Source organism: Caretta caretta, chromosome 6 (assembly GCF_965140235.1).
Source record: "Caretta caretta isolate rCarCar2 chromosome 6, rCarCar1.hap1, whole genome shotgun sequence".
In the NCBI taxonomy this organism is placed as follows: domain Eukaryota; kingdom Metazoa; phylum Chordata; order Testudines; family Cheloniidae; genus Caretta; species Caretta caretta.
The window spans coordinates 111537176-111659263 of NC_134211.1; the positions used below are offsets into that span (position 1 = coordinate 111537176).

At 44.5% G+C, this 122088-nt stretch overlaps 1 protein-coding gene across 3 annotated transcripts; it reads right to left on the bottom strand.

Annotated features, from left to right (window-relative positions):
- Positions 1-30618: 30618 nt before the first annotated feature.
- LOC125638842 (exocyst complex component 3) lies at positions 30619-98475 on the bottom strand. Of its 3 annotated transcripts, none has more exons than XM_048855049.2 (12): positions 98286-98475; positions 62843-63434; positions 57576-57687; positions 53724-53798; positions 47369-47469; positions 44804-44896; positions 43542-43674; positions 38585-38695; positions 37216-37371; positions 34221-34342; positions 32842-33030; positions 30619-31986 (listed from the first exon to the last, which is right to left on the bottom strand). In XM_048855049.2, the coding sequence occupies exons 2-11, from the start codon at positions 63301-63303 to the stop codon at positions 32847-32849; spliced, it is 1548 nt and encodes a 515-aa protein (XP_048711006.2). In that variant the 5' UTR covers positions 63304-63434; positions 98286-98475; the 3' UTR covers positions 30619-31986; positions 32842-32846. The 3 variants fall into 3 exon arrangements, with proteins under 3 accessions (XP_048711006.2, XP_048711004.2, XP_048711005.2); XM_048855047.2 differs by lacking the exon at positions 98286-98475 and adding an exon at positions 65866-66295; XM_048855048.2 differs by lacking the exons at positions 37216-37371; positions 38585-38695; positions 98286-98475 and adding an exon at positions 65866-66295.
- Between the last annotated feature and the right edge of the window lie 23613 nt (positions 98476-122088).

A 122088-nucleotide genomic window follows, 5' to 3' on the forward strand; every position in this document is an offset into this window, starting at 1 on the left:
TTTGGGGTCAGGAAGGAATTTTCCTCCAGGGCAGATTGGAAGAGGCCCTGGAGGTTTTTCGCCTTCCTCTGGAGCATGGGGCACGGGTCACTTGCTGGAGGATTCTCTGCTCCTTGAAGTCTTTAAACCACGATTTGAGGACTTCAGTAGCTCAGACATAGGTGAGAGGTTTTTCGCAGGAGTGGGTGGGTGAAATTCTGTGGCCTGCGTTGTGCAGAAGGTCAGACTAGATGATCATAACGGTCCCTTCTGACCTTAGTATCTATGAATCTTTCAGCGATAACAAGCAAGCATAAAGCCAGGGGTGTAGTAGGGTGCGCAGGAGCAGTATTGTAACCCGGGAGGTTACACGGAGGCTTGATTACTGCAAACTTTTCCCAGCGCATACCCCCTCATGGTGCATGGTGGCACTGCAGTCACCCTGCCTCAGTTTCCCCTTGTGCCCAACAGTTCCCTCAGCCTTTAGCACAGCTCCGCTGCTGAGGTGACTTAGCCCCCTGGCCAAGGCACAACAGTTCACCCCTTCCAGGATAATCAGGGTTCAAAGGAGAACACTAGCATCAGCCTTCTGCCCCAGCTCACACCAGGCACAGCCATTCCTCTGAGTGTCACTTCAGTTACACACAACAGTCTTCAGCCTCTTTCTGGGCTCCAATTCCCACCCTCCTGGGTTCCAGTTGATCCCTTTTCCCTCCCCTGAACAGAAAGGTTTGTTGCACCCCTTGACCAAGGTAGCAGCATGGGGGGGACCCATACCCAGCCTTACTATGGGTTCCCAACCCCTAGATTACTTGGCTCTCTTTCCTTCCCAGGGCCTCTTTCTACATACCAGTTTGCAGAGTTTCCCTCCATGAGGCTTTTCTAACCCCAGTCCTGGGCCCAAAACATCTTCCCCCTTAGAACAGAGCTTCTGCAGCCCTCCTTCCTAGGGTGTGCTTTAACCTGGTTTTAACACTATCCCCGATAATGTCACGGCTAACCTGGTGGCTGAACTTTGTGACTTTGTCCTTACCCATAACTATTTTACATTTGGGGACAATGTATACCTTCAAATCAGCAGCACTGCTATGGGTACCCGCATGGCCCCACAGTATGCCAACATTTTTATGGCTGACTTAGAACAACGCTTCCTCAGCTCTCGTCCCCTAACGCCTCTACTCTACTTCTGCTATATTGCTGACAGCTTCATCATCTGGACCCATGGAAAAGAAGCCCTTGAGGAATTCCACCATGATTTCAACAATTTCCATCCCACCATCAACCTCAGCCTGGTCCAGTCCACACAAGAGATCCACTTCCTGGACACTACGGTGCTAATAAACGATGGTCACATAAACACCACCCTACACCGGAAACCTACTGACCGCTATTCCTACCTACATGCCTCCAGCTTTCACCCTGACCACACCACACGATCCATTGTCTACAGCCAAGCTCTGCAATACAACCGCATTTGCTCCAACCCCTCAGACAGAGACAAACACCTACAAGATCTCTATCAAGCATTCTTACAACTACAATACCCACCTGCGGAAGTGAAGAAACAGATTGATAGATCCAGAAGAGTTCCCAGAAGTCACCTACTACACGACAGGCCTAACAAAGAAAACAACAGAACGCCACTAGCCGACACCTTCAGCCCCCAACTAAAACCCCTCCAACGCATTATTAAGGATCTACAACCTATCCTGAAGGATGACCCAACACTCTCACAAATCTTGGGAGACAGGCCAGTCCTTGCCTACAGACAGCCCCCCAACCTGAAGCAAATACTCACCAGCAACCACATACCACACAACAGAACCACTAACCCAGGAAGCTATCCTTGCAACAAAGCCCGTTGCCAGCTGTGCCCACATATCTATTCAGGGGATACCATCACAGGGCCTAATAACATCAGCCACACTATCAGAGGCTCGTTCACCTGCACATCCACCAATGTGATATATGCCATCATGTGCCAGCAATGCCCCTCTGCCATGTACATTGGTCAAACTGGACAGTCTCTACGTAAAAGAATAAATGGACACAAATCAGATGTCAAGAATTATAACATTCATAAACCAGTCGGAGAACACTTCAATCTCTCTGGTCACGCCATTACAGACATGAAAGTTGCGATATTACAACAGAAAAACTTCAAAACCAGACTCCAACTAGAGACTGTTGAATTGGAATTCATTTGCAAATTGGATACAATTAACTTAAGCTTGAATAGAGACTGGGAGTGGCTAAGTCATTATGCAAGGTAACCTATTTCCCTTTGTTTTTTCCAACCCCCCCACCCCCCTCGTTCCTCGGACATTCTTGTTAAACCCTGGATTTGTGCTGGAAATGGCCCACCTTGATTATCATACACATTGTAAGGAGAGTGATCACTTTAGATAAGCTATTACCAACAGGAGAGTGGGTTTGTTGTGGGGGGGGGAAAACCTGGATTTGTGCTGGAAATGGCCCTACTTGATTATCATGCACATTGTAAGGAGAGTGATCACTTTAGATAAGCTATTACTAGCAGGAGAGTGGGGTGGGGGGAGAGAAAACCTTTTGTAGTGGTAAACACCCATTTTTTCATGGTTTGTGTATATAAGAACATCTCCTGTATTTTCCACAGTATGCATCCGATGAAGTGAGCTGTAGCTCACGAAAGCTTATGCTCAAATAAATTGGTTAGTCTCTAAGGTGCCACAAGTACTCCTTTTCTTTTAACCTGGGAAGCATTCCTTAGCCCACTGGAATTTTACCTCCATGTTGCTCTGTCTATCCTGACTGAGCTGAAAGTAGCCTTTGTAATGCTCAGGAGGTAATCACCTGACAGCCACACCTGGCCCACGTTCCCAGCTTAGTCTGAGGATCCTTCCTTAACACCTTCTCTGATAGGGGCCAGTCCTTGGAATAGGGTTGGGTGGCCCTCGGTTCCCACTGCCCTTAAATAGGTGCAAGCTAGTTTGTTCCAGGAAGGTTCAGGTCAGGATTTAGGCCCAGATCTTCAAAGGTATTTAGGCTTCTAACTGTCTTAGGTTTCAGAGGAAATTAGGAGCCCAAATATCTTTGAGGACTTGAACCTTAGTGTCTCCACAGTCTGAAGCACTCATGCTGTGTGTGTTACACCCTCTGCCACAGGACTTTGCTTTTAAAAAGGAGAACTTGGTGTATTCTGGGAAGCCAAACCTTTGCTTTAAGAGCTTCTCTGAGGCTGAGACATCCCCAGCACCCTGCTAAATCCGGCTTCCTCCTGCAGCAGCAGTATACACAGTGCTGCTCACCCCTGCAAGAATGCCCTCCAAGCCCCCCAGCCCCACCCTATTCTTAATGGGGCTGCTCCCATTTCTCTTATTATAATAAGCTACTAGCAAAAATAGCAAATACAAACAAATATCCCAAATGATTACTAGATATCAACAATATGAACCTCTTCCTAAACCATTTTTTCCAGGGGCCCCACATGTCCTGGATATGGAAATGACAGGGTTGCAGCAGCTGGTCTCCCACTGGCTGCATTTCACTGCAGAGCTCCCAGGCGCGCCCTCCACTTGAGTGACGCTGCCAGAAGTGGAAATGCTCTCAAATGCTGTACAGTGCTGTGCACCCGTGGGAACCAAAACTGTGTAATTCAATTCTTCTCACGCACGCTTCCTCTCCATTAGCCGTGTCCTAGCCACTTTGTGGTTAAACTTCTGTGACTCTGTGAGAATGGTGTGTGCAGCTTCGGGTCAGCATTTTTGCTTTCAATAGCCATCGTGCGCGTGGTTTTGGTGTTGTCTGGTGAAACTTTGGATTCATTCATATTTTTATGTTTTTGGTGTGTAGGTTTTGAGGACTGGAAACACATACTCAGCGCACACCAGAATGGGTTTTGGGGGAAGGAACTATTGAAAAAAGCCCCATGTTGTATCTAGTACACTTCATCAATGTAAGTCAGAGCTCCTGAATGTTACTCCCAGCTTTGTCAGTGACCTAAAGTCAGTCATTTAACCATGGAGTTTCCTACCCCCTCTGTGAAATGGCTGCTGATTAGCCATTTCCCAGGACTGGTTAGACAGGTAATATTGTTAGGGCATTGTGCTGTAGGGCATGCTAAATCATAGAATATCAGGGTTGAAAGGGACCTCAGGAAGTCATCTAGTCCAACCCCCTGCTCAAAGCAGGACCAAGCCCCAATTTTTGCCCCAAATCCCTAAATGGCCCCTTCAAGGATTGAACTCACAACCCTGGGTTTAGCAGGCCAAGGCTCAAACCAATGATAAAGGATTCTTATTCCAATCACATCCGCTATTTATCTTCAAAAACTCACAAGCAAAGCTGGGGAATTTTTCTTCAGGGAATAGAAAGTTCCCTCAAAAGTGAAATTTTCAGGGCCTGGAACTATTCGCAAATTGGGGTCAAATTCAAAAAAATAGTTAAGGGCAAAAAAGAAAAAAACTTGAAAGAAATTCAAGGTTGTCAGTGTTTCAGTTCTATTTTTTCATTTCAAAACAGCATTTCATTTTCAATTTGTCCAATAAAAGAACACAACCCCCCACCCCACAGAGATGTGTGAAACTCCTCCCCCCCGCGACAAGATGGGTGGACACCCCTGAAAATGCTTGAGTCAAAACAGAAAAATTAAAACAATTAATTTACAGTCATCCTAAAACATTTTGGTCAATTTGAAATAAAACTGATGTTTTTGTTTCTTTTCAAATGTTCTTCTCCATGTGTTTGTGCACATGTGTGTGGACATGTGTGCTTTAAATTGAGAGGAAGAGGAGAGACACAGCTCCTTGGGACACAGAACTGACTGGAGGGGCAGACTTGGAAATTGTGAGCAAGGAAACTGGCTAACATGGCTACCACTCTGAAACCTGTTTGCTTCTCGTGTATTCAGAAGAACAGGACTTTGTGCACAAGCTTGGTAAATAAAAAGGATTGTACCAAAGAAATACTTGACTCTGTTATCAATTTTTCCTTCTAATGGAAACAATCTTGCAAGGCCCAAATATTGACGAACCAGAGAGGCAACAGCAGTTTGATACACTGCGAGGGACAGTCTTCTCAGCTGACGAGAAGTCTGAACAACTGAGAGCTGAGCTAATTTCTCCAGAGGAGTAAACAGAGGCAGAGATGGGGACAGGGATAATAGCAGGACTATTAAGGGGCATTAGGAGAAGACAGTACAGTCCCCTTTGATGCCTGATCCCTTTTAATGGGTAATACTTATATTGATTGCCAATTGATCAGATTAATGAGCGGAGGGTAATAGGATTCTTATCCCCAAAAAATCAGACTATACAGAACTAAAACCAATGAGTTCAATATCCTGTAGGGAACCTCAAGTTGAATAGCAAAGACACTCACTGAGGGCAAAGCAAAACCTTAGAGATTTTTATTAAGATCAAATAATAAAGCCAGAAAAGCTCCAAACCACATAAACAGACAGGAATAATACAGTGTTTGGATATCTGTAGTATCATTCTTTGCATATGGTCCTAGACTTACATACTTACACTCTTCCTTGAGGAGCTGATGGTAAGAGACAGCAGGCCAGCCCTGTCTCTGGCATGCCAAATGAGTCCAATGGTCCAAGTTCCTCAGTGCTCAAGATTGATGGTAGAAAACCATAGAGCTGAAGGGTCAAATGATGGAAAGCTAACCCCCTCCACATGGTGGTTTGTCCTATTATGGGGTCTGAGCATTATAATGAATATTCATTCTAATGCTCAGTCTTCCATGTCCAAATCTAACTTCCTCACCCTCATAATATTGGGGTGCACTTATCCTATAGGTTAGCATATTAACACAATTAAACTCAATATTATATACATCACCTATTACTTAGGGCTTCGCTACACTTGCAAGTTAGAGCGCATTAAATCAGCCCTGGGCGCCCTAACTCCTGAGGTGTCCACACTGGCAAGGCACTTCGAGGGCCTGGACTGTGCAGCTGGAGCGCTCCTGGTAATCCACCTCCATGAGAAGCATAGAGCTTGCTGCGCCCTGGCTGAAATGCTGGGGTGTCAGTGTGGACGATGTGTTGCATTACTGCGCTGTGATTGGCCTCCGGAAATGTCCCATAATCCCTTGAAGTCATGTGGCCACCCTGGTCATTGTTTTGAACTTGGCTGCAGGCATGGGGATAACCCCTTTCAAAGCTCCGTTTCTGACAGCCGGCTGCTTATCTGCTCTGGGACACAAAGCAAACCATTACTGTGGAATGCTGCTGCTGCAGAGGCAGGCGCTGTGCGTGTGTGTGTGAGAGAGAGGTGGAGGGGCTGATGTTGGGCTTCCCCCTGCTGCTGTCTGAACTTACAAGACAGCCTGCTGACATACTCTCTGCCCCCCAAAACACACTGTCTCTCCCCACATACACACAACACACTCCCTGTCAGACTCCACCCCCCCCCCCATTTGAAAAGCACGTTGCAGCCACTTGCATGCTGGGATAGCTACCACAATGCACGGCTCTCTGTGGCGTTGCAAGAGCTGCTAATGTGGCCACGCCTCTGCGCTTGCAGCTGACAGTGTAAACACGCGGCAGCGCTTTCCCTGCTGCTGTCTCCGACGGCTGGTTTAACTCCCGGAGCTCTAAATCTGCAAGTGTAGCCATGCCCTTAAGCAAAATTGTGGTTAGACATCTACCAACTATTCCATCCTAAAATAGCCCAGCCCAGTATCACTTGGATGTTCCTGTGGTTGTGGGTACCGTTAGGTTTTAATACTCACAGTTAACCAAGCTACTGCTAGTTCCCCAAAATCTAAAGGTAACTGTCAGGCCATTTATCTAGGCCGCGGTCACAGGCCTACTATACTTCTGCTAACTTGCTTAAGCTCATGTCTTGCAGGATACAGGCCTGTAGGTTCCTTGAGTTACAGCTGAATCTAATAAAGGCTAAGCTAGCCCTATGGCCTACAGTCACCTTCCACTAGCACAAAAAGGGAGTGCCCCATTTCAAGACTTGGGCCAGAAGCTGGGTCAAGTGAACAAGGGTGGGAAAGGGGTGGTGCTTTGGTTCTTGCCCCAAGAGCCAGAGATGGCAGTAACTTACTGCTGGTGTAGGCCAGCACTAAATTACTACCCCCGCCTCTTCCCTATAGCACGGGGGAAGCAGGGAGAAAACTGGGGCCCTGTGAAGGGGCGTTCACCCCACACCATCCCTGAAAGGGGTAAAGAGCTCAGAACAGGTCACTTAATGAGATAGACCCCACATGAAGGGCTTAGACCAGTGGTTCCCAAACTGCGGTTCGCAAACCTCTGGGGGTTTGCACAACGTTACAGGGGGTTCACCAGAAAAATGCCCCTAATGGCAGCCAGAGGACCCCAGGCATGGGAGGCAGCAGGTGGGACCCAGGTGCAGGGCAGACAGCCTGACCCCCATGGAGCGCTGAGCAGGCAGCCGAGCCCCTGTCAATGTGGGGGCCAGCAGCCCAAGCCCCAGCGGTCAGCGTGGGGCTGGCAGCCTGAGCCCCACGGTGTGCAGGGCTGGGCAGTTGAAGCTAGCAGCCCAAGCCCTGCCCCTGTCAGTGGAGCGGCCGCCAACCCGAGCCCCAGTGGTCAGCGTGGGGCTGGCAGCCTGAGCCCCATGGAGAGCGGGGCCAAGCAATTGGAGCTAGCAGCACAAGCCCTGCGGAGTGCACAGCTGAGCCCCTGTCAGTGCGGGGGCCAGCAGCCTGAGGCTGCAGCAGTAGGGGCCAGCAGCCTGAGCTCTGCGGAGCACGCAGCTGAACCCTGGTTGGCGGGAGCTGGCAGCCCAAGCCCCATGGAGCATGGGGACGGGCAGTTGGGGCTAGCAGTTCGAGCCCTGCCCCCATCAGTGGGGGGGCTGGCAACTCGAGCCCCCGCGCTCAGTATGGGGTTGGCAGCCCAAGCCCCATAAAGCGGGGGGCTGGATATTTGGGGCTGTCAGCCCAAGCCCCGGCGGTCAATGGGGACCAGCAGCCCGAGCTCAGCGGAGCGCTGAGCAGGCAGCCCAAGCCCCGGTCAGTGTGGTCCAGCAGCCTGAGCCCCACGGAGTGCGGAGCCAGCAACCCAGACCCTGGCACATGGCTAGCAACCTGAGCCCCATGGTGGGCAGGGCGGCAGCTGAGACCCCAGGCATGCAGATGGCAGCTCTGACCCCTGTCCTTGGCAGATAGGGGAAGCTGGGTGTCATGAGGGGCAGAGTGAGTGTGGGGGGGGCCCACGCTGTGCCGGGGGGGGGGGGGGGGGTTCTAGGCTAACTTGTCCCTCGCAGGGCACCCCCCCAGTCACATCAGTGACAGGGAAGTATACTAGATTTGTAGCTCGAACAAAAAAGGTTGAATCAAAAGTCTCATGGACTCATTGCAGCATCCATAGACAAGCCCTCGCAACAAAATGCATGCCCGAGAGACTGAAGGAAGTGCTGGACAACGCAGTGAAAATGGTGAATTTCATAAAATCACGGCCAACAAATTCCAGCATATTTCACGTACTTTGTGAAGAAATGGGTAGTGTACACAATTGTCTGTTGCCCCGTACCAAAGTTAGATGGCTCTCATGGGGCAAAATTCTTGTGTGCTTGTTTGAGCTTAGAATGGAAATCCTAGTTTTTTTCAACAACCACCCTTTCCACCTTTCCAGCTGTATGGAAAATAATGTCTCGCTCCAGAGCCTAACTTATTTAGCAGATATTTTCTCAAGAATTAATGACCTAAATTTGTCTCTTCAAGGCCTCAATATAACAGTTTTCAATTTGAAAGAGCGAGTTGAATCCATGATAAAGAAGTTGCAATTCTAGGAGAGTTGTTTGGAAAACAATCAAACGGAGTGTTTCAGTAATCTTCATGACTTCCTGGCAGAACATAAACTTCAGTTGGATCGGTGCACTAAAGCCAGTATAACTGCACACCTAAAAGGACTTTGCACAACTTTCAGGAAATACTTTCCAGCTATGTCAGGCGATAATGACTGGATACATAACCCTTTTGATGATACCCCTTTCTCAACACAAATATTGAACACTGAGGAAAAAGAAATTGATTGAGATCTCCTGTGGTTACCAACCGAAAAGGAGTTTCAGAAATCTGTCATTGATCAACTTTTGGCTGAGCTTAAGGAACGAGCACCTCCTTCTGGCAGAAAAAGGTACTACAGTTTTGTTGCCATTTTCAACAACATACTTATGCGAGAAAGCGTTTTCCTCATGTGCACATCTGAAAACCAAATACAGAAACAGACTTGATGCCAAACCAGACCTGAGACTTTATCTTTCTTCAGTGGTTGCAGACTTCCAAGAGCTATGCAGAGCAAAGCAAGTGCATCCATCACACTGAGGAAATTTAAACTTAAATCCCTGGAAATATTCCTATTTAGGAGGGGGTTCACAAGATTTCACAATTTAGTGAAAGGGGTTTGTGGGCTGTTAAAGTTTGGGAACCACTGGCTTTGACTGAAGACGCAACCCCGGATGGGAGGATGAAGCTCCGCTGAGCAGGTGGCCTGGGCTAGTATAAAAAATGGTAGAAGTGAGGAATTCTGCAGCCACCCTCCTGGGAGCTTGGCCCTGAGGGAAGGGCATGCCCAGAAAAGAGAAGATTGGAGAAGAAAACTGGTGGGAGGCAAGTAGGAAGCATCCCAGGGAGAGGGCAGCAAGGCTGAAGACTGAGCAGACCTTGGCTGCGTGTTGTAGGGTCCCTGGCCTGAAACCCAGAGTAGTGGGCAGGCCTGGTTCCCTACCAGCCACAGCTGGAGCGGCACAGCCTGGGCTGCTGGTCCAGTGCATCCCTATACCCTGGAAGGGGAAGCACACTGTGTCCGGAGGGCTGGGTCATGAAGAGGAAGCTGCAGTCCCCGGTGTGAGAGGTGCTGCAGAAGGAGAAGAGGACAGTGGGTGGGGAGAGGCTGCAAGGGGAGGTGTCGGACCTGAAAGTGAGCTAATCCCCAGAACAGCAATGAGGAGGCACCACCTCGTTGTAAGTAGAGCGCCCGGGGGGCAGTTTCGTTCAGTATGGCCACTGCATTTCCACAAGTGCAGGGCAGCCCTGTCTGCAGCATGGCATCTCCACAGGACCAAGATACCACAGTGCTTTTGGCACTGAGCGCTCTATTACTCAGAACAGAGCTTTTATGGAAATGAGTCTGCTGCAATTCTCTGGCCCCTGAGGCTGTCCAACCAAACCTCGTCCCATGATGGGCACCACCCTTCCAGGAACAGACTTAGCAGCTGATCACTTTGGAATAACTCTCCCCAAGATATGAGGAGGATCCTTTTCCTAAACTATTGTAAGTCCTATTTTTCATTTGCCTATCAGGATCTTTATAGCCTGCAGGGAAAAGCCATCAGTTTTTGTCTGTCTGGCATGACTCTGATTGGTCATATTTTTTCAGAGTAACAGCCGTGTTAGTCTGTATTCGCAAAAAGAAAAGGAGGACTTGTGGCACCCTAGAGTCATATTTTTTGTGAGTCAGAGGAAAGCCCCACTTCCACTATCGAAAGCAGAGAAATCTAAAACAGCTCAGTGAGATGGAAAACTCAGAACAGCACAGGACTGAAGTCAAGTTGATGGTATTATTGATCTCTTTTTGATCTGGAATAGGTCCAGTTCTTCCACTTGGGGGCAATGGGACAGATGCACCTCCTTGTGAACACTGTGTGCATTATCAGAACTTTACTAACAAGCAATAAATATAATACCCAAATGCACAAAGAGTAGTATTCTAAAACCATTGCACTAAGTAGAGTTACCTTCTTTTGGGAGAAAGTTAGGGTGCTTCCTGGCATGCTCTGGTAACTGTGTCCTGGTATTTGTATCTGCAGTTTGGAGGCAGGCCATAAGAAAAAGGTGACCCTGCTAGTATGTGTAACAAATATGAATATTCTGATTTAAGGATCCCATTATAGGAAATATTTTTCCAGGATAAACATTCTGAAATCTTTGTCCCATTCTGAAGAGAAGGGACTTTCTTCTGTGAACTGGAACTGGGACAAAACCCGAAGTGAGCATTAGCTAGCATTACTGTCCATGGGAATGAGTAATCTAGTTCAGGCACATACAGAGGGGGGCCTGCATGGTTGTGTCACTGACATGGCTGTGCCTTAGCAACCCTACTGGCCAAGTGTGGCTTTGCAGCTCCCTGCCTCAGTTTCCCCTCGCCATGGTTTTCTCTCTCCTGGGGATTCATGTGACCCAGTCAATGGCAGATTAATGCACAGGCCCCATTGAGGGGCCCCAGGAATGCTGGAAGCTGGGTAGAAGAGGGAAGGCCACCAGTGCTGGAACTGATTTCAGAGTAGCAGCCGTGTTAGTATGTATTTGCAAAAAGAAAAGGAGTACTTGTGGCACCTTAGAGACCTTGTCTTTCCCTGGGGCCCCACCCCCTGCACCTCTTCCCCCTGAAGTCCCCCCGACCAGGCTAGAAGCCAGAGACAGGCCAAGACAAGAGCTGCCCAGGGAGCCTAGGCCACTGTGGAGAACCCCAGACCCTCCACCTGCTCGGAATGAGGAGGCCCGAGAGCAGCCCCCCTCTCTGTGTTCCCACCCGCCCTGGCTCACGCCGCCCCGGGCAGGTCGGAGTGTCGGGGGCTCCCCACAGCAGCCCAGGCTCCCTGAGCAGCTCTTAGAAGCCTCGGAGGAGAGGATGAACAGGGGGAAGGGCCCATGGTGAGGGAGGGTCCTAAGGCTCATCTCATGCCCTGCCCCCTGGGAAGAGGCTGGCACCGCTAGCAGGGGCCACACTTTGCAGTGCGGGAGCTAATCACCTTATCAATTCCCGCAACGCAAAGCACAGCCCCTGCCAGAGTCTCTGCCTATGTTAAAAAGTGGACAGGCATGGCCCTCTCACAGTTCTGGCACCCTTGGGGTGGGGGGGCCCCCCAAATGTTCTTTGGGCCCAGGGCCTCAATATATCTTAATCCACCTCTGGGCTCAGACCTCCAGCTGAGTCATTATCCGGCTTCTCCACCCATTGGAGTTGGTGATGTGGTTTAGCCTTCTGGCCAAGTTAACTAAAATTTACCCCCTTCTGGTGTAACATAAGTCCAAACAAACAGTACTTTGGTTCATCTTCTGGGCTACCTTTAAGTCTCTCTGCTCTGGGATAGAGTGCTAATTCCCAGGCTCCTTTCAGAGACTCCCTCTCACAGTCTCAACCCCACTGGGCCACCTTTCAGCGTTCCTAGCTCTGGGATAGTCCCCTGTTTCTTCCAGACCCTACTTCAGGGCCTTCAACAAGAACCTAACTTGCTCCCTTCTTCCTGAGTTCTCTCAGTCCTTTTATGAGGTCCAGGTATATCAGGCTGTTACTTGACTCCAATTAGTTCTGCCCCCTTAGGCTGGGAGGTAGCTAATTATGACACAGACAGGGATGATTGAACAGGGCTGGCTAGCCCCAGGCCCCCTTATCTTAAAGAAGCAGGCCACACTGTTACAGGCAACAAACACATAATTGGTACTCAGTAAATAATAATCCTATGTAATGTAAAAAATTGATAAGGGAAGCAAAGGGACACAAGGAGAACTCTATGGCCAGCCAAGTTAAGAACAACAATAAGGAGGGTTTTTTTAAAAGTATATTAGGAACAAAAAGAATCCTAACAATAGTATTGGTCCATTACTAGATGGAAATGGTAGAATTATCAATAATAATGCAGAAAAAGCAGAAAGTGTTCAATAAATAGTCTGTTTGGTATTTGGGAGGAACAAACAGATGATGTAGTCATATCATATGATAATGTTCTTTCTATTCCACTAGTATCTCTTGATGTTAAACAGCAGCTACTAAAGTTAGACATTTTTAAATCAGCAGGTCCAAATAACTTGCATCCAAGAAGTTTAAGAGTTGACTGAGGAGCTCACTGGACTGTTAATGTTGATTTTTCAATAAGTCTTGGGAAAGTTCCAGAAAACTAGAAGAAAGCTAATGTTATGCCAATATTTAAAAAGAGTAAATGGGATGACCCGGTTAATTATAGACCTGTCAGTCTGACATAGATATCAGGAAAGATAATGGAGCTGCTGATATGGGACTTGATTAATGAAGAATTAAAGGAGGGTAATTTAATTAATGCCAATCAACATGAGTTTATGGAAATTAGATCCTAACTTGACATCTTTTTTGTACGAGATAACAATTTTAATTGTTACAGGTAATAGTGTTGACCTAATATACTGAGACTTCTATAAAGTATTTAACTTGATACCACATGACACTTTGATTAAAAAAACTAGAAAGATATGCAATTAACATGTCACACATTAAATGGATTAAAAGCTGGATGATAGGTCTCAAAATGTAATTGTAAAGAGGGGATCATCCTTGAACTGGTGTGTTTCTAGTGGGGTACCACAGGAATAAGTTCTTGGCCTTACACTATTTAACATTTTTATTAACAATCTGAAAGAAAACAAAATCACCACTGTAAGTTTTCAGATGACCCAAAAATTAGGAGAGTAGTAAATATGAAGAGGACAGGTCACTGATACAGAGCGATCTGGATCTCTTGGTAAGCTGGGCTCAAGCAAACAATATGCATTTTGGTACAGCTAAATGTAAATGTATATAGTGTGATGGGACAAGGCCAGATGGCTATAGAAAAGTAGTGGGAGATAGATATATTAGCTCCAGGCTAAACAAATCCCTGGTACCAGGATAAGTGAAATGGCAGCTGCTCCAGGTCAATTAAGACACCTGGGGCCAATTAAGAACTTTCCAGAAGGCAGGGAGAATGCTAGGTTGATTGGGACACCTGAAGCCAATCAGGAGCTGGCTGAAACTAGTTAAAAGCCTCCCAGCCAGTCAGGTGGGTGTGCATGTCAGGAGCTGTGAGAGGAAGTTGTGTGGTTGGAGAGACTGAGTAGTACACACTATATTAGGCACAAGGAAGGAAACCCTGAGGTAAGGGTGAAGTGGAGCTTGAGGAAATGAGGGCTGTTGTGGGGAAAGTAGCCCAGTGAATTGTACGTGTCATGTTTCTAAAAGGTCATCTACCATAGCTGTTACTATTAGGGTCCCTGGGCTGGAGCCCAGAGTAGAAGGTGAGCCTGGGCTCCCTTCCCCCCCCCCCAACCTTTTCCCCTGATTAATCACTGAGACTGGGAGACATCAGAGACTGTGCAAGGAAGGATAACTTCTCCTCACCTCTCTTGCTGGCTTATGATGAAAATGGCTCAGTAGACTGTGACCCTTGTCTCTAGAGAGAAGGGTTATGTGGAGGGTCACAGTGAGCCTCTGAGGCTAGTGAAATTTCCCAGGAAACGTGGGACCCACGGAGGCAAGAACAGAGCTTTGTCACAATAGCTAGGAACAAAGAATGTAGGCCCTACTTACAGAATGGGGACTTTATCCTGGGAAGCAGTGACTCTGAAAAACATTGGATTCAAGGTAGATAACCAGCTGAACATGAGCTCCCGATGTGGTCAAAAGAGCTACTGTGATCCTGGGATACATAAACCGCGGGAATCTCAAGTAGGAGTAGAGAGGTTACTTTACCTCTGTATTTGGCACTGGGTGGTGTGACTGTTGCTATGTCCAGTTCTGGTGCCTGCAATTCAAGAAGGATGCTGACAAGTTGGAGAGAATTCAGAGAAGAACCATGAGAATGATTTAAAGGATTAGAAAACATGCTTTATATAGTGATAGACTCAAGGAGCTCAAACTATTTAGCTTAACAAAAGGAAGTTTAAGGGGGGACTTGATTAGTCTGTAAGTGCCTACGTGGGGAACAAATATTTAATAATGGGCTCTTCAGTCTAGCAGAGAAAGGTATAACACAATCCAGTGGCTGGAAGTTGAAGCTAGATAAATTCAGACTGGAAATAAGGCATACATTTTTAATACTGAGAGTAAGTAACCTTTGGAGCAATTTCCAAAGGGCCCTGATGGATTCTCCATCACTGACCATTTTTACATCTAGATTGGATGTTTTTCTAACATTATTTTGGGAAGTTTTGTGGTCTATGTTATCCAGGAGGGCAGACTAGATGGTCACAGGGGTCCGTTCTGTCCTTGGAAGCTATGAAATCTGCGAATGTCGACAGAGCTGTGTTCTAGGGCAGAAGTTTATCTATAGTAAGAAATACTTCTTGAAAATGAGGAGCTGACATTTCTCCATTCAATGTATAAACAGGGTCTGCATTCTACCTTGCCCTAGAACCATATCTGCAAACCATGGGTTGCCCCCCACAGAATAACTTGATCATGTTCTGCTCTTCTCTATATCCGCAATTACCATTAGCAAGTTGCAGCATATTAAATCTAGGTGAGACTTTCTTTCTACTTGCTTTTAAACCAACTTTGGTGAATCAGAGTTCACTATAAGCAAGTTCTGTTCTATTCACAGAATGCCACACTGACCTGGAATATTAAATACATGTTGTGCACAGTGGATATAGTGATGCATTTTTAAATGAAAAGGATCATTTTTCCTCCCTTCATTGCAGAGGGGGAAAGTGGAGCAATAAATATGAGGCTATAAAGCCAGAGAACCATCATACAGTGTTGGAAGAGAACACTACCATATTTTGAGGTGATTTATTGTGTTCTGTAGCTCCATCTAGTGGATGGTTTTCAATTTCACTTCAATATCTGAAGCTGTATTATCATATGGATTGCACCAATAGACTGGGCAGGTTTCCAGTACGCCCTATGGATTAAAATGTAAAGTAATATTATGTACCAATCATGCATTCCTTTCCCAGCCTAAATTTCCATTGATTTTAATAGGACCTTGTTTCCACTTAGGAAATTTGGACCCCAATACACCTGAAACACATCATCTCCACACACAACATTTCTCTCCCTGGTACATAAGAATTCTCCCCACCACCTGGAGCACAGCTGACCAGAACTGCTCTGAGCATAGTGAACCAACATGCAGTCCTCCATTGTGTCAATTTCTACTGGTGCAGTAGCCAGGTAGATGACAAGCCTTAGTATAACGGCCCCAGCAGCAGGTGTGGAATGATGAGAAGCGGGTGCGGAACTTGTGCAAGGCCATATTCCTGGGTCTGTGTGCCGAACTCGCCCCAGCCCCACACCAAAATGAGAGCTTCACTGACCCAGGAGAAGCGAGTGGCAATTGCACCCTGGAAACCTGCAATGCCAGATTGCTTCCCGTCAGTTGGGAAACAGGAGTCAGGAAATCTACCGTGGGGACAGTTGGAGTTAGGAAATCTACCGTGGGGGCAGTTGCCATGTAAGTGTGCAGGCAGGGCCATTAATCACCTCCTGCTATGCGGGACTGTGACTCTTGGCAATGTGCACGACAGAGTGGATGGCTTTGCAGCTATGGGTTCCTGAACTGCGGTGGAGCGATAGATGGCACATATGTCCCTATGCTGGCACCAGACCACCTTGCTGCAGAATACGTCGGCAGAAAGGGCTGCTATTCTATGGTTATACAAGCATTGGTGGATCACTGGGGACACTTTACCAACATCATTGTTGGCTGGTCAGGGAAGGTGCATGACACACACATCTTTAAGAACACAGGACTGTTCAGAAAGTTGAAAGCAGAGACTTTCTTTCCTGATCAGTGGATTATTATTGGCAATGTTGAAATGCCAAGTGATCCTGGGAGACCCCGCATTCCCCTGGCTTCCCTGGCTCATGCAGCCATAAACCGGCCATCTTGACAGCACCAAGGAGCGCTTCAACTGCTGGCCCAGCAGATGCAGAATGACAGTTTAATGTGCCTTTGTCATTTGAAGGGGGTGCTGGTGTTCTTTATTCATAAGACTGAACCTCACTGAGAAAAATATTCCAATGGTTATAGCTGCCTGCTGTGTCCTGCATAATATCTGTGAAACAAAGGGGGGCAGTTTCCACCAGGGTGCAGGGCAGAGGTGGATTGGCTGTCTGCTGAATTTGAGCAGCCAGCACAAGGGATATCAGAAGAGGTCAACATAGAGCTATATAGCTCAGGGGGGCTTGGAAAGACCATTTTAATAGTGAACCAGAGTAATGTGTAAAAAGAAAAGGAGTACTTGTGGCACCTTAGAGACTAACCAATTTATTTGAGCATGAGCTTTCGTGAGCTACAGCTCACTTCATCGGATGCATACCGTGGAAACTGCAGTAGACATTATATCACTTTAGATAAGCTATTACCAGCAGGACAGTGGGGTGGGAGGGGGTATTGTTTCATGGTCTCTGTGTGTATATAATGTCTACTGCAGTTTCCACGGTATGCATCCGATGAAGTGAGCTGTAGCTCACGAAAGCTCATGCTCAAATAAATTGGTTAGTCTCTAAGGTGCCACAAGTACTCCTTTTCTTTTTGCAAAGACAGACTAACACGGCTGTTACTCTGAAAAGAGTAATGTGTGGTGTTGAAATGTTCTCTACCTGGCCCTGCTCTTTTGCAGCCTGGAATGAATCATGTGGTGATTCCTGTATATGTAGGAATAGAACATTGTTAATGCACATACTAATTTTGTTTGTGAAGGATCTTATGAGTTATGTGACACTGGGCAGTAACAGGTAAGGGGTCGCTTTCAGAACTGCTGAGCACCAGTCAGCATATGTTGTGAGCTATTACAGATGAATTATGTTCCAGATAATAGAACAACAACAAAACAAAAAACAACGAACAACCCAGGCCATTCAAAAACAAATATATTTAAAACGTAATAAATTAAGAGAATAGACCTTATGAAGGAGAAAAAACATTCCTGTCCATTTCAGCTACACATATACCAGCCGTGATTTTCACAGGTCAGCGTATGTGAAGCTGTGATTGTCTTTATGTCCCCCAGCTAGAGTAGGAGGGGGAGTGCGGTGACTCCTGATGTCACATTGAATGTTAAAGAGGGGTACAGATAGGTCTCAATGTAGAGTTCTGAATGTGCTTTGGAGGGAAGCAAGCTTGGGATTGTTGAACCTGCAGGTCCACCAGAGTCTTCAGCATCTCTGGTTGCTGTCAGAGAAACCCCGTTATGTCCTGGGGCATGCCCCTCTTCTTTACCTGGGCCTTTCTCCTCTCCACTCTCTCCTTTTCCAGACTTTCTGCAGTGGTCATCCTCCAGGCCCTGTGTGCGCGGTCCAATGCAGCACTGGCTTGCAGGACATCCTGGAACGTGTCATCCCCAGTCCTCTTCTTTCTCCTCCTTATCTGGCTTAGGTGTTCTGTGAGTGTGGAGGGGGAAACCTTGAATGCTGCAATGTCAGCAGCTGCAGGTAAAACACAGAGAGGTACCACCGTAGTGTATTCCCTACCTGTGTTCCCCCTAAGGTGTACACTTGTACAAGAGGCCATCAAGGGCCACACACCTGATTAGTACAGCTGCGCAGGTGTGCACACAGCACACGGGGGCATAGCCACAGGTGGGCCTGGAGGATGTGTAGGGTGAGGTGGGGAATAGTGGGTGGATGGGGGAAGTCAGATGAGGTGGGGGCAGTGATGTGGGAGCTTGGGTCGTTCAGGGCTGTGGCGGGGAGAGAGGCTTCTCCCCCAGCCCCAGGCCAGTGGTGTCTCACGCCCCAGCTGAGGGACCTGGTTCTCTTGGGCTTAGCCAGGCAGTTTGTTGCCCCTGCAGTCCAGTCAGTACTCATCAATTGTGGATGACTGGCCTGCTCCGATGCAGCAACACCCCGGATGGCTCTTGTTGATCTGACACTTTTTAATGTAAAAGGCTCACTGCAGCAATGGGAAAATCTCAGCTGCATGAGATCCCTCTCTCTCAATTTCCCTCCCACCCTTATTTTAAAAAAATCCGACAGTATTCTATTCAGTAGTGCCCCCGCGTGCTGTAGTGACACCGTTGCAAGATGCAGCGAGATGCAGCACTGTTCTGCAAGGATAGCTTAATGGTTCTAACCGTCACGGTGGGAAGGATTTGAATGCAACTCTCAGAAATTAATTCCGAACATCAGCAAAGGGAACTGGCTACTCAGTCATAGTCAAAGGATCAACTGAACACTAGGTGGTCTGGTTGTCCCCAAGACCTACCCTTTCCCCTTTTCTCCCAAGAAGATTTGCCACTGAAGGTAAGAAGAAGAGCGAAGATATGGTTGGAGGATGTGGGTCATTCTTGAGACATCCTTTGAGTGGGGCAACCTTAAAAAACTTTCCTGAATGTCCAAATATTATTTTTGTGTTGAAGGCTGGATAAATGTTCCCGTGTGTGTGGGTTCTGTAGTGTCTCTTGTAATAGACCGAATATAGGACTCAAATGTGGTACCCACAGAAGGGACTCTCCACTTCGGATGTTGGAGGCATGGAAGTTATTATTAATTCTTTATATTACAGTAGTACCCAGAGGCCCCAGTCATGATCCAAGCCCCATTGTGCTGGGTGTTGTACAAACATAAAATAATAGTCAGTCCTTGCCCCAAAGCACATGTGCAATCTAAGGCTCTGATCCTAAAAGCCACTGTGGTAGGGATGGGCTGCGCTAGAGTCCGGCTGACTTCAGAGGGACTCTGTGATGGCTGAGGGAAGAACGGCCATACTGGGGGCAGGGCTGCAGCAGGGAGAGAGGCGGGATCTGCATTAATTACCCCTCGGTTTTTTGTTTCTATTGGTGGCACACATCTGCACATCACCTCAATATCGGTGCTGCACATAACAAAATTCATTCTGCACCTGAATGGAAAAAATGAGAGGGAACTTTGTTACAGAAAGCAAAATTTAAGATGCTGAACTCATTCCCCTTGCGCCCCCAAAGTTTTAGGCACTGCAGTCCCACTTCTGCTTGGGCTTGCTTGTTCTCAGGGCCAGACACAGCAACTGCCATGGTGAGTATGGTTCTCTGGGTTGGGGAAATGAGGAGGGAATTGCTCAGGTGTATGATTCTAGTCGTGTAGGGCAATGTCACTGAACACTGGCACCATTTCCACAGGCAATGGTGATTTTGGCTGAGAATAACCAGAGGCAGAGCTGCTGCTGGTGTCCCAAAGCTTCCTGGGTCCATATGCTGGTAGCCTGTGTAATGCAATGGTTCCTGCTGAAGTTATCACTGAGGGTGTGGGAAAATGTCCTACCGCGGCAGAAGAAATAAGGTAGCTCTCCCTAGAAACCTTTGGCAGAGCACCTCCCTGAAAATTTCATTAAGATCTCCCCAGAGGATTCACAGGATATCCTGCTGCACATAAACAATCTGCTCCTTATGCCCCGTCTATTCAAGAGGGGAGTGAACAGCAGATAGCAACTCTACCTCCCCTGGTTGTACCACTACGTCTTCTAACCCAAGTAAATTAATAAATCCAAAGATGTCTCTTGCTACTGTCGGGGGCCATCCCTGATACTGAAAATTAAACTTCACCCTTACCTGAGATTCCTTCCCCTGCAGCGGGCTTGCCCATGCGCAAATGGCTGGACCTGTACTGGAGTCCAAAACAGGTCCTGGCTCACTGTGCAGCTGGATCCCCTGGTCATCTGTCCCCCATACTCCTCCTCCGCTTCCTTGTCCACCTTCTCCTCCTCACTGTTCATGGCAGGGCCATGTGACTTGGACTCCTCAGAGGTGTCCAATGGTGCAGTCTCTGCCGAGGGTTCTGTAAAAGCAGCAGGTCTGAAGCTCGGCTCCGGATTCATTGATGGCCTCTCTGGCCTTTTGGTTTGCCTGCTGCAGCTCCTTGGCTTTCTCATGGCATAGCTGCTGGTCCCTGTCGTAGCCCTTCTTCTGCATCCCCCTAGCAATCTGCTTGTAGATGTCCACGTTTCTACAGCTGGATTGGAGCTTTGACTATAGAGCCTCCTCTCCACACAGGCCCAGGAGATCAACATCTCCTGTCTACGCCAGGCAGGAGCAGGTCTGCAGCATATGGTCGCCTGGGCCATTGCACTGAACATGCTAGGCATGCTCACCAAGCCAGGAAAAGGGATTTCAAAAAATCACAAAGCTTTAATGGGGGGGAGGAAGGGGATTCTCTGGGCAGCGGCTCCCCCCTAGTGTGACATTGTGGCCAAAGGGACTAATATGATCCTGGGATGCATAAACAGGGGAATCTCAAGTAGGAGTAGAAAGGTTGTATTTGGCACTTGTGCGACCGCTGCAGGAATACTGTGCCAGTTCTGGTGTTCACAATTCAAGAAGGATGTTGATAAATTGGAGGAGTCAGAGAAGAATCATGAGAATGATTAAAGAATTAGAAAATATGCCTTACAGTGATAGACTCAAAGAGCTCAGGCTATTTAGCCTAACAAAGAGAAAGTTAAGGGGTGACTTGGTTACAGACTACTGTATAAGTATTTGAACAAATGTTTGATAATGGTCTCTTCAATCTAGCAGAGAAGGGTATAACATGATCCAATGGCTGGAAGTTGAAGCTAGACAGATTCAGACTGGAAATAAGGTTCCAATGGTTAAAAAATTACGCAATATACCAAGAACTGTAGTAGATCCTCTATCATTGACAAGGTGTACATCAAAGTTGGATGGTTTTCTCCAAGATCTGCTCTAGGAACCATTTTGGGGAAGATCTCTGGCCTGTGTTATACAGGAGGTCAGCCTGGATGATTCCACTGGTCCCTTCTAGCCTGGGAATTAGGAGTCTCCAGCCTTTGTTTGCTGCTGCCCTGAGCTAGAGCTGGGTGAACTATTCACAGAAAAGAAGTTCTCTTGTCCTCTATTTGGATTGTAAACTCTTTGTCCTTTTGATCTATGTCCATACAACATCTAGCACAATGGGGCCTGGCCAGTGACTGGGGCTCCTAGATGTTATTGCAGTACAAATAATACATTTTCTCCTTGTTTATTTGCAAACAGACTCTGTTCCTAATTCATCCATTATCTGGGTGGCAGAAACACATGGGTGGCGTGACTACATATTTGCATGAGTATTCATGACACTTTCTCTCTCTGCATATCAAATGTGCTTGTCTGAACCTTGGCAGAAAGTACACAAGATGGATGTCCAAACTGCTTTCATGGATTTATTCCAACAAATGGTGGCTCGTAGTATTCATTCCATTGCTGTAGTGGTTGAGCACCCCACACGTGGGTTAACAGCCCATTGCAGACAACACAACACCGACAGTATCTCCCAGTCTAGAAAGCTCATAGTCTAGAATGTGGACACGAACAGCAGGTGAATAAACTGACAAATAGAAGTGGGAAGGACAAGGTAACAGTAGAGAGAGGGGCATTAGTAGTCACCAGTTTAATGGAGTGACTTTTCTGGCACTTTTGACCAATCTCTGCTCGGCACCGAGGTTACGTTAATACTGTAGATTCAAAGATGATAATGACAGAAGGGGCCACCGTGATCTCCCAGTCTGACCTCCTGAATAACACAGACAATAGGTTTCAGAGGAACAGCCGTGTTAGTCTGTATTCGCAAAAAGAAAAGGAGTACTTGTGGCACCTTAGAGACTAACCAATTTATTTGAGCATGAGCTTTCGTGAGCTACAGCTCACTTCAACAGACAATAGGACTTCCCTGAAGCTCAACTCACAGACTTCACAAAAAGAAAAGGAGTACCTGTGGCACCTTAGAGACTAACCAATTTATTTGAGCATAAGCTTTCGGGAGCTACAGCTCACTTCATCGGATGCATACTGTGGAAAGTGTAGAAGATCTTTTTATACACACAAAGCATGAAAAAATACCTCCCCCCCCACTCTCCTGCTGGTAATAGCTTATCTAAAGTGACCACTCTCCTTACAATGTGTATGATAATCAAGGTGGGCCATTTCCAGCACAAATCCAGGGTTTAACAAGAACGTCGGGGGGGGGGGGGGTAGGAAAAAACAAGGGAAAATAGGTTTCAGAGTAACAGCCATGTTAGTCTGTATTCGCAAAAAGAAAAGGAGTACTTGTCTCTAAGGTGCCACAAGTACTCCTTTTCTTTTAAGGGGAAATAGGTTACCTTGCATAATGACTTAGCCACTCCCAGTCTCTATTCAAGCCTAAGTTAATTGTATCCAATTTGCAAATGAATTCCAATTCAACAGTCTCTCGCTGGAGTCTGGATTTGAAGTTTTTTTGTTGTAATATCGCAACTTTCATGTCTGTAATCGCGTGACCAGAGAGATTGAAGTGTTCTCCGACTGGTTTATGAATGTTATAATTCTTGACATCTGATTTGTGTCCATTTATTCTTTTACGTAGAGACTGTCCAGTTTGACCAATGTACATGGCAGAGGGGCATTGCTGGCACATGATGGCATATATCACATTGGTGGATGTGCAGGTGAACGAGCCTCTGATAGTGTGGCTGATGTTATTAGGCTCTGTGATGGTGTCCCCTGAATAGATATGTGGGCACAGTTGGCAACGGGCTTTGTTGCAAGGATAGCTTCCTGGGTTAGTGGTTCTGTTGTGTGGTATGTGGTTGCTGGTGAGTATTCGCTTCAGGTTGGGGGGCTGTCTGTAGGCAAGGACTGGCCTGTCTCCCAAGATTTGTGAGAGTGTTGGGTCATCCTTCAGGATAGGTTGTAGATCCTTAATAATGTGTTGGAGGGGTTTTAGTTGGGGGCTGAAGGTGACGGCTAGTGGCGTTCTGTTATTTTCTTTGTTAGGCCTGTCCTGTAGTAGGTGACTTCTGGGAACTCTTCTGGCTCTGTCCATCTGTTTCTTCACTTCCGCAAGACACCATCACAGCGCCTAATAACATCAGCCACACTATCAGAGCTCGTTCACCTGCACATCCATGCAGGCTCATTCACCTGCACATCACATGCTCAAATAAATTGGTTAGTCTCTAAGGTGCCACAAATACTCCTTTTCTTTTTGCGAATACAGACTAACACGGCTGCTACTCTGAAACCTCACAGACTTCAGTGATTGCTGCTGAAAGCTGACACTCACAGAAACAAGAGACAGTCTGAACCCCTGTTTTTAGCAAGATAACTTTCAGGCTATAACATCATCTGCTGTTTCCTTATTGTCTCTTTATCATTACAGCAAATTCTAGTATCTAGTCAGCCCAAAGTGTGTACCCTTTGGAGACTGGGAGCTGTCATAAAGGGATCACAACCTGCAAGTCCTCTGTCCTGCCCTCCCCAGCTCCACTAGATGGCAGCAATTGTGTATCTTTTTCACTTCTTTTCATTGCTCCTATTGCACTTTTGTAAGACACACACTAAGCTTTAAGGCAGCCATGAAGCTGTCTTCTATGCTGTAGAGTGCCCTTCCCCTCCTGGTAAATAATTGTCTTTATCACCATTTCTAATCAAAGGGCTCTTTCTTATACTCTGCTACTTCTGGAATCTACCCTATAATGATGTCCTGGGGCCATAGCTCCCCACAATTTCCAGTCCCTCCTTCTTTGACCATATTAATTAAGCTGTGACACTCTGGGGACCTTTCCCAGACCTGAAGAGCTCCGTGTAGGATGAAAGCTTGTCTCTCGCCCCAGAAGAAGCTGGTCCAATAACAGATATTACCTCACGCACCTTGTCTCTTTCATATTAATCAAGTGTTTTGCAGAGTGTTTAACATTAGTAACGTCTATGGATGTTTGTTGTAATAAAGATTAGTTGGCTTTATCAGTGAGTGTATGATCGCTGTCTTGTCTGTTCTGGACGTTTACAATTCTTCGTCGTCCCCCCCAGGAGACTGATGACTAAGCTGGGGTTTTCTGTTCTCAGCTGTAACCTTTGACCTGCAAAGTCACAGCTACAGACAAAATCTGAAAGAGATTTCCACACACAAGTTATTCTGGCCAATGTGGTGACAGATACGTGTCACAATGTTTGATTCATTAGCTCCCTGGATTTTCCTTTTTGGGAGGGAAAAAAAAATCACAAATAAAAAACCAGCTTCTGTTTTATAGTAACAATACCTAGCTCTTATACAGTCCTTGTCAACAGTGGATCTCAAAGCACTTTATAAAGGAGGTCAGTATCATTAGCCCTATTTTACAGATGGGGAAACTGAGGCACAGAGAGCACAGGTGACTTGCTAAGGTCACCCAGCAGCAATAGACCCCAGCTCTCCTGAACACAGGCCAGTTTCCTATCCACGAGGCCACACTGCCTAGTGAATTGTTCCTAAAGACGTCCAACTCTCTGTGGGTCTTTGTTTTCTTCCCCCAGAGGATGTTATATGTTTGATGAAACTGAAAGGCTCACACACACTTGCCTTGAGCACTTATCCTCCTTCCCCATACATCATACTGCCTTGTCAAACTCCTTCCCCATACATCATACTGCCTTGTCAAAGCTATTTAATAAAGCCATGATATGCATATGGCTATGAGAATCTCACGAAGCCTCTGCTTCTAACTTACATCTAGAAGGTGCATTAGTGCTTGCAGTGCAATTCAGGGGATTTGAGACTCCATGAAACTAACTCTCTTGCGAGACAAAGATAAATCCTTTAAGGTGGCTGCTGTAGACCATCTGACTAACCTGGGGAGTCAGAAGTCTCCTGGAAATACAATGTCATAATTAACCCTTTTATAGACACTACATCACTGTTCAGAGACCCCACTAATAATTAAACTGAGCCCCTACAGTAGCTGTCAGGTTACCTGCCAAGCTATTCTGGGAACAGACAAAACTAGAGCTGGTCTCAAGGCACAAAATTCAGATCCAGCAGCCCTAGTTTGGCAGGCTCTGTCTGTAGAAAGCCACTCCCTCCCTCCTCCCAGGTTGGGAAAGTAGGCAACTGGTAACAGTTAGTCAGCAAAACCCATTTAACCCTTTCCCTTCCCTGAGGAGCCAAACCTGTTAGCTGGGCGAGTGGTTTCAGATTAATCTTGTTAGCCTGTCACTGGGTTGTTTCACATGCTTTCCTCAGCAGTTCTTAATAGATGCTCCCTCAGAATCCCACCGGATTTGTATCTCTATGAATGCTATGGGGTGGAATTGTGCTCACCCACACAGAGCTTAAGTAAATGTGATATGTACAAAGAAAAGGAGGACTTGTGGCACCTTAGAGACTAACCAATTTATTTGAGCATAAGCTTTTGTGAGCTACAGCTCACTTCATCACATCACTATATCACTGCATCCGATGAAGTGAGCTGTAGCTCACGAAAGCTTATGCTCAAATAAATTGGTTAGTCTCTAAGGTGCCACAAGTCCTCCTTTTCTTTTTGCGAATACAGACTAACACGGCTGTTCCTCTGAAACCTGTGATATGTACAGTGAGTTTGAGGCTCTCTAGCCCTTTCAGTAGAGAAAAGAGCAGATGCACAGCTGGGCTGTGTCTGCAATGTACACCACCTTCACTGGGTTGGGAACCAGTTGATCAGCACAGTTCACTGCCAATGCCCTTTCCTGTCCCCTGTCCCAGGGCCCCTCCCTGCTGCCATAAAAAGATGTTGCGGTCATGATCCATGATTCCCTTCCTTTAGGGACTCCTGTCAGGGTTTGTTTGTCACACAAGCAGTGCATCCGATGAAGTGAGCTGTAGCTCACGAAAGCTTATGCTCAAATAAATTGGTTAGTCTCTAAGGTGCCGCAAGTCCTCCTTTTCTTTTTACAAGCAGTGCAGGAAGCTGAGTTATTCTTAGTCCCTAGAAATGCTTTGGAAAACCTGGTTTACTGTAACAATTTCCCACACACAGGACCCTCACCAAAAAACTCCAGTCCCAATGCTGTGCTCTAGTTCCAGAACCATGAATTACCGAGATGGTTCCAAAAAGTCTGTCACAGCAGAACATAAGCCATGCAGCCAAACAGCAGCCATGGAACACAGACAAGGAATCGTCTTCCAGCAGTCAGTGGCTCCATTCTGTGCCAGTCACAAGAGGAAATTGGAAGAAAGGATCTCTCAGAAAAGCTGAGATGTTTAAATCCTAGGAATCAATGTTATCTCCCTTTTAAAGTCCTGGTGCCCGTGGTCTCATGAGGTGACTTTAATGGGAGCAGGACCTCTGCACCTGATCTAGGAAGGGGCTGAACATCCTCTGTTTCAATTGGCTGGTGGGAATTGAGAGGAGGAATTCCTCATCCTCTGCAGCCCCTATATGCCAAGCAAGAATCATAAGCCCCGCAGCCAGTGTATCAGGGGAGTGGAGGAGAATCATTGTCGAGGGAGTCTCTGGAGTGCTGAGAGCTACAGAGATTCTGTGCTGCCATAGACCATGGAGCAGCTCACTGGCAGCCCACAAGAGGCTGCTGTAAATTAGAGCAGCTCTGAGCTGCTCTAATTTAGGTCTAGGGTACAGGAAGTCCTGGCTGCTTTAAAATGTATCAGCAAGACAAGATGGGTGAGATAATATCTTTTACTGGACCTTCTTCAGATCTGGGGAACTAACAGAGTGTCACAGCTAAGCACAAGAGGGAACACATTGTTTAGCATAGGCAGTTAATATATAGTGCAAGGGGCCATTCAAGTGAAGTGGCCTGTTAATACCTCTCCAGTCATAGGAAGGGAGGGGAGAAAGGGCAGCTGAGAGGGGTTGTTTAGTGGACTGTAAATTGCAATAAGCCATAAATCCAGTGTCTCTACTATTCAGTCCATGATTTTAAGTGTCTAGGAAAGTTATGGATGTAAGCTCCCAGGCTTATCGTTTGAAGGTGTTATGCAGGTTTCCTTTGAGGATGAGGACTGAGAGGTCACATACAGAGTGATCACTTTGTGAACAGTTTTCACCCACAGACGATAGGGTGTTTTTGTCTTTTATCATTTTTCTGTGCAAGTTCATTTGAGCACGTAGTGAATATCTCATTGCAGCCACTTAGTTGCTACTGGGGCATTTAGTGCACTGGATGAGGTACACCACATCTTGTGATAGGCATGTGTAGGACCCAGGGATCTTGAAAGGTGCATTGTTGGGGGTGTTGATCATTGTAGAAGCAGAGATATGTCTGCAGGTTTTGCATCTGTTATTGTGGCAGGTTCTGGGGCCGCTTTGAGTTTGTGTGCCCTGGTGTGCAGGGAGCTTGCTTCTGATGATGAGCTTGGAGAAGTTGGGGGGGTTGTTTGAAGGCCAGAAGAGGGGGTCTGGAAAGATTTATTTCAGGATGGGGTTCCCATCAAGTATGGGTTGTAATTTTTCGATGGTACCCTGTATGGGTTCCATTGTGGAGTGGTAGGTGACAACTAGGGGTGTGTGGTCAGAGGGGGCATTATTTCTCTATTGAAATAGGTTTTCTTGGGTTATTTGTGTGGCCCGTTCCATGATGTGATCTACTTCTCTGGTGGAGTATCCTTTGGTGCCTGCACTGGCCCCTACACAATCCAGAAACAAGGGTAAAACAGGGAAGTTAAAGCCACCCTTGTCCCCTGTTTTCCTGGAAGCACAGCACAGATGGGTTTAAATATGTCACAGGATCATATCTAGAAAGTCCATAGGTTTGAGATCTTTCTCAGATCAGGGCAGATTCACCTCCAAACTCTGCAGTCCAATATGCAGCAAACAAGTCTAAGAGTGCATTTTTCTTCATTTAAGTTTTATTTGAATATTTTATGGCTCCATTGCAAAATAAGAAAGAGAAATTTACAATGAAGAAATATTATTTAAAATAAATATCTTTCACATACAGATATATATTACAGAACACATTGTATATACATACACAGACAGGATTTATTTACCTAACACTATGTTCCAATACATGCCGATTTCCAATTTACATTTATTTATTTAGTAAGCACAAAACCCTTCTCTGAATGTGACTATCAGATAGAGTAGAAGCAACTAATTATCAATATTTATTTGAAGAAATCTTTCCAGTGCTGTGGAATGTATTTTTAGACCAGCTATGATCAGGATGTCTGAAGGGTTTTGTCTGTTTTTATTTATTTGCTCTGTAATGCTTGTTGATTTAAATATCAATAAACATGGGCTCACTATAATCCTATCTCCAAGAAATTGTAGATATAATGTATTCCCCGCCCCTGGAAATAAATGCGTAAGTCATAGCACGGAAGGATGAATACTGTGACTAGCTTGATATACCCAGCACAATTCAGAGCCCAGCCCTGTATATTTTGACAGATGTCCATATTTCTTTGTGTTGCAAGAAGTTTGAGGCTGGATGAGCTGGGTGCAACATGCAGACTGTGCTGTCTTCCAACCTGTGCAAAGTGGGAGTGAATTTTTTAAAATTGTTTTACTGAGTGATTTATAAGCCCATTAAATGTTTAGCTGGACTAAAAATTGCACATTTATCTAATACCTGGACCATCTGAAGCTTTAGAAACTGTTTTCAAACAGAACAGGGAGTCAGCTGTCTTGGAAGAGTAGCCAAATTACTGACTTTTGTTAAAACACTCTTCCTAATCCTTTAATAGCTGAAATTGACTTTTATGATTCTGAAGTTCTCACAATTCATTAAAAGCAATAAAGAGTCTATTGGGTATTAAATCATTTGGTCCATGGGAATCAAAGATGTACTCAGTATTGTACAAGACAAAAATAATATTAATACTCCCCCTCCCTCATCTCCTGTCTCTGTGAGGCTCACAAAGTAAAGGCAGCATTCTGCAAAACCTTACAACCAAAAGTAGTGCTTACTACTCATCCCAGTAGTACGAATTTTCATGATTGGGTCCTAGAACACAGACATACTGTAGATCAGGACCAATTACCTCCACCAAAGCTCCCCTCCCATCTACCCAGGACAATTAGCAATATGGGAAGGACAGGGTGGTTGTGAGCCCTTGACACCTATTTGCAATCCCCAAAGAAAGATAAGGCTTTTTTTTTCTTCATCCAATTATTTAATGTTGGGCTGCAGAAGGTATTTGGTCTTTACAGGCCTCAGAGAATAACAGGTCTTTATGAGGAGGTTAAAAAGGGAAAGGAAGGGCCAGCTGCCCTTGTATTGGGCGTGGAGGAAGGCGCGAAGATGGGCCTTGAGAAATAAACTCAGAAGGCTGTGAGTGGAGCTGTGCGAATAATGGATTTTCTGGTTCATTGGCCATTCTAGAAAATTAAAAACACCGAACCGCTTGGGTTGAACTGACAGGTTTCAGAGTAGGAGCCGTGTTAGTCTGTATTCGCAAAAAGAAAGGGAGGACTTGTGGCACTTTAGAGACTAACCAATTTATTTGAGCATAAGCTTTTGTGAGCAGCCGATGAAGTGAGCTGTAGGAAAGCTTATGCTCAAATAAATTGGTTAGTCTCTAAGGTGCCACAAGTCCTCCTTTTCTTTTTGGGTTGAACTGAAACTGTTCAAAATTTTTGGGAAAACAAAAAGTTGGGAAAAAACTACAGTGTCCAGTCAAACAAAACGTTTGTTTCACTGCTGACCACGTCTGATTATTTTACACATTTTCAAAACGGTCAATTTGAACTGAAAAATCAAAATGTCATCTTTTTTGAAAGGAAACATTTTGATTTTCTCTGAGTCCTTTTTAAGGGATTTTGTTTGTTTTTCTCACCAATTTGGCAAAACCAACACAAATTCACCAAATGTTTTTGTCCCTGAAGAGGCAGGGCGCATTGGCCCATTGACATAGAAAGAATATGGGCCATGTTAATAGATCAGATCCAAGGTGTAGGCCAGGGCAGAGCTGTGCAGGGAAAAGTGAATGAAGAGTTCAAGCTGAGATGGCAAACAAGGGAGAGCAATTTTTTGGTATGGTGTGGTGCCACTTTTAGTTAATTAACAACCTCTGTGACTCAGCTAGTGTTTTCTGGTCCTTGAAGGGTCACTTAAGGCAGATTACATGGTCATTCTAAAGTTGTTTGACTTGTTTTTTAAAACCCATATATTTGCCATGGGCAAGGCACACATTCCCCTGTTCACCCTGTGTGTCACCTTACTTGGAATAGGTCTATTTGGGTCTAGTTGTAGAGGGAGGTACCGTTCACCAGGAGTAAGGAAAACAGAATCTGGCCTTTAAAAGCTAGTTTATTGAAGAAATGAGCTTTCAGACTCAGCAAAGAGCACAGATGAGAGTTTATAGTTTTGTAGTGTGACACCTTTTAAAATATCATTTTGATTTAGGGGACTTTCCCCCAAACATCTCACGGGGCAGCTTGATTACAAGTTTTTCATATACACAAAAACCAACCAACTTGCTTCTCTTGTTCCATTCCTAATTAATCATGAGCACACTGAACTGCCAACAAAACAGGGGTAAAAGGCCATGTTTGAGGAAGCTGTCACTGATGCAGAATGGCTGCCTATAAGAGTTGAAGAGTATCTGATAATCGCAGTTCTTTTCTGCACGGCTAATTTGTTTACACTTGTCAGAATGGCAGTGACCTATATTAACACAATAGCAAATGCGGCCTTGAACCAAATCCAGCTCTGAGATTATGACCAGCCTATACATGGGCAAAAAGAAGGGCTATTATTTTCCCATACTGTACTTCTTGTCTATTCACATCTGAAAGAAGTTCACACCGACCCAGAGTGGAAACAGCTATTTTAACAGTCCACTGCACATGAGACTTCCACAGCAAAAATTCCCATGTTAAAGAAATGAGAGTATTACAGCAGGGGAAATTTTCGGTAAACTGAGTTATATGGATGGAAAGACAAACTCAGCTCTGAAGCCAGTTATAAAACTAAGATACTAATTACACTATGTCCACAATCCATTGTAATGGGCTACTGGGGATTGATGTAAGTTCTGTGTTATTAGTATGGCTTTCCATTTAAGCAGCTGAATGGGACACAAAAGCTAAGTGCCACATCCTGCTTCCCCTCTGGGGGCCTGCAAGGCCCCAAATGCTATGGAAATGCCACCTTCCGGCTGAGCAGGATGCTAGGTAGTAACCATGCGCCAAAAGGCTTCCGCAGCCCTCTGCATGCCACAGAGCATGCTACATAGTGGCTCTCTGTGCAGGACTGTGGAAAGGAGCATTGTAGAAGGACTGGGGAAATGGCAGGGGCTTACTGACCCAATCCCCTATGAAGCAAGATGTGGCTCTCTCCAGTGCTTCTCTTCCTAGCAGCCATAGCCCAGCTAAGCAAGAATCTAGCTGCAGGTTTGAGGGAGGATTCTAACCCCTGTGCATTCCCCTTTTCAGTTGGACTTCATGCAGGGAACCATGGTTTGGGTTTATGTGATCTTCTTGTCTTGAAACGCTCTGGCACATGGTCTCGCATGGCCTACAGGCTGTTTTCAGCAGACAAATACGGTTTGCCATTCCGAGCAACTTTCAAGTAGCTGTGATCTCAGATGTTGCCTGCTGATGATGGAACCTTTGTGACACAGGCGAGGAGGGTGGCTTCTGACTTTCCATATTAGACCTGAGTGAAAGCAAGGAAATGTTTGTGAAACTGAAATAAAACAATGTGTGTGTGTGAATGCACTCTCAATACAGAGCGAGGCGATAAACCTACATAGGGAGAGGGCTCTAATGAGCAGCCAAAGATTTAACATGATCCTATGGGTTGAAGCTGAAGCAAGACAAATTCAGACTAGAAATAAGATGTAAATTATTCAGAGTGAGGGTAACTAACCATTGGAATGAGTAGGCATTGGCCATCACTGGAAGTCTTTAAATCAAGACTGGATATCTTTTTAGACGATATGTGCTAGCTCACTCAGAAGTTATGGGCTTGAATGCAGGAATCACGGTGAAATTCCCTGGCCAGTGTTAAGGAGGTAGTCAGACTAGATGACCATAAAGGTTCCTAATGGCCTTAAAAGCTATGAATCTATGCACTCTGTTGAAATGCATTGGACTAGGGGAGATTTATGGAGGGACCAAATGGAAAAACATTAAGTATTTGTTTAAAAAGGATAGGGATTGTCACTCCTAAGCAGGGCTAACTGGACAGTCTGAACAGGCCCTGTGCTCTGTGATTCTCTGTGATTAGACTAGGAGCCAAGAGTTCTGGGTTCTATTCACAGCTCTTCCACTGACCTGCCGTAACTTGGCCAAGTCACTTAAGCACTCTGTACCCCAGCTGCTCTATCTGCAAAATGATACTTAAAGACACGCCGAGATCTACAGGTGGAAAATGCTATATAAGAGTTATTAATGCCAATTTGTATTAGAAATCTAAAAAAGTGGCATTACAGTCACATCAACTATTACATTATCTAGCTATAAATCTATTTACACACACCTATAGGCATATGTATTCACACACACTCACCTTTCCTAATAGCAGCAGCAGCAGCCACAGACTCCATATTTTCCAGCCTTTATTTCTATCTCGTCAAAAAACAACTTTTGTCCTCTTTCAGCTTCCACATAATTATCATAAACCACCTCCAACACAGCATTTCTGTCTGTCCAACTGAGAGTTCCTTTGATGTCCAAGATTATATTCAGATGTTCTTTCCTTTCCAAAAGTACCAGGAATCAGACCAGTAAAACAGAGGAGACAAATATGTTTGCTTGATAAGACCAATTACAAAGAGCTGAGTCTTGGAAACTATTAAACTTCAACTGCTGATAAATTGGTTTCTAACACCTATGGCCACCCAGCCTGTTATAGCTGTATTTAAAATTATGATCTCACCTAGCCAAAGCTTTTCCTGACCCAGTTCTCTAGTAAGAGCAGATCAAGACTGTTTGATTGTTTGGAAGGTTGGTTTGTATGGTGACTCCACATTTTATTTTTAAAAGCATTTTTTGTACCCTTTCTGCAAAGAGATGGTGACCTCTTGGTCACCTGGAAGATGTTTTTTTCCTCTGTGTGGTAGTTGCTTGACTGAATTGAATGGTCACTTATCACCCTATTTAATGATGCGGGCAATAAGAACCCAAGTCAGATATGATGTAAGCAGGTGTGACGCCATTGAAGTCAATGACATTGAACCAGCGCTAGCTTTGGCCCTAAGAGACTACGATCAAAATGGGTATTTTTCCGAGTACTGTCTGTGCATATAAGTTAACTTGGAAAAATACAGTTACTAGAACAGGGCATCAGAAAAATGATGGAAGGAATTGAAGGAAAAAAACCAGAACAGTTTGACAAACTGAGATCAGCTACAATTTCATTTTTGGAACTAAAAGTCAATTTTAGTTCCTACTGTCAGTTTCCTGTGTGAAATGTAAGTGCTGAACGCACGTTGGATAATGTATAATTAACGACACACAAAAGAACGACGTTAGAAGAATGTTAAGGTTGCCAAGTTAAACATTCAAAAGTTAAGAATTGCCTGAATTAAGATTGTTGGTGCAATGCTAATTTGGCCCCCTTGTGCATGTGCATTATGATATAGTCTTTAATTACATGATCACATGCGACTTTTTTCCTCTGGACCCCTGCCTCATTCAGTGCACAGAATGGGAAATGTCAACCCAAATGGTCAACGTTTGATAGTTATAAGCAACTGAAAACAGGATCTAATAATGGAGGTGTCAGGCAGCCTTAACTATAGATGTTGGTACCAGCTCTGACTATAATAATTCCAAAGCACAGCCAAGAAGGTGCACAGGTAGTGTATTGGATAACAAATATTGTTACAGGATTTATGGCTGTAAATAACCAGCTAAGCAGCCTGAATAATCCATGAAATGCCTTACCTTATATCTGGAAACTTGTGGACAAGAATCACAAGCTGTATTTTCATTGCTTCGATGTCAGTAAGTAGAATAAACTCTAGGATTCCTTCAATAGGATCATCCAGTGAAGCAGTTCTAGGGCCCTAGGGATATAAGAACATATGCATTCAACTGGAGTGGCAGAGGAAGTAGAGTGCACTGTGAAGATCTGGCTTCAGGATCAGACTTGGGTCACCTACTTGTGGACCAGAAAGAGCTACGAGCATTACAGGGGTTGTGTGCTATTTCCCCCCCTCCCCAAATGTAAGAATAAAGTAGAATCTAATCATGCAACTGCATTAGCATCCCCTACTGGTCAATACATGCAACTGCATTATTGCCGGCTTTAAACAAGCCCACCAAAAGAGCGAAGCTATGAGGGGGTGAAATTCGAACAAAAAGACAAAGTGAAAAAAGGGTTTGATCCTGCATGGATCTGTGCACTCCTGCAGGACTGAGCCCTATAAAAGCAAGCAAAGAAATATTCCTTTTTTAATGACATTTGATAAATGAGGATTGGAATGAACTGCCCAGAGTTAGCTTCAGATCTTGCTCACATTTTGAGTAGGAAGGTAATAAGAGTAAATTGCTACTCTGAATTATTTATGCCACAATATCAGCATAAATTCTATGGCAAAGCAAAGCTAGGGAATGTGCTGTTCAAATTAGTTCAGGACAAGCACACATTCCCACGATATCTACTTAGCACCGAGAATAAGACTGGATTTTCCAGGAGCTAGCACATCTCTGCACTGAACATAAATTCAAAAGATAATATTTAGAGAAAACCCTCCTCTCTCTCTTCCTCTGCATTGCAGAAATACAGACTGCGTGTAGCTCTGCATACCAAGAAAACTATAATTATTGCCGGGTTTTGCTCCCTAACATACTCAAACTGTACAATATTCCCTGTTTGTCAAGCTCACTATTATCAAATGTTATTTATTACAGAGTGCCAAAAAGGTCTACACAGAGAGGCAGGAAGACAAGATCCTTGATCTAAAATAGCCAAATAGTTAAGTAATGCTTAACACAATCTTGTTCGCTCTTCTTTTACAATATATGTAATTATTATTTAGCAAACACTTCTTTGAGGGGAGGGCTGGGAGTTTCAACATATGTTTTGAGAAGGGACTTGAAAGGGGAAAGCATGGACACATGGCAGGCTAGGTCAGGAAGCAGGTGCAACCATGGTAGTAACTGCATGCATAAATTGAGTATGCAGTTGAGCATATATTTTGCATGCACAATTGTGCACCTAACTTGACTGAACATCAGCCTGCATTTTTAAGTATATTTCTTCTGGCAAGGTTTTCAGTGCTAATACCCTGAGCAATGAGAGAGGAAAGAGCATGGGTGACGGGAGTGGCATTTTACCAACTGCATGCAGATTGGTTCTTCAACCTGTGTATATTATAGATTGTGTGTGCTTATACATACAATTAGATTTTCTTGGATTGCCTATGCATTGCCTAATTTAGTGATAAGATCAGCTCTTCTTCCATGTCTTATACAATGCTGAGCACAGCATTAATGGCAAGTTTAAGAGCTATCTGTTAGAGATTCTTTTTTTGTTTTTTAAATAACATATTTCTGGTGGTCTCTGAAAGTTTTAAACGCTCTTTAAATGGCCTACTTAATACAATAGACTTTAAAAGTACTAGCAGTTTTCATTTTTCCATACTGAGACTAATGGATTAATTGCAGTGAGTCTGAGCTTTTTCCAAGGGAGACTAAAAATTTTTGTTTATTTATACAGAGTTTGAATTACTGACAACCAGTTTACTGCAGCTGTCACTGAGGATAGAAAGGAGGACTGTCAAACCCAAGCAGCCAAAAATAATGAGTTGGGCCTAAGAAATCATGTGATTGGCTTAAAATTAATAGATTCTTTAAAATAATTAATTTGGGGTCTTTTTATTTGTGCCATTTAGTTTCTGAGCCCTTTGGGTTCATGTTTTCCAGCTTTTCTCTCCAACCGTAAGGCTGGTAACTTAATTTTTTTAAATGAAAGCTAAGAGCCTGATGTAATCACATGACTCCAGTAGCTGGGGGATTAGGAAAAATGCCAGATGTTGAGAGATTTGCTATAAAATCAAAAGGGCTGGCAATACTACAAAAGCCTCTTTTCACATCCCAGACTGCTGTTTGCATGCACTTCCTTCTGATTTCACACAAAACATCCAGCCTCCTTTGGAAATTCATCTGTTCTGGATCCACTTGGCCTCTGCTTTGCTTTATCTTGTACTCACCAGTAATTTATTTGGGAAAATGTACCAGGTAGCCAAGAATTACAGTATTCTTAATTATAATACATTACTAGGCCCTCTGCAGTGCATTTCACCCATCTCTCTACATGTGCTTTACAAACCTTCATGATAATCCTGATCCCTCTGAGATAAGTAAAAGAGATACAGCAAGCCCTTTACCCACTACTGAAATGCAGCAACTTCTGTAGTGGAACACGGAAGCATCCAACTGCCTGTCAGAGCAGGAAGTGAGAAGGATACCGTATCCAACTGAAACTATACTACAGCAGACCTTTGAGGAGAGTGTAGGTTCTATAGGACTCTGCATTGCCCACCTGGCAAAAGCCGTATGGTAGAGCAGCATAGACAACGTCACCTGTTCTACTGAGACAATTGCCCCCTGAAGTACAATGGGCCTAGCTGATGTAATTGACTCACCCCAGTTTTGAGCCTCTCACTATTTCCTGTTACAGGGGAAAAAGTAGAAATCTTGTGGTTCCCCCTACATTCCAAAGCTACAAACTAACAATATTTTGCACCACTGATAGCAGATTTGAACTGCCAACATGATGTCTTGAAACGTGACTGATGTTTATGTATGGGAAGCTGGGTATCAGTTTGTTAAGTGCTCCTGTTCCATTCAGAAATGTGCCGCTCATTGCCCAGGTTCTTGTACTTGGTGGTGGAAAGAGTAAACATAACACTGCAAAGCCAAATCAAAGACTTACGAAGCATTCTTCAAAGAGTGTTTGCATTGCCCTGTGATCTGCTTCAATTTTGTTGGCAATTTTCCTCCGCTTTGCAGAAGATGACTTCCCAGAAGCAGTTAGGAGAGCCTGAACATACTCAGTGATAATGTTGTGATGGACAGTCTGGATGAGGGTCTGTTCCAGACAAAGAAACAAAGATTAGCCTCTTTGTGCTGAGTGTGGCTATGAGTAAAGGCCGATTCTGGATAGAAAGACACTGACCACTTTGGTTTCACTCAGAAGCAGGCCCCAATCTTCCCCCTCTGTACCCTTTTAAAGAGTCTTGCAGTGCTAGTCTGACACATGGATGTACTATGGTGGGCACAATCTGTTTAGAGACTATGGGCGATGAGGGCCATGTAAGTACTTAAAGGGAATGAGAGAGATCTAGCCCTCAAATATTACTAAGAAAAGACAGTTTATTGGACAAAACTACAGATCATTAACAATTTAAATCAGGTCAGTTTTAGACTGCAGTCAAAGCACGTAGGAAATCTCTAGCCCTACCCCAAACAAACTTAGCAACACAGTCAGTTCTGGCTTAGTGTTCTACCCCAGCACTGCTACCTGACATGGCATTCGTGTGACACAATGTCCAGTGACAGGTTCTAACGAACAAACAGAGTAGCTCCAAAGTTCTATGTTGCAATGCTTTTTCTATCTTTGAATTGAAATTAGTGGTGGTGAAAGGTGCCATATTTACAGATGTGGAATTGGAAGTCTTGTTTTTAACCATAGGACATGCATAGCACAGGCAGCAGCAATGCAAACTTCCCCTTAATGAAAGGAAGGATAGCCAGGTGTTTAGGGTACTAGCTTTCTATATGGGAGACGCAGGTTCAAATCCCTGCTGTGCCAAAGACTTCCAGTGAGACCTTAGGGAAGTTATTTAGGTTTCTCTTGGCCTTCATTCTCCACCAGTAAAATAAGGATAATAGCAAGTCCCTACTTCATAGGGATGTTCTGAGGACAAATGCATTAAAAATTACAAGGGTTTCAGATACAATGGTAATGGGGGGCCTTAAAAGTGCTTAGCTAGACAGATTGCTACAGCCATGACCGGGTGAGGCACCTTTTAAGGTAGTCCAACCCCCTCCCCTGCCTGTTTCCATGCCCCTTCCTTTCCTGGCTTCTCTGCTAAGATCACAACAAGAGTTGTAATTGTAATAGTGGTTTTTGTGATGTTGACACCTGTCTGTTAGGAACCGGACTGAGACTATCAGGACTTCTTCTAAACTGCTTGGGGCTAAACGGGAGTTGGGGTTAACTCTGAAATACGTAGCAATCCCAACATCCACTAGCATGGTTTGTGGTGGTTTTTCTTAGTAATATCTTGCTTATTTCTTACCTCATAGGTCTCTGTATTTTTCATCTCAAACCTTGAAAAACTGGACCGTAAGCAGTCTAGAAATCTGTCAAAATCACTATGACCTTTTCTGAAGTGAGCCTTCAGTGCCGCCTGAGGAACAGGAAATAACTGGCGTCAACGGCAGACCATGTAGAGACATCACAGAGTTGGTATATGGGCTTTGTTTCTGTTTGCTCCATCCACTTTTAGAGGTGGAGTCATTCAAGTGCTGCAGCTTCTTCTTTTCATTCCCTTGTTTCAAATGATGAGCAAAGCGAGGAAAGCAGGGAAACAACTAAAACCCAAGATGGACTCAATTAACGTGCTGAAGCCCCAACACTGGAAGACCTCAGACTGTGGAAGAGACCGGGTGGGGAAGGCAATATCTTTTACTGGACCAACTTCTGTTGGCGAGAGAGGCAAGCTTTGGAGCTATACAGAGCTCTTCTTCAGGTCGGGGAAACTTACTCAGAGTGTCACAGCTACATACAAGGTGGAACAGATTGTTTAGCATAAATAGTTAACACATATTTCAAGGAACCATTGAAGGTGAAGTGGCCCATTAACACCCCTCCAATCATAGGGAAGAACGGATGGGAAGGAAGTGGGGGGGGGGGGGTTGTTAATGGGTTATAGATTTTTTGCAATAAACCATAAACCCAGGTCTCTGTTCAGTCCATGATTTTTAGTGGCTAGCAAAGTTATGAATTTAAGCTCCCAGACTCATCTTTTGAAAGTATTGTACAGGTTTCCTTTGAAGATGAGGACTGATAGGCCAGATATAGAGTGATCTCTTTGTGAAAAGCGTTCACCCACAGGTGACAGGGAGGTTTTGTCTTTTATCATTTTCCTGGGTGAGTTCATGCAAGACTGTAGTAACTGTCTGGTTTCACCCACATAGTGGCTACTGGGGCATTTAGTTCACTGGCTGAGGTACACCACATCTTGTGATAGGCATGTGTAGGATACATGGATCTTGAAAGGTGTGTTGTGGGGTGTGTTGATCATTAGAGCAGTGGAGATATGTCTGCAGGTTTTGTATCTCTTGTTCTCACAGGGTCTGGTGCTGCTTTAAGTTGGTGTGTCCTGGTCTGTGGGGAGCTGAAGAAGACATCTGAGTAAGCTCCAAAGCTTGTCTCTCTCATCAACAGAAGTTGGGCCAATAAAAGATATTACCTTGTCTCTCTAATATCCTGGGACCAACACAGCTACAACAACATTGCATGAAATAACGGAAGATACCTAATTTTGCCATCTGAAATGGAAACTCCACAGCATAAAGAAAAAGGAAGTGAAACTTACTAGCGACATCTACTTCCTGAGCAAATATGAGAAACAAAACATCATCCCAGAAGTCTCATCATCTAACACAATCTGACCACTATATACAACTCCAAATATGCTGAACAGCTTGGCAAATGGACTTCAGAAAAACTGAGGAACCACTTACTGCACCTCACATGCTCCAGAAGGAACCAGCTTCCTCCAAGAAACAACTGATTTCCTTCACAAACCCTGCAACATTAACAACCTCCCTCAGAATACCATTCTTCCCACCATAAATTTCACCTCCCTGTACACCAACATCCCTCACAATGATGGCATAACTGCCTGCCTCAAATATTTACAAGACAATGGACAACCCTCAGATATCCACCCCAACACACATCACCAAATGCATCCATTACACCCATTCTCATCCATAACAATTTTACATTAAACAATTAAACAACAAACACTTTGTCCAAACCATGGGAACAGCCATGGGTACTAGGATGGCTCCCCAATATGCCAACCATTTCATAGCCAACATTGAAGAAGAATTTCTGGACAAATGCACCATGAAACCAATGATATACCTGAGATACATCAATGATATTTTCATCCTCTGGAAAGACGACCTACATGCACTCATAGATTTCTACCACAACTTCAACAACCACCACCCATCCATTAAACTGTCTCTGGAACACACCCACACCAGCATCAACTTCCTGCACACCACAATCAACTTCAGCAATGGAACCCTACAGACAACTATATACAAGAAACCCATGGACCACCACACCGACCGTCATAGATCCAGTCATCATCCAAAACACACCAAGAAATCTGTAATCTACTCAGGCCATGTCTACACTTATAAGCTTACAACAGCACAGCTGTACCGATACTGCTGTGTCACTGTAAGATCAATGGTGTAGCCGCATTATGCCAATGGGAGAGAGCTCTCCCATCAACATAATAAAACCAACTCAACAAGCGGCTGTAGCTTTGTCGGCGGGAGAGCATCTCCCATTGACATAGCGTTGTGCACAAGAGCACTTATGCCAACAAAACTTATGTTGCTCTTAGAGGGGTGTTTTTTCACATTCCTGAGTGACAAAAGTTTTGCTGACATAAGTGCTAGTGTAGACATAGCTTCAGATACCACAGAATATGCTCAGAGAAGAGAGCCTAGGATATACACCTTAACACACTCAAAACCACCTTCACCAAACAAGGACACTGCACCAGACATGCAGATCGCATCATGGAATGGGCCACTCAAATATCCCAGGAGAACCTGCTCCTATACAGAAATGAAACCCCTTCTGACTACATACCCCTAGTTGTTATCTACCACCCCACACAGGAACCCATATGGGGTATAAACAAATGACTACAACCCATACTCAAAGGGGACCCCATCCTGAAAGAAATCTTTCCTGAACCCCTTCTTCTGGCCTTCAAACACCCAACATCCCCAGGAGCATCATCAGGAGTAAATTCTCCACAGACAACGCCACACCAACTCAAAGCGACACCAGACCCTGCCAGAATAACAGATGCAAAACATGCAGACATATCTCCACTGCTAAAATGATCAACATCCCCTTCCCCAACACATCTTACAAGATCCGTGAGTCCTACGCATGCCTATCACAACATGTGTTGTGCCTCATCCTGTGGACTAAGTGCCCCAATAGCAACTGAGTGGCTGCAATGAGATACTCACTACGTGCTCAGATGAACTCACAAAGGACAATGATAAAAGACAAAAACACCCTATCACCTGTGGGTGAACATTTTTCACAAAGCAATCACTCTATATCTGACCTGATGTGATTGCAGAGCCATTGGCCATTATCTTTGAAAGATTGTGGCAATTGGGGGAGGTCCCGGACGATTGGAAAAAGGCTAATGTAGTGCCCATCTTTTAAAAAGGGAAGAAGGAGAATCCAGGGAACTACAGACTGGTCAGCCTCATCTCAGTCCCTGAAAAAATCATGAAGCAAGTCCTCAAGGAATCCATTTTGAAGCACTTGGAGGAGAGGAAAGTGATCAGGAACAGTCAACATGGATTCACCAAGGGCAAGTCATGCCTGACCAACCTAATTGCCTTCTATGATGAGATAACTGGCTCTGTGGATATGGGGAAAGCGGTGGATGTGATATACCTCGACTTTAGCAAAGCCTTTGATATGGTTTCCCACAATATTCTTGCCAGCAAGTAAAAAAGTATGGATGGGATGAATAGACTATAAAGTAGATAGAAAGCTGACTAGATAGAAAAGCTATAAAGTAGATAGAAAGCTAGGCTCAATGGGTAGTGATCAACGGCTCAATGTCTAGTTGGCAGCCGGTATCAAGTGGAGTGCCCCAGGGGTCGGTCCTGGGTCCGGTTTTGTTCAACATCTTCATTAATTATCTGGATGATGGGATGGATTGCTCCCTCAGCAAGTTCGCAGATGACACTGAGCTGGGGGGAGAGGTAGATATGCTGGAGGGTAGGGATATGGTCCAGAGTAACCTAAACAAATTGGAGTTCCGGCACCTATGTGTACGTTTGTAGTGTAGACCCAGCCTGAAAAAGTTTCCCAGTCCAGAAAAAGTGCTCTGTGTAAGCTTGACATTTTGTCTCTCTCACCAACAGAAGCTGGTCCACTAAAAGGTATTCCCTCACCCACCTTGTCTGTCTGGCATCCTGGGACCAGCACAGCTATAACAACACTTCATACAACTGTGGAAGGCAGACAGCCTCTCAGTGGAGCGATAGCTATATCAGTGAGGCCCACACAGAACTGCCAAACTGGATCAACCCTGGGGTTCATCTAGTCCAGCAGCCTATCTCCAACAATAGTCAGCACCAGATGCTTCAGAGGAAGGTACAAGAACCCTACAGCAGACATATGCAAGATAATCTGCCCTCCACATTAAGTCTCATCCTGATCTCTAACAGTCAGAGGCTGACTTAAGGCCTCAAGCATGAGGTTTAAATTCCCTTCCCAAATTTTGTTTCCATTGGCTATGATAACTCTGGATATGCTTGATCTCCAGATAAATATCCAGGTGCTTTTTGAATCTTGCTAAGTTCTTGGCTTTAATGACTTACTGTGGCAATGAGTTCCACAGTCTAATTGTGCACCATGTAGAAAAGTATTTCTTTTATCAGTTTTGAATTTGTCACCTTTCAATGTCACTAAATGTCCCCTCGTTCTTGAGTTATGAGACATGGAGAACAGAAGCTCTTGATCTACCTTCTCTGTACCTAGATTAACCCAGGGGAGACACACACACGGGCTTTGACAACCATCTGATATATTTGCAGTGGTCTTCATCTTTGGGAAGAAGTGAACAATACACCAAAGATAAATGGCATCACATTATTTAACTTTGTTCATTGAGAAATTCATAGCCATTAGAAATTAATATTTTTCGCTCCAGCTCTTGGGATTTGAATACAGGCGGGCAGCCATCGGTGCATCTTTAGTAATAGCGAAAAGACTATGGCTCCAAAAAGCAGAGTATTAGAATCCTGAATGATTAAATAGACAGAAGCTCCAAGGTACAGATCTAAAATATATCAATTCCTCAGTCCTGCAGGCAAAGCCATACATCATCCCCGGGATCAGGATAGGAACATCTGCCTGACAGCATGAAAATATCATTAAATGTTAACACTGGTCTCAGATACCTTGACTTTAGAAGTAATTGCCTGCAGAAGAAGTTCTCTACTCTGTTCTTCTGTACTGTCTATAAATTCCTTCACTTTAGCATCAGTGTCAGCACTAGCATGATAGATGTACATTAGCTTATGCCAAGCAGCTCTGTAAAAAAAAAAAAGAACAAACCAAAACCAAAAGTCACATTGGGCCATATTTTCAGTCCATGGTCTCCTTTAAGGGCTGATCTAACTCCCATTTAAGTCAACGGGACTTTTTCAAATGGTTGAAGGTTGTTACATGCTTAACTGCACCACTGGATGAGGGCCTCAGTGCACAATCACTGGTGCATATATTTTTGAGTGCTCTCGTTAATGTGTGCAACTTTACACAAACAAATGCCACATTTGTTAATGCAAATCAAACATAAATGGGTTTTGCAAATGCAAATTCTGTCATTTTCCCAAATGAGAGGACACAAAAAATAGCACACAAACAGGATTTGCACATGTAAGACAGCTTGCAGACAAATGGAGACTGGGTCAGGGATCCTTTGTACGTTTGGCCCATAACAAATGCAAATTGAATAGCACTGTACATTAAAAAGGCCAAAGCTTACAAGCAAAAAATACAGACATACACAATCAGAAAATTCTTCAGATCTACATAATCATGCAAGTCCTAGGTTAACGTGTTCACAAATCAGAAATCATCATTTTTATTGTCTGGAAAAGGTTAATGTGTAATTTTTATTTTCACATTTTAAAAGAATAATATACATATTTTCTACTCAGTGGAGCCAACATAACTCTTCAGTTTAGGATTCATAGTGTTAGAAACATGTTATGGGACTCTTGCCTTTGCTGTAAGCTACATATCACAGCGCATATATTATGAAAGAAAAAATTACTTGCACATGACTGACTCTAAAATTGAAGTAAACACTGTGGCTATTTTTGGGGCTAGGGATTTTTGGCTGACTCCAAAAAATCCCTAGGTAATCTTACACAGAAAAACCACCAGTGAGCCTGTTTTCACCACTGTCACAAAAACTACTGAATTGAGCATTTTGGTGCCTAGAACCTCCTCTCTCCTTTTATGCTTTGTTGCTTCCTGTTCCTTTTAATAAAAAGAGGTAGGATGTTCATATAGGGCTTGATCCAGCAAAATCACTGAAGCTCTTGCTTAACTTTAAGCACTCAAGTAGTCTCATTGACTTCAGTGGGAGCTGGATGAGGCCCATAAAGCAGAAAGTTCACTTCACTTCACATGTCACACTGGTCTGTTTTCTCACCTGAAAATGCAGCAGTTCTCAAGTATTTGCAGATTGCTGTCGGTCTCAGAAAAGGTGTCAAGTTGGAGAAGGCTTCTTACTTCATGTTTATAGCTAGATAAAACAAAGTAATAAAAACATGTTTAAATAGCAAGGTCTGACAACATTACAGAATCGGCTAGCCTGGCAGCAAACAGACCAAATATTCCATTATTACTTTGATTCTTAGCGTTCACAGTTTTACTCTTCTAGGTGCTTTCTAGAATAGGAAAAAGATACAGTCCCTGCCCTAAGTAGCTGGAAGGGATAGGGAAGTGTTACAGTAATAAGACTGGGAAGTTACTTAGCTTAGGCATTGTCATTGTAATGGTTCTGGGGATTTTGTGTGTTCATTTTTTAAAATACTTGCTCCTTGTAAGCGACAAAGCAAAAGGGACTTGCCCGAAACCTGGTGCACTTCTAGAAGACTCAGTGTGTATGAGTAACCAGTGGAATCTGTAAAAGCGGCAAAGAGTCCTGTGGCACCTTATAGACTAACAGCATATACGTCTGCTAGTCTATAAGGTGCCACAGAACTCTGCCGCTTTTACAGATCCAGACTAACACAGCTACCGCTCTGATACAGTGAAATCTGGTGATAGCTTGAGTCCCTAAAGGCCTCAGATTTATAGCACTGCTGGGCAACTCACTCTTGTACTTAATTCCTTCCCTCTGTTAATTTAAAGGGACAGTGAACTTTAAAAGAAAAATAAATCACACTCCTTTCTGAAAATATATTGCCTACAAGTAGTAGTACAGGACTCTCCGCTGGATGGGATACAGTGAGAGACCCATACTGGAAAAAGAGGAGAAGGAAGGAGCCAGAAGAAATGACAGGGTAAGAAGCCTGTGGATAGTGGGGAAGCGGTAGATGTGGTATATCTTGACTTTTAGTAAGGCTTCTGATAATGTCTCACATGTCCTTCTCATAAACAAACTAGGGAAATTCAACCTAGATGGAGCTACTATAAGGTGGGTGCATAACTGGTTGGAAAATCATTCCCAGAGAGTAGTTATCAGTGGTTCACAGTCATGCTGGAAGAGCATAACAAGTGGGGTCCCGCAGGGATCAGTTTGGGTCCGGTTCTGTTTAATATCTTCACCAATGATTTAGATAATGGTATAGAGAATACATTTATAAAGTTTGCAGACAATACCAAGCTGGGAGGGGTTGCAAGTGCCTTGGAAGATAGGATTAAAATTCAAAATGATCTGGACAAACTGGAGAAATGGTCTGAAGTAAATAGGATGAAATGCAAAGTACTCCACTTAGAAAGGAACAATCAGTTGCACACATACAAAATGGGAAATGACTGCCTAGGAAGGAGTACTGCGGAAAGGGATCTGGGGGTCATAGTGGATCACAAGCTAAATATGAGTCAACAGTGTAACGCTGTTGCAAAAAAAGCAAACATCATTCTGGGATGTATTAGCAGGAGTATTGTAAGCAAGACACGAGAAGTAATCCTTCTGCTCTACTCTGCATTAATTAGGCCTCAGCTGGAGTATTGTGTCCAGTTCTGGGCACCACATTTCAGGAAAGATGTGGACAAACTGGAGAAAGTCCAGAGAAGAGCAACAAAAATGAATAAAGTTTTAGAAAACATGACCTATGAGGGAAGATTGAAAAAATTGGGTTTGTTTAGTCTGGAGAAGAGAACACTGAGAGGGGACAGTTTTCATGTACATAAAAGTACATAAGGAGGAGGGAGAAAATTTTTTGTTCTTAACCTCTGAGGATAGGACAAGAAGCAGGGATAGGAGAAGAGGCTTACTGTGCAGTATGGTAAGCGCCTGTTAAATAGAGAGACCTGATTATTATATTAATGTAGAATGTTTCTCTAAACAAAAATCTCACTGTTGTACTGATAATTGTGTTGTCTCTGATACTTACATAGTAAGGATTTAGAAAGAAAGAAAGAAAGAAAGAAAGAAAGAAAGAAAGAAAGAAAGAAAGAAAGAAAGAAAGAAAGATGAGGGTGCAGTACTTTATTCAAGTGGGAAAGGGTTAGGAGGAGGTAGTGTCCTCTGCTTTAAGTAACTAAGAGTGGGAAAAGAGTCTTCTCTCTGAGCAGTTAGGAAAGAGAGTTAAAAAAAAAATCTTACTGGTAATTTAGTGAGAGCCTTATTCTGGGCCTGATCCCAAACCCATTAAAATCAATTAGAGTCTTTCCATCGACTTCAGGGGTCACTGGATGAGGCCCTCAGACCCCAGAATATGCATGGCACTGGTACACTACTGTTACACACACAACACACGTGGGTACTAACAGAGTGTGAAATGTCCTTTTCTATTGTTTCCCAGAATAAATGTTGACCCAAGTACTTAAGAAAACCAAATAAGTCCAGAGGAATAAAATCTCCAAGAAAGGTGATGAAACTTGAGTCTGGCAGCTTGATGAGAACTTGCTGTACAATGGGGAAATAAATGGGGAATTGGGAAACAAAATTAGTTTCAGACAAACAAAAAATCACCAATAAATCTGCTACCATTTCTTCTTTCTTTTACTGATGATGGGTCAATGCAGAAAAAGATGGGCCTCTTACCTATGCAGAAAATGCAGAAATTCTCCCAAACATACAGCTTCCACCTTATCTTTTATGGTATCACTGATATGCTGGACTGCCTGTGCCCTCCTTGTTAATACCTGTCGATTTAAGTAGTGATAGAACATTCTGAAGTTATTCAAATGTCATTGGGTGCACATGATTTCTCACACCTTCTTCACCTTTGAAAGTTCCTCCATCTTCTTAGGGAATGATTTAGTTCCTTGTTTTAAAAATCCTCATGTGAATAAAAATACTCCCTAGGGTCTAGATTTGGATACCCAGACTCACAGTGAATAGTATCTTACTCCACAAATGCTTCTGCTGAAGTCGGTAGGACTTCCTGTGCAGTAAGGTGCCTCTCAGTGCGAATAAGAGTAGAAGAATCTGCCCCACATTTGGGCATTACTAGTAATACTCAGCTGTAGGGCCCACTTCATACAATATTTGCCATCTTCATTTCTGTGGGGTTTGCCAGCAACTTTAGCATGACCTTGTATTTGAATAGATATGACTATATAGAGAAATCCCATCTTTGACCATAAAAAGATGCCTATAAAAAAACTTACGCAGACAGTATTCCTGGGGTGAGATGCTTATTCGACCAGATTGGCGGCAAGGAATAGGTGGGCTCCATTTCATGGCCTAAGATAATAAACAGGGTCCTGGCAATTTGCTCATGTTAATTCCCCCTGACACCACCTTACACTTGCAAGTGGTAAGCCAAGCAGAGCACTTAGTTTCTTCCTGCCAGAAGGATGAAAATCAGTCTCTGTTTGGATTGACTTGAACAGGTGTTAACTTAACACTACTAGCTGCTCTGTTGAAATGGAGCCTTGCTGTAGGAAAGGACCAGATGGAAAAAAGGAGACAGACAGAATAATATATCCTGTGTTCAGCCCATGATCTGCGTAGTGTCAGAGAGACAAACGATGACACAGAGAGAGAATGGGATTTTCCATGCACTAGCCACAATAAATGTATCAGTTCATCAAAACAGGAGGAAGGAAACACATCCCCTTAATCTGAGCACGAGACATGTATTGTGAAAATATTGATAATCAGTTCATCTTTAGGCATACAGAAAACGAAATTGCAGAAGTTCTATTTTCATGATCTTACATAATGTATAATATTACATAGTAATATTATGCATCATCATCATATTTATATACCTAAGTGCCCCAGTGAAGGATCAGGTCCCTGTTGTGCTAGGCACTATACAAACACAGAACAAAAAGAAAGTAAGTAATATTTTCAGGATCTTACATTCATACAGCACTTTTCATTACAAAAAATCATCCCAAAGCCCTCTCCAAATAGCACCAACTCTATACACCACTGAAATGCAGCCAGATCTAGCAGTTGTTAATCAGGGTACAGCAACACTATGCATCAGTTTAGGACAGCGAGTGAAGAATGTTGTATTGAGTTGACATGTACAGAATGGTAGCTGGGTAATCACATCCCATCTCAGTCAGGAGCTTGATCAGGACATCAAGTCGGACAACAGTGTCTCTTGGGAAAAGAGGTACACAGCATTCAAAAGGCAGCCTTAGGCCTGCTCTACAGTTAAATTTTGCCGGCATTGTTACTTCAGTTAGGAGTATGAAAAAAAAATCACACTTGTAGCTGACATACCTATGCTGGTAAAATCCTTAGTGTAGATGCAGTCATACTGGCAAAAAAAGTGCTTTTGCCAGTATGGCTTATTTCGTTTGGGGAACTGGTATAAAATATACTAGCAAAATAACTCTCTGGCCTGTATAAGCTGTGTCTCCATTAGGAGGCTTTGCCAGTACAGATATTATAGACAGATAGATAGATCATAGAATCATAGAATATCAGGGTTGGAAAGGACCTCAGGAGGTCATCTAGTCCAACCCCCTGCTCAAAGCAGGACCGATCCCCAATTAAATCATCCCAGCCAGGGCTTTGTCAAGCCTGACCTTAAAAACTTCTAAGGAAGGAGATTCCACCACCTCCCTAGGTAACCCATTCCAGTGTTTCACCACCCTCCTAGTGAAAAAGTTTTTCCTAATATCCAACCTAAATCTCCCCCACTGCAACTTGACACCATTACTCCTTGTTCTGTCATCTGCTACCACTGAGGACAGTCTAGAGCCATCCTCTTTGGAACCCCCTTTCAGGTAGTTGAAAGCAGCTATCAAATCCCCCCTCATTCTTCTCTTCCGTAGACTAAACATCCCCAGTTCCCTCAGCCTCTCCTCATAACTCATGTGTTCCAGTCCCCTAATCATTTTTGTTGCCCTCCGCTGGACTCTTTCCAATTTTTCCACATCCTTCTTGTAGTGTGGGGCCCAAAACTGGACACAGTTCTCCAAATGAGGCCTCACCAGTGTCGAATAGAGGGGAACGATCACGTCCCTCGATCTGCTGGCAATGCCCCTACTTATACAGCCCAAAATGCCATTGGCCTTCTTGGCAACAAGGGCACACTGTTGACTCATATCCAGCTTCTCATCCACTGTAACCCCTAGGTCCTTTTCTGCAGAACTGCTGCCGAGCCATTCGGTCCCTAGTCTGTAGCGGTGCATTGGGTTCTTCCGTCCTAAGTGCAGGACTCTGCACTTGTCCTTGTTGAACCTCATCAGATTCTTTTGGCCCAATCCTCCAATTTGTCTAGGTCCCTCTGTATCCTATCCCTACCCTCCAGCGTATCTACCTCTCCTCCCAGTTTAGTGTCATCTGCAAACTTGCTGAGGGTGCAATCCACACCATCCTCCAGATCATTTATGAAGATATTGAACAAAACCGGCCCCAGGACTGACCCTTGGGGCACTCCACTTGATACCGGCTGCCAACTAGACATGGAGCCATTGATCACTACCCGTTGAGCCCGACAATCTAGCCAGCTTTCTATCCACCTTATAGTCCAGATATAGATAGCTAATCTAATATGCCTATGTGCCATGTTAAAGACATCATTTTCCACCTTGCCTTAACCAGGCCTGTGTAGTTATTTGTGGCCACACTGGCTTCGATTCCTAAATACCTGATGGAGCCATAAAGCAGGTGCTTAGACATCTGATCAAATTTCAGACATAATTTGTGCCTAAAGAGAAACTGAGGCCCCACCGTCTGAAGATTTGTGCCTAAATATTTATCGCATGTAGAGATGGGCCTGAAATGGAACCTCAAGTCTGAATCCATAATCAGATTTGGGAGACAAGGTTGATTTGAATAATTGGGTCTGAACCTTCCTGTAAGCAGGTGGCTTTCTTACTGGCCCAGGGAAGAACCAGGGCCATGCCAGAGTCTGTTTCAGGCCCTTGCATCAGGGCCATGGGCAGCGCATAATGGAGACTAGGAGAGGCTAAGCCTCCCCAAACCTCTCACTTCTGGGGAGGGGGGCACGGATTATCACATGGACCCACAGGACCCATGCCCAGGGGCCCCTGGAAAAATCTCCCCCGACCAGGGCCACATTAAAAACGGTCTCAGGGCCATAGCGGGGTGTGTGTGAAAGGAGCAAGCAAGCAGAGGGCAGGGCCTCGGGGGAAAAGGCCGAGTGGGGAAAGAACATGGCGGGGCTGTGGAGGAAGGGGCGGAATGGGGTGGGGCCATGGACGGGGCTGTGGGCGAAAAGAGCGGAACAGGGGACAGGCTCCAGGCTTGGAGCTCCGGCAAGGGCCAAGAGCTCTGCTGTGGTCCCAGCTGGAGTTGAGAGCTCGACTCCAGCCAGGGCTGAGCTCTCAGCCAACCTCCCCTCCCCATAACCCCGACCAAGCTCTCAGCCCAGGTTTTTTCCCTGCCTCTCCTTAAGTCCCTTGCTCAGTCATGCGACAGGCAGGCAGCCCTTAATCCTTTCTTGGATGTTTCACCCTGTCTCACTGCCCCTATGGGATTGGTTCTGGATGTAGCCCCTGCTGGTGGAAATCTCATGAGAACACCTTGAGAGATTTCATAGATTCATAGAGTTTAAGGCCAGAAGGGACCATTGGGTCATCTAATCTGACTGTCTGTAGCTCTCAGGCCACTACATTTCACCCAGTTACCCCTGCACTGAGCCCAATAACTTGTCATTTCAGTACCACCAAATCCAAACTCCAATGCTGTTATACTCAATTAGATCTGCCTGCTGGCCGATTTGAGTATTTTATGACAAGCGGCAGGCCATTTGTGCAGAAGAATGACAAAATAAAAGGAAAAAAACCTCAGCTGCCAATAAATACAGACCTTGATTGGAACATAAGTATTAGTGTTTCTATCTTTTAACAGAGTTTATAAATCAACATTATTACCTGCAGTGCTTAATTTGTAATGAAAGAGATGCCAGGGCTCAGCCCCAGCACAAATTAAGCACTGGCTGGGCAGCCGAATAGCAGCAGCTGCTGGCCGGGCACCCAGCTCTGAAGGCAAAGCCCCCACCAGCAGCAGTGGAGAAGTGAGGGTGGCATGGTGTGGTATATTGCCACCTTTATTTCTGCGCTGCTGCTGACAGCAGTGCTGCCTTTAGAGCTTAGCACCCGGCCAGCAGTCACCACTCTCCAGCTGCTCAGACAGAGTTTAATTGGCAGGCCACACAGGAAACTGATCTAATGAGGTTCAATAAGGATAAGTGCAGGGTCCTGCACTTAGGACGGAAGAACCCAATGCACAGCTACAGACTAGGGACCGAATGGCTAGGCAGCAGTTCTGCGGAAAAGGACCTAGGGGTGACAGTGGACGAGAAGCTGGATATGAGTCAGCAGTGTGCCCTTGTTGCCAAGAAGGCCAATGGCATTTTGGGATGTATAAGTAGGGGCATAGCGAGCAGATCGAGGGACGTGATCGTTCCCCTCTATTCGACATTGGTGAGGCCTCATCTGGAGTACTGTGTCCAGTTTTGGGCCCCACACTTCAAGAAGGATGTGGATAAATTGGAAAGAGTCCAGCGAAGGGCAACAAAAATGATTAGGGGACTGGAACACATGAGTTATGAGGAGAGGCTGAGGGAGCTGGGATTGTTTAGCCTGCAGAAGAGAAGAATGAGGGGGGATTTGATAGCTGCTTTCAACTACCTGAAAGGGGGTTCCAAGGAGGATGGCTCTAGACTGTTCTCAATGGTAGCAGATGACAGAACGAGGAGTAATGGTCTCAAGTTGCAGTGGGGGAGGTTTAGATTGGATATTAGGAAAAACTTTTTCACTAGGAGGGTGGTGAAACACTGGAATGCGTTACCTAGGGAGGTGGTAGAATCTCCTTCCTTAGAGGTTTTTAAGGTCAGGCTTGACAAAGCCCTGGCTGGTATGATTTAACTGGGAATTGGTCCTGCTTTGAGCAGGGGGTTGGACTAGATGACCTTCTGGGGTCCCTTCCAACCCTGATATTCTATGATTCTATGATTCTATGAAACCTTGGCGGGCCAAATTTCAAAGGATCCTCAACTTGGCCTCTATATGTGCCCATGCAAATTTCCTGTAGTAGCTATTTTTGCAAAGTATCACCTGCACATTCCTAGGTTGGTCTGACATGATTTTTTCCTGACAAATCCATGTTGACTGTTACTTAGCACCTTATTATCTTCTAGGCATTTGCAAATTGATTGCTTGATTATTTGCTCCAGTGTCTTTCCAGGTACTGAAGTTAAGCTGACTGGACTGTAATTCTCCAGATATTCCTAATTCCCCTTTTTATAGATTGGCATTACCTTTGCTCTTTTCCAGTCTTCTGCAATCTCTCCCATCTTCCATGAGTTTTCAAAGATAATCACTAATGGCTCACTCAGTATCTCCTCAGTCAGCTCCTTGAATGTTCTAGGATGTATTTCATCAGGCCCAGCTGATTTGAAGACATCTAACTTGTCTATGTAATTTTGAATTTGTTCTTTCCCTATTTTAGCCTCAGATCCTACCTCATTTTCACTGGCATTCACTACGTTAGACGTCTGATCACTACTAACCTTTTTGGTGAAAATGGAAACAAAAGAGGCATTTAGCACTTCTGACATTTCCATGTTTTCTGTTATTATCTCTTCCCCCCCAGCCCTACATTGAGTAATGGGCCTATCCTGTGCTTGGTCAGGTTAGGAAAATCTGGACCACTGCCTCTACACCACATATGAAAGTTTCTTGCAAACATGCATGCAGCACTTCAAGCATGAGCCTGCCCACAAAGAAGTTAATGGCAAAACTGAGGATATAGAGAAACATAGGAAAGTTCATTATTTTTCTTTTATACAAAAGAGGAAAAACTCTGCTCTCTGTGACACAGCTACAGCTGAATTCCGTAGGATTGCAGCAACACAATGCAGACTTGAGCCTAGATCTGTAAAATTAGAGTATATTAGCAAATGCTGAGGATCTTGCATGTAATGACTTGCATGCTACAAAGAACATCAGCTGTGGTTTACCTGAATGATTGTAGTGTCTGTATAGGGTTTTCCCCTCGCGGTAATTACTTGTCTGAGCGCTTCTCTTACTTCCTTCTGAATATAACAAAGTTAAAATACAAGTATTTACAATATGAACCAATTTGTAATCTGTTAGGTTTCCCTATCTCACCCCGCACCTGTGCATTTGAAAATCTTCTGCCTTTGTGTTATGCTCACTGTCCAGTCCTGTTTAACCCAAGTGGACATCATGCAGCTGCCCTATGGGAAGCTGGCCAAGGACTATTGGATGCACCATAAACACAAAATCTGAAAACAAACCTGACACTGTAAAGAGAAGTTTCATTGCTTCAATGTGAACAGCAAAGGATTTTTTTATAAATTGGGCTTGTGCCCTTTTTTGCTTCTTATGATGAACAGAGAAGACTTGACATTGTTTAGCATTTTTTATTTTTTTAGATTGTGGGCAGTCTTTTTGTTTGTTTGGCTTAGAAATATCAAGAATGCAATATCTGGCCATCCCTGTTTTTTGTGGGCAGACCTGTGGGAAGTTTAAGGGCATTTATGTTGGGCCCTTAACTTTATGGAAGGGATGAGAGTGCTGAATCTTTAACAAAGTATTAATTAATTATTACACCATCATTCAAACATTTTAATCAAAACCAAATAAACAGTCTGATGAAAAATCCTTCTCTCTCTCTTAGTAGCTGAACTTTCATGTTTAGCTCTTGTGATGTCGCTAGTTCTCCAGTCACCACAGAGTCTTCCAATCTAGAGAGGATCTGAACTTCTCATGTAAAAAACAAGCAGGAACCAAACCTCCCCCTCCACTCCTCAACTTTCAGACCTTCTTTTTTCAGCATAAAAAATAGAGGGGGAAAGATGCATGCTCCATTTTTTCCCCTTTGTGGGTCACTTTGAACTTCGGCATCCTGCCAAGTTTACATCCAGCTGTGCATACCCTGCTGTGTCCTCTATGAGAAGATGGATCAGCCATTAAATGACAATCCACAATGCTATGGGAAGAAAAGCTTTGAAAACTGGCCCCAAGTGGGGATCAAATTCCCCACCATTGTATGTCAGCGCTTCAGGATGAATCCCTGACATCTGCACCAAAGAAATGCTGATAATTTGATAAATCTGCCCTCCAAGACAGCTAACCCACAGGGGCAGAAAACATCATCATACTAGTTATAAGAGCTCTCAGCACTGGTATGCTGAAGACCAAAGTAGGCTGAATAGGGCAAGACAGGGTTTGGGTGAAGCCATGTATTCAAAGTCTGAATGTCCATTTGATTTGATTGTATCCCTTGCTATTTTCTATTTGTGAATGTCTGTGAAAACAGCCTTTTGTATGTGCAAATATTTGGGCAATACTCCAATCAGAAAACAAATCAGGATGTCAATGAAAAGAATTAGACAAGTCATTCATTTTTCTTCTTCTTAAAAGTTTCAGACACCCACGCAAGGAGCAAAAACAATACCATGTGACTTACATGATCAGTCAGACACCAGGAATGTAATCTATTCAAAGACACCAACTCATGAATAACCCATAGGCTGACATTTTTTCATATGTCTTGATTATCATATAGTTATTTCCCAAAAGGAATAAAAAGGGTGAGATTCACAATCAAAATTATTCAGGATGGATAATTGCATCAGCTCTGCCAATGATGCAGATGCATTCTTGGAGCTGGTCTTACAGTGCTTACCATTATTATAGTCACATCCTCATCTGAAACGCATGCTGAAGAGAGACATTAAGAGCATGAGGTCTTCCCTATAGTCCTGATTCAGGAAAGCACTTAAGCATGTGCTTAGCTTTAAGCATAAAAAAATCAATCAGACTTAATCACATGCTTAGATGCTTTCCTCAACGGGTGCCTATATGAGTATGTACATAACTAAATATGCCTTTTCCTTCAGAAATCATTCCTGGGGTGCTGCTGTGGAAAGCGTAATGCTCCATAGTATTTCCTGAACTGATTCAGCCAATTGTAGTGGTTTTCCCCTCCTTCACTAGCTGGGTTGCAGGTGGATGTTGTTTGAGAGAGGCTGGGAAAACGAAAGAGATAATGTTACAAGGGCCTGATACCAGCTTACTGCAGCCAGTGCTAGGGAAAGTGGGCCCTGCCATGCTTGGGTTCTAGTTACATTAAAAAGCACTGCAACATGGTCTCACCTTCTTCATTTGGCTACCCCTGACATTGCAATGTATACCGTCAGAAGCTCATCTCTTTCCTTTGGAGCCCACACCACATTCCTACAAAGCATCCTTCTAAGGGGCTTTTAAATTAAAAAAAAAATACTGTCCTGGAAGCGTTGGGAGTTGGAGTCATGGTTTGACTGTAAGGCCCCCTTCCCCACTCAAGCCCCACTAAGGGTACGTCTACACTGAACATAAGCCCGGGGTTAGTGGCCCTGGTGCCAGCTGGGCTTGAGCATCTACATTGTATTTTAACCCTATGTTAAGACTTTTCTAACCCATGCTCAACCCTAGGGCTCTGGGGTCCACACTGCAGTGCACAGACCCAAGTCAAAGTAACCATATCCCAGAGTCCCTAGCTGCCCCCCACCTCCGAAATGTGGCCACTTTACTGCCCTAGGGCCATGGTGCACTGTAGGAAAACTTTACTGCCTGCCCTGCACGTTTCCAGGAAGCAGCTCACTTCGCAAAAGGCTTGATCGCTTTGCTCTCCACAGCAAACCCAGGAGGGCTCTCTGACAGTGGGTTTGCAGATCAGAAGAGAATGGGTTAACACTGACCTGAGCTGCTGCCATTTGCAAAGCCATTTGAAAAGATCTTCCATTTTCAATAAAGTGGATTGCAGATTGTTGGGACCGAGAAGACTAAGGAAGTTGTCCCGTGGAATTGTGGGATACTTCCAGCTGACACCCGGGAACCAAGTCAAGCAGGGCTGCATCTATACTGCAAAGCAATAGGGCTTGGACCCTGGGTCCTGGCTTAACTTGAACTTGGGCCCTGCAGGGTCCTGGGACCCTGGGCCTGAGCCCTGGGCTAGCGCAATTACAGAATAGACGCAAGGGGGATTAGGCCTGAGCCCATGCTCAAGCACAGACTTATGTTGCAGTGTAGACATGCCCTTAGAGGCTCTGTGGGGTGTCTGTGTGCTTTGCCAAGGAAACTGTATCTATGCCAGCCCCACAAAGGTTAGCATGGAAGGCCACTTTGGGGCAGGCTAGGGGTGACCATAGATCCATATTACTCAGATCCAGAGGCCCCAGTATCCTGCATGACTGGTGCAAAGGGTCTGTGACCCTTAGTCCAAACTATAGGCTGATTAACATCCATAGGGAAAGGGGTATGTAGTCCCATGAAACAGCCCTGGGTTAGTTGGGGGGTGGATTTCACCTCCATGGTCTCCTGTACTCCACCTGGATAGAACCTAAATATTCTGATTTTGTGTGTGTGGAGTGAATCCCCCCCATAGTGCAGGTATAGTAATAGCATGAAAAGAGGCAGTTCAAAGTTCCCAGTAGCCTCTTGCCAAAGTGCTCAAATAGGGCACCGCCTATCGGCGAGGAAGGCAGACTGCTGTTTGTGGACCTTCAGTTCTTGGCTTCTTTACTGAAACTACCAACACATTGAGATGGGGGCCGTTTGTGATGTAGGCACCTGTCTGCTCGGAACCACCCTAAGACCATCACCTCATTTAATACCATTCTCTGTGTGGTATGTTTTCATTCTCCTACTAAATAAACAGATTGAGGAGTAGAGCCATGGGGTAGCCAGCTGGGCAGGAGTATTTGACCTTTTCTGTACATGAGCCAAAATAACAAGGAAATGTATTATTAAAAAGAGAATGATTTGGGGTGACAACCAGGTTTGCTAGAACTCCATGTTCTTACCTGGATGACTGTGAGCAGCTTTTCCTCCACATTTGAAAAATTCCACTTGAGAACATATGCATCAGCTAAGAGCATCTGCTGTGGAGTCCAGCAGGGCATGAGGAGCTTCTCACTGTCATTGCACACAGAAAACAAAATTGCAGTAAGAGCGGCAGTTTTCCAGTAGCTTTGTGGCTCTTCCAATCCCAGTACTGAGAACCTGTGCTTGGCTATGGCCATATTTGTGATGTGTAGCTCACCTGGCTAATTGCATGCACAAAGCAGCATTCAGCTCTCATCTAAGGAACAATTGCAACTAGGTAAAATATTTTTTTGATCCTCCCCAGGCCCATCCTTTTTTTATTCTTCTCTTTTTGGCCCTTTTTGTGGCCCCATTCTCCAATTACATACTCCCCTCTCCTCTGTCTCACTCCTTCCTGCAGCTCTCTCTTGGCCTTGTCTGCACTAGAAAGTTGTACTGTTAGTGTAGACCCTTCAGACTCCCAGTATGGATACAGCTATATAGGTTCAAAGGTGATATTCCTATATGGGAAGGGGAATAACTATACAGTACCAGTATAAGTCGAAAGGCTTTGGAACTCTCCTCCCCACTTGCTCCAACAGATCATAGATTTGGTGACCTTCAGAACATGCCGTACGACACACAATTACACATTTCCCCAGGCTTTTCTTGAAGGGAGCGTGTATGTGATTGATGGATGGGATGACTGAGGCGTCAGAAGGCTGGGCAGAGTAATGTAGTTTGACAATGGGAAGAGGAGGCAAAAATTCTTTACATCTGAAATAGGGTCTGCTGGTGTCACTGGGTTTGGGCAGCCTGTTGTTGATCTTCAAAATGTGCTTTAGGTAACATTTGTGTAATAAGCCTAGCGTTAAGAGAGGTGCAGTGTACAAGTTCAGATAAATATGCTTACAGCTGAGAACACCTATTATATTTGTCGTGAAAGAGATATTCGGGATAGTTAAATGCAAAGACCTTAGCACCATCAGCCCTCCCAAAAGTTCTATTAGTTCTGGGTACTCAAGAGTCTCTGTTGGGAAATAATAGAGCTCTCCTGCTATTTCCACACAAGCTACGCTGATTCATGTGCAAGAGTCAATCATTAAAGCAAACATTCATATTTTACAGAATATACATGATATTCTGTGTGGATAGGTGCCATCCCAGGGCACCCCCAATGGCCTGGGATGGCACTGCACACACCTTGCCTCAGTTTCCCTCTGACTTCTCAGAATAATCCACTTACACCCAGAGTCTTTAAAAACGATATTCCCGCCACCCAGGGTCTCCTTTATTCAAATTAATCAGCTCCCCCAAAAGAACGCTCCTTTTAGATTCAGGGTTTCACAGCCCTCCCTCTTGGTCTGTGTGCGTCTAGCCCCAGCCCCCACAACTTGTAAAATCTCCCCTCAAGCTCAGAGTATCCACAGTCCTCCTTGGTGGGGCCTGCCTGTGTTTACCCAGTCAGGCTAGTGGACTTTCCCCTGAGGTACAGAGGTTGCATAGCCCTCCTTCTTGGGGCTTTACCCTAGCTGAGTTCTTCCCCTCAGCAGCTTCCCCTGACTAGGCTTGGAACCTCCATTTTGATTCATCTACCCAGTTACCCGACTACTCCCTTAATCCTTCCCAGGGGGTCTAGCAACCAAAACACCTGCCTGGGCCAGCTGAGAGAGATGAAAGCCATGTCTCACCCACTCTGCTAGGCTCCTGGTCCTGGGCCCATAAAGGAACACTAGCCTGGGTTTTTCCTGTCACTTCATCCTCCCAGAAACTAACTATTCCATGGGATCACCTGCCTCTCATCTCCTTCCAGGTAACCAGAACAGACATTGGGTAATTGGCCTCTCACACAACCTCTCCTGACCTTAAAGAATCAGAACCAGCCCATCATAATCGCTCTTAAAGGGCTGGGAAAGTAAATAATATTTGGCTGCAAACATACAGCCCCAGTTCAGCACATGCCTAACGTTAAGCATGCGAGTAATCACACTGAAGTCAATGGACTCCTCACTTGCTTGAAGTCATCACGTTCTTTGCTGAATTGGGGCAACCAAGACATTTCCCAAGTTGTACAGTCAGTTCTTAGGGTCACTGGCTTCCAGAACAGCACAGAGATGGAGCACTGCTTGGTCAGAACTGATCTTCACTATGAATTTATGCTGTTAGGATAAGGACAACAATCATTACATTTCAGGGTGCAAAGTTTAAAATGTCAGATGAGAAGCTACACAGAATAGAAAAAGCCACATCACCATAGCAATAAAAATTATCAATGTATCCAGACTTTAATGCAACTGGTATGGTCGTACACGTTACGAATTACACCTGGTAGGACACGCACACAACTGCTGCGAATTACACCTGGTAGGACACGCACACAACTGCTGCGAATTACACCTGGTAGGACACGCACACCAATGCTACGAATTATATCTGATAGGTCACGCACAGTTCGAATCTAGGCTGAGGCACATAAACAAAGTCCACAACTGCAGAGTTCCCAAAAGACACTAAGTTTATTACGCTCGAGCATGGTGCCCCCCTGCTAGCCAGGAGGGGACCCTGAATAGAGATTATACAAAGGTTATATACTTTTTAGCAAAGCATGTTGCCCTCGTGCATCAGAAACCTTAGCCAATAAACAAACCCTTGTTTTATCTACTACCTATCCCTGCTTGGTGCATTCCTCGTGCTAAACCAGTATGTTAATTACACAGCATGGTCCTAAAGCCATGCATCAGTAACTTTTATTATCAGGATGGGAGGCCTCACATCAAAGGCCAAGAGATAGGGAGTTAGAGACTGACAAAAAACAGATACTGGGAGTCAAGGCAGGCTGGAGACAAGGAGGAGGATTTTCACAGGGATTCAGTATCTAAGGATCACTCCTCCTGGTGTATGATGTGCTTGCTTTTAGACAATGGTGGGCCCCAAACCAAAATGGAGTCACATGTGCTAACTTTTCCGTAACAATCATTATCCCCACTAACACTTTCTAAGCCCCATCTACAAGTTCTTAAGTACACAGTGAAGGATGTTCAGTGCTCAAATCACTAGCTTGTGCTGTGGAAAACACAGGTTCAATTCCTGCTCTGCCACAAACATCCTGTGTGAAGCTTAGCAAATCCCCAAGGCTCTCTGTGCCTCATCTGTAAAATGAGGATAACAGTGCTCCCCTATAAATACTTTAAAGATACAGTAGTGAGTTCAGATACTACAGTGATAGAAGCCATGTAAGTACCATAGCCAGAAAGAGGTTGGGTGTATGCTGAGGGAACTGCTTCCATGGCCAGTATTCTGAAGACAGGCACAGATGTGCCGTTATTGGTGAGAATTGTTAACATCTCCCTGTGGGAAGGCTGGATTCTATTCCCCATTAAACAAGAAGAAGTGCTGCCCCTGCTAAACAAAGTACCCCTAGGATACTGTGATCAGTAATGGGCACCACATTACCAGGAGAAACAACCTGCAGGGAGTTCAGAGACGAGCGGTGCACCCCACTATGCTTGCTCTGTTCTAACGCAGCTCACACCACGGTGAGCCCTTCATTTGTTAAGCTCAAGGCTAAATGGCTGCAATCAGTTGTCTTGTGCTTGAGCCATCCTTGAAAAGCACTTGAAGAGTGCAGGGGCCAGAGTGCTGGGGCTGACCTTGGGAGTGGGGTGAGCCATCTGTGGGTAGAGGGACAGATTATGTGCTACAGATGAGTTCCACTCAGTGCAGCAGAGCTGGGGGACTGTCAGAGGGCTGGTTACAGCTCCCCAATTCTTTGTTCAGCTCTTCCCTAACACAGGTTAGAGTACCATCTGCCAGTTAAAAACAGATGGAGCAGAATACAATCCAGCCTCACCTCTGAGCCAGGGCTGCACAGGGGTAATGCAGGAGCCCACCGTGCTATCCCTGACACCACTGGGAACTCCTCAACAGCGGAATCCCTAGGTGAGATGCAGGTGATTTCCAATCTGTGTAGCACAAAGTGAGCAGAATAGGGAAGTCAATCTGCTCCATAATGCCTATTCTTTAGACTAAAAAGAAAAGGAGGACTTGTGGCACCTTAGAGACTAACCAATTTATTTGAGCATGAGCTTTCGTGAGCTACAGGATGAAGTGAGCCGTAGCTCACGAAAGTTCATGCTCAAATAAATTGGTTAGTCTCTAAGGTGCCACAAGTACTCCTTTTCTTTTTGCGAATACAGACTAACACGGCTGTTACTCTGAAACCTATTCTTTAGACTGTCTCTCTCATCAGTTCTGGGTGAAGTTCAAGGTAGTGCTCTACCGAGCCCTAGATGGTCAGGGATTCAGCTACCATGATACCATTTATAAATTGGTAGGTATCTAGGGGCTTGTCTTCATGTACAGCGCTACGTACAGCTGTCTTCACGTACAGCTGCGCTGCTGTAGCGCTTTAGTGAAGACGTTCCTACGCCGACATAGCACTGTCTACACGTGGATTTTTTCACACCCTTGAACAACGTAGTTATTCCAATATAGGTCTGTAGTGCAGACATGGCCTAGGTCTGGAAAGGAAATCCATTCACTAAGAACAAGCAAAATCAAACTCATAGAAAAGACACTGTTATGCGGGAGGTTGGGTGGCTCCCATGAAGTGTGTCTTTGGCCTATGGGCAGTGCTGGTAGGCATGACAGCTGCCTTCCATTAGATTAGGCTTAATGAGGGAGGTGTTAAATGCCCCTTTCACGAGTAATAGCTGAAACAATAGAAGCTACCACCAAAAATAACAGACCAGCATGGCAAGGCTGGAGTAGGAGTTGAGCCATGTGGTCTAAGGAATTTTTCCTGGGGCCTGAATACAACCGCAGGGAGGCGGGGCATTGTTTGATGGAGCTGAGCATGTCTGTGAGCCAGAGGAAGTCAGACGCAGACAGAAAGCAGCAAGAAATCCAAGGAGACAGTAAGAGAAGCACTAGTAGTGAGACCATGAGAGAAAGCCTAAAGAGAGAGCTTTTGGGGCAGTGCGCTGGCTGGAAAAACTGTGAGCAAAGAAAATGCCCCCTGTTGTTTGATTCCTACTGTGCTTAGGGAAACAGGACTTTGTGTCCATTCTTTGTAAATAAACAGGATTGCACCAAAGAAATACCTATAATCAATTTCTCCTCCTAACCCACAAGGGCCTGAATATTGGCTAACCTTTCCCTTTATGTTCCTTCAGTATCACTGCCTTGAAGCTCAAGAAGGACCATGCTCAGAACTAAAAGGGAAACTGAAAGGTATAAAGAAAAAGAGGAATTACTTGGAACATACCTTCTGTACATATTAAAGCCCCATTCATAAATGAGAAGACATTTGCTGAAGCTCATATCACCGCCTGTAAGTGTGGAAAGGTAAGAAGACAAACAGGCATTACAACATTTTGTATAGGTAGTAAGCAATCCTGCTTCTTTGAAGTCATCTCTTTTGCATCTCAGGTTGGGAAAAATTGTGGTTTCCAACTGACTCAGATGATCTTTTAATGCAGACTCATCTGTGTTGCTAGCAGACACGAAGGAGGGAATCTGTGTTGCCATGCACTCCATTAGCAGTTTCTCGAGATCTTTATTCCAGTATTTTGGGCTCCAGGTTGAAACAGATTCCATGTCTTTGACACTGTCAAACCATTCTTTTTCTTTCTCTTTTTCCCACTTCAGTGATTCACCTACTGATTTCAGTGGCTCCAGTAATGTACTATCGCTTCCACTGATTGCTTCTTGCACAACTGACCACATTCTTTCTGCTACTTTTTTGTAAAGTAAGTCAATCTTTATTTCACTCTTATGTTCAGATTGCTCCAGATCATAAATGTGATTACAAGCTTCAAGAAATTTTGCTTGATCTATCAATTCACAAATGGCTTGATCTGAAACAGTAAAAATACAACCAGAAGGTTATTGACTTAGCTATAGACTTTTCTGTGGCAATCATCATAGTAATTACTGAGCAACTCACAGATAATAAGAATGTATTCTCATAACAGCCTTGTGAGGTAGGGTATCATTCCCATTTTACAGGTGGGTAGACTGAGGCCCGGTGCAGTTAAGTGATTTTCCCACAGTCATCTATAGTTAGGCTTGGCAGAACTTATATATATATATATATATAAGTTTGACAAATACTATTGATGTTTGTTTTTCAACACTTTTCAACATTTTTAACCATTTACATTTTCACAGTTGCACACAATTATGGGATTTAATCTTTTTTTAATTTTTGATTGATTTAAACTTTCACAGTTCCAGGAAACGGGATGAGTCAGACAATAATTATTTAATGACAGTAGAAGCTGCAATTCAAAAAGTTAAAGCTTTATAACACTTAAAACACAATTGTCAACATCACAAGTCAAAATATACAAAGTGAATAGCCTTAAATCAAACTCTAATAAGTTCTCAAGCAGCAATAAAAAACTAACTCTTCCAAGCCTAGCTATAGCAGAGCCAGGAAGGGAACCCAGATCTCATGGGAGCCTATGCTTAACAGGCTGGTGTGATTGGTGATTGGTCACACCCTGGAAACAATTTCAAATACATCTGTGGAGAATGAGGGAGTTGTGTATTATTTTTTATACATATCATGTGCACCTCAGTATACTTGTGCCTGATTACATAGAGTGAAAAGAGGCTGTAAGTGGGAAACCAATAGGAAATTAAACAAATGAAGCAAAGATAAGGTACAGTCCATAGAATACAAAGCGTCTCTAAGGAGACAAGCAAGAAGCCACTGATTGGAGAATACTCAATGCCTGGCTCCAGCTCCTATGGCAAGGTCCACTCTTCCCAGACTTAAATCAGGATCAAAGGAGATGCTAAAACTTTAAAGACGTTGGCCTAGGAAGGGACTTGAGTGGGTTGTCATGATGGGGACAAACACGCACATTGGGAGAGGGGGTCACAGAGCATGCTGCAGAACTCAGTGTCACTCTTCTGACCAGAGATGGGATTAACTCTATTGAGCTTGCAAGGAAAGATTAAGGTGTAGGCTAGGGGGAATATGCACACAGGCATTTTTGCTTGGTACCTTTGCTCTGCATGCTTTGTACCTTTGGGTGAATAGCCAATGCTTTGTTTTGAAGAAGCTATTTCTGTGTCCCTGCAAATCCATTCTGTAACAGGCTCTCAGAGAAAAAGGACCTGAAGATGCCAAACCCAGCTGGGTCTGTCAGGTTAGCCAGAGGGCTGCATCCTGAGATTTAGTGTAAGGGTGGTAAAGTCACATGGTTCCAACCTTGGGAGTGGTTTAGGCAGAAAGGTCTGTCACCTGAGGGGCGCACTCGAGAGGGATTAAGTGTTTGTCTACACTGCACACTAAGCCCGGGCTTTGACTCAGGTTTGAGCCCAAGACTCCCTTCCATCCACGCACAAATCAGTCTGACTCAGGTCAGCAAACACCTAGGACCTGTCATTTTGCAGCATGGACGCAGGTTAAGCCGCAGACCTGTGACAAAAGGTCTGCATAGTGCAGTATGGATGTGTTAGCAAGGCTGTGAAACCCAGGCCCAGCAATTGTAAACCCAGGTTTACAATGCAGTTTTTAGATGTGCAAGCATGGGTTTGGAAACACCGACTCCACAAGCACGGGTCCCACAAACCTGAGCTTGAGAGCATGGTAAACACACCTTAAAAGGGGTCTAAAGCCCAGCTCGTCCTGTAACCGTGTCTATATCTTCACTGTTTGTCATTAGAGTCAGGATCTAGGAGGGCATTGCCCTTTGAGGGATATAAAATGATGATTCACATAGGAAAATATTTCCCAGAATCCAGCTTCCTACAAAATGCTTTATTGCGTCTAGTTAAAAAGTGTGCTTTTAACTCTCTGGTTCTCGCAACAATCACTAAATATCAATTGCCTGTGGCAACAGATTTCTTTGGTATCGACATATAAGGGCCCAGCACCTGCCAATAGATGTAGCATGGAGAGGGAGCTAAGTTGGCATAGGTTACCTACACATGCCCCCCTGCACATTACTGGAAGAACAGACCACCATATGAACGCGCTTACAACCAAACTCTGTTTGTATCACATCTTTCTTACAAACTAAACCAAGGCGCTTTGCAGGGATGGATAATACAGTTGCAAAGTGAAATACAAATGAGCAACAGAAAGGGGAGTAAAATTTAAAAACATCGGCAAGGAGAAATATACGTTTCAGAAAAGATTTGAAATGAGAGGTGAATCCAGGAGGAGGAGAGAGATAGGAAGCCTATTCCAAATGGCAGGAGCTGATGAAAACAGTTTCCACGGTGAGAAGAAACAGAGGAGGCCAGTGGGGAGGACAGACTAGCAGAGAGTACCTGAGAGATACTGCCTCCCACCAGACTCTTTGTCCACAGGCTTCTCTTCAGTTTCCTTCTTCAGAGAGGACAAATTCTTCAGCAATTTGACTGCCATATCTTTCACTCTCTGTCTCCTATTTAATTTCTGCTTCTCTCTCTCCTTTTGAGCCTCTTTGGGAAGCATTGATGCATTTTCACCAGAAGATGGTCCCTGCAGCTTTCTCCCTCCAGTGAATTGGGAATGCTTCATTTTCTTCATACTCCCAGCAAGAGCCAAGTGTTTGCTATCAGGTTGAGAAGGCTAACTGGAAAACGTTGGCACCACGGTAACTCAATGTGATTTTACAGTCTCAGCCTTAAGAGTTCCTCTCCGTGAGACGATGTGTGTCCCCAGATTCAGTGTCAGTGCTCCTGCCTGCTTTAACTGACTTCCAGACAACTCAGCCAACTTCATATCACAGTTTAGTCCAGTAGTTTTTATAAGCTACCAGCTCTATTATGTAAATGATCCCCTGTAGCGTTACATCAGCAAACGTTTAATATATAACCTAACCACAGGTGCTGGAGGAAAGCCAGTGGAATTTTCAGGAGTTTCTAAATGACTAAAATTCCCCTGGATGCTGCCAACTAATTTAGATTCAGAGTCCTCTCAGTCCAAGAGATTTTGTTGTTGACAGTGTCCATGAATACACACAGCAGCTCTACACTGATGCACTTGCCTTTCTACTGACTCTGTATTATTTCTCAGCACCAAGGTCATCCCTTATTTTAGACCCAAATTTGCCTCCATCTTCAAGAAAATCAAGTATTCTGCCCTTGGGTGTACAAACCCCAAAAGGACTGGCATTGGTTTTCATTGTTGAGCTATGAGGTTCTTATGTGATGAGACTGGATCTGAACTCCTGGGGTACCCAGCGGCTGCCTGGGACTGCCCTCTAGCAGTTATACACAACCCAGCATTTTTAAATGAAGAAAATGAAAAGTTTAAAGTTATAGGGGCAACTAGCCCCTTGGTTATCTACCAACAAGAGAACCAGCCAGCCTCTCTCATCCCTCTCTATGGTATCCTACATAATTAGGGCCTTTCTTTTCATATATTCAAGTACAGTAACTCCCATTGTCATTCATGGGGATGGCTGTAAGTGTGGAAAGAGATCTCTATCAAGCGTTCTTACAACTACAATACCCACCTGCTGAAGTGAAGAAACATATGGACAGAGCCAGAAGAGTACCCCAAAGTCACCTACTACAGGACAGGCCCAACAAAGAAAATAACAGAACGCCACTAGCCGTCACCTTCAGCCCCCAACTAAAACCAACTAAAACCTCTCCAATGCATCATCAAGGATCTACAACCTATCCTGAAGGACGACCCATCACTCTCACAGATCTTGGGAGACAGGCCAGTCCTTGCTTACAGACAGCCCCTCAACTTGAAGCAAATACTCACCAGCAACCACACACCACACAACAGAACCACTAACCTAGGAACCTATCCTTGCAACAAAGCCTGATGCCAACTCTGTCCACATATTTATTCAAGTGACACCATCATAGGACCTAATCACATTAGCCACGCCATCAGAGGCTCGTTCACCTGGACATCTACCAATGTGATATATGCCAGCAATGCCCCTCTGCCATGTACATTGGCCAAACTGGACAGTCTCTACGTAAAAGAATAAATGGACACAAATCAGACGTCAAGAATTATAACATTCAAAAACCAGTCAACGAACACTTCAATCTCTTTGGTCACTCGATTACAGACCTAAAAGTGGCAATTCTTCAACAAAAAAACTTCAAAAACAGACTCCAGCGAGAGACTGCTGAATTGGAATTAATTTGCAAACTGGATACAATTAACTTAGGCTTGAATAAAGACTGAGAGTGGATGGGTCATTAAACAAAGTAAAACTATTTCCCCATATTTATTCCCCCCCCACCCCCGCCGCTGTTCCTCAGACGTTCTTGTCAACTGCTGGAAATGGCCCACCTTGATTATCACTACAAAAGTCCCCATCCCCCGCCCCGCCCCCGCTCTCCTGCTGGTAATAGCTCACCTTATCTGATCACTCTCGTTACAGTGTGTATGGTAACACCCATTGTTTCATGTTCTCTGTGTCTATAAATCTCCCCACTGTATTTTCCACTGAATGCATCCGATGAAGTGAGCTGTCGCTCACAAAAGCTTATGCTCAGATAAATTTGTTAGTCTCTAAGGTGCCACAAGTCCTCCTTTTCTTTTAACAGAAACAGTGAAGTTCTAATGCACTGTGGGTGGTGGTAAAATGCAGGAAGCCCAGAAAAGGGTCCTCAATATGGTGAGGCACAGGGCTGTGCTTCATAACGTGTGCTTTACCAGCTAACAAAAGATCCAGTGGGAGGCTAACGTAGGTAAGATGAGGAGCAGAAGTGATGCGTACGCAACTATGTATATCTGCTAGTCAAACTCCACACTGGGGGCAGAGGAAAATTCTGTCCCCTCAACACCTACGGACATTTTCTTGGGCCCAGATCTAGGAAGAGGTTCTGGCTCATGTTTACCAGACTGAATTCATACACAGTAAATCTAATTTAATGCATCAAATTGCAAAAAAGTATATTCATGTTTTAAAAGTCTCTCTCTAAACTAATAAGAGAAAGACAGTTGAGGTGTTAAAGGAGCACTCAAGGAAGACAAGGCCATTGAGGAGAAGCTAAATGAATCCTTTGCATCAGTCTCACTGCAGAGGGTGTGAAGAAGGTTTCCACACCTGAGCCATTCTTTTTAGGTGAAATTCTGAGGAACTGCCCCAGATTGAAGTGTCAGTAGAGGAATTTTGGGAATAAATTGATAAATTAAACAGTAATAAATTCCCAGGACCAGATGGCATTCACCCAAGAGTTCTGAAGGAACTCAAATATGAAATTGCAGAACTACTAACTGTGGTATGTAACCTATTGCTTAAATCAGCCTCAGTGCCAAATGACTTACTCCTGGGGGAATTCTGCATCACTGTGAATGCACAGAATTCATGTGCCCTGCAGATTTCTTTGCTTCTCCACAGAAAAATGACTTCTGACGGGGAAGCAAAAGAAAGCCTCAAGACTGGTCACATGCCCCTCCTCAGCACCTCAGGCAGGTCGGTTTGGGTGCCTGGAGTAGCCAGTAAAGACGTAAATCACCGCCGGGGGGAAGTGGGGTACTGGGCCATCATGCATCTGAGAGAGAAAGTCATTCTGTCCCTCTCACATGCTTTTGCGACACGCTTAGCATGGAGGGGCAGGGCTTTGGGGTATTTCTGAGCAGGTAGGCATGGGGAAGGCTCTGTCCCCTCAGGCAGAGAAGAATGTAGCAGCCTGCCTGCTTAGTGAATTGTTTTTAGTGAATTGTTCCCATTGTCTTTGTGAATTACCCAGGAGTATAAAACAGGTGTAAACATTTTAAGGTTCCTTTACATTGCCAGAGTGGTGTAAAGGAGTCTTATTGTAAGAACAGTATGGCTTATAAATGCTTATGGTGCTTTAGTGATTAGAACTGATCTAAAAGTTTGGACTGAAAACATTTCCTAATAAAATATGCTGCATGAACTGTTTGCTACTGAGCTTTCTGGAGATGGTCAGTAGCCAATATAAATTGTGAGTTTGATTCACCAACTCTCATCTGCTCTTCAGTTGCCTATGATGTAACACTGAGCATGTGGCTGCATATATTTGTTGACTAATAACTAGAAATAAAGGGTCAAACTTATCTACACTACTATTAGAGAAAGGAGGTTTGGGGATTTCCTCTAATGCTGCCCACTCCCATTCTCCAACCATTATATTGTAGTTTAAACAAATTACCAACATAATTGAAACCAGGATGATTATATTGTGTTAGTTTGACAAATAAAATATGCAGAATTTTAAAATATTGTGTGCAGAATTTTTAATGTTTTGGAGCAGAATTTTTAAATTTTTGGCACAGAATTCCCCAGGAGTAATGATTGGAGGATAGCTAATGTAATGCTTATTTTTCAAGAGGCAATGCTGGCAATTAAAGGTCAGTAAGCCTAATTTCAGTACCAGACAAAATGGTGGAAACTATAGTAAAAAACAGAATTATCAGATACATAGATGAACTTGATTTGTTGGGGAAGAGTCAACACAGCATTTGTAAAGGAAAGCATGCCTTCCCAATCTATTAGAATTCTTTGAGGGGGTCAACAAACGTGGACAAGGATGATCCAGTGCATATTGTTTACTTGGACTTTCAGAAAGCCTTTGCAAAGGTCCCTCACCAAAGGCTCTCAAGAAAAGTAGGCAGTCTTGGGTAAGAGGGAAGGACCTTTCATTGATCAGTAATGGGTTGTAAAACAGGAAACCAAAGGTAGGAATAAATGGTCAGTTTTCAGAATGGAGAGCAAGAAATAGTGGTGTCCTCCAGGAATCTGTACTGGGTTCAGTGCTGTTCAACACATTCATAAATGATCTGTAAAAAGGGGTAAACAGTGAGGTGGCAAACTTTGCAAATGACACAAAATTACTCAGGATAGCTAAGTCCAAAGCAGACTGTGAAAAGTTACAAAGGCAGGGATGAAAGTAACATAAAGGACTTACTGGTACTCCGGAGTCCTGAGCAGGGAAGCGTGGCCTCAACTGGAAGAGGCAGGCCTTTAAATACCCAGGCCCTTTAAATCAAGATTTAAAGGCCCCAGGGCTCCATTTGTGGCTGGGAGCCCTGGGGCCTTTAAATCACCCCTGGAGCTACCAGCTGCAGAAGCAGTTGGGAGCCCTGGGGCAATTTAAAGGGCCCCAGGCTCTGGCCGCCGCTACCGCAGCGGAGCTCCGGGCCTTTAAATCATCACTGGAGCCCTGCCGCCGCTACCCCGGGGCTCCAACAGCGGGGCTCGGGGGGCACTTTAAAGGGCCCAGGGGCTCCGGCTGCTGCGGGGAGCCCCAGGGGTTCGTGGGGGGGTGTGCTTTAAAGGGTCCAGGGCTCCCCACAGCGGCCGGAGTCCCTGGCCCTTTAAATCAGCTCCGGAGCCCTGCCGCTGCTACCCCAGGGCTCTGGCAGCAGGGCTCGGGGGGCGCTTTAAATGGCCCGGGGACTCTGGCCGCTGCGGGGAGCCCCGGGGGCTCCGGCCACCTCAGGAGCCCCAGGGGTGCTTTAAGGGGCCTGGGGCTCCCTGCAGCGGCCGGAGCCCCTGGCCCTTTAAATCGGCACTGGAGCCCAGCCGCTGCTACCCTGAGGCTGCGGTAGCAGGGCTCGGGGGGCGCTTTAAAGGGCCCGGGGCTCCCCGCAGCAGCCAGAGCCCTGGCCCTTTAAATCACCGCTGGAGCCCTGCCACCACTACCCTGGGGCTCCAGCAGTGGGGCTCGGGGGGCGCTTTAAAGGGCCTGGGGTTGCGGCCGCTGCGGAGAGCCCCCAATGATCCATCTAGCCCAGTATCCTGTCTTCCGACAGTGGCCGGAGCTCCAGGCCCTTTAATGCACAGGCAGAGCCCTGCTGCCACTATCCTGGGGCTCCGGCAGCGGGGCTCGGGGCGGGGGGGGGGGGGGCTTTAAAGGGCCTGGGGCTCCTCGCAGCAGCCGGAGCCCCGGGCCATTTAAAGCGCAGCTGGAGCCCTGCTGCCGGAGCCCAGGGGTAACGGCGACAGGGCTCCGGCCGCACTTTAAAAGGCCCGGGGCTCCAGCCGCTGCAGGGAGCCCGGGGCCTTTTAAAGCGCCAGCCTGGGGAAACCAGTCCAGTCTGGCACGGCGTACTGGCTCTTGCCAGTATGCTGTACCGGACCGGACCGGCTTACTTTCACCTCTGTACAAGGGGATCTCACAAAACTGGGTGACTAGTCAATGAAATGGCAGATGAAATTCAATGTTGATAAATACAAAGTAATGCACATTGGAAAACATAATCCCAACTGTGCATACAAAATGGTGGGATTTAAATTAGCTGTTACCAAGATCTCAAGAAATAGATCTTGAAGTAATCGTGGATAGTTCTCTGGAAACATCTGCTCAGTGTGCAGTGGCAGTCAAAAAAACCAACAGGATGTTAGGAACCATTAGGAAAGGGATAGATAATAAAACAGAAAATATCATAATGCCACTATATAAATCCACAGTATGCCCGCACCTTGAATACTGCATGCATTTCTGGTCACCCCATCTCAAAAAATATATATTAGAATTGGAAAAGATATAGAGAAGGGTAATAAAAATTATTCGGTGTGAGGAAAGATTAAAAAGACTGATACTTTTCAGCTTGGAAAAAAGACAACTATGATAGAGGTCTATAAAATCATGATTGTGTGGGGATAGTGAATAAGGAAGTGTTATTTACTCCTTCACATAATGTAAGAACCAGGGGTCACCCAAAGAAATAAACAGGCAGCAGGTTTAAACAAACGAAAGAAAGTACTTCTTCATACTGCGCATAGTCAACCTGTGCAACTTGTCAACAGATGTTGTGAAGGCCAAAAGTATAACTGGCTTTAAAAATGAGTTAGATAAGTTCATGGAGGATAGGTCCATCAATGGGTATTAACCAACATGGTCAGGGATGCAACCCGATGCTCTGGGTGTCCCTCGCCTCTAACTCCCAGAAGCTGGAAGTCGATGACAGGAGATGGATCACTTGATGACTACCTGTTCTGTTCATTCCCTCTGAAGCATCAGGCATTGGCCACTGTCGGAAGACAGGATACTGGGCTAGATGGATCATTGGTCTGACCCAGTATGGCTGTTCTTATGTTGTTATGATAATACACTCAGAGCTAAGCTGAAATTCCACTCTTAACTTGCTCTGATTTGTTTAAATAATTGCAATTTGTTTTCTTTTTTTCTCATTACTGTTAACAAGGGAGTCAAGGAGCTACACCAATTTCCAGCTACTGAGTATCTGGTCCCATTAAATATTAAAGCCATAGTTGTTACAAACCATATATCATTAAGGAATGGTTTCAGTAGGTATCAGAACTTAAGGGGTAAATTTTCCATGCAGCATTTAGAATGAATGGGATACATGCATTTAAATCTCCGGGTATGGCATCCAGAATTTACCCCAGGGTATCCCTACATTTCTATGCCAGGGAAATCCTACTAGTTTCTATTTTGAAACCATGTATATTTTATCCTGCTTTTTGTCTATATTTTCTATTTTTATCCTGGTGCCTCAAGTTTCCTGGCTCTTTCCTACTGTGCAAACTATCAGATAACAGTTACGTTGTTATACCAATAAAATAAAAACCAGCAGGAACTTATTAAAGGGGAAAAGGCAAAATGCCACATTTATTGTGAATACAGAAAGAATCATAGTAAGCAGTTAGTTATAGCTATAACATTCCATTCAATTTCATATTTATTCACACATTTATTCATACACACACACAGAGGTTCTGCAAGTTTATTATCATTGTTACCAGCCTTAGAGTTCCTCATGCCAAGCCACTGACCAGGTGGCCTGGACATGAGGAGGGAGCAGGGCCTTGTCAGATGCACATCTGATGCTCCTAGAAGTTGGTTTGCAGAATCAGACCCCAAAGTTCTCAGTTTCTAGAGTCCATTTTTAGAGGAATTTATTCCTATGCCAGTCTATGGGAATTGCTTCATCATGCTGTTGCTGAATCAATCAGCAGAGGGCACATTCCTGATGGCTCCGTGTTGTTCTTCAGTTCTCCCGTCCTTGAAGCTGTTGGGTGGATTCCAATCTGCCCTCCGGGGGTCCTCTGGTTGTTTCCACTTGACGCCTTCTTCGGCTGATGGACACTGGATTCTTAGGCCTTGTCTACACTACAAAATTAGGTCGAATTTATAGAAGTCAGTTTTGTAGAAAGTGTTTTTATACAGTTGATTGTGTGTGTCCCCACACAAATGCTCTAAGTGCATGTAGTCGGCGGAGCGTGTCCACAGTACCGAGGCAATCGTCGATTTCCGGAGCATTGCACTGTGGGTAGCTATCCCACAGTTCCCGCAGTCTCTGCCGCCCATTTGAATTCTGGGTAGAAATCCCAGTGCCTGATGGGCTAAAACATTGTCGCAGGTGGTTCTGGGTATATATCGTCAGGCCCCTGTTCCCTCCCTCCCTCCCTCCGTGAAAGCAAGGACAGACAATCGTTTTGTGTCTTTTTTCTTGAGTTACCACGGCAAGCATGGAGCCCGCTCAGCTAACCATCACCGTCTGTCTCCTGGGTGCTGGCAGACGCGATACTGCATTGCTACACAGCAGCAGTTTATTGCCTTTTGGCAGCAGACAGTGCAGTATGACTGGTAGCCGTCGTCGACGTAGTCCAGGGTGCTCTTTTAACTGACCTCGATGAGGTCGGGGCGCCTAGGCAAACATGGGAGTGACTCAGCCAGGCCATTTCCCTTTTAAGTTTCGTCTCATGGCGATTCAGTCCTACCGACAGTCTGCAGCCAGCAGAAGATGATGGCCAGCAGTCATACTGCACCATCTTCTGCCGAGCACCCAGAAGATGACGATGGCTAGCGGTCATACTGCACAGTCTGCTGCCACAAGATGTATAAAGATAGATGAAGTGGATCAAAACAAGAAATAGACCAGATTTGTTTTGTATTCATTTTCTCCTCCCTCCCTCTGTGAAATCAACGGCGTGCTAAACCCAGTTTTCAGTTCTATCCTTGAGAGGGCCATTCTGTTTCTCGCAAAGCCACCCCCTTTGTTGATTTTAATTCCCTGTAAGCCAACCATGTAAGCCATGTTGTCAGTCGCCCCTCCCTCCGTCAGAGCAACGCCAAACAGTCATTTCGCGCCCTTTTTCCTGGATTGCCCAAGCAGGAGCAGACACCATAGCACAGCAAGCATGGAACCCGTTCAGCTCACCACAGCAGTTATCGTGCAGTGTATGCAGAACCAGCACCTGAAAAACCAGGCGAGGAGGCAACGGCAGCGCGGTGATGAGGACATGAACACACTTTCCTCTAAAACCGCGTTCCCCCACAATTTGGAGATCATGGTGTTAATGGGGCAGGCTCATGCCGTGGAACGCTGATTCTGGGCCCGGAAAACAAGCACAGCGTGGTGGGACCGCATAGTGTTGCAGGTCTGGGATGATTCCCAGTAGCTGCGAAACTTTCGCATGTGTAAGGGCACTTTCATGGAACTTCGTGACTTGCTTTCCCCTGCCCTGAAGCACAAGAATACCAAGATGAGAGCAGCCCTCATGGTTCACAAGCGAGTGGCAATAGCCCTGTGGAAGCTTGCAATGCCAGACGGCTTCTGGTCAGTCGGTAATCAATTTGGAGTGGGCAAATTTACTGTGGGGGTTGCTGTGATGCAAGTAGCCAATGCAATCACTGAGCTGCTGCTATCAAAGGTAGTGACTCTGGGAAATGTGCAGGTCATACTAGATGGCTTTGTTGCAATGGGATTCCCTAACTGTGGTGGGGCTGTAGATGGAACACATATCCCTATCTTGGGACTGGACCACCTTGGCAGCCAGTACATAAACCGCAAGGAGTACTTTTCAATGGTGTTGCAAGCACTGGTGGATCACAAGGGATGTTTCACCAACATCAACGTGGGATGGCCGGGAAAGGTTCGTGACGCTTGCGTCTTCAGGAACTCTGCTCTGTTTAAACGGCTGCAGAAAGGGATTTACTTCCCAGATCAGAAAATAACTGTTGGGGATGTTGAAATGCCTATAGTTATCCTTGGGGACCCAGCCTACACCTTAATGCCATGGCTCATGAAGCCCGTACACAGGCACCCTGGACAGTAGTCAGGAGCTGTTCAACTATAGGCTGAGCAAGTGCAGAATGGTGGTAGAGTGTGCATTTGGACGTTTAAAGGGTCGCTGGCGCAGTTTACTGACTCGCTCAGACCTCAGCGAAACCAATATTCCCAATGTTATTGCTGCTTGTTGTGTGCGCCACAATTTCTGTGAGAGTAAGGGAGAGACTTTTATGGCAGGGTGGGAGGTTGATGCCAATCGCCTGGCCGCTGAATACATGCAGCCAGACACCAGGGCAGTTAGAAGAGCACAGCAGGAAGCGGTGCGCATCAGAGAAGCTTTGAAAATCAGTTTCATGACTGGCCAGGGTACTGTGTGACACTTCTGTTTGTTTCTCCTTGATGAAAACCCACCCCCTTGGTTGACTCTAATTCCCTGTTAGCCACCCGCCCTCCTGCCTTTGATTACAGCTTGCTTGCAAAGGAAATAAAGTCACTATCATTTAAAAAACATGTATTCTTTATTAATTGATTATAAAAATAGGGAGATAACTCACAAGGTAGCCCGGGTGGGGTGTGGGAGGAGGGTAGGAGGGAAGGAAAAGGCCACTTTAAAACTTGTTGAATGCCAGCCTTCTGTTGCTTGGGCTGTCCACTGGGGAGGAGTGGTTGGGTGCCCGGAGCCTCCCACCCCATGTTCTTGGGCGTCTGGGTGAGGAGGCTATGGAAATTGGGGAGGAGGGAGGGCGGTTAAGCAGGGGCTGCAGTGGCAGTCTGTGATTCTGCTGCCATTCATGAATCTCCACCAGACGCTGGAGCATGTCCGTTTGATCCCGCAGTATCCCCAGCGTTTCCTCATGCCTCCTCTGATCTTCCTGCAGCCACCTCTCCTCACGTTCATCAGCCACCATCCTGTATTCTGCTATTGTGTCCCTACACACAGCTCTGTCAGTGCTGGACAACTGCATGAGCTCAGAGAACATTTCATCACGCGTGCATTTTTTTCGCTGCCTTATCTGAGATAGCCTCTGGGATGGAGGAGGGAGGCTTGAAACATTTGCAGCTGCTGGAGGGAAAAAAGGGAGTGAAGTATTTAAAAAGATACATTTTACAGAACAATGGCTATACTCTTTCACAGTGAACAACACTATTCACATTACATAGCATATGTGATTTTGGTACAAGGTCGCATTTTGCATCTTATATTGAGTGTCTGCGGCTTTGGTGTTAGAGATCACACATGCAGGGCCGGGCAATAGAATTCAGCTTGCAGGCAGCCATGGTAAGCCATAGTCTTTTGGCTTCTGCAACCTTCATAACAGCAGCCCCCTCCTTTCCCCTACCAAGCAAAGCCCACTGAGTTGGCCATTTACTGCTGCAGTTTTCCTGTTAACGTGCAGCAGCAGAAACCAAACTAACCCCCTCCCCCATCCAATTCTCTGGGATGATCGCTTTTCCCCTCCCCCCACCTCCTGGCTGGTATCAAGGAAGATCCCTGCTAGCCAAACGCGAATAGCTCAGCGCCAATGGCCCTCCCTCCCACCGCGTGGCTAACTGCGGGGAGGATTTCTTTTCAGCCACAAACAAACAGCCCAGTAGGAACGGCCACCTCTGAATGTCCCCTTAATCAAATTCCCCTATTTCAACCAGGTTACCATGAACAATAACACTCTCCTGAGGATAACAAAGAGAGAGAAAGAATGGATGTTGCTTGAATGCCAGCAAACACCGGGACCATACACTGCCAGGCTTTGTCATGCAATGATACCAGATTACTTGCTACTAGCATGGAGTGGTAAAGTATCCTACCATGGAGGACGGAATAAGACTGCTCTCCCCAGAAACCTTCTGCAAAGGCTTTTAGAGTACCTCCAGAGAGCTTCATGGAGATGTCCCTGGAGGATTTCCGCTCCATCCCCATGACACGTTAACAGACTTTTCCAGTAGCAGTACTGGCCATGAATGCATCCCAAGTCCTCAGGGCTACTTAATCATTAAAAAACGCTTGCTTTTATAATATGTATTATATTTTAAAAGGTACACTCACCGGAGGTCCCTTCTCTGGCTTTGTTGGTTTGGGAGGGTATTTCAGTCAGGGTGATAAAAAGATCCTGGCTGTCGGGGAGAACGGTGTGCTGTGTGCTCTCCCCAAGCTTGTCCTCCTCCTCCTCATCTTCCCCATTGGCAAAATCCTCAGTCGTGGTGGAGAGTATCCCATCCTTGGAGCCCACGGACAGGAGTGGGGTAGTGGTGGCGGCCCCCCCTAGAATTGCATGTAGCTCAGTGTAGAAGCGGCATGTCTGAGGCTCTGTCCCGGAGCATCCGTTTGATTTTTTGGTTTTCTGGTACGCTTGTCTGAGCTCCTTAAGTTTCACGCGGCACTGTGTTGCGTCCCTGATGTAGCCTCTGTCCCTCATGGCCTCGGAGATTTTTTTAAATGTTTTGGCATTTCGTCTTTTGGAACGTAGTTCTGATAGCACGGATTCCTCTCCCCATACAGCGATCAGATCCAGTACCTCCCATTTGGTCCAAGCTGGAGCTCTTTTTCGATTCTGGGACTGCATGGTCACCTGTGCTGATGAGCTCGCCTGGCCACGCAGGAAATGAGATTCAAAAGTTCCCGGGGCTTTTCCTGTATACCTGGCCAGTGCATCCGAGTTCAGAGTGCTGTCCAGAGCGGTCACAATGGTGCACTGTGGGATAGCTCCCGGAGGCCAATACCTTCAAATTGCATCCACACTAACCCTAATTCATAACGGTGATGTCGATTTCAGCGCTAATCCCCTCTTTGGGCTCTGTGTTGGATCCTGGTCAGGACCTGGCCAGCCCTGGTGGAAGAATGACTATAGTGAGAAAACTACTCTGAACAAAAAACCCTCGTGTGTGAAGTTAGGTTTTAGTCTTAGAAGCATATTGTTACTTTTGTTTGTTTGTAACCATTTCTATCCCAATTCCGTCCGCTTGGTATCATTTAAATAGCTGCTCTTTGTTAAAAAAAACTTGTTTTATTAACCTTGTTTTATTACACACCCATCTCAGTGCAGCGTTTCAAACTGAAGAGTACAATCTTCAGCCAAATTAACAGGCTGGTGATGTGTACTATCTCTTTAAAGGAGTAGCCAATTTGAGATGGTGTTGTGAGTGCTACCGTGAGAGGGACTGAACACTGCAGGGGACATGGTTTTAAGGAAACTCAGGTCTGGAAGGGCTGTTGGGGTCACCCTGCAAGGAGTAACCAGGCTGGTCGAAGCCAAGGTGAAACCATTGCACCGTGAGCGGGCTGCTGGTGTCAGGGCTCTGAGCTAAAGCGGCACAGCACAGAAGCACCCAGGGGTATAGGGCAGGTGGTGACATGCCCCGTTACTGGTCTGGGTGACCTCCAAAGGGGCACAGCTGGGTGTGTTGATGAAAATCTTTTACTGCATTCCCTGCTTCCCACCTTCCACGGCCATCAGAGCCTGTTGTCACAAAAGATTAACCACAGCAGTGGATGGAATGACAGTAGGAAACTAATCAGAAGAAAATACTCTAATAAATGTAATTCTATTTCTTTACAGCCTCCTTGATCTCATGTGCCAAATGACCACCCTCTTGCTCCTCAAAGCTCACTTCTTCCAGGCTGAAGCCTGGCCTACCAACTCTAAGCCTCCACTGTACGAGCACTCATTGCTTCAGACATCTGATTGGATCGCTAGCACTATTTTATCCATAGTGCAATATTCTCTCTACCAAACCTAGGGGGGGAACTTTCCATTCTGCCCCGGCCCCTTTACGCAATTCTGGCCACTGAAAAAGCAAATATCCCTGGTGTAAAGGGGTTCCCTGCATGTTGTAGCACTGCAGGAACAGTCCCATGCTGCTTGGATGTAGCCAAGGCTCTGTACCATTGCCATTTTTCAACAGTCTATAACCCCTTTGTCTTTAGGGACTTTTTTTAAACAAAATATTTCAAATAAATTCCCTGTGGAGTTCCTCTATTCATCTTAGACTTAACCTTGCTATCTAGCAGTTTCCGGTTTTTTGCCTGTGTACAAAAACAACTCTTTATAATAAATGGACTGTATGTCTAACTTGACCAATAACTAGTCACTGGGTTTAGATACGAATCAGAGGAAGTCAGACTATCTGTACTTCTATTATAATGCAATGCCTTTGTAAGAATCCAGCTTCAACAATTAATATTCCAACTGCAGCAATTTAATGGTGCCCCACCCCATTTTGTAGAGACCGAAGATGGGGATCTGTCACATAAAGACGTAATGATGAACAATGGACACTGTTTGCTCAATAGAAGCTGCAATATAACTTGTACATGAATGCTGCCAGGCCAGCTGGATTCAAGATATCCAGAGAGGGATATCTTGCCCCTTTTGCTTGATTTCAAAACAAATTGATGTCACCATCACTTTGAACAAAATGCATGAATATGTGACAGAAAAAATATTCATTGTGATCACAAAACATTCAGGGGACAATATATAAAATGATGCAGCAAGTTAGAATGTAAACTAATGCAAAACCACTTTTTAAAACTACACCATGTACTAACAAAAAAGTGTCACTTCACTCATAAGTAGAAAGGTCAATGATCAAAGAAATAATTATGCAAATCATTAGCGAGGCATACTTCTCTTTAGATTTGTACTTCTTTCTTTAGTTGTACAGCACAAGTAGAATTACTAGGTTTTGTGATGTTCCTAAACAAGAGTTTATTTTGTTAGTTATACAGTACTATGTACAATGCTATGTGAAGAAAAGTATTGTTTTGTACTGTCTGGTTAGGTTACTTAACTTCTTTAAATAAAACAATGCAAATATTGATCCAAAAAAGTGTCATATACTTGACCTCTCCACTTTCTCCTATTCCTCAACCATGCCATGGACTAGTGTGGCTGAAGTTCTATGTTAGCACCGAAATCGCACCAGTGTGAATGATGGAATGTCACAGAGGACGCAAAGCAGCTAAGGCTGGCTGGGAATTTCTCAATTAAACTTTTTTTCATGGAAAAATGCAGATTCATCAAAACCGAAACTTTTTGTGAGAAAGGGTCAATGTGACCCAGGGACCTCTTTGTGCCAACTGGCAGACAGCACAGGGGTGAATAAAGGTTACAGAGATCCCCCGAGTCTGGGATCTACAGAGTAGTTTCACTGAAGAAGGTCATGTATGGTCTCTAATGAAAGCCTGGGTCACATTGGTTATCACAATCATTGTGAAATGTCTATGAAGATAATGTGTAAGGAGTGATTGTGTGTGTGTCTCCATATATATAAGGAGTGTGTGTGTGTCTCCATATATATCTGAAGTATATATATTTGTATATATATATATATATATACAATGTTCTTCAGATCTGAAAGTTAAGGCAGGTCACTGAAAGCTGGTGAGACACATACTGGTGTCAGGCAGGAGAAGGGGATGCTTATCATTCGCTGGCAGGTCATGTGCAAATTAAGTATTGTATAGTTCACAATAGTTGACTGTTTACAGTCTGAGCAAAACGCTAATCAACAGATTGTGGGAGCTGCAGGAAAAAACAAAAACAGCAGGGGTCATTTCAGGAGAAAAGTCAATGAACTTTGGAAACTCTATCTGGGGTACAGCTGAACACAAACGTCTCTCCCTGAGGAAGTAAAATGACAGTGGATTTTGCTTCATGAAAAAGGAATCTCAGCCAGGCTTGGCTGAAAATGCTGAAAAAAACTTTGGGTAAGATAAACTTTTTTAGATAGGAGCATACCTTGTGAGTTAAATTTAGGCTTTAGTGAGCGTGGTATGATTTTGTTTTATATGTAACCATTTGTTTCCATCACTCACACTTGTTTCTTGTTGAATCTCTGTTCTTTTTAAAACAAATGTCCTTTTCTTCTCCTGTAATCAAATTCAAGTGCTGTATGTGAGACAGGAATGATGAGCTAAGGTAAACTGGGATCTGTTTTCTGTTTCTTTGGGGACAGAGGAGCTGAGATTTCTGTGAGTATCCAGCTATTGGGGCTGAACACAACAGAGGGACACTTTGAAGCCACACAGGGGCTGAAGTGTGTTTTGTCAGCCTGCAGGGCAAAGGCAGGGCTGGCATAGCCCAGAGGAGAGTCCTGGAGTGGCTGGCAGGCTGGTTGTGTTAGGGGCTTAGCTGGCACAAACAAGACTCCCTCATGCTGGAGGCAGGTGGCAACAAGGTGACGCACAGCCCTGGGTGCCCCGGGAAACATCCCAGTCGGGTTTGATACATTTCCTGACTTGCAAAAATGTTGAGGTGGGGGGAACCCACTTTTGAAATTATCAAAATGGGACAACTGAACACTTTCAAAATGAAAAGGTTTAGTTTTTTTTCCTTTGAAATGACTTTTCATTTTGAAATTTAACTTAATTTGTACTAAAAAAAAAGAAAATGGAAACATTTCAATTTTGACCAGACCCAAACAATTTTTTTATTTTTACTTTTTTAATCCTGATTCAGGGTAGGAAAAGTTTTTGAAATCTTGAAAATTTTCACGGGACGGGAAAATCATTTGCTACCTAGCCCTAAAAGCAACTCGATGACGCCTAACAAGGAGGAAAACAACAACAACAAAAAGACTACAAATAGAGTGTCTGAAGTGTTAAATGCCCCCAGCCTCTTGCTAATGAAAACAAAACAATTTCATGGTTGGTAGGCAATTCATATAGTCCATATTTTCTTCTTTTTTATGAGGACATGACTTCAAACTGACATCAACTGTCATTTAATTAGTAACCTAGTTTATTGCTCCTTTGAAAACATTTTAGTTAAGTCCAATGAGTGTTATTCTGTATTTGTCTAGAAGAAACAAAGATCTGTAGTGTGTAAGTTCCCCCTTTAAAAACAAATACAAAGAATAAAAAACACCTAAGTTACAAAGATGTACAGAAATAGGACCTGAGCCAGGACTTTTAGAAGTTGTCATGGAAATATCAGTATTATCAGTATCTTGCCCTCTCACTAATTCAAACATAATGGAGTCATTGTAGAGGTTATAGTTTATTTCTCAGGAAGCAAGCAGAGATACTGAATCAGAAATACCCTTTCACTGATCTCACACAGCAGGTCTCCAGCATTAACAAAAGAATATTGAAGCAATTTCAGCTTCTTCCTATTTTTCAGGGCAACATCAGGGCAAGAGGAAGATTTATCTCTGTGCAAGAATTCATGAAAGCAAAGGGGTATCATACATACACCATAGCTAAGGAACTTACCATGTTTCCTCAGAGAGCACGCACTGAATGCTTGGCTTAAGTCAATGCTTTTTTTGAATAAAATATTTCAAAGTAAATGAATCAGGTTTAATATCTCTGAAGGTCATGTTAGGGGAGCTAGGTTGTGTTTAGCCCTGCACAGGTGCAGAAGTGCCACAGAAGCCAGATGCGGTCTTGGTCCTTACACCACCGGTGGACACTAAGAGTGGCATTAGAAACCACTTAAGGGTTGGGGAGGGTGGAATAAAAGGCAGCACCAGGGTCCCACAGACATATCACACTGGCCAGCAGAATTGGGTCAGGGCAGGGAAAGTACACAGCGCACCTTGTTAAAGGGCATAAGAGATGCCATCATTGCGCACATTCTCCCAGCACTCAGGAGGTATTGTGTCTACCTCTACTAAAATTCCTCTGGAAGCTGCTGCTGCCTGACCACAGCCACTACCTTTCATGCATGTAGTGACTTAAAGATGCAGTTTAGCCCTAGCAATATAAATAGTGGTCCCTGAAATAGCAAGAAGGCACAAAGTAACGTTGGATTCTCCCTATCATTGATACACCACACACACCCCCCACACACCCCCATAGTGCTCTCAGATGCCAGCACAGCTCCTAAAGTGAATTGCAACCTTGAAAGCACTCCAGCACATTTGATACAAAGTAAACATGGTCTTTGCAATGATGTGGTATGCTAGGAACTCAGAAAGCACCAGACAGACACCAGAGGCACTGTTCCCTCTAAGCTGTGCGTGTGTGCGTGTGCACACAGATCCTAAACCCCACGCACACAGCAAAACACTGCATGCACAAAAATTTGCACAGAAGAAATTAGAGGGAACATTGACCAGAGGGGAGGGTTTTTCTGAGCTGCAGTAAGGAAATGAAGTTTCGGTGTTCCAAATGCATCAGCTGGATGGAGGGTCCAAATCAGTGAATTCCTCAAAATGGTGCAGTTTAGCAAAAGCCCCAAATTGGATTCTACTGCCCAGCACAGTTAGAAATATAGGCTGTTTAAGGGAGAATGGATATTTCATTCCTTTAGGTGCACAAGAACCTACACAGATGAGGAGTGATCAGGGAGATGAATGGACATGGAGTATGTAATGGTTGCAAAGCATGTCCTGCTAATGATAGGCCTGATCTTCTGGAGGATATGCTTCCCCAATACCTCCACAATTGTGGGTGGGCACCGTGTGACAAGATTCTGGGATTATCTACCAAACATTTAGTTCATGGCAAATTGGGATGTAAATCTACCCTGAGCTAGCCTGCTGCCAACCACATATCTGTGTGGACCCTGCTGTTGTGCACTAAAAGTTCCCTAGTGTGCTTTAATCTCTTGTTTCAAAGCATAGTAGGTCAAAGGGCACTACGGAATTTTTAGGGTCTACCTGGATAGTGAGGGGTAGATTTACACCCTAATTTGCTGCGAACTAAGTGTCCATGTAGCCAAACCCAAGGTCTAACCTTGCACCACACTATACATGTCTCCAGTCAAACCAAAAGACAATGTATCCATACCACACTTACCAGTGTACAAGAGGTTCAAAGGACTCCTCTCCCAAGGGGAAAAATAGCCTATCGTGCCAGGCTAAAAAGGGAGCAGGAAAGCAGATCCCAAGGAAGGAGAGATCATGAAAGTGAGCTTTTCACCCCCTGTATACTGCTATTTCCTGCACTCATTCAGCATCACCTCCGCCTCTTTCCAGAGCTCACGTAGGTTCCTTCAGCACAAAGGACGGGGGCAAATCTCAGGTGGCCTCAGAATGCCACTAGGAGCATATGTTGCTGGAATATAACAGAGAGCAGCTTTTATGCTGCATCCCCAGAAGCCTACGGCAGTGTCATTCTGGATAGGATCCCTGGAGGGCAAGCAATTTAGAGCAAATTAACTTTGAGAAGAGGTTAACCAGGTTTCTAGTTTCCACCTCAGTAAGTGTTAGGAATGTTATTGTTAGAGTTATCCTAATGCAGACAATGCTATCTGCAGACATTTACCCGGGTAAAATTAAAACATGGATTAGTGTCTCTTGTAATGTAAATGTATTTTTATTATAAATGATGGGTACCATTTGTTAAACATATTAATAATATTTTAACCCTATCACTATTTCTCCTTTTAAACCGCTCAGTGAACTAGCCTGCACTTTTTAAAATAAAGCATGTATTGATAGTGTACAATGTCCATTTGTGCCCAATATAACAGTTTAACCTTTCTTTTTAGCCCTATTTGGATAGATAGAAATCCTCTTGCACATTTTTGCTATGCCACCTATTGCAATAAATAATTTAGGTTTAATTTTGCATGCCCCGTCACAAACTTCCTGAATATCACAGCTGCAGCTCAATATGGCCCAGTATATATAGTTGGGACTGATGCTGCCACAAGGGGCCAGTGCTTCTTTAATTTTTCTTCACCAATATTTCTTTGGCACTGCGTTGCTCTCTCTCCACAGGCACATCTGCTAAGCACCACCTGGAGGCTACAAGTCATAACTACAAACTGGTTTCCAGGCTAGCTTGCAAGCTGTCAGACAGGAGCACTACCCAACTAAGCGTTTCCACAGTATGCATCCGATGAAGTGAGCTGTAGCTCACGAAAGCTTATGCTCAAATAAATTGGTTAGTCTCTAAGGTGCCACAAGTACTCCTTTTCTTTTTGCGAATACAGACTAACACGGCTGTTACTCTGAAACTCAGGATCAGAACTCATCTATTTCTAGCCCTTGGGGACAGTCAGAGTTTAAAGCTGTCATGAGTGCAGAGGTAAGATCAGGTATCTCAGAAACCAACGGGGCTGGGAAATAGGAGCTTTAGGAAACAGACAACCCTATCTTTCCAATGGGACCAATATATATTTGGTGGGCCAGATTTTTCATGGTGAGCACCCATGGTGAGGTTAGAAAAGAGAGCTCAGCTCCCACTTAGACACCCCTATAAGAGCCAGATTTTCAGAAATGCTCAGCACCCAGCAGCTCCCAGTGTGACACTCCTGGCCAGACTTTTAGAAGAGCTATAACCTACCATGCTGAACTCTTTTGAAAATGTGGACCCAATTGTGGATTCCAGCTAATTCTCAAAATCTGACCCCTACATCTGGAAGATCCTAGGATGTCAAATTTGAAATTATGATGTTATGTAGAGAAAAGTTATTTTAGGTTCATTTTCAAAGTCATTGCAATTTTCTCCCTCTCTGAGCCCTGTATATTTGTACTCAAGCTATCTACGGCTTGTGGCTTTCCATGCAAGAGATGTATAAAACAGTCCCAAAAGATTGTTTCAGTAAAATATACTGTGTATAGAGATTATGTGGATTAGTTAGATGAGATTGGGATGAGTGTTATAACTTGCTCAGGAGAAATGCAGCCATTCCAAACTCATGCTGATAAAACATTTATACCATCTCACCATGTTTTATTCCATATACATGAATGCATTTAGTTCAGACTTGACATTAAAATATCCAATATTGTTACATCATGTGGAAGCTCTGGAGGAGTCTTCAACCTTTCCTGACCCATCCAACTGCTACAGGAAAGGAAGAAACATTGATAAGAGGCAGGTGAGCAGTGGGCCAGATCAAGGCAAATCACTCAGAAACAGGCTGAGAGAGAGAGATTAGTATTTGCAGAGCATCCGATCTCTGTTCATGTCAGAATAGATCTTGTCTTCCTACTTCTCTGTAAAGCTACACAAATGCTATCTAAATAATAACAAATACAGGCTAACTCCTGAGAGGTGCTGAGCACTTGCAACAGCTTAACCCAATAATAATTATGCCTGGTGTTCATTACCAACTGTCTCTTCTCTCCTGAACAAACAATGCTCTGCTCCTCACATAACCAAAATGGACACTGTGAAGACATTTGTTGACTGGACTTTAGACAACAAAATGAAATTCAACAAAGACAAATGTAAGGTGCTACACTTAGGGAAGAAAAACCAAATGCATAAATACAGAATGGGGGGAAACTGGTTTGGCAGCAGCACTGCTGAGAAGGATCTGGGAGTTGTGGTGGACCATAACCTCAACATGAGTCAGCAACGTGATGCTATTGCAAAAAAAGCAAATGCGATTTTAGGTTGCATTAACAGAGGCATAGCATGCAAGTCACAGGAGGTGATAGTACCACTCTACCCGGCGCTGGTTAGGCCTCAGCTGGAGTACTGTGTCTAATTTTGAGCACCAATGTATAGAAAGAATGTAGAGAAACTGGAAAGGATCCAGAGGTGAGCGACAAAGATGATCAAAGGTAGGGTGACCAGATAGCAAGTGTGAAAAATCGGGACAGGGAGTGTGTGTGGGGGAGGGGGAGCGCCCATATAAAACAAAGCCCCGAATATTGGGATTGTCCCTATAAAATCAGGACATCTGGTCACCTTAATGAAAGGGATGGAATGCAAGCCCCATACAAGCAAAAGCTGAAGGAACTGGGTATGTTTAGTTTGGAAAAGAGATTAAGGGGGGGGACATGATAATGGATGTCAGATACTTGAAAGGCTACCACAAAAAAGATGGAGAAAAGTTGTTCTCTTTTGCCACAGAGGGCAGGACAAGAGGCAATGGGTTCAAACTACAGCATAGCAGATAGAATAGGAGTACTTGTGGCACTTTACAGACTAACAAATTTATTAGAGCATAAGCTTTCATAGGCTACAGCCCACTTTGTTGGATGCATAGAATGGAACATATAGTAAGAAGATATATATATACATACAGAGAAGGTGGAAGTTGCCACACAAACTGTGAGAGGCTAATTAATTAAGATGAGCTATTATCATCAGGAGAAAAAAACTTTTGTAGTGATAATCAAGATGGCCCATTTAGACAGTTGACAAGAAGGTGTGAGGATACTTAACTTAGGGAAATAGATTCAATATGTGAAATGACCCAGCCACTCCCAGTCTCTATTCAAACCCAAATTAATGGTATCTAGTGTGCATATTAATTCAAGCTCAGCAGTTTCTCGTTGCAGTCTGTTTTTGAAGCTTTTCTGTTGCAAAATTGCCACCCTTAAATCTTTTACTGAGTGGCCAGAGTGGTTGAAGTGTTCTCCCACCGGTTTTTGAATGTTATGATTCCTGATGTCAGATTTGTGTCCATTTATTCTTTTGCATAGAGACTGTCTGGTTTGGCCAATGTACATGGCAGAGGGGCATATATCACATTGGTAGATGTGAACGAGCCGCTGATGGCGTGGCTAATGTGATCAGGTCCTATGATGGTGTCACTTGAATAAATATGTGGACAGAGTTGGCATCGGGCTTTGTTGCAAGGATAGGTTCCTGGGTTAGTGTTTTTGTTGTTGTGTCGTGTGTGGTTGCTGGAGAGTATTTGCTTCAGGTTGGGGGGCTGTCTGTAGGCAAGGACTGGCGTGTCTCCCAAAATCTGTGAGAGTGAGGGATTATTTTTCAGGATAGGTTGTAAATCTTTGATGATGTGCTGGAGAGGTTTTAGTTGGGGGCCGCAGGTGACAACTAGTGGCATTCTGTTATTTTCTTTGTTGGGCCGGTCCTGTAGTAGGTGACTTCTGGGTACTCTTCTGGCTCTGTCCATCTGTTTTTTCACTTCAGCAGGTGGGTATTGTAGTTTTAAGAATGCTTGATAGAGATTTTATAGGTGTTTGTCTCTGTCTGAGGGATTGGAGCAAATGCGGTTGTATTTTAGAGCTTGGCTGTAGACAATGGATCATGTGGTGTGTCCTGGATGGAAGCTGGAGGCATGTAGGTAAGTATAGTGGTCAGTAGGTTTCCGGTATAGGGTGGTGTTTATGTGACCTTCGCTTATTAGCACAGTAGTGTCCAGGAAGTGGATCTGTTGTGTGGACTGGTCCAGGCTGAGGTTGATGGTGGGATGGAAGTTGTTGAAATCATGGTGGAATTCCTCAAGGGCTTCTTTTCCATGGGTCCAGATGATGAAGATGTCATCAATGTAGCGCAAGTAGAGTAGGGGTGTTAGGGGATGAGAGATAAGGAAGCATTGTTCTAAGTCAGCCATAAAAATGTTAGCTTATTGGGGGGCCATGCGAGTACCCATAGCAGTGCCGCTGACTTGAAGGTATATATTGTCCCCAAATGTGAAATAGTTGTGGATGAGGACAAAGTCACATAGGTCAGCCACCAGGTTTGCCGTGACATTTTCGGGGATATTGTTCCTGATAGCTTGTAGTCCATCTTTGTGTGGAATGTTGGTGTAGAGGGCTTCTAAATCCATAGTGGCCAGGATGGTGTTTTCTGGAAGATCACAGATGGCTTGTAGTTTCCTCAGGAAGTCAGTGGTGTCTCAAAGAGAGCAGGGAGTGCTGGTAGCATAGGGCCTGAGGAGAGAGTCCACATAGCCAGACAATCCTGCTATCAGGGTCCCAATGCCTGAGATGATGGGGCGTCCAGAATCCTTCCTACCAAAACTACAAAAAGAAGGAGCCTGCGTGGACTCCTCCTGAAGGTCGAAACAACAGACTGGACTTCTACATAGATTGCTTCCGTCGACGTGCACGGCTGAAATTGTGGAAAAGCAGCATCACTTGCCCCATAACCTCAGCCGTGCTGAACACGCCATCAACAGCCTCAGGAACAACTCTGACATCATAATAAAAAAGGCTGACAAAGGAGGTGTTGTCGTCATCATGAATAAGTTGGCATATGAACAAGAGGCTGCTAGGCAGCTCTCTAACTCCACATTCTACAGGCCATTATCCTCTGATCCCACTGAGGATTACCAAAAGAAACTACATTATCTGCTCAAGAAACTCCCTGAAAAAGAAAAGGAACAGATCTGTGCAGACACATGCCTAGAACCCCAACCAGGGGTATTCTATCTGCTTCCCAAGATCCATAAACCTGGGAATCCTGGATGCCCCATCATCTCAGACATTTGCCTCAACCTCCCACCCTGCCATAAAAGTCTCCTCCTTACTCTCACAGATATTGTGGAGCACACAACAAGCAGCAATAACAATGGGAATATTGGTTTTGCTGAGGTCTAACTGAGTCAGTAAACTGCGCCAGCGCACTTTTAAATGTCCAAATGCACATTCTACCACCATTCTGCACTTGCTCAGCCTATAGTTGAACAGCTCCTTACTACTGTCCAGAGTGCCTGTGTATGGCTTCATGAGCCATGGCATTAAGGGGTAGGCTGGGTCCCCAAGGATAACTATTGGCATTTCAACATCCCCAACAGTTATTTTCTGATCTGGGAAGTAAGTCCCTTCCTGCAGCTGTTCAAACAGACCAGAGTTCCTGAACATGCGAGCGTCAAGTACCTTTCCCAGCCATCCCACGTGGATGTCAGTGAAACTTCCCTTGTGATCCACAAGTGCTTGCAGCACCATTGAAAAGTACTCCTTGCAGTTTATGTACTGGCTGCCAAGGTGTTCCGGTCCCAAGATAGGGATATTCGTTCCATCTATCACCCCCCCACACACACAGTTAGGGAATCCCACTGCAGCAAAGCCATCCACTATGACCTGCACATTTCCCAGAGTCACTACCCTTGATAGCAGCAGTTCAGTGATTGCGGTGGCTACTTGGATCACAGCAGCCCCCACAGTAGATTTATCCACTCCAAATTGATTCCTGACTGACCAGTAGCTGTCTGTCATTGCAAGCTTCCCGAGGGCTATCGCCACTTGCTTGTGAACCGTGAGGGCTGCTCTCATCTTGGTATTCTTGTGCTTCAGGGCAGGGGAAAGCAAGTCATGAAGTTCCATGAAAGTGCCCTTACGCATGCGAAGGTTTCGCAGCTACTGGGAATCATCCCAGACCTGCAACACTATGCGGTCCCACCAGTCTGTGCTTGTTTCCCAGGCCCAGAATCAGTGTTCCACAGCATGAGTCTGCCCCATTGCCACCAGGATGTCCAAATTGCCAGGGCCTGTGCTTTGAGAGAAATCTGTGTCCATGTCCTCATCACTCTCGTCACCGCACTGCCATTGCCTCCTTGCCTGCTTTTGCAGGTTCTGGTTCTGAACATACTGTAGGATAATGCGCGAGGTGTTTACAATGCTCATAACTGCTGCGGTGATCTGAGCAGGCTCCATGCTTGCCATGGTATGGTGTCTGCAGGAGAGCAGAGTTGCAGTGGAAGCGGTGGCTGACAACGGATGCCATGAGAATATAGATATTTATAGAGAATGACAAGAGGACCTGCGTGGTGGAATCATGAGAGCAGGAGAGCAGAGTTGCAGCGGAAGCGGTGGATGACAATGGTTAGCACCACACACATTTCCCAAGGAAGAACACACATACCCGGGAGCCCAGGAGAGACAGCATGAAGAAATTTGCTATTGAGACAATAGCAGTAGAGCAGAGTTGCAGCGGAAGCAGTGTATGATGATGGTTAGCCGTCCTACTGCACTGTCTGCCGCCAGCAGCACTCAGGACACAACAGCGGCGGCGTGGGTGAACTGAGTTGAGCGGGCTGCACGGTTGCCATGGTATAGTGTCTGTGTGGAAAAAAGGGGCGAAACGATTGTCTGACATTGCTTTCACGGAGGGAGGGGCGACTGACAACATGTACCCAAAACCACCCTCGACAATGTTTTTGCCCCATCAGGCATTGGGAGCTTAACCCAGAATTCCAGTGGGCGGCGGAGACTGCGGGAACTCTGGGATAGCTACCCACAGTGCAGCGCTCCGTAAGTTGATGCTAGCCACAGTAGTGAGGACACACTCCTCCGACTTAATGCACTTAGTGTGGACATACACAATCGACTGTATAAAATGGATTTCTAAAAATCGACTTCTATAATATCGACCTAATTTCGTAGTGTAGACATACCCTTAGAATCATAGAATCATAGAGTTAGAAGGAATCACAAGGGTCATCTAGTCTAACCCCCTGCCAAGATTCAGGATTTGTTGTGTCTAAACCACCCAAGACAGATGGCTGTCCAGACTCCTTTTCAAAACCTCCAGGGAAGAGGCTTCCACAACCTCCCTAGGCAGTCTGTTACATTGTCCTTCTTCTTACAGTTAGGAAGTTTTTCCTGAGATTTAATCTACATCTGCTTTGTCCTCACCCACAACTATTTCACAATTGGGGACAATATATACCTTCAAGTCAGTGGCACTGCTATGGGTACCCGCATGGCCCCCCCTGTAAGCCAACATTTTTATGGCTGACTTAGAACAACGCTTCCTTATCTCTCGTCCCGTAAGACCCCTACTCTAATTGCGCAACATTGATGACATCTTCATCATCTGGACCCATGAAAAAGAAGCCCTTGAGGAATTCCACCATGATTTCAACAATTTCCATCCCACCATCAACCTCAGCCTAGACCAATCCACAAAAGCGGTCCATTTCCTGGACACTACTGTGCTAATAAGCGATGGTCACATAAACACCACCCTATACCAGAAACCTACTGACTGCTATACATGCCTCCAACTTCCATCCAGGACACACCACACGATCCATTGTCTACAGCCAAGCTCTAAAATACAACCGCATTTGCTCCAATCCCTCAGACAGAGACAAACACCTATAAAATCTCTATCAAGCATTCTTAAAACTACAATACCCACCTGCTGAAGTGAAAAAACAGATGGACAGAGCCAGAAGAGTACCCAGAAGTCACCTACTACAGGACAGGCCGAACAAAGAAAATAACAGAATGCCACTAGTTGTCACCTGCGGCCCCCAACTAAAACCTCTCCAGCACAACATCAAAGATTTACAACCTATCCTGAAAAATAATCCCTCACTCTCACAGATCTTGGGAGACAGACCAATCCTCGCATACAGACAGCCCCCCAACCTGAAGCAAATACTCTCCAGCAACCACACACCACACAACAAAAACACTAACCCAGGAACATATCCTTGCAACAAAGCCTGATGCCAACTCTGTCCACATATTTATTCAAGTGACACCATCATAGGACCTGATCACATTAGCCACGCCATCAGTGGCTCGTTCACCTGCACATCTACCAATGTGATATATGCCATCATGTGCCAGCAATGCCCCTCTGCCATGTACATTGGCCAAACCAGACAGTCTCTATGCAAAAGAATAAATGGACACAAATCTGACATCAGGAATCATAACATTCAAAAACCAGTGGGAGAACACTTCAACCTCTCTGGCCACTCAGTAAAAGATTTAAGGGTGGCAATTTTGCAACAGAAAAGCTTCAAAAACAGACTGCAACAAGAAACTGCTGAGCTTGAATTAATATGCACACTAGATACCATTAACTTGGGTTTGAATAGAGACTGGGAGTGGCTGGGTCATTACACATATTGCATCTACTCCCTTAAATTAAGTGTCCTCTTACTTTCTTGTCAACTGTCTAAATGGGCCATCTTGATTATCACTACAAAGGTTTCTTTCTCCTGCTGATAATAACTGATCTTAACTAATTAGCCTCTCACAGTTTGTATGGCAACTTCCACCTTCTCTGTATGTATATATATATATATATATATATATCTTCTTACTATATGTTCCATTCTATGCATCCGATGAAGTGAGCTGTAGCCTACGAAAGCTTATGCTCTAATAAATTTGTTAGTCTCTAAGGTGCCACAAGTACTCCTGTTCTTCTTGTCTGAGAAAAAGTGCACCTACATTTTTTTAATATCCCTTTAGAATCCCTGGGTCACCAGGAACAGGTATTTCAGGAAGCTCAAACTGAAATTTAGCTGTATACAAATCATGTGGCTTAACAGATGTGCAGACATCTGCAGATCAAGCAACAGTATTTACTAGTCATGTATGTAGTAGACGTGCCTCCCCATGAACATTTATGTTTGCATTGTTTTACGAAAATAAACAAGGGCTTTTGGAACATACGGTGTGCAGGTCCTGATTTTTAAAACCTGCCTCCATTTTGTGCCCCAAGTGCAATTAATTTCAGGTATTGATGACAGCATATAGAAGATGATTATATACCTAATTTACAAGCACAATTAGGTAGTTATCTGCCATAGGTACATGCAGTTATTTGTGGGTGAAAAATGAGAGGCTGAACTGAAGTCCCTTTACACATCACACCCCTAAATATAGTCAAATGAATTAGACCTTGTGCAGCACATTACAGTATTTCTCTGCTTGAAATGAACATGCTGACTTTGCTATGCATGTATAAATCCACAGTTAACATTGCATTATATCACTGATTTTCTGTTGTGGTGCATTGAGTCTGTAATGCCTAAGTCCATCCTGTTCATAGAAAGCAATAGCTGCATGCCACAAATTAGTTGTTAAATTTATGTGCTCATAATGAGCAAAACAAAACAAAAATCCCATAGTGTGCTGAAGGCCTGTACATTTTGTTCAATGTTCTATTCTTATGAGCAGCTGACCTAGATTCTCTGCCTGAATGAGAATGTTTCCCAGCAATTGAGGCTGTTTAGAGAGTCAGGAATTCAAGTATTGCCTGAAAGCTTATCATAGAAAGAAAATGAGGCTATAGTTTTACACTATTCATTCGTCACGTAACAGGTTCTCAAATATCCACATAAAGTGCAACACTGACTGCACTAGCTTTCACTTCAGAGTCTGACAAAGACTGTATTTGCATTTTGTCCCTACTAACTAGGCAAACAAGGCAGTTTCCAGCACTATGCATCCTTGGAATAAACACAGTGTGAAAAACTTTGCCATATGGCAAATTGGATTTTCTGTAAATGGTCTGGCAGTTGACTAGGAGTCAGGACTCCTTGGTTCTCTTGCTGTTTCTACCACTGAATCATTCTATGGTCCTGGGCAAATCAGTTCCTCTTTGTGCTTCAGTTCACCCATCTGTAAGATGAGTACTATAACCATTTATTATTAACCAGTAATACTTAACTCTCATGCATGTGGGTTGTGAGGCTTAATTCATATTTGTAAAGCACTTTGATTTCCTGAAATGAAAGGCACTATAGAATAGCAAAGTTCCTCTGTTCTTACTCTGTGGACCATACACTTTTTTAATATTGTAACTTGCCCATTTTAAAGTACAATAAACTATGATGGAATAAGATTTCTTTCTTTACCAGTAACTCTAGCCCCCACTAAACCAGCAGTTTCCTCTCTAAGGGCTAGATCCTAGATCTGTATGAGTAGGGTTACCATATTTGAACATTCAAAAAAAGAGGACACTCCATGGAGGGGAGGGGGTATTTCCTCATGCCCCCCGCCCCTGGCCTCACCCCAACTCCACCCCTTCCCTGCTCCTTCCCCACCTCCATTCCAACCTCTTCCCCAAAGTCCCTGCCCCAACTCCGCCTCCTCCCCGCCCCAGCCCCGCCTCCTCCCCTGAGCGCACCGCATTCCCCCTCCCACCCCTCCCTCCCACCCACACAAAACAGCTGTTTCGCGGCACAAGCGCTGGGAGCTGGGGGGAAAAATGGGCACTCTCTCGAGTGATCAACATTCACTTTCTTTCTCGAATGATCAACATTCACGCTCTTTCTTGAATGATCAACTCTTCTTTGAGGAAAAATAATAATGGCTAAATCCCAGACATTTTTAGATATTTAAAAATTCCTCCTGGACGGCAATTTAAGAACCAAAAAGCCGGACAGGTCCGGGAAAATACAGACATATGGTAGCCCTATATATGAGAGGACTCTGGCCATTGCAGACCCCCATTGATTTCAGCACTCAAGCTGCACTTGCACATACGAATGTTCAGGATCAGGGTCAGTGATAAGACACGTACCCAGTGTGTTCATTTGGAAAGACATTATTCTTCACGGTCTAATCACTGAGCTTTAGCCACTTCTCTGCTTTGGTAAAACTTCCAGCAAGGCACCGATGGTGTTAAAATCCAATTAGCTGCTTCGAAACTCAGATTTGGTTGACTGGATTCAAACACCACATCAGACAAATGGGTTTTCCCTCACAAGCTCCTTTCTTGTGTGTGGGTAGCACACAAACTAGGTCTTTCATTTTTCTGTAAACACTTGCCACAGCTGTTATTTTTAGAAAGCTGTGTGATGGTCTGACTTTTGTTTATGAGCAAAAAAAAGGAATGCTGAATATTTTACTGTCTGTGTTGTTTGTGTTTTTTAGTTTCACATTTCATTACTGAGACCCCTTACTCTTCTGCCAGGAGACTGAATGAAGAAACCTTGCTGACAAGAAGCTTCGGCCCTCTGACAAAGCAGAGTAAAGGTGCAGGTGAGCAAATAAAACTAGTCAGGGACACTGACAGGAAGTAAAAAGGCAGGAGTAAGGATGTAGGTGGTGAGGAACCAGGAAGCAGCATGTGATGGATCTATGAAAAAGTATGCCAGAGGACACTTTGAGACTGCAGAACCCACACTCAGATCTTGTAGACCTGCTGCGCAAGGCAGAAGCAGGGGTTCTGCAGCTGAATGAAACTCAGCAGGAGTTCCAAGTTTAGCAACAAAAACCCTGTTTATGGTTTCAGGTTTATTTTCAGAAGGCTTTGGTTTTTGTCCCCCACAACCCACCCACCCACTGCAACCAAAATAACACAAGGCAGTAAAATCTCTATGTTCCCATCCTACGATACAACCGCATTTGCTCCAACCCCTCAGACAGAGACAAACACCTACAAGATCTCTATCAAGCGTTCTTAAAACTACAATACCCACCTGCGGAAGTGAAAAACAGATGGACAGAGCCAGAAGAGTACCCAGAAGTCACCTACTACAGGACCGGCCCAACAAAGAAAATAACAGAACGCCACTACCCGTCACCTTCAGCCCCCAACTAAAACCTCTCCAGCACATCATCAAGGATCTACAACCTATCCTGAAGGATGACCCATCACTCTCACAGATCTTGGGAGACACGCCAGTCCTTGCCTACAGACAGCCCCCCAACCTGAAGCAAATACTCTCCAGCAACCACACAATAAAAACACTAACCTAGGAACCTATCCTTGCAACAAAGCCCATTGCCAACTGTGTCCACATATCTATTCAGGGGACACCATCATAAGGCCTAATCACATCAGCCACACTATTAGAGGCTCGTTCACCTGCACATCTACCAATGTGATATATGCCATCACGTGCCAGCAGTGGCCCTCTGCCATGTACATTGGCCAAACCAGACAGTCTCTATGCAAAAGAATAAATGGACACAAATCTGACATCAGGAATCATAACATTCAAAAACCAGTAGGAGAACACTTCAACCACTCTGGCCACTCAGTAAAAGATTTAAGGGTGGCAATTTTGCAACAGAAAAACTTCAAAAACAGACTCCAATGAGAAACTGCTGAGCTTGAATTAATATGCACACTAGATACCATTCATTTGGGTTTGAATAGAGACTGGGAGTGGCTGGGTCATTACACATATTGAATCCATTTCCCTAAGTTAAGTATCCTCACACCTTCTTGTCAACTGTCTAAATGGGCCATCTTGATTATTACTACAAAAGATTATTTTTTCTCTCCTGCTGGCAATAGCACACCTTAACTGATCACTCTCGTTATAATGTGTATGATAACACCCATTGTTTCATGTTCTCTGTGTATATATATATATATATATATATATATACTTCCTACTGTATTTTCCACTGCATGTATCCGATGAAATGGGTTTTAGCCCATGAAAATTTATGCCCAAATAAATTTGTTAGTCTCTAAGGTGCCACAAGGACTCCTTGTTGTTTTTGCTCATACAGACTAACACGGCTACCACTCTGAAACCTGTCACCATGCAAGATTTTACTAAATTACTCAAGATGGTTAAGTCCAAAGCTGGCTGCGAAGAGTTACAAAGGGATCTCACAAAACTTGGTGATTGGGCAACAAAAATGCAAATGAAATTCAGTGTTGATAAGTGTGAAGTAATGCACATTGGAAAACATAATCCCAACCATACATATAAAATGACGGGATCTAAATTATCTGTTACCACTCAAGAAAGAGATCTTGGAGTCATTGTGGATAGTTCTCTGAAAACATCTGCTCAATGTGCAGTGGCAATCAAAAAAGTTAAACAGAAGGTTAGGAAACATTATGAAAGGGATAGATAATAAGACAGAAAATATCATTATGCCACTATATTAAATCCAAGGTACACCCACACCTTGAGTACTGCATGCATTTATGGTCACCCACTCCTCAAAAAATAGCCAAAAAGAAAAGGAGGACTTGTGGCACCTTAGAGACTAACAAAAACTGCTTATTCATATTTATTTGATCTACTCACACAGGAAAGGACCTTGGTAGGTATCTGGTATCTCAGAGTAAACATCTGCAATTATGCATAAGCACATAGCTTATGTACTGGATATTTGAAAGTACTGTACACAGAACACTATACTTGAGTGTTACTAACATTCTTTCTCACACCCAGAAGTCAAAGAAATAGGAAAAATATCATAGGGAAAAAATCTGAAAGAAAAAAACTTGCATCTCTTGAATGTAAAAGTAATAATTCACGGCTACCTAAGCCATAGATACATGAGCTGAGCTGAGCAACTGCAACTCCCATTCAACTTCTCATTTAATTCTTTATGTCTATTAACATTTTATGTGTCTAGTTTTAATTTTTGCTTCATTTTGCGCATACCAGAACTCCATATGCAGCCTTTGGTGGACTGGGGACTTATTTACATGCATCCCAAGTCAGAGACTTACCAGTATATCATGAGCACATGCAGCCACAGCCTCAGATCACACAACTCATTTTGCTGCCTTCTGAACACTACGATAATGCACTCACTCCAGTTTTCAGGACATCAGACACAGCCTGTTAAATTGATAAGATATAAGTGAGCTGTGCTCATGTTTGGAGAGCAAGACCAGAGAAATAAATACAACTACCTAGTTTCCAAACAGCACTTGTACTTATCTTAGGGAGGAGAAGGAGAAGCAGGAATGAGAAAAAGGAGACAACAGCATGGTAGCAAGGGTAAAAAAGTAGACCCTGAAGAGAAGAGTCTCATTAGTTTATTTTCATGGGAAAACTATAGTGAAGAAAAGATAATTCCTAGTCACAGTAACTCTGGTAGATAGGGTTGCCTGGTGTCTGGGTTTTGACAGGAAAGTTCAGTCAAAAGGGGACCTGTACAGTGTCCGGTCAGAAGTACTGACTGGACACCAAAAGTCTGGTTACTGCCTGCAGGGGTGCCAGAACAGGGGGGGCCAAGGCAGCACCCTCCGCAGCATGTGTGATCACAGCAGGGCACTTGCAGACTGCTGGGGGCAGCATGGCTGTGAGCCAGGTTGGTGCCCATCCACTCAGTGGGATTGTGTTTGGATCACATCCCATTTTCCACCCTCCTCTCTGCTCCCCACCCACTGCAGAAACACCCCTACCTGCGTGGGAAGCCACTCCAGGGTTCCGAGACACGTGTGACTGGCACAGGTATCCGCAACCTGAGCTGGGGATCCCATGTGGGGAGGCCGCTTATCCCCAGGGCAGAGGTGATTTTGCAGCACCAGCTCCCACTTTGCCTCCCTCCCCATGCCACTTGAATGGGAGCTCGGCCTGGTCTGGGAGGGTGGGGGAGCAGCACCCTTAAAACTCAGGGCATGTGGCTCATTGCGGAGCCTGGCCTCCAGCTTGCATACACAGCGTGGGGAGGGAAGGGCATTTCCCCCAGCCCAGTGCAACCTGCCCACATATACAGACAGACAACACACACACACCCCATAATCGCTGCTGCAAACACCACTGCCAGTCTAGTCCAAGGCGCGGGGACCAGGGGCATCAGGTCATCAACCTGCGCCAGCCCCTTCTCAGTCAGGGCTGACTCCTACCCAGCTCTGCAGGTGGCGGGTGAGACCTGGGGGGAGGGGAAGCGAGCGAGCGGTGCTGTAATGTCCGGTTTTAAGAAATTGGAAAGTTGACAACCCTAGACAAAAGTTGTCAGCACTTTTTAAGCTCCACAATTAAGATCAATGGAAAATTGGGAAGGATTTGATTAAGACACAAGACTACTGAAGCCAGGATAGGTAGGTTTTTTTTTTTTTTCTGTGTTCTGTCACCTTAGGCAACCCACTTAGGCCCAAATTTTCAAAAGTGACCACAGCTAGTGTAATGGCTGTACACTGCCCCTCATAGCCACTGGCATAGTGGGTGTGGCCAAGGGAAAAGGGGCACAGCCAGGTGACATCTGCATACCAACTATTCTCCGCTACCAGAACAGCCTCTTGGAGCCATAAGCAGATGGGCATCGCTTAGAACTGCTAAAGGGACTAACACACCAGGAACCAAACTAGTTCTGCTGGGCCCAGAAGCCATAAATGTGGTATAAAGCCACCGCTCCCCCACAAAAGGTCCAACACGAAAAGCAGCTCAGACAGACCCAACACAGCCTCTAACTGCAGAAGTTACCATACCACATTACAAACAATTAGTAGAGATGGGCTAAAGCCACAAATCGAGATCTTCTAATGCTGTCACAGTTCGGGGTGTTCAGATCAGGCCCATCTTTAACGTTCAGTCTTAAACCTTCAAACCACACAATACAGAACAATCATTTTGACCAAAGAAGTAATCGCTAGAAATGGCTTAGGTATAAAACAAAACAATGCAATAGGAAGGCAGAGTCTATTTGATTAAGGCATCTGTAACCCACAGATACATTATTTTTAATGTAGTAGGGCAGGGTAGTTAGAACAAGAAAGGATTCTGCACTGCTATGCCAAGTTCGCAGACTTTTATAGTACATTTTACTCTAAAATAGAAAAGTAAATATAAGGAACATCCTACCCCTTGAAGGCCCAAATTGGACACAATATGGGTTTTTTCGGCCAAGTCCAAGGAAAGGCTAGGCAGCATGGCCCACATCAGCCAAGTTCAAAAAAAGGTCTAATTATGTAGGTCGCTTCAGCCAAGCTCTAAAGGAGAGGAGGGGAAACATAAAGCCTAGTTCTTCACCCCTCTTCCCAGCCAGCCTTCCTCCTTTTTTCTCTCAGATTCAACCCTCAGCTCCCCCTTACAACTGGAGGGGATTGACTAATGCCCCACCGCTGCAAGGCCCTGCACTCAGAGAAAGGCCCTTAGTCCTTCCTGTTCCCAGGGGAAGGGATTTAACTAGGGTGACCATACATCCCGTTTTGGCCAGAACAGTCCCTTTTTTAAACCCTGTCCCGGCCTTGATCAGTTGGCAAGAGTAAACGGGACAAATGCCCACTCTTGTCAAAAAACCGGGGTGTGGAGGAACGTGAGGGGGGCGAGCACTGAGGCCAGCCCCGCGCAGGGTGGGTGAGATAGGGCTTGGGCGGGAAGCAGGCAGGGCGTGGGCGAGCAGTGACACCACCCCAGCCTCGTGAGGGGGGCAGGCAAGGCTCAGGCGAGCAGTGATGCCAGCCCCAGCCTCATGAGGGGGCCAAGCAGTAAGGCCAGCCCCACGCGGGGGAAGGAGGGGCAGGGCTAGGGCTAGCCCAACCTGTCCCGTTTTCCCTTTGGGAAATATGGTCACCCTAGATTTAACCCTTCTCTTCCAGCTTCCAGATGGGTCTTCACAGCCTATCACACCAAGATGAAGTGAACTGTAATCTGTTATTGAAAACACGATAGGGAATGCCCCACAGCAGTGACACTGTATTCAAGTACTCTGCCTTCTTCACCAGCCTGCATGTCATTGAGATAGTATCTGCAAAGTCAGCTATACAAATAGTTAGCTTGGCTGGGGGAGAAGTGTACATAATACAGAGCATTCAAGGCCACTTGAGTACAGCAGACCAATGCCAAGAAGTGGAGCAATATTCTCAAGGGCATGTAGGCGGCATCTGCATTTCATATCCTGGTCAAAGTACAGAGACTTTAGAGCACCGTCCCCTTTGCTCTGAATTGCAATATCTTCTAGCTTAGAAATGCCTTTCTCATCGCTCTGAACTATGCAAGTCAGAGTTCAACTTGCTCCCTGATTTACTGAAGCACAAATGACTGGGGTCTGAGAAATGTCACAGAGAAGAGGACAGAAATAAAAATAGGTCATTAATGAGAACATTCAAACTGTTCTGTGTTTGTACAGTGCCTAGCACAATAGGATTCTGGGGCTCGTAGGGACTACCACAATATAAATAATAAGAAATGAGTGTTCCTCCCCAATTATCTATAGAGGGGTAGCAAACATGCCTGAGGGATTTAGGAGCACAACCCCACTTATTTATTAAAAGGCTGAGGACCTTAATCAGTCCCGAGTAAAGAGGTAAGGATGTGGCCCATTGTTAGTTATTTATTAAGAAGTAACAGCACACTCAGTGCAATACAGAACACAAAGGAGTTTGTGGTAGGCAGTATATAACTGTAACATCTCTTCTTTCATTAACGTGAGTAGGCTGGTACCCTCTTGTGCTGTAGAGTCATAGTCCCATGTGTATCTAAATATGCACCGAGATTAAAGTTCGACCTTGATCAGATTTTCCACAGATCTCTCAACAGTAATGGAAGCGTTACTATGGTACACACAACTCTGTTTGCATATTGAGAGAACAATGAGGAGTAAATGGACAGAGAACAGGTAAACATTCCACAGCCTGCATTAAATTACAGAACAGCCTTTGGAAACATTTCCTAAGGAAGGGATCAAATTGTCAGTGTACAGTCTAGCCCAAAGCAAGGGCAGTGTGGTTTTCCACTGACTCTGGAGGGTCCCAGAGCTCAGGCTGCAGCCCAGCCCAAGTGTGTACACCCCATTTAAACAGCCCCTTAGCCAAAGCTCCATGAGTCCGAGTCAGCTGGCATGGGCCAGCTGCAGGTGTCTACCTGCAGTGCAGATATACCCTGTGACAAGTCTATCCACATCACCGCACACGCTCCCCAACATGCCAGCATTACTGCGCCACTGGATGTGTTGAGAGGCCCTAGCCAAGGCTTCCCCATCCCTTACCACCTGCCCAATGGGGGGAAAGTAGCAGTTCTGCAGAGCCTATTTCCCCCTGCATGCAGAAAGCAGTGGTATGGGTCACTGGGGCAAGGGAGAAGGTGGGCACCCCTCCCGCTACTCCATTGCACCAACTCACCGGACGGGCCCAAATGTGTTATTCTGAGCAGAGAAGGGCTTTGAATCTCTTCATTCTGCATGGTTCAGATGTTTAGCAGACCTCTATGATAGCAACAATAGCTGTAATACTCAAAGCTGGTTGTCTTCAAAAACACAGGAACATTTATCACATTTTTATTATTAAATATTATTCTGTAAGACCTGGGATGCAAACCCAAATGTTATCCTCAGGGCAGATGAACACCGCCACGGAGCCTTCCCAATCACAGAGCTCACCCATGGTATTTACTGGTGACTTGAGACAGCCCACACAACAGTGAAATAAGCAGTCTTCACAATCACAAACATTCAAAAATCATGAGTCAGACCCCCAAAATTCATGAGATTGGCCCAGGAGTGAAAGTAATTTAAAGGACTTACCGGTATGCCGGAGTCCTGAGAAGGGGCATGGCCTTGACCGGAAGAGGCGGGGCCTTTAAATTCCCACGCCCTTTAAATCAAGATTTAAAGGGCCCGGGGCTCCATCTGCGGTAGCGGGGCTCAGGCGGCGATTTAAAGGGCCTGGGGCTCTGACCGCTGGTACCGCCCCAGGCCCTTTAAATAACCGCCGGAGACCCCGGCTCCCGCACTACCCCGGGACTCCGGCAGCGGGGCTCCAGTGGCAATTTAAAGGGTCTGGGGCTCCCAGCAGCAGCCAGAGCCCTGGGCCCTTTAAATCGCTGCCTGAGCCCCGCTGCCGGAGCCTCTGGGGTAGCGGCGGCAGCTGGGGGCTCCAGCAGTAATTTAAAGGGCCCTTTAACTCACCGCCTGAGCCGCCTCTGCTACCCAGGGGCTCTGGCAGCAGGACTCTGGTGGCAATTTAAAGGGCCCGGGGCTCCGGCCACTGCCAGTAAGGCGCGGTGAACCGGCTCTTGCCGGTATGCCATACAGTACCATACCAGCTTACTTTCACCTCTGGATTGGCCCCAAAAACATTAGATTTAAAAATATATATATTATATTGTGGTTTTTGATCTGCCTGTTGATTTTTGAACTCCCCCTGTTTACTCCCTGTGTGTGTATTTGCACATACTTATGTGTGTGCATGTGTGATTAATGTAGCCAATACGAAAACTCCTCTGGCTACTGGCTGCAGGGCTTGGGGTGGGGAGAGCCCTGCCAGTCTCCTGAAGCAGCCCCAATTAATGGCTCTTCCCGAGGAGGTGGGCAAGTGAGAAAGGCAGCCACTCAGAGAGGGTTTTTCTGAGCAGAAATTCGGGAGAAAGCTGGAGTTTCTGGAATCGCAGCCAGACTGGCTCCACCCTAATCATGTGACTAGTAAAGAGCTGACAACACGGCATAAGGAATCACATTCAACTAACCATATTCTTTCCCGGTGACCAGGAAAGGATTATTTTAAAATGGGATTGTACTTCCCCGCCCCTCTTCTTTATGGTATGTACTAAGTCACTGCTTCTCAAACCTTTCCATACTGGGACCCTCTTTCCCCCAGCAGGAGCCCCCAGAATCCATCTCCCATTTAGCAATATGTGAACAACAGAGTAGTAGGTTGAGACGGCATGTATAAATGACACTAATGACCCTATTTCAGGATCTGTACTTTTTAAATGTTTGGGTTGGGGGGGTGGAGTAGCCTGTGTTTGTACCTTAGAAATACCAGGAATATCCATGGGCGGCATATCTACAAGGCTTGGGGAGGCTGAGCCTCCCCAAAGGAGACTGGCCATGCAGGAGGGCAACTGCCGCAGCGCGGGTCACCTCCCTTCGGAGGCACACTGGCCCCCTGCTTTTGGAGTGCCAGAAGTGAAGCTCCCTAGAAGTGGGAGGGCCACCAGTGCCCAGATCGTGGCCCTTTCTGTTGCTCAACCTGAGGCCCGCCCTCACACTCAGCCTCTATCCCTTAGACCTCCCCCTGACCCGCCATTCACTCTGCCACAGAAAAGTGCGAGTGGCAGGTGAGAAGGCCTCAGGGGAAGAGGCAGAGAGGAGTGAGCAGCAGGTGGGTGGCCTTATCAAGTCTGGTCAAGTCATATTTTGCTAGTGGACCTGCTGAATGCATCAAAATATGTTCCATGAGAACTTTTACATTTGAACTGAAAGATCCGTTATCCAAGTAGTAATTAGTAACTGAAGTTATAGGTGTTAACAAAACCAGATAAAAACACAGTTTTAAACAGTCTGACTAAAAAAGTCCCTTCTTTCTACTAATGTCATTGTCTCACTAGTCTCACTGTCATCTAGAGCAAGCAAGATCTGAATTTCTAATGTAAAAAGAAAATTAAAACACATCCTTGCCCTACAAAATAAAAATGTGTAATTTTTTCAGGAGCACCTATGCGCAGGTGCTTTCAAAAATATTTCGCAAGCCCTTGTAGGCATGAAGAAAAAAGGCACAAACCAATTTTACCCTCATTGCAGGTCACCTTTAAAGCCCTGATCCTGCAAATATTTATGCATAGGCTTGTATGTGAGTAATCACATTGACTTCAAGCACTCAGGTGCTTAAAGTAAAGCATGTGTATAAGTGTTCATAGGATTGGGGCCTAACAACTCCGGGAGATGATGAAACAAATGTGGATATCAAGGGTATCTATAAGATACTGATTCTAGTAAATTTGAAACAATATTCTGTTATTGAACATTTTTTTATCTGAAGGAGATGGCAAGTGTGAATCCCAATAGGGTCAGTCTTGCCTTTCCTGCTTCTAAGGAGATACATTTATTGGCACGCAGTTTTGGCATTAGGGGTGCAATTTTTAAAAGCACTCACCATTGGCCTACCTCTGCCCCAGTGAAGCCTATACAGAGCAGAGTTAAGCTCACACAGCGCTTTGGAAAATCTCGCCTAAAGTTCTCATGGAGGTATTGCCCCTCTGCCCTTCATCAAAATATCCCTTCCCCAAAGTATTGTGCATGCCCTGAGGTAGCTGCATTTGAATGGTGAATTAGTATGTATATCATTAGAAACATTTCAGGATGAAAGGTACTGTATATGTGAACATGCACAATATGATACGTAAAGTTAAAGGAGGTAATTCATATAAAAATCAAACAGAAACAACACAAAATAATCCCTAATATAAATCCACTAGGAATTTGGCTAAGTGTCTTATTATATTTTACCACAGAACAAGGAAATTGATAGTACCCCTTTTATAGCAATGGCGCAGGGCAAGCCTTAAGAGTTCATCAAAACCAAAGAACTGGATATGTATAAATGAAGGGATGTCATAACAGTCTACAAATGTCAGGAGGGTGTGAACTCCCAAGAGCGGTGAGGAATTATTTAGGGTGGACATGGAGTGATATAACCAGGAATAATGGGGTAAACTATCTTGAGTATTAGGAAAAACTTCCTGACAGTGAGATATCTGATTTAAACAGTCAAATTCTCTGCTGGTATAAATGGGTACAACTCCATTTATGTCAGTGAAGTTCTCAGCACTGACTCCAGCAGAGAATTTGACCCAAGAGGTCTTTCTCAAGTCTGTTTTCTGTGTGTTTATGATTTAGCAAATGTTTGTAATGGAAAATACGCTCTTACCTATTTATCAGGTTTAATACAAAACTCTTGGCTATAGCTATAGTACTGCAGGAATGTTTGGAAAAGACAAGAGTGAAAATGATTTTGTATTTATTACATGTCTTTTAATACACCACTCTGTGGCCGAATGTACCCCCTACACACTATTGTAATAATTCACACCCTACACACTATTGTAATAATCTGTGTACAAAATATGCCATGTGAGGTATTATTTGAATACTCTCTGGTCAATAATATCATGGTGAAATGTGTGTAGCAACATTATATGTAAAGCTATTAATGTAAGCTGAAATTATGACTGAAATGTGTTTATCAGACAAGGCTGGGAAGGGGGTAAACCTGTTTCTCAAAGACAAAGGACAAGCCAACACCTCTAGCCAGGAGTCATCAAAGTTGCAATCACCTGTCAGGTTGTCATTCTTTGTCAACAAAGGGGTGGAGGAACAGAAGAATCTACATTTTAGCAAGCAACACCTGGAACCTCTTTTACCATGAGACTCCATGTCACCATCCACAGCGGGAAGGAACTTTATTGGGATAAATAAAGGGGTAACCCTCAGGAAAATGGATTTCAAAGGATGACTGGACTATAAAAATAAGAGGCAAAAATACACCAGGTTCTCTCTCTCTTTCACCTAAGAAGACAAAGGAAGCAGCCTTTGGACTATGGGAGGGGTTCTGATGTGAAAATTTGGTCAGCCCTGTTGCTGGGAAAATGTGGTAAGGATTTTACCTTGAACCAAGTCTAGTTTGTTAAGTTTTAGTTACTAGAAAGCATTTTATCTTTATTTCTCTTGTAGCCATTTCTGACTTTAAAGCCTTATTCTTGTACTCACTTAAACTCTCTCATTATGGTTAAATAAACTTGGTTTATTTTTAATCAAAACTAATCCAGTGTTGTGTTTAAACTGGGCTGTTCAGTCATTTAAAGTAGCAGGCTGTTGGATACTGACTCCTTACAGCGGCAACTGACCTATAATATCTAAACTGTCCAGGAGAGAGTGGACAGTGCAGAACACACATTTTGGGGAAAATTTGGGATTGGGAATATCTTGGGGTCATACTGCAGGTGGCAACAGGCTGCTGGAAGCCAGAATGTGGCTGGTGTGTTGCTGATAGGCTGCTGGGGTCAGAATTGCTGGATCAGGACTGCAGCTATAAACAGACACTCAGGGTGTGACCTGCATGTTGTCTGGCTGTTTGTGAGCCACCCAGGTTGGGTGCTACAACAGCAAAGCATTGTGAGGCACCTACATTTGCAGGGCACGTGGTTACACAACCACTCACTGATCTGAATTGCACCCTGGAATGTGATGTATTCCCAATATTCAAGGGGAAGTGGCACATTAAACTAGAAGAAACTCTTTGATAAAACCCTGTTGGGTATAACAATGAAGAGTAACAGAAGGCAAAGCAGATAACAGTTATGTGACCACAGAAATGCTAAACACTTTAATAAGATACTAAAACTCAAGATGTAGGAGAGGTGCAATAAAATAAAACTGAAAACAATTCATGCATTCTTCTACAATATTCCTTCACTTACAAGGAAGAGTGATTGTATGATTGTAAAATGGGTGAAAAAATAGGAGTAGCTTGTGTTCATTTGTACAGGGAGGAAAACAATATCAGATTGTCTGCTGAAAGAAACAACCTAATGCAGATCAGAAAAGGGTTGCTAGTTTTAGGTACGAAAACTTGCGTAAACTGCGAAAATGCAAGCCAGGGTTTACATGGATTCCTCACATCACCCCCACCCGGGGTTTGGACTCATGTGGCTAGATCAGTGTGACTACAACAGTGGCAAAAAATCCCAGTATAGACAAGGCTTAAGTGACATATAAAAGATGCAAGTGAAAAGAGGATAATCTACAAACATGCAGGGGGGCTGATGCTGATCTCACTTATACCAGTTTTTCTATACCACTGTAACTCTGTTGACTTCCATGGTTACTCCTGATTTACACCACTGCATATAAGATCAGGTCCAGAAAGAGTAATAGCACCAGGACTTTGCTAGTTATCATCTGGTTTAACACAGTTGTTAGCATAGTTTCTCTGAACCATAGTATAAAAATTTACTGTAGGTCCTGTCAGCACTACAAAAATGTCTGTTTCTGGAAATTTCCAGATTGTTTCTTCAGACCATTTCAGGTAGAAAGCATATGGCAGCCAATATGGACAGAAAAAATGTTTTAATGATTTTTAAAAAACATCCCTTGGGTTTCAACCATTGGTTTTAAAAAGTTTTACCCTAACCATGCAGACCAGCATCAGCTGGCAAAACTATGTTTCTTAAGATGCTTTTCAAGAAAATCACTTTAGGACACAGACATTTTTGCAGTGAAGATGGAGCCCTAGAATGTCTACAGGGCTATTCGCAGGAAAAAAAACTTAAGTGTGGTTCATGAAATCATGCTAGAATTCTACTAGCAATACAGTGTTTGAACACATTTGCAGCGGGCAAGGTTCTGAACCCAGTGTGGAGTGATCTTTATGAGCTCTGAGTGTTTATTATTCGTTTTTATTAATTTATATAATATTATAAATGAACTTGGTACTTAACGTGCAAAACAAAGAAAAAAATCCCTGCCTCTATATTTTATTTCAAGTACCATTCGCTTTTTTACTTTGGCAAATTATTTACTACAGTAATATAAATATTTGAGCTACAAACCACTGAAGCATTCAAAGACTTTGGCACCCTGTTATAGCCACATGACACTTGCCTCATTACCAAAGGCAATCCTGCATTTCCATTATCTAGCCTGCATTCAGCAGCCCTTAGGGGTGAGGCAAAACACAGAGTGGCAAAGACAGAAGAGAGGCACAGAATGACCACAGAAAATTAAACCTAAGGGTCCCACCAAAAAGTCTCAAAAGAGCCAAAAATTATGAGTTAAACAGGATTTAAAAAAATATAAATCAATAGAATAGAAAAAGAAAAAAAGAAAGCTAACGTTTGACAGCTCCTGGAATGCTGGACTGAGCCTCTAGAGGACTTACCCTATCAACAACAATAATAATGACTACCAGAGTCCTCTGACACCATTTCCCAGCATGCTTAGAGTCTGGAGTGGGGAAAGAATAGACTGGAAACTCTGCAGAAGCCAACAGGGCTTCAGATTTCCAACACAGTGATTTATAGAGGCAGTTTTCTGGGCCAATGATGAGTCAGGACTGCTCAGCCCCTCAGTAGGAGGGGACAGCTTGACTCAGGCCTTGTCTACACTCATGATGTAAGTCAATCTAAGTTACGCTAGTTAAGTCACGTAACTTATGTAACTTAAGTTGACATAACTTACATTGACTTAACACAGTGTCTACACCATGCTATGTCTACGAGAGACGGTCTCCCGTCGACTTATTGCATCTTCACCAGACCTGCTAAATCAATGCCCACTTCATCGATCACAGTGGTGCCAATTTAGCCCGTATTGAAGCTGTCATAAATATAAAGGGAAGGGTAACCACCTTTCTGCATACAGTGCGATAAAATTCCTCCTGGCCAGAGGCAAAACCCTTTCACCTGTAAAGGGTTAAGAAGCTAAGATAACCTCGCTGGCACATGACCCAAAATGACCAATGAGGGGACAAAATACTTTCAAATCTGGAGGGGGGGGAACATAGGGTTTATCTGTCTGTGTGATGCTTTTGCCGGGAACAGATCAGGAATGCAGCCTTACAACTCCTGTTAAGTTAGTAAGTAATCTAGCTAGAAATGTGTTAGATTTCCTTTTGTTTAATGGCTGGTAAAATAAGCTGTGCTGCATGGAATGTATATTCCTGGTTTTGTGTCTTTTTGTAATTTAAGGTTTTTGCCTAGAGGGATTCTCTATGTTTTGAATCTGATTATCCTGTATTTACCATCCTGATTTTACAGAGGTGATTCTTTTACCTTTTCTTGAATTAAAATTCTTCTTTTAAGAACCTGATTGATTTTTCATTGTTCCTAAGATCCAAGGGTTTGAGTCTGTTTTCACCTGCACAAATTGGTGAGGATTCTAATCAAGCCTTCCCCAGGAAAGGGGGTGTAGGGCTTGGGGGGATATTTGGGGGGAAGGCATCTCCAAGTAGGCTCTTTCCCTGTTCTTTGTTTAAACACTTGGTGGTAGCAGCATACGGTTCAAGGACAAGGCAAAGTTTGTACCTTGGGGAAGTTTTTAACCTAAGCTGGTAAGAATGAGCGTAGGGGGTCTTTCATGCAGGTCCCCACATCTGTACACTAGAGTTCAGAGTGGGGAAGGAACCATGACTCAAGCCCTCAGAGACAAAGGGCATACGTTTAATTTCAGTTCCGGCTTTTGAGTTTGGAGCTGAGTGAGAACAAGAACAGTTCAGAGAGTCTCTGATTCCTCCTGTTCCCCACAAAGGGAAACATTGAACTGCTGTGGCATCAGTGCATGGGTCAGACAGGTCCAGCCCTGCAGAGACTAGCATCCAGGGTGGCAGAGATCCAATTTGGCAATGGCTACCTTGAGCCAGTTGAGATCTCCACACAGTGGTGTGATGTCTTTATATGCAACACATGCACTGCATGCCCCAGAATTCACACACACACAAAAAGTTTTATTCTACAAAAGTATGAAAGTCCAGCATGTAATCGATCTGTTCACATTGGCTGTCTTCTTTTTTTGCTGGCAAAGCATGCAGTGCTCAAAGTTGCATCATATTGCCTAGGCAACATCACTCTGTGGGCAGCTCACTTCCTTACTGGCTGTGCTTTGGAAAAAGTAGTTAAGGCATTCAAGTGTAGAACTGAATCATCCGTCATAGAACAGAGCTAGTGGAGCAAACTCTTCATCAGGATAGGAAGTTTAGTGCAAAATTTGTTCATTAATTCATTTTGTACAAGAGACTATGTAACAAAACCAGCAATTACAAGAAATGAAAGGTCAAAACAAAACCTGCAATTAGTGAGTACTTAGAGAAAAGCACAAAAAGAGCTGAAACAGCATTTCAGTGAAATGGTGTACTAATAGGAATGGATCCGTGGTTGCGGAAACAAACAAGCTATACTGCTGGCCCAGTCTACTTTTTGTCAGTGAAAAGAATGTGTGGTAAAAGGCAGGACACAACGACCTAAACAACCTACACAATGCCTCCAGACATTACAAAACTAGCCGGCAACACTTACTAGCCTGTAAACAGTTACAAACATTTGGATATGCTCGCATTCATCTTCAGTGAGATGAGCAATAGAGAATTGCTCTGAGACAACACAATGAAAAGGTTTGTCAGAATTGGGCTATTTTGCAAAGACTGGTAATTCGTGTTGTATGTCATCTCAGAGAACAAAAGCTGATATTTCATGGGCATAACAAATTGGATGACTCCCTGAATCAGGGCAATTATGTAGAAACCTTAGAATTAGTCTGTGAGTTTGATCCCTTACTCAAACAGCATTTAGAAACCTCTACTGGTTTTTCTGGAACATCAAACAGAATTCAGAATAACCTAATTGAAGCAGTAAGTAAGGTCCAACTTAATGCCGTTGGCAAAGAAACTGAGGCACCACCATTTGTTCCTATTTTACTTGATGAAACGTTGGATACTGTCAATAAGTCTCAGCTTTCATTTGTACTGTGTTACAGGATCAAGAGTGGTGATGTTGCAGAACACTGTTGATTTTACTAATGTTACTAAAAATTGAACTGCAGCTGACCTTGACCAGCATTTGAAACTGTGTGCCAGAAGTTTAAATTTGGTGACAGGATGGTAGCTCAGACATATGATGATGCAGCAGTAATGGCAGGCAATGTATGTGGGCTTCCAAAGGTATTTGTGAAAGGTTCCCCTGTGCACTTTTTGTTCATTGCTACATTCATGTTTTAAATCTTGTCCTCAGTTTTGCAGCAAACAATATCAGAGAATGCTGGATTTTCTTCAGAAATTTAGAAGGAACAGCTACGTTTTTCTCTCAGTTTCCAGTGCTGAACTTCTTCAAAATACAGTTAAATGGAGACTGCCTTCTATTTGTATCACAAGGTTGAATTTTCATTCGAGGCTTGTACAAACCATAAAGCAGAGCGTAGAACCTCTGATTGAATTCTTCAAAAGTGTGGTACAAAATCCTCAACCAAGGGTCTTCTGACCATGCTTGATGATTTTCAGTTTGTGTTTCCAAGAGTTCTGAAGGAACTCAAATGTGAAATTGCAGAACTACTAACTGTCTGTAACCTATCGTTTAAATCAGCTTCTGTACCAAATGACTGGAGGATAGCTAATGTGATGCCAATTTTTAAAAAGGGCTCCAGAGATGATCCTGGCAATTACAGGCCGTAAGCTTGATTTCAGTATCGGGCAAACTGGTTGAAACTATAGTAAAAAACAAAATTGTCAGACACATAGATGAACATAATTTGTTGGGGAAGAGTCAACATGGATTTTGTAAAGGGAAATCATGCCTCACCAAGCTACTATAATTCTTTAAGGGGGTCCACAAGCATGTGGACAAGGCAGATCCAGTGGATGTAGTATACTTAGATTTTCAGAAAGCCTTTGACAAGGTCCCTCACCAAAGGCTCTTAAACAAAGTAAGCTGTCATGTCCTCTCGTGGATCAGTAACTGGTTAAAATTTAAGAAACAAAGGGTAGGAATAAATGGTCAGTTTTCAGAATGGAGAGAGGTAAATAGTGGTGTCCACCAGGGGTCTGTACTCGGACCTATTCAACATATTCATAAATGATCTGGGAAAAGGGGTAACCAGTGAGGTGGCAAAATTTGAAGATGATACAAAACTACTCAAGATAGTTAAGTCCCAGGCAGACTGTGAAGAGCTGCAAAAGGATCTCTCAAAACTGGGTGACTGGGCAATAAAATGGCAGATTAAATTCAATGTTGATAAATGCAAAGTAATGCACATTGGAAAACATAATCCCAACTATACATATAAAATAATGGGATCTAAATTAACTGTTACCACTTGTGACAGACCCAGACCAGTGGGGTACAGGAGTCTGGTAGAAGGCAAATATACTGGGCACTGGATGAATAGTTTTCTGTTCCCTGAGTGACCAGAGCAGGGGCTGCACTAGGGCAATTAGGAACCTGTTAGAACCAATTAAGACAAGCAAGCTAATTAAGACACTTGGAGCCAATTAAGAACATATTAGAATCAATTATGGCAGGCAGACTAATCAGGACACCTAGTCTAAAAAAGACCTTCCATCAGTTAGTGGGGGGCGTGCAAGGAGCAGGGAGTGAGAAGGAGTGCTGCTGGAGGAGTGAAGAGTTCAAGAGTGATCAGGCTTCAGGAGGAAGATCCTGCAGTTAGGATAAAGAAGGTGCTGGGGGGAAGCCATGGGGAAGTAGCCCAGGGAGTTGTAGCTGTCACGCAGCTGATACAGAAGACGTAGACAGCTGCCATCCACAGGGCCCTGGGCTGGAACCCGGTGTAGAGGGCAGGCCGGGGTTCCCCCCATGCCCCCAACTCCTGATCGGACACAGGAGGAGTTGACCGGGTCTGTGAGCAACACCAGAAGGGAAGGTCTAATTTGGAAAGGGATCTGGCCTGTTCCCAACCCACTAGGTGAGACAACAGAGACTGCAGAGATTGTTCTCCGTTTCCCCCATGCTGGCCTGTGATAAGATTAGCTCAGTGAATGGAAGGTTTGAGCCTCTAGCAGAAGCGGTCAAACTGTGGGCTGCCGTGAACCTCTGAGGTGAGCAAATCCGCCAAAAAGCACAGGACCCACCAAGGCAGAGGAGGAACTTTGTCACACATTCAAAAAAGAGATCTTGGAATCACTGTGGATAGTTCTCTGAAAACATCCACTCAATGTGCAGCGACAGTCAAATAGGGGAACAGAATGTTGGGAATCATTAAGAAAGGGATAGATAATAAGACAAAAAATACCATATTGCCTCTTTATAAATCCATGGTACGCCCACATCTTGAATACTGCATGTAGATGTGGTTTCCGCATCTCAAGAAAGATATATTGGAATTGGAAACAGTTCAGAAAATGGCAACCAAAATGATTAGGGGTATGGAACGGCTTCCGTATGATGAGAGATTAATAAGACTGGAACTTTTCACCTTGGAAAAGAGACGACTAAGGGGGGATATGATTGAGGTCTATAAAATCATGACTGGTGTGGAGAAAGTAAATAAGGAAGTGTTATTTACTCCTTCTCATAACACAAGAACTAGGTGGCACCAAATGAAATTAATAGGCAGCAGGTTTAAAACAAACAAAAGGAAGTACTTCTTCACACAACGCACAGTCAACCTGTGGAACTCTTTGCCAGAAGATGTTGTGAAGGCCAGGACTATAACAGGGTTCAAAAAAGAACTAGATAAATTCATGGAGGATAGGACAATCAATGGCTATTAGACAGAACTAGATAAATTCATGGAGGATAGGACAATGGGCAGGGATGGTGTCCCTAGCATCTGTTTGCCAGAAGCTGGGAATGGGAGACAGGGAATGGATCACTTGATTACCTGTTCCATTCATTCCCTCTGGGGCACCTGGCATTGGCCACTGTTGGAAGGCAGGATATTAGGCTAGATGGACCTTTGATCTGACTCAGTATGTCCGTTCTTATGTTCTTTTCCTCTACAGCAACATGACTGAAGTGACAGCGGTGTTGTTTGACATTCTTCAAACCAAGATGTACAATACTGGAGTTTATATTCAGCAGATTCATGAGACAATAGCATAAATTTGCCAAAAGCAACAAACTTTTGATAAGTTTTAGAAAGAGGGGTTGAAGGTAGATTCACATGAACCTTGGGAAAAAAGAGCAAGAGAAGGCCAAACAAGATATAAGCATCTCTTCTGTGATGTTAGTGACAATATCAGCAAAGAGCTATTGGTACACAGGTAATCTACTCTGAAGACCAGCCTATGCACAACCAGAATGTGTGCAAGGTCCTAGAAAGACTCTGCCAACACAGGCTCTATGCTAAGCCAGAGAATTGCATCCACCATGGAACTGTTAGGCTAAATTCTGTTCACTGAGGGGTCTGCATGGACCCCCGGGAGGTGGAAGTGGTTTGCGATTCAGCAACACCACAAAGCATTTAAGAAATTCAGCCCTTTATTGGGTTTGAGAATTTCTACAAATGTTTTATAGGGGACTGGTCCGAAATCCTGACCCCCCCTATAACCTCTCTGCTGTGAAAACCCTTCAATCACCTGATGGCAGTGTTCACCTCTGTGCCCATCCTTGCACATCCCAACCCAGGTCAGCCATTCTTCCTGGAAACCAGTGCTTCCAATGTCACCCTCGGGGCAGTGCTGTCCCAGAAACAGGGCCTCGACCAAGAAGTTCATCCCTGTGTGCCAAGCACAGTTATGAAATTTCGGACAAGGAGCTACTTGCCATCAATGCGGCTTTTAGAACTTGGAGGCATTAAGGAGCTAGACATCCAGTTCAGGTGTTTACTGACCACAAAAATCTAGAATACCTGTGCTCTGATAAAGCCCTAATGCAACCACAGCATTGCTGGGATCTCTTTTTTTCTAGGTTTAATTTTACTATCACCTGGCTTCCACAATGGTAAGGCAGATGCTTTGTCCTGCAAAGGAGAATATGCCAATGATCCTAAGGGACCTAAAGAGGAACCTCCCTACATCCTGAAATGCAATCACTTCCTTGGAGGATCACCACTATCCAATTTGTTCATGAGCATACATTCCAACCTATCAAATGACCCCTTCACCCAGACTCTCCAAATTTCCAACACTGAATCACAGGGTAAGTTCACACAAAAGTCAGCCTGTGGGATTGTGGAATACTTTGACAGACGCCCAGAGCATGAGGCCAGTGGGGTCTCCATCTACACAGCAAAGCAATAGGGCTTGAACCCTGGGTCTGAGTTGTGGGTTAGTATGATTTGTGTGTAGACAGAAGGGGGATTAGGCTTGAGCCTTAGTTTGAACCCTGGGTTTACACTGCAGTGTAGACAAAGCCCTAGATATGAAGAAGGAAGATATGGAACCTCATTGACTGGGAAAGGTACAGGCTGGAAGAGTGGTCCTGGGAACTACCAGCCCATTATACGCGTGCTCCCAAAGTAGTCAGAGCCTTTAATAGACTCCATCTGGCTAAGTCCAAAACTTCAGCCCCCTAAGGAAGTGGTGGGGAGATCTCAGGACCCCAGCATTGAACCCTGATCTGGAAGGTCTTTTGGTGCACCCTTAACCATTGCACCACAGTCGTGCCCTCAATCATGACACCTGACCTACAAACCCACAGCAGCCACACCCCAGGTGCCTGATTGGATGGGTAGGCAGCAGTCTTATTGGATACCTGGACTATATAAAGGCCCCAACAGGAAGAAGAAGCTGTCTGAGTGACAGACCATTGCCTGCTGGTTGCTGCCTAGACTGCCTTGCCTGACCCTATCTTGCTAGCCTGCTGTTTTGCCTGACCCTGCCTTGTTGCCTTGCTGCCTCCCTCCCTAACCCACTGACTTGGCCCTGTGGATTGGATCTTTCCACTATTGACCCCTGGGAGAACTCCAATCATTGCCCTAGACTCCCTCTGAAACTGATCGACCTCCAGGCTACCCGACCACCCACGCAAACTTGACAACTGCTCTGGACTGCTCCCAGGCCTGCCTTTGCCACCAGACAATCCAGCATCACAACAAAGAACCAGGACCAAACCCATGTGAGTGGGGATGGGGAGAGAAAAGCCACTCCAAGAGCTCAGGCTCCAGCCCGAGCCCGAGCCCAAACATCTACACAGTGATTTTTCATCCCCGGAGCTCAAGCCGAAGTCAGCTGACCTGGGCCAGCTGTGGGATTTTTATCCCTGTGTAGACATACCTTTAGATGCCTTTAATGTGTAGATTGGGTAGTATCCCTTTAAAAAGTTTGAGAGCCCGCTAGTGGGCCTCCCTGTCTTCCTAGTGCAGTAACCACCAGAACCCTGCTAGAGCAACAGTATTTCTGTGTAGTATATATATATATTTGTATATTTATATATAGAGAGTTAATACGCATTGTTATTTGGAATCTGTGTCCCTGGGGCTTTCTCATATTGTTAACGTTGTGTACAGAGCAAAGACACAACAAGGCCATTGTAAATGGGTGTGCCTATTCTGGAGCGCTGCCTTCTGGTCTCAGGTGGCTTTGCAGCACCCTGCCTCAGTTTCCCTTCACCCAGGAGCTGATCAATTAGTCCACTGATGACTGAGTCATATAACAACACATCTTCTTGAGGATTATTATTAATCTTATTATATATCTTATTAATATACAGTAGCTTCAAGGAGCACAGTCCCTTTTACACCAGTCTCATTCCCTCCTCTTTGAGGTCTATCTTTCTCCTCTGACCTCTGACTTCAAAAGTACGCAACTAAATACAGGATTTCTACCCTCCCTGGCTGCTCCTCACTCTTTCCCCCTTAGTCACAGTAGTTACCCAAGTCCCTCTTCATGGGCCTGTGGTCTCTGGGCTTTCAGGCCACTACCTTCTGAAGGCTTCCCCAAATACTTCTCTCAGGAGCTTGGCCCCAACTACTCAGCTGCTTCCTTCAGCCTCTCAGGAGCTCCTCCCCTACCTTAAGCCACTTCCCTGCTGCTTCTCTGTCTCCAGCAGCACTTTCCTGCTGCTCCTGACTGTCTTTTCCCAGGAAACTCTCATTCTCCTGTCCTCTCTTCCTTGCCTTATAAAGCCCAGGTACCTTCCTTTTCAATCAATCAGTAACAGACAATCGGTCACAGCCATACTGAGAAATCTACCTTAAAATATTCACAATCTTCCTCTCCCCTGCCATGGACTACAGTATAGAACTAAAAGTCCTGCATCAAAAAATATCTGTCTCCTGTTTCTTCTCCTTGTCAGGTCTTGATCAGGTCTCGTCTGCTCTACAAGGCATAACTATTTTTGGACTGTAGTATAGCTATGTTGTAAACAGGTACTCCACCATGATTAATATTGTCGCATAGATGAGCCCTAAGTGTCTGAACTAGTGTCAACTCTACCATGAAGGTCGAACACAGCTTGGGGCAACAGCCAGTTCCTTAAAACCTTGCAGCCCTTTCTGAAGAACTACGCACAAATCTTCTCTGGGCTGGTAATCGTTGCATATGAAAGTCACACATACGTTCTACAGATGGCTGTGGTCATTTGTTCATTAAGAGATACTTTGAGCTTTTTGGTCACATTTTATAATAAGGGTACTTTAATTATAGTACTTATTATTATTGCAATTAATTAATAATTGCAATTCTAGTGCAGTTACCTTGTGGGTTTGCTTTTCAAGATGTAATTACCACTGATTCATATAATCTGAAGGTTAACTGATCATTGCCAAAGATTTAACATTCTTGCCCCTTCAGTTAAGATGTGAGAACAGAAGAACATAAGAACGGCCATACTGGGTCAGACCAGAGGTCCATCTATCCCAGGATCATGTCTTCTGACAGTGACCAATACCAGGTGCCCCAAAGGGAATGAACATAACAGGTAATCATCAAGTGATCCATTCCCTGTCGCTCATTCCCAGCTTCTGGCAACAGAGGCTAGGGACACCATCCCTGCCCATCCTGGCTAATAGCCATTGATGGACCTACTATCCTCCATGAATTTATCTAGTTCTTTTTTTAACTCTGTTATAGTCTTGGCCTTCACAACATCCTCTGGTAAAGAGTTCCACAGGTGGACTGTGCATTGTGTGAAGAAATATTTCCTTTTGTTTGTTTTAAACCTGCTGCCTATTAATTGCATTTGGTGGCCCCTAGTTCTTGTGTTATGCGAAGGAGTAAATAACACTTTCTTATTTACTTTCTCCACACCAGTCATGATTTTATAGACCTCTACCATATCCCCCCTTAGTTGTCTCTTTTCCAAGCTGAGAAACTTCTCAGTATACAGAGGAGCCCTTCAAGAAGACATCCCGCTGAACAAAGAAAGTCCAGACTTGAGTCCCGGATATTTCTAAGGTGAAAAAATAAGCAGAAAAAAATGTAACAGAAAATTCCGATCTTCTCTATGTATCATACAAGAAGCAAAAATCCTTATGCAGAGGTGGATTAAGATTTATTGGGGCCCTGGGCGCAAAGAACTTTTGGGCCCCCACACACCTCTCTCCACAGGACCCTGCTCCCTCTGCTGCATCCTGGCTTCTATGTATGCATGTCGCCTTTCAGACCTTCTCTCTATATTTTTGCTTGCAAAGAGATTCTTTGGTCCCCCAGTATTCTACCAAAGGATCCATTAAAAGTTAGCAGAGGATTATATTATCAGGCAGTTTTTGTGAAATTGTGTTGGTGAGTGGATGTACTTAATTATCAGGTGATGAAATATTGAAAGCGTTTTAGCTTTTCACAATTTTCCCATCAAATCAATGTCTGCTTAACCAGTTCCTCCTATATTAACCTTTCTTCCCTGCAAGCAGACTACTCAGGTTGGTATAACTTGGAGAAAGAGAAGAAATAGGACATGTACAGGTCTTGGTTTTTTCCATAGATGAGTTACTGTACAGTAAGCAGAGAACAGGCAGTCAGATCATTTAGCTAACAGTTCAAAATAAAAACTCAAAACATGAACAATGACGGTGAAGAGGGGCATTCAAACAGTGGCACAGTGGAAAAGAAAAAGTATTTTTGCTGTTTTAATGATGACTGGTGCAAAGAAAATGCATTCAAAAACTGGCTTCGCAAAATCAACACGGTTACAGCAGAATGCATTCTATGTCATCAAAGGGTTTTGGTGAAATACAAGGGAAGACGAGCGTTGACCAGCCATGCAGAGAACACAAAACACAAGGAATCAGAGAAACAACAGAAAAGAACACCACAAATCAATGGGGTTTTTTTACCCAAAGAGGTTCATCCCAAGAAAATCTGCTGACCATGGCTGAAGTGGGGTAAGTTTACCACAGTATTTCGCACCATTTAAGTTATGCAAGCCAAGACTGAGCAAACAAAATGCTTCCAAGATTTTTACTTGATTCTGAAATTGTGAGAAAAATGTCTTGTGGACAGATGAAAGCAACCAGCATAACAGACCATGTTTGGGCACCAAAATCACAAGAACTTTTGCTTAAGGACTTGGATGGTGCACATATTTTTTCAGTTGGATCCAACAAGGGAAATAAGACATTCTCACTGTATTTTCCACTGAATGCATCTGATGAAGTGAGCTGTAGCTCACGAAAGCTTATGCTCAAATAAATTGGTTAGTCTCTAAGGTGCCACTAGTACTCCTTTTCTTTCTGGTAACTATGTGTTATTTCTTTGTGACAGAGGGAATTAAGCATGGCTTGCTTGATTTTTATAATGACAATGACGGGACAAGTGAGGCAATTACAACAGGGGTCTCCAGTATTCTACAGGAGAATGGTCTCGGAATTAACAATGTGTCTTCTTATGTGGCTGACGATGCCTCTGTGAAGTTTGGGAAACACAGGTCAGTGTATCAGAAACTCAAACAGCTTAATGACCAACTGATACAAGTGGGATGCAAATGTCATGTAATCCACAATTGCCTCAAAAATGGGATGTGAGGGCATTGAGTTTTGATGTAGAAACACTCATTCTCAAAGTATACAGCTCATTTTCCTCCTCGGCCAAGAAGACAGAGTCTCTTATGTCATTTTTCGAGTTTGTTGAAATGGAATACAAAGATGTGCATAGGCACGTACCAACAAGGTGGCTGTCACTTCTGCCCGCTATTGAATGAGTACACAAAGCTGACCAGCATTGAGGGAATACTTCTTGTCAGAGGGGGAAGAAGAATGTATCAAGATTGTGTGGGACGCATTCAGTGAGGAAGAACATGAGTCTCTTCCTCTTTATGTTTACTTTCTGCACAACTAAAGAGAAGAAGAGAGGACAAATGCTATGGAAGATCAGCCCAAGGCATTTTGGGCATCATCTCTCCATCTGACAACATAAAATTCAGAGAGGAAGCAGTTAAGACATTGACATAGTGCACTGAATACCTGGAGAAATGGCAGTGCTCTCACTCAACAAAGAAATGAAATGGTCCGATTTTGAGACTCTTGCTACAGCACTCTGCATCGAGATTGACATTGACTTACTGTTTGATAACTACTGTGTTTTACAGCAGTCAAGAGAAGAGATTGTCTCAAAGGGGCAGAAAACAGATCAGAGAGTGGTTGAGGTTTTCAGACAAATCCCATAGAGCGGTGACAGCCAAATGTTAAAATTGCTCTCTTTTGCACTGTCCATTCCTGTATCCAATGCCTACTGCGAGAGAGTTTGATGGCACAATTGTGGAACAAGGACAGAAACAGACTGAGTGATAGCAACATGAAAGCAGAGCTGCAGGTGCAACTGAACGTCAATATCCTGTGCAGACTTTCATGAGTTCTTAAAAAAGAACCCCGAGTTGCTTAGAGAAGCAAGAGGCCAGCTGAAATACAGATTTAAAAGAAAGGAAGCCAAGAGCAACAACATTCTGCAGGTGACCCAGCTTTACGGTAAAAACATAACATTTAATTATAATTAATTAAATATTTAAGTATGAAGGTTTAAAGTTTAAAGCTATTCATTGTTGTTGCTCTGTAGCTAGCAAACTAATACTCAAAATAATGGGTAAACATGTAGAAATGTAAAATTGCTTTGAAATAAAATGATCATATTGAGAGTAACATTAGCTAACTAATACATTATTGAGATAACTTAACCCCCAACCCAGAGCCTGCACCCCCTCCCGCATTCCAATCCCCTGCCCCAGCCTGGTGAAAGTGAGTGAGGGTGGGGGAGAATGAGCAACAGAGGATGGGGGGATGGAGTGAGCGAGGGTGGGGCCTTGGAGAAGGGGTGGGGCCTCAGGAAAGGGGTAGGACAGGGCAAGGGTGTTTAGGTTTATGCGATTAGACAGTTGGCAACCCTACTGGGGAGCCCTGGGCCCTCCACCTGGCCTGGGTGGCGCGCCCCGGGGGCAGGGACACGGGCCGGTGGCTGCTCTTGGGCCTCCCCACTCCCTGCCAAGGGCAAGTGGAGA

What these genes read in the sequence shown, in the direction of transcription:
- LOC125638842 (XM_048855047.2), bottom strand. Translation starts at nt 66,106, where the DNA reads ATGAAGAAAATGAAGCATTCCCAATTCACTGGAGGGAGAAAGCTGCAG. An exon ending in TTTCTGCATTTTCTGCATAG is followed by an intron (nt 44,897 to 47,368) that starts GTAAGAGGCCCA and finishes TGTTTTATCTAG; the next exon opens with CTATAAACATGAAGTAAGAA. An exon ending in CACTCTTTGAAGAATGCTTC is followed by an intron (nt 34,343 to 37,215) that starts GTAAGTCTTTGA and finishes TTATATCCCTAG; the next exon opens with GGCCCTAGAACTGCTTCACT.